Below are 144,179 nucleotides of genomic sequence, written 5' to 3' on the forward strand. Positions count from 1 at the left end.
TACCGCAGTATTGGTACTTGTGTCATGCGAATTTGCAGTGGGTAAATGCACGGTAATTGCCCATTCTCGTAGTAGAAATTTCTGCCATCATACCTTGAAAGCTCTCTACTACTTTGGTTAGTTGGTTACCAAACTTGATTGTTTGTCTTGCCAGTGGACCTTTCCGGTTAAGGGCAGTTGTGTTTTCTCGGTCCGTTACAGCTGAACCTCTGGTGCTACGGGGACGTGACAGAGGACGACTCGAAGGAGTTCGGATGGGGACGCTGAGACACCCCCCAAGAGACGCCACGGCACAAAGTCAACCTCCGCTCATCGATGTTGCGCCAACCACGAAAGTGAACTTGGAAAGAGAGTAAAAAAAAGGGGTGTGGGATGAAAGGAACAATGGCTTTTTGGGCGGCCCCGCTGCCAGCAAGGCGTTCGTCGTGCAGCAGGTGGTTCGTCGAGCAACCGAGGAAATTGCGGCTTCTGTGCGGAGAGACGACAGCCTTCCACGTTCTGTATACTATTGAAAATGACTCGCACCGCTGGAGAGAGGGTTTGTTACACGGTTGTCAGGCGCTGCCTCCCTTCCCCTCTGCCTGGGACCTAGGGGGAGGCGGCCATGTTTTACGTGCAGTGTTGGGTAGCAGATCTCACGCGGCACCCGTTCGGTCCGAAAGAACGTTCGTATACTTTTTGACTTGATTTGTCTTTTTTTTAATAAAGGAGTTGACTTTGGAGAAGAATCTTTTCATCTTGCTTTGAAGGTGTGGCACCAATTCTAGCTATGTGGCACTGATTTGAGCTATGTGCTTTAAAAATATTTAAATTCCTACAGGATCTGCATTTCACATCAATACGTGGGTTGCATCGACATGTTTTCGGATGCCATTGTGATGGCCTTGTTGGCGAGCGCATAACCCTTTGTGGCGTATGTATCGCGCCACCGGATTCGTCTTTCTCTGCAAGAACAAGTAGGAATGACCACCAGCATGGTGCGATGACATCATGCAAGAGCCACGTCTTTGAAAACTGCAATCGGACACATCACCAAGTCCGTAGGGAGAAGTGGAAGGGTCAAGTAAGGAAAGTACTTGTGTCAGAGCTAAGACCAATGCTAATTGTGACCGGAACCTTTGCAACTTAGGTATGGCTTGTTGGTGTGCTTTACCCTTCTTTGCTCCTTTTAGAGCAGAAGAGAAATGTGAATCTGATCGTTTTTAGCAATAAGCATGTGCATGCTAAAACATTTTTTAGCCCTAGGCCCTAGAACATTCTGATCAAATTTCCACGTTTTTGGAGGTTTCTAATAACACAACATTTTCTCAATTCTGAAGCATGCCATTTGTAAAGGCCGACACATGTACTATCGGGTTGGAATGAAGTCTGAATACTGGAGCACGTAGCCATCGACAGATGCAACGCCTTCTGGAAGCTTCCGGAAACTGATAAAACTACGGGATGGAGAGCAGTGCTCTGCGAAGGTGTGCATCCTACTTGGATGTGTTTGAACCTCGCCCGGCAGAACCCAAGCTTCGATGCTGCGCCGGTAGTGCGCTGGAAGTTTTATCGCTGTTACATTTCATTCGAACCCGATACGTAGTACTTTCCCACGGATCATGGCCAGGGAAACTTGTTGAAGAAACTTTTGAAATGATAAAGTGTACACTCTTTTTTTCTCAAACATTGCAATCTGCACTAGATTCCCAAAAGAGCATGCTTGACGCCGCAAAACAGACGACCTCTCAGTGTGGAAGCTCCTGGCCTTGTCATTTGCCGAGCTCTTAGCCATTGCCTGTCTTGTGCTATGTGGCAAAGTAGACCTGCCAGGTCAGGAACGACAGCTAAGATTGCCATAGAAGATATACCTGCGAGAACTGTTGGCTCCCAATTCTTTTTTCTCGCACACAAAAAAAAACAAAAAAACCTCGCTTTGATTTTAGATAAATTTTCGTGTGTAACTAAAACAAGTGTTTTGAATGACATGAACCAGCGTGAGCTTCTACGTGAGGTTCTGCTCCAAAAAACGAATGGAGACTATAAAGGAAAAGTGCCGCCAAAATAAGGACAAGATAATAGAACACAAAGGATTTACGAAGGCCAGGTCGGCATGTGGGGCCTGGTGCAAGATGCTCGTGCGCACCACTGAGGCAGTTTCATGTGCCCCCCCCCCCCCCCCCCCAAGGAGGTTAGAAGTACTGTAGAATCTCGTTAATTCGAACTCTCTTAATTCAAACTTGCGGATACTTCAAACTAACATGCAGGTCCCATCCTATGCGTCTGTGGGAGGAAACTCCCGGTAGTTCAAACTCTGCTTTATTCAAACAATTGTTCGGTCCCCCTCGAGTTCAAATTAACGAGAGTCTACTACTAGGAGAGGGCACGTTGCAATATTGGTGAAGCCTAGTCATAAAAAGTTTAAACGATGTTGTGGCCAACGTGACCGTAGATCTCTCTGGCTATTAGTGCGCGTGACATATCGCGTGTGAGATGGATGGTTGATTCTAGAAGACTCCTTGCAGGCTTGCGTGCGCTCCGTCCGGTAGGTTTTATCAGATCGAAGGCTAGACTGTGGTGTATTTTAGCACCCCATAGCTAGACGAAGGCTAGCTATGGTCATGTGATGTGGTCACATTGGTGTGGTAAGTGAGGAGAGTAAGGACGAAAATGAGAAAGGCGAGGCGACAAGCGAGCATGGCTTGTGGAGGCTACACGGCTGGCGTCATGCCCTCTCCTACGCTTCTATCCTCCTTGCCCCCCCTCCCTCCCTCCCTCCCCCCCCTGCCGCATCAGACAGACTCACGGACCACACGGCAGTGTTGACCTTAAATGGGGATTGTCCAGCACCCCATACTTGAGCAGCGAACGTCTTCTTTTCCTTTTGCCTCCTTCATTCCAGCCTTTCCTTCGTGCGACTTGTCGTCCGACTTCTTCCGTGTCGGCTCCGTGACGACTCGGCCCGTAGCTGAAAAGGGTTCGACCCTTGGTATACTTTATGGTTGGTTCCAGTGGCTCTGAAGAACCACTGGAACCAGCTAGTTCCGTCTGGATCTGAAAAAAGCACCAATTAGTATCCTCTCTGGAACTGCGTGGTTACAGGGGGGATACAAACTGGTGCCCCAATTTCAGATCCAGGCAGAACCGGCATTTTTCATTCCGGTCTGTATCTGACATTTTCGTACGGGATTCGTACACGCCGCTTCGCAGTGGCAGAATTGACTAAAAGGAGGCTTATCGTCATGTTCTCAAAACAGTTTTTTTTTAAAGGGATTGGATAAGCTTTGGTCGACAAAACGGCATTCACTAAAACAAGCCTCTGCACCGCAAGCCTCCGATTTGCGAGTACTTTTACGTGCTCTTCGATGCCTCCCTCAACCAGAATTGTCTGCCAAATGATTGGCTAACGGTTAGATTATTAAACCCTGGGAATCGCAGCCCCATATCTGCAAGCTTCTTGACCACATATAATTGCTAGTTATGTTTCCAACTGCTTTTTTGATAAAAATTAACACGGATTCCGGAGAAATGTTTCTGGCATGTTTTATCGAAGCTCGGTTTAGAGAAAGCGCAGTCTCAGTCTAGAAAAATGCCACTTATGGCATTAACCCACCTGATCCATCCGTACGGCCTGAAAGGAGACATCGTCATATTGATAAACTGAGGTTGCTTAAACGACATTGTTAAAACGAGCTTCTCTAAACCGCATGCCTCCACTGTAGTTCACAACAAAGCATATCAATCAAAGCATATCAAAAATAGCATATCAATCTGTTGGTTGTTCACGACTTCGTCGTGAACCGCCAACAGATTGATATGCTATATTTTTTAGATGTGTCAAAAGCATGTTTGATGATGTGCCTCAGGATTTGCTGATTGATAGCTAGACTAAAAGAGGGGGAACTTTCCGACAGGCTTGTTCGTTGGATACAGGCCTATCTACACAATTGAACGCAATTCGTTGAATGTAACGGGTCGAGGCCTGATAACCTACAGGTTTTGTCTGGAGTACCGCAGGGCTCCGTGCTTGTGCTTTTGCTATTTTTAATTTATATAAATAACATTGCCAAAGATGCTGATGAAAGTGTTGCCGTCACATGCTTTGCTGATGACTGTGTCAGTTCTGTTATCACGAACGCTTCCTGTCAGACACTGCTGAAGGACAATCTTCGTAAACTTGCAGACTGGTACGAACTCCAAAGTGTGAAAATTAACTTTTACAAAACAGTCGCAATGACAATCAACAACAGAAAATCCCTTATTGTTGCTTATTGTACACTTTTCACATTCGACATCAGTGCGTTCAGACTGTTTCTTCTGTGAAATATTTGGTTCTAACAATAAAAATAACCTTGAGTGGGATGAGCCTCTAAGTAACATATGCTCTAGGGCAGTGGTTCTCAAATGGGGGTCCGCAAAAGCATTCTATGAATAAGTGTGATTCTAGGGGTCCGCGAGGCCCTGCCTTAAAGCCTTAAAGGCAATTACAGTTGTCTTTTTTCAGATTGAAAAGAAACGTTCCAATTCTCGGGCGAGTTTTCTCGTGTGTGTGTCGATGAGAAAAATCTAATTCACATGCCTTAGTTATATCCATTTATTAAATAATTATTGTAAGTATGCTATACCTCTCCCTTCCCCTCACAACGAACGGGGTCCTCCATTCATCTTTGCTGATCCACAAGGGGTCTGCGAAACATCAATTGTTGAGAACCACTGCTCTAGGGCAGTCGAAACTGCTTTCTACAAGGGAAAGTAAAGGGGTGTCCCTCGAATACCAAGCTTTAAGCATATCGCTCTCTAGTCCGACCAGTCCTAGAGTATGCTTCAATCGTATGAGATCCGTATTTCATTAAGGTGGAGCATATATGTCTTGCTGCTCAGTTTATCTCATCAGACTCGATCTCCATCATCAACTGCCAGGCTAAAATTTCTCTACTCATTCACAGCAGACCTGGCTTATCAAGTGCAACATTTAATTCCTGCTCCTCACAGACCAACAGGACTAAATTGCTCGAAAGCGATTCAACCAAACTTTGCCAGAACTAAAAACAATCTTAGTTTTGTCACACCTGATGTAACCCCCTCCTGCCTGGGCAGCACTGCTGCCTGCAGGATTTGAAATAAATTTTAAAAAATGTTTGTGCAAATATTTTTATTACCGTGGTCAGAAAAAAAATAGCGGGGTCCACACATGGGCGAATGTCAGATATGATGACATAAGCGAACAATGTTTTAGCAAACTGCAACGTACAGCGAATCGACAATCTAGCAAATAATGGGGGCGCATGCTAACACCCCCTCCCCCCCCCCCCCCTCGAGCTGCGCTTACGCCGCTTTGCGGTGGCTGTCTGTGGTGGCTCATTGCAAAAATGTTAACCCACCCCCGACTATTTGCTAAAGTGTCATTCGGTGAAACGTCGGCAAACGCTAAAACGTCTTTCATTTACTACGGTTGATCAAACGTCATTTCATCAAAACACAATTTAGAGAAGAGGCCCATTTTATCGAAGCTCGGTTTAGAGAGAGCAGAGCCTTACTTCAGAAAAACTCCGTTTATTGAAAAAGAATGCTGTTTAAAAAAGGCTTCCCTGCTTCGCGCGTGTATCACTGAAGCGCGTACGTGTTAACAACCCCCCTCCCACTCCCCCGGGAGGCACTCACTTGATCGAATGACGTTTTAGCGAATGCCCACGTTTCACCGAATGACACTTTAGCATAGTCGGACGCCGCGAAGCGGCGCTTTCGAGTGGGCCAAATGGGTTCACATTTTTGTAATGAGCCGCCGCAAACTGTCGCCGCAAAGCAGCAAAAGCGCAGCGCGGCGGATGGGTCGTTATTCGCTAAAACGTTGATTCGCTCAAATGTCGCTGTTCGCTAAAACGTCATTCGCTCATGTAATATGGACCCCAACCCCCAACCCCCCCCCCCCCCCCCCCCCACACACACACGCCTGCCTGCCTGCCCGCCCTCCCCCTGCGTTTACACCGCTTAGAGGCAGCAGTGTCTGCGGCGCCTCATTACAAAAATGTTTACTCACCTGAACCATCCGTACACACTGCTTCGTACACGCCGTTTCGCGGCGACCGAATTCGCTAAAAAGAAGCTTATCGCCATTTTCTCTACACTGGTTGCTCTATAAAGGGATTGAATAAACTGGGAACGGTCAAACGGTGTTCGCTAAAATGAACTTCCCTAAACTGCATGCCTCCGACTCTTTGCTGAGCTATGGCGCTGATGCAACTACTATCCCAATGCTTACCAAATGACTCCGAGGGTTCTCTTCGTTTTTGCATCTGAATTTTTCACGAGTTTGTTCTCTCAAGTTTAAAAGCATAAGGGCATGTACTGCACTGGATACCTAAAGTGCTAAACGAGTGCGCTCTACTGACACACTTGATGCAGCAGATGAATTGTGTAGCATCCGTCTAGGACGGATGTGTCGGACAAACGAGCAAGGTACATTGATCAATGACGTCAGTGATGGCAGTGGCAGTAAAACACCCTGCTTTGCCAAAGCAAATGTCTTTATGCCTCAGATCTGGGAAAGAATGAATTCTTGGAAATTTCTGAACCGAAATGGCAAAAGCTTTTAGAGCAATTCAGTATTAAGGCTTGTCCACAAATAGAGCAAAGTGCTACCTCAGTGTTAGCACTGGAAATAGCACTCGCATTGGTGATGCAGCACCAAATTTGCGGCATATTAGTGATACAGCACTGCATTAGTGCTAAGTTATGGTGCAGTGCTGCATAAGCACTGTTCCTAGTGTTGATTTAGCACTGCCCTGTATGTCACAACATCTGTGAACTTGTCTTTAAAGGGAATGGTGACAGTAGCTGTGTTAACGCTCTGCATTGTACTTTTCAGATGAGGTGTCTGAACACTTAGATCATCCTCATGGGGCTTATAAACGGTTTGCATGTTTGCAATAATTGAGGGGTTGAAAGCATAGTAGGTTCTTTGTTTTCGGCAGCACTTTTCGTTTGCAACTTCTAGTAGCACGAACAAATAATGTCAACACCACAATGTTTCACCTACAGTTCCTTTCGTCAAGAGGTGCCCAGATATCCCAGTTTCCCCAATATGGCAGCAGAGCCCGGCAAACCCTCAACAGTTCTGATATAGTGCCTGAAGCGTGTCGACTGGTGCATTTAGCGTCCTATATGCTGCCCATACATCAAAAGTGTTCCCGAAGTGGCAACAAATGATGTCACAGAAGCCGACGTGTCACGCTGTTGCATGTCGCGATCCCGGCGGTTGGTGGCAGAAATGCTAACGAGAACTTGTGAGTAGCACAACCGAACAAGAGTGTCGCTGTCGTCGCGGCGTCCCAACTTCTGGCTGCTGAACCTTCCACACTGGAGGTGGAGGGCGACAAGCAGCAGAACAGGTGTTTGCCACATACACCACAGCTGTTGGGGACGTCGCCAGAATTGCGACTGGCGACAGCACCACACTTGTACGACGTCATCGGGCGGAAATTGAGGGACCACTCTTTTTGACGTGGTAACACACTAGTCAGAGACGCATTTCAGGAACCATAGGTCCGATGAGGCTTGCCGTAAGCTTGAGCCCGAGATTATAATCCACTTTCCCCCAGTGGAACAAATTTTGCCGCGTCGAAACAAAGCCCGTTACCCAAACAAATTGACCTATAGAAAAAAAAAATTTTGCCGACGAAGTGCTCCAAAGACATACGGTTTGTGACATGAGCTGCCACGAAACGTCGTAGCGTCAACAAAACACGTTGAAGAACAGTTGTCTATAAAATGCGTTTTGCCAAAAGCATTCGAACCTCCATGTGATGCTCACAGCCTCTTTTATGAAATCTGTGCAGATTAGAAACAAAGATCACGTTTGGGAATGAATGCTGCCACATGCCACAGTTCCGACCGTCTTCTTGCGGCATGCAAATGGTGCAAGTTGATGTGTGGGCGTGGTGGGTAACCTCTGGCTACTTGCGGATTGGCATTGCATTCCAACATTTTACGCAATTGCACGAAAGTGCAATACAGTATAAACTCGTTACAACTGCAGACATTTGGATCGTACTGCTTTCTGAAGTTTGGTCAGTTTTTTTATCTGTATCTTCGTATCTGCATACAACATAATCCTTTTACAAGACTGAAATCTTGGTCACTCTCAAGGTCTCTTATAACCAATTTAGACGGTATCGGCAACCACGTGCAAAGTGCAAGCCAGTACTCCAGGCTCAGTAAGAAATGTGTGCTGCACTACTTTCGGAGACTCAGTTTGAGGATTATGGGTAGGAAACTCGAGGAAACTACAAGCACCATTAAGAAGGGAGAAGCTTCTTTGTATGCACTTGGGGGCGAGAGAAAAATGCTTCGGGAGCTCCATCATCTACAGGGTGCTTCCAAGTACAAAATATGTATAAATCGAACTGAGTGCAATGAAACTTTTCGCTGTCTATAGGTGGTGCATTTACCCTACTTAAATGTCACGTGTAGGTTTAAGAAAAAAATATACCGTAATACCGAGAGAGCACCCACCCCTGAAAACTGGGTTAATCCACCAGACATGGTCGCCTGTCCGGACAAATCAGGCAGTTAACATATAATTAGTGGAATTCCTAAGTTTAGGAAATGTTAACAGTGGACACTTGAACAAAGTGAGCGCTTCCACGGTATTTTATGGTAAGCCTAAAAACTCCAGTTTCTTTCTATGCGCAGGAAGGAAAACGGTAAAACCCATCTGGTTGACGCTGCTACTTGCAGATGGCACATTATAAAGCAAGAATGTGAAAGCTCCTTTGAGGTGAACGCATGAAAGGATATCCAACAGATTGTGCAGCGCCATCTGTGAATAGCAGCGTGAACCAGACATTGCCGTCTTATGGTTTTACTTTCCGTGCGTAGGAAAAAAAAACCAACTTTCAGACTTTTCTTTTTTTTGAAACCCACTCACGAGATTTGAGCAGGAAAAATGCACTACCTAAAGACATACTTTTTATAAGTTTCAATTAAAACTATGTTCATTGATTTATTTATACAAATTTGCTTACACCTGAATAGTGCTCCTCCGAAACACCCTGTAGGTTAGCAAAGGCAGAGGTCGGCATTTTAGGTCGCCCTCACTCATTCTCACAGCCACTCACCTAAGCCCCTCACTCACAGCTACATTCACCTTCAGCCCCTCACTCACCCTCGCCCTCACCAGTCACACTCACCTTCAGCCCTTCACTCACCCTCACTGAACCACATGGCCTTCACGGCCCTCACTCACTTATGGCCCTCACGCCACTCACCGCCCTCACGGCCCTCACTCACTCATGGCCCTCACGCCACTCACCGCCCTCACTCACTCATGGCCCTCACGCCACTCACGGCCGTCACACACTCATACCCCTCACGCACTCATAGCCCTCACCGCCTTCACGGCCCTCACTCACTCATGGCCCTCACGCCACTCACCGCCCTCACAGCCCTCATAGCCCTCACGCCACTCACCGCCCTCACTCACTCATGGCCCTCACGCCACTCACCGCCCTCACGCACTCATAGCCCTCACGCCACTCACCGCCTTCACGGCCCTCACTCACTCATGGCCCTCACGCCATGGACTCACCGCCCTCACGCCACTCATAGCCCTCACACCACTCATCGCCTTAACGGCCCTCACGCCACTCGCCGCCCTCACGCCACTCGCCGCCCTCACGCCACTCACTCACTCATGGCCCTCACGCCACTTACCGCCCTCACGCACTCATAGCCCTCACGCCACTCACCGCCCTTCACGGCCCTCACTCACTCATGGCCCCCACTCACTCATGGCCCCCACGCACTCATAGCCCTCACGCCACTCACCGCCTTCACGGCCCTCACACCACTCACCGCCTTCACGCCACTCACCGCCCTTCCGCACTCATAGCCCTCACGCCACTCACTGCCCTCATAGCCCTCACGCACTCATAGCCCTCACGCCACTCGCCGCCCTTCTGCCACTCACTCACTCATGGCCCTCACGCCACTTACCGCCCTCACGCACTCATAGCCCTCACGCCACTCACCGCCCTTCACGGCCCTCACTCACTCATGGCCCCCACGCACTCATAGCCCTCACGCCACTCACCGCCCTCACTCACTCATGGCCCTCACGCCACTCACCGCCCTCACAGCCCTCACGCCACTCACCGCCTTCACGGCCCTCACTCACTCATGGCCCTCACGCCATGGACTCACCGCCCTCACGCCACTCATAGCCCTCACACCACTCACCGCCTTCACGGCCCTCACGCCACTCGCCGCCCTCACGCCACTCACTCACTCATGGCCCTCACGCCACTTACCGCCCTCACGCACTCATAGCCCTCACGCCACTCACCGCCCTTCACGGCCCTCACTCACTCATGGCCCCCACTCACTCATGGCCCCCACGCACTCATAGCCCTCACGCCACTCACCGCCTTCACGGCCCTCACACCACTCACCGCCTTCACGCCACTCACCGCCCTTCCGCACTCATAGCCCTCACGCCACTCACTGCCCTCACGCACTCATAGCCCTCACGCCACTCGCCGCCCTTCTGCCACTCACTCACTCATGGCCCTCACGCCACTTACCGCCCTCATAGCCCTCACGCCACTCACCGCCCTTTACGGCCCTCACTCACTCATGGCCCCCACGCACTCATAGCCCTCACGCCACTCACCGCCTTCACGGCCCTCACACCACTCACCGCCCTCACGCCACTCACCGCCCTCATAGCCCTCACGCCACTCACCGCCCTCACGCACTCATAGCCCTCACGCCACTCAGTGCCTTCACGGCCCTCACACCACTCACCGCCCTCACGCACTCATAGCCCTCACGCCACTCACCGCCACTCACCGCCCTCACGCCACTCGCCGCCCTCACGCCACTCGCCGCCCTCACGCCACTCGCCGCCCTCACGCCACTCGCCGCCCTCACGCCACTCACCGCCCTCACCGCCCTTGCGGCCCTCACACCCCTCACGCACTGATGGCCCTCACGCCAGCTTCAGGTGTGGCAATTTCGCCCAGAAACTTTACGTCGCAACACCAGCAACACGAGCCGCCCGCGATCAAACGCAGCAACCAATTGCTGCAATTTGCCATCGTCATCATAAAATTTTATTTTTTTTGCACTATTTAGACAAAATTACGCATTATAAACATGTTTTTATGCATTTAAATCTCGTTAAGAATACTAATGCACCTTTCTGAAACAGTTTATTTCCAAAAAACGATTGATTTCAAACCAGAACCAAGTCTTTCGGTGTCATCATCACCGGCACGAGGTATCACGTGAAAATTTTGCGTTCCTGATTGGATGCAGCCGCTTCAAACGTATTCGAATTGCTCAGAGTTGCTTGCTTATTTCGAGCCGGACCCGATCTCAGCAATTCGTGTCGATCTAGGGAAAGCTAGAGAACCCGCCATTAACACCAAAATTGCTGAGAAAGATGCTCGATCTGAAGGGGGCCTCATGCACTCACCGTTCTCACGCACTCATGGCCCTCACACACCTCATGCACTCACCGCCCTCACGCCACTCACTGCCCTCACGCACTCATGGCTCTCACACCCCTCACGCACTCACACCACTCACGGCCCTCACGCACTCATGGCCCTCACTCACCCTCATGAATTTTCCTATTTCAGAAACTCACTCACCCTCACCTCATCTGTGAAGATGAGGGTGAGTGAGGGCCCTCATGAGTGAGGTTTGCCGAGGTATGAGCATAGGTCAATGGTGGCATGAGCATCTAGCTTGGTTGCTCGAAAAAAACATTTGCGCTCGGATTATGCCATGCCCATGCAATTTCAGACCGAAAAACTCTCAAACCAGGAATTTGAGAAGTTGTAGAAAGCAGAAGTACTTGGGACATCTTGGTTATCTTGCACGGACATATCAACTGGTCCAATACAGCCAGGGACAAGCTTCCCTAGAAGGCTTAACTTGGAAGGGGAAAGGAGAAAACCACACCCTGCTGGAAATGGGCGATGTGAAATGAGGCCCCAATTCACATTGAACCAATGTGCAACTGTAGGTCCAGACACATTGAGCAATATGCATTTATGAAACAAAAACCTATGTGCACCAATTGGTAATCCTTTAGGGAATTCACATTGGGCTAAATTGGTAATCCTTTAGGGAATTCACATTGGGCTGATTGCATTTATGAAACAAAAACCAATGAGCAGCAATTGGCAACAGGTACCCCAGTGCACATTGCATTGAGGGTATTTATGGGGCAAAAACCAATGAGCAGCAACTGGCAACAGGTGCTCCTGTGCACATTGGGTTGATGGTATTTATGGGGCAAAAACTAATGAGCGGCTATTGGCAATAGGCCCCCCGTGCACATTGGATTGATGGTATTTATGGGGCGAAAACCAATAAGCGGCAATTGACGACAGGCACCCCTGTGCACATTGGGTTGATGGCGTTTAGGGGGCGAAAACCAATGAGCGGTAATTGACAACAGGTGCCCCGGTGCACATTGGTTTGATGGTACCCAGTCAACCAGCAACCGTCTATTAAACATCCGAGAGATGTGTTGTTCGGACATTTAACATATCCAGTGGATATCTGCTACGATTCATCCAACATTGAGAAGTATCTACTGTGCAGTGCAAAATGGTTCCCCAGAAAACATACCACTAACGCAATCTGGTTGATGCAGCTGGACATTCAGGACCATTGTAGGATGTTCAGCCTGATCCATGTACATACCTCAGAAATATTACCTTTCCTGGTATAGGGACCAGCCCTATGCCAGGAGGGCAAGGAAGTGCCTAAGCAGCCTTCATTTTATGCTAGCATATAGCGTGTAAACTGTCCTACAGAAAAATTTAAACGGATAAGAGTCCAATTCTTTACAAAACAAGAGCTCAGAGGGCAGATTTGCTGTATGGCCCGTGCATGCTCTCAATGTATACCCAAATGGCGCATTACAGATGTATAATGTAGCAATCAGGCCCGCAGCAGACATTCTTTATATTGAAGTTTTTTTTTTCACCATCAAGCTCAGAAGCTTTACCACAGGATCAATGCAGACGACACTGACAAGGAAGGCGACACTACTGATGCTGACTCGTTTTAGTGAGGTGGACCTCGCCACATGCGAGAGAACTGAAATACTGGACACAAACATTGTCATAAGCTATGACGAACGGCCCTGAGGAATTGACTACTGAAGTCTAAGGCTTCAGTAGTCATATGCTTTAGTGACGAGGACACCAGAATTCCATGAGAGCTGTAGCACCGACTGCATGGCAAAAGATGCCGCTGCAGTCTTGCAGCGTAACTTTGAACGTGAGTAGCGCACTAAATTCCTGCCCAGCCTGTCAGGCATGCACATCCGTTCTATAGAAAAAGTTGCAGTGCCAAACAAATCGCCATTAACTCTTTATTGTTACTGTTAGGCAGACGAGCAGTGCTTGATGCTTTTAAAATAAAGTATAATTTTTGAACAATGCTGCATAGACAGCATGAGGTTTTCAAAATAAAGTATACTTACTGAACAATGCAGGATACTTTGCTTAAAAAAAATGTCTGATAAACATAATAAAAAGCTCAGCGCATTCAAGGCCCACTTAAGGCAGTTCACATCTCTCTCTCCTGTGGTGCAGAATGTTCCTGAAAAGCAACGAAAAAATGTTACGTTAAAGATATGTGAGCAGTGGTTTACCATTCTTTGAAACAAAACTAATAAAACAGTGAAGTTCAAAGTGAAGTGACTCAAATATGCAAGAATTGGAACTGATGTAAATAAATCACAAGTATTTTATGCCTTGTTTTTAAAGCACATTCATGCTGGATGTGTGTACTGTATTGCCAACTTTTGTTAGATTTACATCAAATATCAGTGTTCTTAAAATTCGTTGTCTATGCATTCTTTTTAATCCATAATAAGGTACTATTACATAATGAAATTTTTCCTCTTAGAAAAACACTCCAAACAAAATTTTTTTTTATTTAAAATTATTCAATACTGTTCACACCTGTAGTATTTGCTCTCAAATTAAACCAAAAAAGGTGTCACTGGCTTTAATATTTAAAGCATTCAAATACTCTTATATAGAAATTATGCTTTGAAGAAATTGCACACCATACTTACTGTTCTAGAAAAGTTTGATTTTTGTGCTAACATCAGCTTAATAAGACCAGCTTACCATTTGAGATGACTGATGTCAGGCAGGTGCATGGCGAAGTTAATCCGTGACCATGGTTTCTACCTTTAAGTCTTCACATTTATGGCAGCTCTGCACTGCATCTGATAAAAGAAAGCAACAGAAGTATGACACCAACAATTCCATAAATCTGGTTCCATGTGAAGCGATCTGCACTACTGTTCCAGAGATTACTTACTTATGATGCACTCAGCAAGGTGAAGGTTCCTGAATGTCAACTTTCTCTTACGTCCTTCCCACAAAAATTTTCGCCCCAACTGGTCAGTCAGCAACCGCTTCGTGATCTGTCTCGTACAGGAAGCATAACCAGATCCGCAGACTTTGCTGAGCTGTCAAACATAAAAAAACATCCACATAGCAACCGCTTAGTGCAATCATAACTATTGATTGGATGTTTCTGTTTATTTTTAGTCAACCTTGGCAGGTGTTTATCGGCATCCATTTCTTCATTAAATGTGCTGCAAAAATATTCCAAAAGCCGGGAATCATAATGATAAAAAAAACTGCACCGACTTTACTCAACAAGATTAACAATTTAATCAAACGTTTCGTCTCCCATGTGGGGAACATCGTCGGTGAAACCTTGAAGCAGGAATGAGCGAAAGAAACTTCAACAGTCCTATTTAAGCAAGTCCGCACACACATTGAGGAGGGGGCCGCAGTTGGAGTTACAAGCTGATGAGTCATTTCGGATGAACCATGATTCTACGAACCTGCTTGGACCCCACCTTTGTTCACGCGCCAGAGTGGACGCATTCTCAAAGTCGAAACTGTGTCCCGTATTCCAACAATGGTCTACGAGTTCCGTCTTCGCTCTTGTCGCATGCGTGACCTTTGCCATGTCCCTTTTACGATTTCATTTAACTTTAAACAGCATTGAATCATCAATCCAATTCACGCATGAAGTTGAACAGAACGGTGCAAAGCCTTTTCTGTATGTTAATGTGTTCCGAAATAGTACCGGTCGCTTATATACAACAGTGTACCGCAAAGCTGTGATACAGGCAACCTCTTAAGCTATAACTCGCATCATTCTGTCGAACATAAAAGGGCTGTCGTAAAAAACCTACTACACCGGTCCGAACGCATTTCTTCTAATCCTCAATTGCGCGCTTCTGAGAAAAAAGTCAAGTTTGGGGGATTTACGTGCTAAACCAACGACAGGCATCTGGCACGCCCCAGCGGAGGACTGAGGATTAATTTAGACTACCTGTGGATCTTTTGACGTGCAACCGAAAGCTCGGTTACACAGCGCCTGCTCCGCAATAAGCCTCCGCCACATGGGGATCCGTAGGCCAGCGCTCTCGCCTCGGAGCCACCGAATCGGCTTGCGTGCTTCTGAGGATGCTGTTATTGTTGACCTGCTGATGAAGCGGAATTATCCGAAACGTTTTATTGATAACACGCACAAACAGATGGGACAAAGAAGTCGGGATAATGGACAACTTAGGACAGGGCAAGCAACAATACCCTATTTGAGAGGTGCTTTTGAGTCCATTCGCAGGGCCCTCGCCCCTTTGAATATCCGCACAGCTTTCAAACCCCACCATAAACTATGTGACTTCATTTCTAAACCTAAAGATTACACCCCCCCCAGAGTCCCAGTGCGGTGTTGTGTATAAAGTGAACTGTCTAGATTGTGACACATCCTACATTGGGGAGACAGGCTGGAAGCGCTGCACTCGCCTAAACAAACACAGCGAAGACGGAACTCGTAGACCATTGTTGGAATACAGGTCACAGTTTCGACTTTGAGAATGCGTCCACTCTGGCGTGTGAACAAAGGTGGGGTCCACGAAGGTTGGTGGAATCATGGTTCATCTAAAGTGACTCATCCGCTTGCAACTCCAACCGCGGCCCCCTCCTCCGATGTTTATGCGGACTTGCTTAAATAAGATTGTTGAAGTTTTTTCGCTCATTCCTGCTTGAAGGTTTCACTGATGATGTTCCCCGCATGGGAGACGAAACGCTTGATTAAATTGTTAGTCTTGTTGAGTAAAGTCGGCGCAGTTTATTTATCATTAAATTTGCTACTAATATTTATACCTGCTCTTATTGAGGCACTTCCGACATTTAAACTGAGGAATTTTGACGTCTTTATCTCAATATGGCGATTGGATTAAAGATTATACCACTGGGCACGGGCTTGGGCTTACCCGAAAGCCCAGGCCTGGGATGGGCTCGGACTTTTGACTGTGGGCCCGGGCCGGGCTTGGGCCAGCACGTTGATTGGCCTGGTTCGGGCCAGCACATTGATTGGCCTGGTTCGGGCTCGGGCCAGCTGTAATTGACCATGATGCTGACAGAGGCCATCGTAGAAATCGGCGTCTCGGTTATCTCAGCAACATCAACTCCAGAACCACTAGACAAGTACCCATGAACGTAGGCCCACCTTAAGACAGTGGACGGCAGCGTCGTTAATCATGAGGTGAGCTTCAGGTTAATCCCAGTGGCGTGATGTTTTTGCTTGTGGTGATAAATAGCGGCAAACCAAAAATAAACGGACATTGAAGCGCTCTGTCAGGAATTAAAAATGGGGGACTCAAAAACATTAACGCTAAACAATCTCAACCTAATTGATCATGAGAAACACTTATCTCTCTCGAATAATAGCTGGGAAGCGCTAACATAGCGGCAATGATGTAGTGGGGAAGCTTACAGGCCTAGTAAACAATTATACACATACTGGGGAATGCCTGGCACATATTCAGGTATGAATACATGCTCAGATCTACAAAATATTTTAGGAGAAGATACAAACTGCAAATTAGTAGTCTTTCTTAGAAAACACATTGACGTATCTTAATCACAGTGCTAAAACCCATAAAAACACTTGATTACAATTATTTTAATAAAAAAAAGTTCTGAATATGTACACCACACCAGCAGTCATAACTTTGATTTAGTTCATCGCAAGCTATATTTCTCTGGCAGCAAACGAAGACAAACCTTTTAACTGTGCAGTGAACCAGAATTAATACAATACGACGAAGTTTCCGTATACCACTTTAAAATAACCACAAACAACGCTTTTCAGATCAGTATGTTTTGCTATAAAAGGCTTATTATAAAGCCATAGTCCTTACAGTATATTATAAAGCTTTTAGTCTTGCTGCATCCAGTTGTGGCTTTGCTTAGCCTTTGTGCGGTTTGAAGGTCTGCCGGTCACAATCCGCCAAGGAGGCCATCTGTGGCGGAGATAATTACCAAACCTTACCGGATGAACATTGATTCCCTCTTCTATTTGAGAACTTTCGTGTGTGAAGTCTTGTTGAGCCACATGCCATTGCCAATGCACACATAGAAGACATAAACTTCAGTTCATCTTTGAAGCAGCACTATGTACAGGAAATTTACCAGCGCAATATTCGTGACTCCAGCGAAATCGACGCCGCGTAGCGGCAGCGCCGAGAAGCTCAGGAGAGGAGGTTTTCCCGACTCTGTCATCTGCTATCGCTGTTTGGTTCTCGTAGGCAGCATAGAAACAAACATTGTTTCCAGTAATTATTTTAATGATTCCACCGGGTCCTTCCTACGCACTGAGTAGACGAACGTTTCTAGGGTCGAAAAATCGCTTTGCATTCAAATGTAACACCGATTTTACGCTGCAGTGCAGGAATTTGTGATGGTCCGCATGCTGAACAACGAAAACGACCTTCTTTCGTCCGAATTTTGCCTGAGCAGCGCGCCATCTATAGTTCGCTGGAGTCGCGAATAACCCGGACTGGGATTGAAAACAGGGGTCCTATTTGTCAACGGCATGCCTCAAAATTAATTTTGTTGATGAAAAAAAAAATTGTAGCAATATTTACGCGGCAAAACACAATTTGAGTTTGGCACAAAACCGAACCGGTGTAACTAGCAGGTATCCTTCTTACCTCATAACTGTCAGAGTTAACGATTTGAATGATTCGACGTGATCCCTCACCCTCCTCCTCTTCATCTCCTCTCTCTCCCCCAACGAACTAACAAACAAGCGAACACGCACGCACGCACGCACGCACGCACACACATACCTCTTCTCCAAATAGACACAGACTGCGCCACGCCTTGACAGATATAATTCATTCTAACCTTAAGCCTATCAGCACAGAAAAAATGTTAAAACACATAACCTTTTGAGGAGTTTCAGCGAATATAGGGGGCGCTCCGATCGATCCAACATGGCGGACAAGAGGGGGATAGGTTTGCGACGCCCGTAGACCGGCAGCGTATAAATTAAACAAAGCGTGTCGTTCTCTGTTTGTTGCCGTGTGCGAGACGATCATCGCTTCAACCAAGACCTACCGTGATGCTACAAATGAAGTGTTCAAGCCAGTCGAAGGCAAGAAATCTTGCCATAATCAAGATATGTGTGCAAGTGTTCGACGTGAGCTCTCACGCTGGTGCAGCCGGTGCAGCTGTCATCAAGTTGAACCGAATGTACGTGGGTCCAAAGAAAGGTACATATCAACAATGTTCGCGCGTTGAAACTATGACGTGTACTTTATCTTAGACTAAACTTATCGGTCTGCGGCTACAAACATTTTCGTTGACGTTGAGTAGATGATGTAACCATTCGATCAGGCCTCGCATTAAAAGGTGTTGGGAACTCTTCGGTTGTTCTAGTTAATTGCGCTAAAAAGCGGTTGGACGGAAAGTATGACAACTGCAGCATACAAGGGACGATTGAGGTCTTTATCCTGCGTTTTATGTATCGAAACATCGGTATCCTTGGTGTTATATTGCGATCAGCTGGTCGCCGATCGTCCCGTTTTTACGCATAATGTAAACAAGCCCCGGAAGCGCCAATCTCATTTCGATGTGCTTGTGCACCCCTACAAGCCTCGTTTTGGCTCTTGTGGAAAGCTTTATTGTAATAGCAATAGTCTCATCGCTCATTCGAGTTGTTTGTGCCACGGTGATGTCTGCTGACAAACAAGTCTATTAAATGCGAGAAGGAAAACGAAGGTAAAGCTTTTCTAAGTGTTTTCTTTTTACAGAACAGGGCAAAGCTTCTAATACAAGAGCAAACCAAGCTGATATTTGAGTGTGCTCAAGAATGAATGTTAAAGGTGCTTATGTTAAGTGGTAGATGTATGCAGTTGATTTTCTGTTTGCCTCTGCATTGTAAATTGGAAGATGTGTATCAGCAGAAGACACATGTCCTTTTGAAAATGTCTTTTATTAGGGCAAAAATAGGTTTTCATACACAACCGAAGTTTGCAACACCATTTAATGCGAGGCCTGAACGGTTACATCATCTAAGCAACGTCAACGAAAATGTTTGTAGCCGCAGACCGATAAATTTAGGTTTAGATAAGTATGCGTCATAGTTTCAGCCTCAAACACGCAACATTGTTGATATGTGCCTTTCTTGATAACTGCACCAACGTGAGAGAGCCCACGTCGTTGAACACTTGCACACATATCTTGACTATGGTACGGCAAGATTTCTTGCTCGAAGTGAAGATCATCTCGCTACGACTAGCTACGACCACCCACCGCAGCGATGCAGGCGTCGAAGGGGCGCAACGCAGCCAGTCGCTGTCACCTGACGCTGCTCGTTTGGCATTCACGGCTTGTGCTTGTGTGTGCTCAGTGGCTAGATATGGGCCTCAAGAGCAGTTCTTCAGGCCCAATGGCGTTCGCCGAAGACGCAACACACCAGCTTGGCGGACTATGCACTGGGCGCGGAAATCGGGCCCTGCGGATTATACACCAAATGCAAACTATCTAAACAAAACAAAAACATTTTTATGCTCAAATTGGCTTCTGCGGACTATACGCCTGGACACTGGTGCCTGTTATTATGCAGTGTATATTCACTGCTGCTGTTTGTTGTGGCTTTAGACTGCCTTCTTGTAATGATGCAGAGGGGTCCACTGAACCTTGAAATAAAGATATTTAAGCACATCTAGATGCAATGTCCCTTGAAGCCAGATGGTCAGGGAAAAGGTGTGCCATTACCTAATTTGCCAACAGCACACCATGGTCACGATCAAAACTTACCGAGTCAATGGGCAGTTTTTCACCACAATATTTATTGCCGTGTAATCACCAATTTGGTCCATTAAAAATCTTGAGGCTGTAGCCTACAGCACATTCATTCTGGATCTGCAAAGCTTATGCTGTAGACATGCATCATCACATGAGCATGTTTCTTATCAATCTTAAACGTAAAACGTTAGTTATGCAACGAAATTCCCATATCGCCACATTTTTAGCAAATTGAATGGTCCCACCTGTCACACTGTTAGCTTTGGAAGTAAACCAATTTAAAATACCACCAGTGGCATACATCGATCGTGCCAAGCATTAGTGCCGCATGTGGCATAAAAATGTCCTAACTAGGGAAGCAAACTTAATCGACCGTGTTGATTAAAGCACTTAAGTACGGGAGAAATTATTGATCAGAAGGTCACTCGAAAAGGAAGTTTTCTCGCTGAATGAATATGACTTTTTATTGGGCGTTCCGCAATGCAAGGCCGAAGACATTCACTCCGTGATCGGTACAGAAGCATTTGCAGCAATCGGTCGTGCGTACTAAAAACAGCAAAAACAAAGGTGGATTAGAAACGCGATAGATTCGCCTTTGCACGGAGCACTTACACTCAAAATCGTGTCAACATAAAGCGACTATGGCCCACCTTGCTAGCTGCAATCTTAAAATTTATCCGTGTAGTCGTCACACCCGTGCACCAACCGAAAGCGTTGCTGCAAGGCCCTCCGCCGTCAACTTTGAGTCGCTGTTGTGTCTGAAGAACTGCTCTATGAGCTCCATATCCAGCCACTGAGCACCTACACAAGCACAGGAAATAATACTCGGTTCCAAGTACAAGCGCAGAACCCGGGGCGGGAAGCCCTGAATGCCAAACGACCGGCGACGGCGACTGACTGCGTAGTACACAGGTTGCGCTCCTTCGACGCCTGCATCGCTGCGGCGGGTGGTCGTAGCTAGTCGTAGCAGATCGTGTCACCTCTGTTGCTCGTACCGAAACACTAGAGCCGCGTAATATTCTTGCTGCTGAAGTTTATAAGCCTACGTTCGCGGCCAACGCATATACACAAAGCCAACGCCCAGCGAACCTATCCCCCTCGTTCTCTTTCGGCGATCGGCCGCCAGGGCGGTGACACCGTCGCTGAAACTCCTCATTACCTAGTTTCTGGGCATATGAAAACAAACACACGGCACCCCTATCAATGAAATTCCTTGTACTTGTGGCGGCATAACTAAAGAAAATCTCAAATTTAAAATACGTCTTATGAATTGCTTCGCAAGCGCGAAAATGAAATTACAATTACCTGTCTCATAAAAGCTTCCTCCAGCCCTCCCGGGCAGTCACTCATCTCGTCGGAGGTACTAGCACCCGCTTACTGTCACTGGGTTTCCGCGTCACTCTGCGATCCTGAAACAACCGGCGCCGAGAGTTACTCCCACATATTGTGCTTAAAGCTGCAATTTTTAACTTAAAGGAGATGGTCACTAGACTGGGCACAACGCGTGTGGAGACTAGGACTTACCAAACAACTTTAGGATCCTCGCCTTGAAGAAGTCCGATTCCGTTTCGTCACAAGGCTTGACGGGGAGAAATTTGAGATGATATGTGGCTCATGGTCGTCCTCAAGACGTACGCTTGCATAATCGTTCGTAAAATTCCGGCCGCTCAACTGGTCTCGACTCTGCAACGTGCTTCAAGCGGTTAGACTTCCCGCGAACGTAGCTTCGGCAGCTTCGGCATAGAGTAATATAGTAAACGTAAAGAGAGGACACAGGAGCCGATTCGCGGCCCAGATAGTGCGTTTCATACCCTCCGCTACGTGGCGCTTTTCTACAATTTGGTTAAAATTAATTAGAACTCTTTGTGTGAAAAGTATTTATTTTTTAAATGGCAATGCTTTAAAATTGTTTAAAGTACTTAAAACGACTAAATAGATTAAATCAAATGCGTCACAAAAACCACGTGATGAATGGCGCCTGCCATGGCCTGCCTGTCTGCACGCCGTCGCCTCTGCATCATTCCGCATGGCCTCTGCTCGTCCCTGCGTCGTTCGTCTCTGCCGTGCGTGCCGTCCATCTGTGCTTTCTGCTGCATCATGTTCGGTCGACTTTGCATCAATCAAGGTGACGCATGACCGCCCGCGTGCTCGCATGCTCGGCGTGAATTCGTGGAGCCGATCGGTTCGAGCTTCTCGCGCTGTTGTTTCTGCCGGGCTGTCTGGCTGCACTTGAACGTGTGTGCATGTTGATTTTCGATGAGATTGTTTTAAAAAAAGAATTTAACTTACGACCTTGCGCACGACATTGTCCATGGGATCACATATGACGGTGTTGAACGAACCTCTAACATTGCAGATAGAGCCTTGGTTGTTATGCTGTCTGAAATTTCCAGGAGGTGCGTTTGCACACACTGTTGTGCAGACTCCAACAACGTCTTCTGTTTAATGCAGTCTCCTCATTTCTCTCATTCGGGAGTTTAAAGGGGCGGTGCAATGATATTCAATTGGAATGTTTTTCACTTTACACGAGCTTAATGGCACTAGTGGGACTCAAGGATACTCGCACGCAACGCCACTGACCAAGAAACTCCTCTGTTGCGCTGTAATTTCGAGAACAAAGCCCAGTGTTTTTATTCGATCTCTCCTTCGAAAAACCTGATGACATAGCTGGACGGTAGCAGTACCGCCCAGTGACGATATTTGAATACGGCTCATAGATTGGACCCGAGCATGGCGTGGACTCTCGATTTGGGCTCGTGATAATCGATAGCTCGAGAAACATTCGGGTAGTGTCCTGTGTCAAATCGCTGCAATGACGAAAGCAGCCGAACCATAACAATGTCTGGAACTCAGCGCGTGTCCTGTGCCTTGCCAACCCCAGCGCATGACTATGATCAACATTGGCGGCATATAATCGGCTCCAGATCACGGGGCCACTTGTTCTGGCTGCGAGTTGAGGGGGTGAACTCTGCTCGTTTTTCTTTATTTTTTTCTGCGACTTCGACTGCGTGTGGTGAAAACGAACGGGTATATTTTAGGGATCATTAACTTCAGGGATTCGTTCTAAGCGGTATTTGCGCAAAATACAAATATCAGTGCATCGCCCCTTTAAGACTGTTGGCTTCACAGTAAAGGTTGGGGTCTGTGGTTAGGGGGCTTCAAACGTAAGCTTGGTGTGTGTGGTGATAAGCCATTTTTTGAAGTTGACAACGAACACGTTTACTTTGTCTTTGATGTTCCGCACCTTCCCAAAACAACCAATAGCAATCTCCAAGCCCACAAACTTTGCATTGGAAATGAGGTCATTGAGCGGTCTTCTATTGTTGAACTTCATTGTTCTATCCATGAGATTAGCTTGCAATTGACTCTGAAACTTACTGAGAGACACATTTATTCAAAAACCTTTCTGTAACATGGAAGAAAATTGTGCCCCACAGGTACTGAGTGCCTCAATCTTTCTTGTAATCATATCTCTTGTTTATGCAAAGGAACTTCCTGAGGCAGCCATGGCTACAGCCTATTTCTGTGATAGGATGTGCATACTTTTTGATTGTCTAAATAGCTAAAAAATTCAAGAAGACAGGGCAGAAGTTGCGTCATGCCATTCTGAAGGGAGAATCTCAAATACTTGATTTTCTCCACCAGTAACTCGGATGGATTTCAGCATGGCAGTTCCAAAGTAGGAGGCAGCCATAAGCCATCATTGGGTGGCAAGTTACTATAAAAAGTGTCCTCATGCTCTGGGATGAACTTTCAAGCAGCCATGACTTTAAGATCTTACTTACACGACGCCTGCAGCAAGACACACTTGAGAACATTTTTGGAGCTATATACGACAAATGCTGGGCTGCAACACAAACCCAAAATGTGCATCAGTTCACCTCAGGACTAAAACACCTCTGAATAAAGAAACTGTTCAAACTGTCGGACAATGAAAACGTAGAAGACGACAAGGCTGACCTCCTAAAGGAGTTACAAATATCTTCGCACCATGAAAGTTTAATTTCAGACGTTATGGAATGTCTTCCAATTGATAACTTCTCGCCACTAGAGGATATTTCTGAGCTGGCATCAGACATCAGGTCTAACATAATTGATGACTCATACACGTGTTTATTACGTTTGGGGCTATTTGATCAAGCTTTTGCTTGAACAGACAACTTACAGCTGCTATCGGATGAGTCTAATAACTTGACCAGGCCTCACCAGTACTGTCTTGTTCCTAAAGCATACCACGTGCCTGGAAAATTCTTCGGGAACTTAGTAGTACCATCACAGGCTACCTTCCATTTCATTCAGCAACTAGAAAATCACTTTCTTCCCATAATAGAGAGTGTGACACATGTTCGAGGAGTGTGTGCCGCCTTGTATAGCACACTTTGAGGTCTGGGTGGTTTTCACCTTTGCCCAGAGGAGTACCACAAAGGGTTTTTAAAATTGTTTTGCAGAATACGCTTGTGTTGACATGTTTGATTTTGTTAACTGGAATTCGGACAAAGTTCGGTTGCACTCTTCAGTGGCTAGAAAGAACGAGACAGGTTTAACTGTTAATAGCGTATTAACAGAGGCGGTTGCCAAACCAAAAACAAAAAGTGATTAAGTGGGCGGTGCAGCTTGCTCTCCAAATATTTGTTTCCCCTTTTTCCAGCGAATGTGTATCACGGCTCCCTAACAAAAATATTTGTCCACTTTCTAAAACAATTCGATAGAAAATAGTGTATAGAGGCTAACACTATCTGAAAGAAAATGTATCCACTTTTGTATCCACTGTCCATAGTTTTTTAGCCGCTTTTTTCTGAAGACATATTTCTTTTCTGAACAATTTCGGGGAATATTTAGGGACGTTGAATCTTGTCTGATTTCGAATAGAGTTCTCATTGTTTGGTAATGGCTCGCCCGCAGTGAGTTTGAGGCTATGCAAATTGGTGTTTTTTTATATTTGCCGGAAATCGGGAATTTGTACTATCCGGCGTGTGCATTGCACTCTTATTATACTCTTATGACTGGTAGTGATAGCGATGTTTCATTTATTTTTTCACTTACTTCCCGTACCCGAGTCGGCGTGAAAGTGAATGTATCATACAGCATGTTCTCCGTGGAAGGGTTTTGTTAACTTGGTTCCGCTAAGAATCTATTACGAAGTGTACGAATGCCGAAGTCCTTCATATTCATTTAATTTTGTGAGTATCGATCCCTTTCGTATAAAACATACAGAGCTTCTGAAGTAAATCATGTGTACATGAATGTGGTCCAATAAAATGTGTTCGAACCACTTACTGTTGTTGACCCCAAAATGCTCTACCAGCCAGGAGTCAATGCGGTGATTGTGTAACTTCAATGCTTTACAATATAAAAAGAACAAGAAATATATATACTTCTGCTTTGTGAAGTAAGTTGAAATATTGTTTGACACACTTTGCACGGACCCTATCGTAAAAAATAAAGCAAAAGTGTGTCAGTATTAAAAAAAAAAAAAGAAAAAAACAGCGGCTTCGGGAGTGAAGGTGCTCCCGAGAGATGAGCGAGGCGGGGAGGAAAGAGAGAGAGAAGGGTATTGGAGAACCGGAGCAAAAACGCCCAAACCGAAACCGAAACTAACTTGACCGGAAACGGAATCAGATTATACTTAATACCGCCCGCTAGGAGCGCTACCTGTCACTGGTCTATCTGGGCCGCTGGGGCCTATGGTAGTGTCCGCTCTTTACCTTGTGTATATTACTCTATGGCTTCGGTTCTTCTTCCACGCTTCCTTGTCCTCCGGCCGGACCGTTCGGTTTATCACGTCGGACCACTTCCTGACGCAGGGGATGTATCACGTGACTATAATACTTTGTATTTTAACTCTTGTTTTTGTTCGCTGAAGTAAACGAATACTTAAAAAATTTACTTATTAACCTTAATTTAGCAAAAAATTTGCATAAATTGCACTTTGAAAACTTATTTTGATTTTATATGTCATGCGGGATGTATGATCTCTATGCATGCGGGTGACCCCACTGTTCACTCTATTGACTCCAGCTCACTCTATATTGTCACGTGGTGTAACCCGCAAGCCCGCAAGTGTGACTGATGCACTTAAGAAAATAATAAACGTTTCTAAAAATTATGGTATTACTTAATTGTCAAATGTAAATACTGAATATATATTAAACTTATAACGGAGTCATTTTTATTTGTCATTTTAATTAGAAAATTGCATTTGCTGCGGGACGACATCGGTGCGAATTTTAAAATTTGGATTTGAGACACGTAGGGTGTCGCGCTGTGCGACCATGAACCCAAACAAAAAAATATACTTGGAGCCACTAAGTATACCCAGCTTGCCAAGGACAACAGTCCTGAGACGAAGTTGTGTCCTGAAAAATGCTACAACAGGCCAGGGACCAGAACCGACGTCGCCGACAGCAGTTTCTGTAAGCTCGGTTGTCTGGGAACACGGTGAGACAAAAACTCCCCGTGAACTAAGTAGTACCAATGAAACCAGAAGCGGTCACAGTACTGGGCCAGTTAGTGAAGACACAAGTGATAAAATTGTGAAAGTGACGGGAGATTTGAAGACCAATTTCCTGTCCAAGTTTCCGAAAAGGCTACTGCCAAAGACGAATGTAACGAGTCTGACGTACCCTGTTTCGGCTGGCCTTCATTTTGATTGGACGCAAGATGAAGGGCTTTTGAATCTCGAAAACTTCATTGCTGGAGTGTACACTCTTCCGGCATCAAGGAAAACTACAACATTGGGAAGCCAGAAGCCAAACTAAAGGCCCAAACTGCCAACAAGCGCGTAAAATGCCTTTCAAAAAGGAACTTCCTTGCTCAACTACAAAGTGGAAAGCGCTGCCTGACACTTACTGTGCGTGAAACAGGGTGCAATCATAATTTCGGGAAGGTCATCCTTATTTCGTGTGTGTGTGTGTGTGCGCGCATTTTATGTGCTTTTTTTTTTAATGACTTCTATGGTGTTAATAATTATTGGATGTTATTCGGCACTACCGGCTTTTCTTTTCTGTTAATAAAAAGCATGCCCACGATAGAATGTGCATGTGATCTGCCGCCCCAGAACGAGCGCGTAGCCTCTGCTCAAACAGGATACGTTCACATGTCAAAATGGAAGCCTGAAGTATCGCATTTTTTTGCCAACTCCGCCAAAGTTTTAAAGTCCCGACGTCGGAAGTCGGAGAGCTTTGGACCAATCGTGAAAGATGATAATAGGATTTTTGAGTCAGTGCTATTCTGTTTTTGACCCCGGTTTTACTCTGATTTGCTCGGTTCTGGAGCGAAATTTATACAAAAACGAGAACGTTCCACTCCGAAACCAGGTAAAACTGAATAAAACGGAGCAAAGTCTAATGTGAATACATAATCCAGTTGGTGCAATCGTTTACGCTATTACTGTTACTGAGACATCCTGGAAAACAAGAGGACAGAATACACCGCTAAAACTGCAGAGTTCCGATCATACCTGAATTTCGTGGCTTGCCTATATATAATTATTCATGAATCTTGTGCATACTATGTGCACACACAATGTTCCCGTTCCCCATAGTCTTTTCTCTATGTTTTACTGGCAGCCGCATGTTTTATAATACGAAGGAGGACAGTACGTAACCAGGAAATTCTAAAACACGTGACAAAAAAGAGTTCATATTCACTTTATTAATTGAATGTTTATTTTAATTAGTGTCTACATGGCCCAACCCAAGTTATATAGCTAAAAAAAAATGTTTATTTGACAGAGAGGAACCCATCGGGCACGCACGTATCTGCACGGGGGGGGGGGGGGGGGGGGGGGGGGGGGAACTATGGGACCCCCCCCCCTCCTCCCAAACCTTTCATTTGGTGGGGCCTCCTTTCCCCCCTCCCCTCATACAGTATTTTGTCATGGGCGAATCAAAATCCTGGCTGCCTGCCTGCCATCGGGTATATTTGCGGCAAAAATTATTTTCCTGTGCTCAAAACATAAAACTTTAGTATATAACAACTCTAATTTCTCCACTAAGCATACTGTTTAACCTGATAGATGCCTACTTAATAGATTTTATGTTCTGTATTCTTAGTCGACCATTAAAAGTTCTCGATCCGAAATGCATTCCATTTCACCAATGAAGCTTTCAGTTTAACCAGTACAACTTGTTATTGATCCTATTGAAGGACCAATAGGCACTTGTATTCCGGACCAGAAAACATTCGTGTTGTTCCCATAGAAGTTTCTATCTTGTCCCATAGAAGTTCCTGCTTGTCCCACAGAAGTTCCTAATGGTACAAGAGAAGTCTGTATTGGTACGATATAACTTGTTCTCGGCCCAGTAGAAATGCCCATCGGTACGATGAAATCCTATTGATCGCAAAAAAATCTCTATCGGTCCTCTAGAAAATGTTTGCAAGGGTGTGCTAATTTGGCGATTGAGCATTGTCACTGCCATACTGCACCGAGTTCACTTCTCTGCAGTGCATGGCTCCTTGCTATCTCCCGTACAATGGCTCTGCCACATAGCGCCACTGGCTGCAATGAGCGGTAATGAGCAAACTGAGTGTCGTGCACATTGACACAATTGGCATCATGGCGCTTGCCCCCTAAAGTTGACTTTCCCTCAACCGATTCTTTGGCCTTCCCCCGTGCTGCGGCTTCTCTGCAGCATTTCCAGTTGCACCAATGTGCAAAACATCGGATTTTCTCATCGGCGCCAATTGCACATTCATGCTCATAGGCTTTGGCTATGCATTTCAATTGGAACAGTCCTGCCATTTCCAGCAGGGCATTGCAGTTCATCCAATTGGAACTATGGGGATTGTGCCAGCTGTGAAGTGTGACAAAGGACTGCAGCAGCACCTCGAGCAGAAAAAAAAGGAAATGTTGGGGTTTTACTACGGCTTTGAGCAACAGCCCAGGTACTCGTTGAAGATGGACCGCTCAGGGATTGAACCCTCGACTTTGCGCTCCGGAGTCCTAAACAGACTCTCGGCGTCACGGAGGCAGACATACTTCGAGCGGCTTGAAATCACCGAAGCAGCGAGAGTTAGTCCAGAGCCGTTTGCACTGGCCGGCTGCACCCAGACTAATGACAAAAAGCACCAAGCCACCGTCTAGCCTGCATTGATGGCAACCTACGGCCAACTAGGACAAGACAGATGTGTTTGGTTTTAAATGCGTAGCAATTGTAGAGCCAGTTCTTAGTGCTCCTGAGGAATTAGCATGTAGGACTAAGATAAATCTAGCATATTATCATTTTAGGGTCAATTCATAACCAGTGGCACGTCAAAATCGAGGTATCTGGCCACCTGCTCCGGTAGCCACTTTCAGTACAGCCGTCCAACCGTACGACTGGCTTTACAATGCTTAATGGGTTAAAGCTTCCACCATTGGTGGAAGCTTCAGAGTTGCCAAGTGCTTCTGCATCCCACCGTATGAACCCGCAGGGGTTCACCCGGTTTGTATTTTCAAACAACAGTCCCCCGAGATATCCCAGCAGGGAACCACACTCATCTCTTTTGCAAAAGCAGTTTCCTACAAGCTCGATGCAGACAGCCTGCGCAGATGAGATCTCTCAATCGCAAGATAAATTATTAGGAATCTCCTGCGAAGCTTTAGCCGCAAGCTAACCTCGAAGATTCTCTCTAAATTTTGCCTTAAATTCCTTCTCCAGCTAAACCAGTTTATTATGCGCATAGTTTCACACGGCCTTCGACCACTATGTCGTTCAGCATCTCAAATTACCCACTGCAATCAACTGTTGACAAAGATGATTGCTCGACAATTGCCACGTGCAAGTTTAATGGTGCATATGGAACACCAACATTAGCCGAACTTGCCCACAAGTGGGTAGCAAACAGACCACTCCATATTCACGAGCAGAATTGTTGGAAGTCTGGTTTCTGCGGCATTGCATGTGACTTGCAAGACAGAGGCAGCCAAGACAACAGAATAATGACCGACGGGAGACGATTTGTGCGCAGTTTATTGAATGGCAGCATATTTCACGATTATCAATTGTACGAGCCAGAAACAACAAAGCCCCACAGAAATGACGGTTCGGCCCAGATGCTGTTACAGAATCATCTTGGGGGAAAAAGATAGTCCCCGTATGTTTATCGATTTCAAAAGGATTAATTAGTATCAAGTTCCTCGTTTGTTAACACCTTGTTTTTCTAGATATTGCCACGGAAAACAGGAAGGGACATTGGTCGCAGTACCTCAACAATTTTGGGCAGGCGGCGTCAATTTCTCACCAACCATGTCGAATCCAACGGCGACATCTCGACACAAGTTAAGAGCCTCGCAAATAAAGACGAAACAAGAACAGGTTACTCTAGCCAACCATTTTTCACCCTTAAATTGTGCATTCTCGCGCATTACAAAGATAATGCAGTAAACAACATTCAACGAAAAAGTTGTTCCAATTCAGTCCCCCAAATGAAGCCAGAGAAACGTCGAGACCTCTCCAAGTAGGTCGCTATTTTGGGGCAGCCCTTCGGCTTTAGAAAGCAAGCAGAACGAAAGTTGTTTCCCAAAACGTCCACGTCTAGGGGCGGCGATACAACGGGGGAGCTCTGCCGAGATTGCGAGAAAGCCCTAATCGCAGGTCGTCAACTTTGACGCTAACAAATCGACGTCTCGAAGGTGTCCCGCACGGACTAGGACGCAACCCCGTCCCATCGTTAACTTTGCTCGGAGACGCGTTGCGTTCCTCGAAGTGTGGCCGGGGCGCTCCCAAAGATCGGGACTGGTGCGGGTTTGGCTCGACGGCACGGCGTCCACGCTACGGCAGCGCCGCCTTTTCCCGACACTTCTGCATCAGGGCACGCAGCATGAACTGCTTCCTGGACAGCTCTCGCACGTGCTGCACAAAACGGAAAGAATGGCCGTGTCACTCGACGCATGATTCCTAGATGGCAGCGCCCATGCGACGGTGGGTGAAAAGGTCTATATTGCGTTATGGGTTTAAGTCGAGCTAGTTGGCGCATACTGTTGGCAATCAGGTCAGCTGAACACAAAAAAACGAGAACACAGAGAAAGGGACTGGACAAACACACCGCTGACTAACAACTGACTTTTACTTTATCCTCCTTCCAGCCTAGGCACATCCTTTTTCCTCCTATGGCACGATTCAAAAACCTTTAGCCCACCACTCAACGGGGTGAGGCAAACAGAAAATATTTCATGAACCATAATCTATGCGGTGCTCACGCAATCTTCTCCCGTTTCTTCAATGGCCAAGGCCTCCAGCACTTCATGTGCGAAGGAGTTCTTGTTCCTATGAAGGATCGTTACGCTGCAGAGCTCTGCATCACATCCACAGGTCTGATGAGTGACCCCGCGAAAAGCCGAAGAGGAGAAGGAAGAAGATGTGGTGGGGCACGTGAGGCAGCGCGGAAGATTCGGAGCAGACGCAACCAGGCCGGACCTCCGTCGGCGTGACCAGACGTCAAGAGGCCCGACCCACAGCCCGCTTCTCACGCAGTCCGGGCACCAACCTTCCGGAGGTAGACGAGACTGCGTGCGTGGCGCAGTTGAACACTCGCTGCCGCTTCGTGTCACAGACGTACTGGGCGAGATTCAAGCTTTCGGCCAACACTCAACTACCTCATCACTACGTCCCTTGGCCCTGACCTCCGTAAGCCCCTGATCATCGGCTGCCACGAGTGCTACGCCACCAGGACTTAAAAGTCGAGAACAAGGAAATTTTAGGGGACACCCGAAACATTAAGTCTACTTGTTGAAGTGATGTAAATAGTTTTGTAAATATTCTCTTTCCGGGACAATGCAATGTGAATTATCCCGTAACGAATCCTCGTGTCTTCTGCCATTTCTTTCTAACATCATACCCACAAACCTCACAAGAACAGGTCTGGCATTGAGCCGACGAGTGTTCTGCTGATGTACCCTTTACGGACGCTGCATGCTCCCTTGCTCTTTCCTCTATACGTCGGCCAGTTTGGCCTATGCAGCTCTTCCCGCAGAAGAGGGGAATGTGATACACGACCCCCTTTTGCACGGGGCATGGTGTGCTCTATGGGCTGTGTCATACATCCTCTGTTAATCACATCCTTCATTGACCCTGCAACACGTGGCTTCGTTCGGTGTCGAACAAACAACCCGAATAACTTGCCTGCCCGCTATCTTTTTTGGCCTGTGGGTCACTCCATGGATGTTTTCTAGTTTTTTCGTAATCACCTCACCCGACGGCCAACAGTCTATATTGCACCAGTATCTAAAATATGATTTTCAAGGATATTGAAAAACAGTATCAAATATACGATAGACCCTTTGCGAAACCCCATCCAACAACATTTACGGGCGCCATTTCTTGAGCACAAAGTGCGTCCAAGGTATGCTCGAGTACGAAGTGGCTCGCTCGGACAATTGGCCCAGCAGTTGCTAGAGAGCAGACACTTCTGAAAAGGCCTCAATCTCCGAGTGTGTTGCACTGATTATGGAACGTGTACGTCCTCCAAATAAAAGAATGAAATGCTGTTTGTGAGCACGAGGAAGACAAAGGATAAGAAGACTGACACCCTGGCCTTACGTACACCTCTCCGCTGCAAATGGACGCACCCACCTTTAGAAAAACGTCTAGGTCAATGACCCCCTTGCGCAGTGCCTCCCCGAGGTAATAGATGGCGTCCTCTGTCGCATTCTCCTCCGCAAAGGCATTCACCAGCCTGCAAAAGAAAACAATTTTGATGGTCTTTCATTCGTTTATCTAGGGTTGGGGGAGAAGGAACGCCGCAATGCTGTCCCCTCGCGAAAAAGTTATTGAATTTCCACACTGATATTCTACATCTTAAGACCTCTAGACATTTAAAAATTTATTCTGAACATTCCTAATTTGCTTGCATATAGTCACAAGGTAAACCCAGCAAAACTGAATCGATTTACCTCATACAGTCAAGCGCCTTTATAACGAACGCATCTACAACGAAAACACCCGTTAACAGAGTAAAATAAAGTCCTGGCCAATTCCCTATGTGTTCAAGGTGTTTCTCTGACAACTTCGACGTATTCCTGTTTAACGAAGTGATTGTGCGGCCTCGCAAAGCAAAAATGACCTGTATTACGAATTTTCAAGTAAAAGTAATAGATTTAACGTAAATTGTTGTACTTGTAACAAACAGTGCACAAGAACCATTGTTCTCAGCCTCAATAATTTCTCACGTGAGCCATTGAAATTTCTTGCTGATTGATGGATTGATTTATCGGGGGTTTATGACACATCAGCATCTAAGGCTGTACCAAGCTTAGGCCATTGCAGTATGGGGTTAAGGAGAGGAAAGAACTTTAGTAGCAAAATACAGAAATCTTTTGTTATAACGAAATCACTTTTTTTCATTTTATCACTTATATCGAAGTTCAAGGTGGTCCCCACCGAAATGCATGCATTTTTAAGGGGGAACACTGCTCTGAACGGCTAACTTTTGAACCGTTTGCTTACTATTCGTATGAAATTTGCAGGGTGTACTTATAGCATTGAGAAAGGATCCTATGCAAATTTTCAACCTTATAAATTTATCCCACGATGAGTTACGTAAATATACATCATACAAAAAGTGCATCCACTGAGGAAAGCTATGTTTAGAAATGGTAATGAAAATGACCAGTTTTTTTGGTGGAACATACAGTAAAATACTTGCTTCAGACAACTATAAAAAGAAATTACAAAAATGATACAATTTTTAATAAAAGAAAATGAAAAACATTTTTTTCTGGTGTGCATTAGAATAAAGAATCATATATGAACATTTCACAACAAAAGAAAATAAAAATGCTGAAAGGAGGTTCACAGTAACATTCCCCACAAAATTTCAATACAGAAAAAACCCAAATCTAGCAACACATATAATTTAATTATGAAATTATAGCTTCCCTGAACTGGGATTTGACACTAAAAAGTGAAGCTGAGTTAAAAGTGTTTGAAGTTTCAAGATCGCACGGGTATGTCAATATGCAATAGCTCAAATTCGGTTTCGCGTGATTGATTTTTCGTGCTCACCCACTGCCGGGTAGAAATTACGAGCTCTTTCCAAATGTACTTGACTTCACACTGACAAACGTTCACAAACTTTTTGGGATGTATTTGAGATCCCGCAATCTTTTACGGTACGTTTATTTCAGTTTACAGCTACAAACGTTTACTAACTTTTTTTCGAGCAAATTTTAGTTTGCATCTACGAACATTGACGTAAAATAAATTGTTTCGCGACAGCCACTATGTGTCTCGTCTCTAGTGCCCCCCCAGATGGCGTTTTAATTCCTTAAGTTTTCCCGGATAGCACTTTTCATCTCCCCAATCTCCCAAAAAACGCATCAACGAGGTATTACCGTACAGTACAGCGAAACCTTCCTTTCCGAATGATCGGGCCAACGAGTTCCCTCGTAAAAAGTCGCGAGCAGTCGCAAAGCGCTCTGTCGCGCCGAACCGCAAGCGTGTGCCTCGATACTTGGACCGCCGGACGGCACCGAATTTCCCTGGGGTGCGTTCTAGGGGAGCGACGGTGGGGAGCGCACTCACTGCTTGTAGAGGGGAGCGGTGGTGACCACTGCCTCGTCCACGTCGACGGCCCCCTGGCTCTCCATCTTGCGGACGAGCTCCTTCATCTCCTCGTTGCGCTCACGCAGCGTCTGCAGATTTGACTCCAGTTCCGCCTGGGTACACCGCCGGGGAGACAAAAGGACGCCCTTGTATTCGTTCGTTCAAGTCCGCTCGCAAACGGTCAACGCGCTCGTCGACTGTGACGGAACGACTTAAATTCCGCCACGTTCCAACGAAAGACGTCTGCGTCCCCGGCACCAAAGACGTCACGCGGCCGTGACACAGGAGTTCGTAGCGAATTCCCACTCGTTTATGGTATGATGAAACGCGAATTTGCGGCTACCGCGATCTGGGGTATCGGTTCCAGCATCACATGGTTTGTAGCCGGTGCCAGGGTGCATTAATTTTTGATAAAGTTTTGCTGTGGCTTTTGCTTTTGGCTGGGCATTCTTTCGGAACTTTACGCGGCCGTAATACTCCAAAAGATAACCCGCTCCTATTTTTGACTGGATTTGCTCTATTTTTTGTAAACACCGAAAGATAGCCCACTTTTAGTGATCGCAGCGTTGGGATTGATGATGGCCTCGGCGTAAATGCGGCTAGTTAGCTGTGGCGGGTTAAAGCAAACGTTGCTGACTGGAAAGTACAGTCATCTTTGCTTCTTTGCCTCTCGCCACCATAACAAGCTTGGAAGGGACACAACCTAAAAATGGCAATTTTTTAAACCTTCTCTCGATTGTATACTGAAAGTTAGCCCACTCCATATTTTCACCCGATTTACTCTCGATATTAGGTGGGTTATCTGTCGGGGTATTACCGTAGGGCATAATAGTTTCGCCTCCTGTAACTGTTATTTAAAGATGTATCGCACCAAGCGGAACTGAAACCGGATGAGTAGTTCTCAAGGTATCTCCCGCACAAGCGAGCCACATGACAGAAAAACATGTTTCAATACAACGAACGAGAGATAGGACACCGGTCTAGCCTCATATTATGTAGTACTACCCCAGGAGTTACTTAGAAGTTCGGGAGTCATTCTTATATGAGGGAACACTGAAAAAGTAATCTAGGAACATTTGCAAAAAAAAAGGTCTGTACAGGTTTCATTTTGGAGTAGGTAACCTCTCTGCCACTAAAAATTGGTGGAAAGTCCTCATGAGACACAAACAAAAATAGAGAAGCTATCGTAAAACCTTTTCGATAGCTTCACAAACGCTTTGACACTTAACAAAAACAATATAAAAAAGTAATTTGAAAATTATTTTGTTTGTTAAAAGAAAAACAATAAAAAAATGAAAGTCGTTTACAATCCCCTGTAAGGCTGAATTAGAGCGCAGCTCTTGAGGAGAAGAGGGGAGGGTACGGAGGGGAGGGTATGCCCCTCCTCCTCATCCGCACCCTCTCCTCCTTCTCCTCTTCCATTATGGAAGACGTCCCATAATGCAATGCGAGCGTCACCGCGGTGCATTATGGGACGTTTCGCACAATACACCGCACAGTCACGCCGATGGCGACAGCGACGCTGCTCCAGCCGGAAACGGGTGCCTAAGAACTGTGCTCTAAAATTTGATGTTTATTAATATTTTGTTCTAATTTGACATAAAGCGGAAAGCAAAGAATGGATTCGAGCTTTCTGTGACATGTCATTAAAAAGTAAATGATGAAAAGTTTATCTATTAAAAATTTAGTATCAACAGTCGCTGTCTATCATTTGCCAGTTGTGAAATCTTGATATGTGATTGCTAACGCTTCAATTTCTACCAAATGTGCATGATTCCACCAGATCAAGGGTCTATATTTTTACTGTGACTAGCAACGAAAAGAGCACAGGCAAAGAGGAAAGCATGTGCAAAGGCTCGCTCGTTTCCCGGCAACCGGTTTGTGCAGCGTGGTTTCCCAGGCAACCGAACCCATGACCAGTCAGAGCACACGCTCCAATCATGCATTCGATGAAGTTAGAATGGCTGCTGCGTGCTCCGGATTTTCATGTTGTACGCGCTTTCGATGTAGGCAGTACATCATCAGTGCCATTTTAAAGGGAAGAGAATATCCTTTCGAACATGCCCGAGATTGTGGCGGTTGGCCACTCTATTCGCAATCAAAAATTCGTCAAACTTGCACATTTTTAGTTGCATTTTCGTGGTGCAATTATTACTTCGTTGCTAAGTGCGCGTCAATTAGGAACCCACTACAGTGAAAAAGTTTTACTGGTTGGTTTATGATAACTAAAAGATAAAAAAAAAATAGTTTCACAAACACTAATATTTTTTCTTTTCAAACCTGCGTTTTTTTTTTTTTTAATTTTTATTTTGAGATCTAAATTCCTCTGCATCTTTTATCTGTAACAATATACGATTGACAGAAACATTTAAACACCTTACTGGCTTCAGAGGCCTAAACCTTTTCTACCTACAGTGAAGCCAAGTTAAAAACTACTCCTGTCTCTTTGCTTCCAAGCTACCTTGACCCCGAGATAAAGCGTGCAACTGACAATGTGATTCATGCTGAAACATTCCTCCTAGGAGGTTGCATACCATCTGCCACATCTGAGCAACAAAATATCCATTTACTCTGGTATCTAATAAAGCCTGCATGTGAAGAAATCAAGTTGGTTATAGCAGAGTGCTGCCCCACCTGCTCCCTGTCCATGCGGTTGATCATGTCCTCCAGCCTGGTCTTGCCAGCGTTCAGCTCATCGTGGGTCTTCTTCAGCACGTCCATCTCCGCCTGCGGCCAGAGTGGAGAGTGAATCCTTTGCAAGCTCGGTTTCCCCTGAACCGGCAACCTCAATCCCACGTTTCCATCTCAAAACAGGTCTGCAGAAGCCCCGGAGTTCCTCGGGAATGCCCCGTGGCAGATTTGACCAGGGTTGTAATGTACCTAGGTACAAGTAACTGGAAATCGGTATCTGGGTACTTTTGTTGTACCTGAGGTACAAACCTAGGTACTTTCGTTTCTCAATATCTGTATACGTATCTTAGGTACATTTGCCAGTAACGTGAAGTTACATTTTACAGGAACTTTTCTATTCACTTCGTCAAAATGGTAGAAACTATAAATCTTGAAGCATTAACACACTGCCACGTGCCGCAATTACCGTCGAGTTGAATATGACCTGGGAGGCACCGACTCGATCGAACAACGTTTGAGCGAACGAAGCCCCGTCCATGATGTTTCATCAAACGACACTTTAGTGAATGGCGGTGTTCATTTGAGCTAACGGTGGACTAGCAACGCCATTCTAGTGACACCAATTTATCGAATCGCTTCATAACTCGTCTAGGAAAAATAGCGACCTGCTTCCTTCATCTCAAACCGAAATCGACTTCATTGTGTGTTTGAAGCTCCTCTGACAGCTATACAAGAAAGGAGATAACTTGAAAGATGTGCACAGTTTCTGTTGTCTGTAGTCGCCGACCAATTTTTTGGACTCTGAGGGGACCCCGAAATCGTCCAAATAATCAAACGGTCCGAAAAATCGATTTCAGCCCAAAATATAGAATTTCCGCGCATATTCCACTGCGTATTAGCCACATTCCACTTGCTTGATGTCTACTCAGTTCTCGTGCAACTCTGACCTGTTTGATCAAGATGCTGCGCTTTGTCGGCGCCTTTGTTGGCAGAAACAGCGAAGCTGAAGTTGGCGCCATTTGGCAATATTTGAAGACAACGTTTAGTCCACCAAGCCCGCTTCAATACTAAGCCCATCGGCAAAACACCTTCGCGCTCAAAGACCGCAGGAACGACAGGTGGCCGCTCTTCTTGCGGTCGCACTCGAAAAACGCAGACTCCGAGAAGAACTGCAAGAGCCATAAGAATGGGCACGCACGGCGGCCATGTTTGCCATAGCGGAACTGGGAAACCCGACAATAGCTTTAACCCAGCTTGTTCATTGCATACGATGTGGTATCGAAGCTACAGGGCAAAATGAAAACTACCAAAATGGTGGCGACTAGGCTCGCGGCGCTATTGCGGCGGCTGTTCTCTGAGGAAATCACGCAAATTATGTCCGAAACATTGAGCAATAAGCTTTATGGCGTCCAAAATTTCAGTCAATATTATACATTAGCATGAGCAACGGTCCGTGCGATGTTGAGAAGACTGCGTTGTTCTCCTCTTGTACATATCATCTCATAATCATCATTAGGCATGGCACCACGGGCCTCCATGGTACAGGCTGTTGCCTTTTCAAAGTGCCACGGCTCTCCTGAGCCAATAAAGATTAATATTATTATTATTATTAACTCTATGGGGTGAGTGACGGTTTGGCGAAAACGTTCGAATAATTGGACGTGTCCAAAAAATCAGTCGGCGACTGTATCTTGTCCTTGTGGTGGCTCTTTTCTGCCATAAATACAATATAAATATAATTGAAAATAAATGGCAATTACAATCGTAAAGCAATGTAACATTGCATATATAATACAGTTTCCACTCAATAAATCCGACTCAAATTTTGCAGTTATCAAAACTGAAAAAGTCCCGAATGAAATAAAAGTAATTTTTCTTCCAACTAACAAAAAAAACAAAAAAACAAGGAAGGCTGAAGCCTTTTGCTTGTCGTCGCTAAGGTTAGGTGCATATGCACTCGACTCATTCTTCATGCGGCCGACGCCTTCTGGGCTCGTCGACGTCAGCACCAGCTCTGAGGGCAAGAACGTCAACAAGCGAGTTCCGGCAGTTTGGGCGCGACATGGTACACAGTGGAAGCTGTGGCCTCGGTGAACCAATTGGAGCATAGGGATAAGGACTCCACTCCGATGTGGACATCACAATCACCCCAATAAAGCACATTTATCCAACTCGTTTTTCTGCATAGCCTTAGTATGAATACTTCCAATATATTCAGCTGTTATCTATTGTCCTGTCCTTTCTACGTCTATTTCTCTAAGTTCAAGCTGACACATCGCCACTATTCTGACAAATTTGGGGAAAACAAATAAAGTATCTTTGAGGTAACTGTACCTTTACCTAGGTACATTTTTAAGCAAGCACCCAGGTAGCTTTTCGTATGAGTAACTGTAACTGTATCTTAGGTATATTTTTGAAGCAACTTTTACAACCCTGGATTTGACTGCCTGGCTACTTAAAAGGTGTGCTGCACCCGTACCGTGTCTGCCCACTCACTTCCACCCCTGGTGGTCAAATCAATATGGCGGGACAGCACATTGGTGGCTACAGCCGCCGTCGCATTTATTTTACGCAACTTGCCCAATGTGTCACCAGTGAGACCATTTATTTTAAATTTCTTTCTTTTTATCGAGAACATTTGTACTAGCAATCACTTATTCCTCGCACATTCCGTAAGTTTTTTCTTAAATGAGGATATTAGTAAAAACAAAAATTATTCATAATAATTATAACATATTTGACATGCGTGAAATGGGCCTCGCTACGATTCTACTTTGTCGACGAGCATTTTTATGGTAGAGGCGCTTGTTATAAATAGGGTACTGCGTTTTTGCGTTTTCGGCTGCTTTGAATTTGGGGGTGTTTTTCGGGGTTTATCTCTATTGACAGAATTGGTGTTTTTCATGTAAATGTTCGCCTTCAAACAAAAAATCGACATTCATCCAGACTTATGTCGAAGAAAATGTGGCAAGGGCTCCCCCAACCCCCAGGGAACATGCATAATCCTGTACCGATAAGACAATGAAACGAGATAGGGAGTCTGGTTCCCTATCGGAAGAAACAGCTCAGTGTGGGCTGCATTCCGCGTCAACTGAAAATAAAGCCGCACGCAAAGGTATTTTCCCACGAAGCTCAGGTTTTCCGTGCTTGAGGAGAGCTTGAACTCGAGGTTTCCTAGTTTCCCCCAATTACGATAAAAAAAAAAAAAAAGGTTTGGAGTATACTTTTACGGATTTATTGGTACGCGTCAAAAACACGGAAGGCGACCGACCGTGCTGGCTCTCGATGCTGCGGTCGTCCTAAATTCGTGGTAGCCCTAGGTTCAAGCAAATACAGTAAATAATCCGTCTCTAACGGCATTACCCACGGCTTCGCCCCGCCAATGCCGCGGGAGGGGTCGCTGTTACGACCTTCGTTGTGACCAGGGTGTAAGATAGGTGGGGAAACGAGAGCCAAATGAGCGACTGCATTGTGTCCCCCTCATTAAACTTGGATTGAGCGCGTTGGTAATAAATTCAAAAATGTGCGAAAGAGTCGGACGAAGTCCTTTTTCGTCCTCTTCATCTGACTGTTTCGTATATTTTTGAAGTTGCCCCCCTCGGTTTTCTCTTTTTCTGTGGCGCCATCTATGTGGAGCACCGCAAACTCTCACTCGGGGTGTGCGACCAATGGCGACCAGCTAAACTGACGGAGATGGCTTCTCGTGGATTTTCAATGGAGGACTGTCGTGCTCTCGGTTTGTTTTGCGCACTCTTCCATAGAGTTACACGCAAATCTGATTCTGATTTTTTTCCTCTTGCCGCAGCGCCATCTGTCGCAAGTCGGGGGTACCCGCAAGCAGACGAGAACACAATTTGGTCACGGCGCTGCGGTAGGCTCCTATGGGCCGTTTCCCCACCTGTCTATCTTACACCCTGGTCGTGACTGCCGGGGTTGGCGGGACGGTTACCTGGGCGACGGAGAGCACCTCCTTGAGGCGCCCCTTGACCTTGTCCTCCACGGCCGTGAGCAGGGAGGCCCTGATGTGCTCCTGGGTGATGGTGCCCGTGTTCGGGGGGAGTCCCACCGTGGCTGGCTGCGTCACCGGGGAAGCCTGCAAGGGCGGCCGTCCAAAAAAAACGTTTGCGGTTGTGCGTTTCTCTACGACGTACAGTGGTGCCAACGCATGCGTAGGGAGGCGGCCCTCCTAAAGCAGCTCGTAAAGTAAGCCGCAAAAATCGGCGCCTCCACAAAGCTAGCCCAATCGTCAAACGTGTACTTCGGTAATCGGTTTCGCCACGTGAATGCCGAAGGAGTGTCTTTGTTTCCCCGTGTAAAATGTTGGAGCATATCATCTATTCTAACCTAGTTAACTTTCTTTAATCCAAATAACTTTTCACATATCGTCAGCATGGTTTTCACAAATTATTCTCATGTGAGACGCAACTGGTTTGTTTCACGAGCAATCGTTTTTCTGCCCTAGACAATAATCTTTCGATCGACTGCATATTTCTTGATTTTCAAAAGCCTTTGATTTTGTCCCTCGCCAACTGCTCTGCCTAAAATTAAAAAGACTAAACATTGACTCTAACATTCTTGCATGGATCAAAAATTTTCTCTTTAGCAGAACACAGTTTGTATCTGCAAACGACTCAGACTCTCTTCCCTGCCCTGTTAGTTCGGGTGTGCTGCAAGGTTCCGTCCTCGGCCCGCTTTTTTTCCTCGTATACAAAAATGACCTCGTTAACAATGTCCAGTCATCTATAAGGTTGTTTGCAAATGATTGTGTCATTTATCGTGTAATACATTCTGACACTGATACGTCTTTTCTTCAGACTGACCTTAATTCAATCACTTACTGGTGTGACATCTGGAAAATGCACTTTAATAGTACAGTATAGACCACTTACAACGTAACCGCTTATAGTGCAGGACCGGGTATAACGCGGCTTTTTTAAACCACCGGTTCGCCTCCCATAGAACTCCCATGTAATTACATACCACCTAAAATGCAGGCGCGCGGAGGGAAATATCGGTTATAGTGCGGTTTCTGGAACAGCCCGCCGACCGCACGCTTCCCTGCGCGGCACTAGATAACGGCACTAGCCGCGAGCAGCACTCGTGGGGCAAGGAGGTTGCTCGAAGAAGCGAAAAGAGAGGCTTCGGTTGCCATAGCGACGGAGGGACGCATGCACGTGTCGTTCACGTGCGTGCGTCCCTCCGCTGCATTGGAAACAACCGCAACGACAGACCAATCACAGGTCGAGGAGAAGTGTTCGCGCGCGTTGCATGCCGGTCGCGGGCCGGCTGCTTCTATCCGCAAACATGGCGTCAGTTGTGATCGTTGCTCATTGTTCCGCGTAAAAGCGCTATCTTGACAGTGAATTTTCGTTGTGTGTCGCTATGATAACCCAGCACGTACTAGAAGGGAAGATCCACCTACTCGTGCGGCAATGTTGTGGCAACACTCTCAAGACGGCAGAAACGCCCGTGTCGTCGTGTTTGTTTACTTCGACTACAGTGGTGCTTTCTAAGCATTTGTGTTTTCAAACATTGCCCGGATTTCTTATTTGGAGCATTTCGTGCCTGTGCTCAAGTTGAACGTATTACTGGCGTGTACCGTATAAAGGATGCGAATTTTCATGCGTTTTCATCGCCGGAGAAAAGTGATTAGGGTTAGCAATCCTGACGTTAGCAACGTCCATCCACAACCCGCGACGCCGTTAAAAGGCTGCGCCAGGCAAAAATCGCTCATTTCTTTCAAAATGTGTGACACACTTGAGAGAGAAGTGTACTAGTCTGGTGAAATGAAGACTTTCCTCAAACTAAGCTTTATTTTTCATCTAACGTAAAATAAATTGTTTTACAAAGGTAAGTTGTCTGATGGCATGTATTTTGGCCTGAAAAATTGATGTTTTGGTTATAGCGTGGTACCACTTATAGTGCGGATTTTCGTGACTCCCGCGACATACGTTATATGCGGTCTACACCGTAGCAATAAATGTAAAGTAATGAGAATTTCATGGAACGCTGCCTGTATTAACCCTCCTCAATATAACATTGGTTCTGTTCTTGAACAGGTGACATCGTACAAGTACCTAGGTGTCCATATAAGAACTAACCTCTCCTGGCAAACTCACATTAATTTTATTGCTAACAACGCTAATCGCATGCTGGGTTACTTACGTTGCAACTTCTCAAGGGCTCCTTCATCATTAAAACTACTACTGTACAAGACCCTCATTAGATCCAAGCTTGAGTATGCGAGTTCGGTGTGGGACCCAGGCCATGAATTTCTTGTTAATCAAATTGAATCCGTACAGAATCGTGGCGCACGTTTTATTTTGTCTAATTTCTCACGTTTTTCCAGTGTATCATCCATGAAACTAACTTTACATCTTCCGAATCTTTGATTGCGTAGAAAATTACCTGGTTTGTCCTTATTTCACAAAATTTATCATCACAACCAGCATCTAAGTGAAGAGCTTTTTTCTGAACCATTGTATGTATCCCATCAATATGATCATCCCCATAAAGTCAACGTTCCTTCCAGTCGCACAAAGCTCTTTTTTGATTCTTTCATCCCAAGGACTACTAATGACTGGAACCACCTGCCCACCTCCATCGCCACAGTCACAGACACTCCCACTCGCTTCTGTAACGCCACGTTGCAATCGTGGGGCCTTTTGGTTACTTCAATAAACTGTCATTTCTGTAAAAGAGGTTATAAAGGCGTCCGACTGTATTAATACGAAGGTTCCTCATTAAAATAACCCGCGGTTTTTTCGTCCCGAGCAAACACAGACAAAGAGACAATTCTGACCGTGCTTGCAGGAGGGTAGGGGTAGCCGGAGCCCGAGCCGGGAGTCGGATACAGTGGGTAAGACGCCGTGCTGCCCGTGGGATACGGCGGGTAGGCCGGCGTGGGGGCCACGGACGTGGCCGCGGGCGTGTTCGTCGTCGACGGCAGGGGGGTTGCTGCAATGGGAGGTCGCACGAGCCAACGGGAAGGTTCGACACTTGCACCACACTCAGAAATCTGGGCTTCCTCAAGCCCAGATCACTTTTTATTCGGCAAGTGTGAACATATTCCGTTGATCAGAGATTTACTGCGACCAAAAGAAGCTAGAAAAAGTTAATTGTGGGCATCCGAGAGCCATTATTTTTGCGTTTTCTCAGGGATAGACGCTCTAACCCGGTGGTTCTCAAATGGGAGACTCAGAAGACACTTTTAGGGTGCACAAGGCCCTCGATCGTATATCCAGCCGAGCAATAAAACTATCTTTTTTTTAGTAGAAGATGGCTGTGCCACAAAGCTGAATAGACAGAACCCTGCGTGCCTGCAGTGAGAAGGGTTGATAATTTCAGGCAGATTTGCAGATAGTATTCGTTTACTTTTTTGTCATTGCAATTGCCCATTACAGTCAAACCCGTTTATAACGAACAGCAGGAAACGCTCCAATCAGTTCGATATAGCAAGTAGTTCGATATAGCAAAAACCATGTACAAGGAACTTCCACGATGCGTTCATTGTAAGGCGAAAGCTTCTCTTTCTTTCTCATCTCTTCACTTCTGCCTTGTAACACCGCGCTGTTTTTTTGGTTTTTTTTTACCTCATCTTTCCTTTTGAATCGCTTCTCTTCGTGGGCAACTGCTGAAAAGTTTTTTTTTTTTCTGTGCGTGCGTGTAGAGCGTTTCTTTTTTTAGCTTTCTCCCCTTCTGAATTGTTTCATTTCGCTCATTTTTGTTCGGGGCTTGAGCTTTTGAAATTTTCTCTCTTTCCTACTATTTTTTTTTTTGTGGTTGGGGGGGGGGGGACAGGCTAGAAGACGATTGTTTGCGCGTTTTTGGGAGCCTTCCCGGTGGGAAAAGTTTGATATAGCCAATGCATTGTTCGTTATAAGAAGTACTTTTTACATGCATTTTTATTTAAATTTTCCATAAGTTCGATATCGACAATAATTCGCTGTACGCAGGTTCGTTCTAAACTGGTTTCACTGTACTTCCTCCCCTCCCTCCGGTGGATGGGGAACATCAGTGGCTGAGAATTACTGCTCTAACCCTTTTCCCTAATTTGTTGGGTCATGCACAACAACCTATCGGAAGTTACGTGAAATGCCGACCAAATCAAAGAGGCAGACCATAACTGGTCGGCGTTAAATTAAAAGAAAGCGCGATAGTACAGTTCAAAAGAAAACTGCAGTTTTCCTAAGGCACTTTCGCAATATTAGTGACGTCCTCAGTCAGTTTTGCCTAGAGTCACTGAATGTTCCCCGAGTACTGAAACTCCCAAGCTTCGCTTTAGAACAGAGTCGCACCGCTGCAGTTGCGATCCCCAACATGGCGCTGCCCTGTGCGGTCGAAACAAAGTGCATACGGCACAGCGTTCGTTTGCGTGCGAGTTCTTTCCTTCGTTCTGAGCGGTGCGTGACTGGCTCCTTGCTGTCTCGTCTCTTTTTCGCCTTGAAACAATTTGGAGTCAAGTGTTAGGCTTAGCGTCCAAAGCGTAGAGTTTGAAACGCAGCACCAGCGCAATCGGAGCAAGCAAGTGAACCGGCAATCTTCTTTGGCAAACCAGGTTAGCGGCTACTTGATATTAAATAATTTAGAGAAAATCAACGCACCTTTCGTTCGGTCCCAACTCATCAATGCCCAGATCTGCCACCCGTGCGTACCCGCCGTAGTCGTGGTAATGCAGAAACGTTTTATGGATGTTTTTTGTTCTTTTGGGCCTGATAAATGACCGACTGATAACTTCCGCCATGGGATAAACCAGCCAATCAGAACTGAATTCTGCGGGGATTGGCATCCGGTAACCGGATTGCATAAAATTCGGTACTCTGGGAACATTCAGTGACTCTAGTTCAGCCTCTTTAGCACATGGAGTTGTTCCAATGGCAAACTTGGGTTTCACATCACAAAAAATATTTTCCTTCTTAACTCTTTTCGTACCACGCCTGGCAAAATCTACCGCATGTGACTGATGACTTGCGAGCCCCGATGCAACGCCTCCGACGCACTTCTGGACAAGTTACGACATCTGGTGGTTAGAATAGACACTAGTTTTAGACTTTGTATAGTTCTTCTTTCTCCTACGAGATGGCGATTTATTGTAACCAAACATGCAGCCAAAAAAAAGTGCTCCGCGCTGTGAACATCGTATCTTTATAGCGCGGTGCACCTCCCCGGAAGCGCTTGAAGTCTCGCGATTTAAGAGCGTCTGTGGTCCATTTCGCTGCCGATACTAGCACGAAGGTGTTGGGAGATGTCAGATCATCAGATCTTAGTCCCGACAGCGATGATTTGTAAAAAAAAAAAGCCCGAAGCATCAAAAACTGCTCGTCGGTAAGACTTGTTTTGGTTTTGATGTAATATTTGCTGGTCTTGCACGAAAATCTGGGCAGCTTGTACTTGTCAATGCATCTCGTGGCTAGATTAGAGACTCTAGATTCAATATGTGTATAGCTTTATGCCCGCAAGATGCTGATTTATCATAATAAAAGGAGCAGCCGAGGAAGAGCGCAATTCGCGTGGCGCGCCTCTTCGGAAGCGGTTCCTCCATGGCACTCACAGTAGGGTGACCACCCCATGGGACCTGATGCACTGGTCGGGTAAGGTGGCATGGGCCCTGCCGCAGATGAGTAGGGAGGGTTGGCCGCAGTTCCCAGCATGTGCATGAACGCTGCAAGGGCGTGGAAACCACACTAGGAATTACTAAAATGGCACAAACGACGAAGGACAGACAAAAAGCAGTGTTGGCTAAAGTACTCGAAGTAAGGTACAAAATAAATGAGAGGTTATGTACTTCGAGTAAAGTAGTAAGTAAACCGGGTGCACTGTGTACTTGATTTGAAGTGCTATAAATATAATGTACTTTCAAGGCTAAGTACAACTACATTTTAATGATGCCCTTTCATTCCCCTATACAGATTTTTTTTTTCTAAATCTGGTACGCATTGCCCCAGGAGTGATCGGGGGTGCATCAGTTGTTTACAAAAATGGTGGCGAATATTGGATAAAGACAAGTGGCTTCAGAGTTGACAAAGCATCATTTTGTCATACAATTTTAACGAGACCAAATTTGGGAAACATACTTTGAATTCGAGAGTTGTACTGTCTTCGGAAAGCACGCGAAAAAAACACCTCAAGTAAGGTACAACTACATACTTAGAGAATGTACTTCAAGTGCACATATTCTAAACCTCCTCGAAGCACTAGTTTAAAAACAATGTACTTAAAGTGCTTCCCAAAACTGACGAAAAGGCACCGTTTTTCGAGCCACCCTCGGGTACTATTGCTACGTGCTGGCGGCACCTCTGATTATTACACGATACCCGCCGTTTCTTTCCTTGCAGCCGGACAGACGGACACGGGGAAGCGGCAGAAAACTTTGCTCCTTCTTTGGACCTAATCGTATCAGCTATCGTCGCAGGTGGCGTGCTGTGCAGCGAAGAGGCGATAAGAAGAGACGCCAGATTGCAGTGCGAGAGTTCAACTTCAAAAATCGTTTTCTCGCTTTAAACAAAAATTACTTTGATTAAACTTTCAGAATCAAAAGATTATTGATTGTTCTTCCAAACACACCATATTTTGTATTTTTTACTTGGACCACCTCAGGGTCAAATAAACGGCTGTTTATGCGTCAAAACACACTTTTCTACAACTTCAGGATTTTTGTTTATTGCGATACTTAATTGAGCAGTTTTAAAGATGTTTTACTGATTAGATACCTGCAGGGCAGCCAGTAAAAAATTCTATTAGGTCCCGGTAGCAATTAGATATTTTTGATAAAATAACAAAAATGCTAAAATTTTCAAACTTTTTTTTAGTTTTTTAAAAATTATTGAAATTAAACAAAACTTCACCAGCCCAACCACATTGTAAATCGAAAGGCATGGAAATTTAAGAAAACATATTGTTCGGTGTTTCACTAAAAAGCTGATTTTTTATCAATTATTCACTGGTGCCTAGTTTCAAGCTGTTTTTAAAAATTAAAACCGCGCTCACGTCATCAAAACATTTTTTTCGCTAGAAGTATTTCAGGGCATGGTTACGGACATTGCAGCAAAAGGCCATGACTTTTTTTTTAGAAATCGGAAGGGGTCCAGCGCAACGTCTGGGACGTTTGACATGGAATGACCCATTACTGAACAAGATCCACCTAAGCAGACGCTATTCTTTTTGGTGGAGAGCGAACGACATTTCGGCAGCAATCTCTTCGGTCGATGTAGCGTGTCTGGTAGTTAGAAAAAAACAATGTACCTTTCGAGCCGTTTCGTCTCCTCTTTCTCGAAAGCAAAGCCCTTGCCTGTAAAGAACCAGTGAATTTCCGAAAGCCATAGAAAATGCGAGGCAGCCATTGCTATGACTAGCAGACGACACCGGGGCTCGGTGTCCCGACCAACTTGCTCACTCCAAGGACAGTGAGTAGACACAAAAACCTTTGTGTCTACCCGCTACGTCCTTCAATCAGAACTTGGTGCCGTGATGTCACTGCACCCTCTGAACGGGGAGCAGCCAGATTTGGTATCCGCGATCTCTCGGTTCAATGTGGCGCGTCTGGTGGTTGTTAATCTACAAGCACAATGTACCACTCTATCTATTTCAACTCGCCTTTTTTCAGAAACTAAGTCCTCGTTTTGGTGGATTTTTGAACACCACACAAAAGGCAAGGCAGCCACTGCCACGACTAGCAGACGATATTGGAGCTCGGCATCCCGACCAACTTGCAAGCTTTGAATGGAGGATAGAGTGAGTAAACGGAAAGGCATTCCTGTCTAGCCACCATGTCCTCCAATCAGAACTCAGTGCTGCGGCATCGCCGTACCTTCGCGCAAGGAGCAGACGAACTCGCTTGCAGCACGAGCTTACGATCGTTCCGTGGAACGCAGTTACGGTCTGGTACCCGGAGCCCGTCTCAAACCGGCGTTGACCACCTCCTAAAATATGGCCTCTCGACTTCCGCCCGACGAATCCACGGAAGCGTCGCGCCGTTCCGTGCCATGATCATTGCAGCGTCGCGAGTTGTCCTGCAAGTCGACGGTTCACGGAAACTTTAACGGCCGGGGTTGGGACGTTACCAGCATCACGACACTGACCTTTGCTCATACTTTTCCCCCTGAACCTCTACAACCAACCGCCAGGACCGCGGCACCTGCCGGTACGACATGCCGGCATCCGTGACACTGTCCGTCGCCACTTCGAGGCCAGATTCTATGCACGGGCAGTATAGGATGTCAATGCCATAGTTGCGAGAAGGACCACTCACAGGATCCCCCGGCGGCCGGCCTGGTCGGGTAGGGGGCGCCACCCGCGGCCGAGAAGCCCGAGCCGCTGTCCTCCTGGGGCTTGGAGAAGACCGGCGGTGTCTCCCCAAACACAATGATCATCACCTGGATCAGCCCCAGCAGGTCTGACGAGTTCTGCAAAAGAGCAAGCGAGGTTTGTCGAGTCCTCCCCGAACCAGGGGCACCGCGGCCGTACGGTCTCGAAGAAGTCCGAGAGTTCACTTTCCTACAAATCGGAGGCAGCCAATCGCTACAGACGATACGAGGATCTCGACGAATAACGAAGCTTAGAATACGAATATAATCATTATCAAGATGTCAAGGAGGAGTTTCGGTTGTCCTGCCTCCAGCGGAAGCATCCTAGCTTCGCACAATTTGCATTCGCACAATTTGGTTCAAACAATTTGCATTCGAGCGAGATTGAGTGCGTTACGAGAGCTCGCAACCACTTACGACGATAGCGTTAAAAATTTAAAGCGGTTGCGCGGGATTTCAGCTCGGAGGTAGGTAAAAGCAGACGGCGAGCAAGAGCAAACGGGTCAGTGGGAAAAAGACGGTTTTCGTCGGAATGTCCCGTCTCTGAATAAAAGACCTCGACGTCACCGACTAAGTCGTCGGACTAGAGCAGCACTTTAAAACGTGCCGGAGAGGACACGCCGGCGCCATCTGTCGGGTAGCCCCGGAACACTCCCCATCTGCATACACTCTGTTATTTTTCTTGCGCATCCTTCTTTTACCCTGGGCTGGAAATACTTCTGACAATGTTACGAGCAACAATTCCTCAGAGACGTAGACGTGATGCGGCAAATTCTGCAAAACCTATAGTTAAGTTATATGCAGATATGAAGTGTTTCCCAGACATACGGCACAAGTCTGTTCTCTATAGCCGTTGAGGGGTTAAAAAGGCGGTACAAGCTCCTTGCAGCGTTGGTGTAGAGTTTTTGAAAAGTTCACTGTACACCAGCTTGCTTGCACACTTACTTTTGTTAGAATCTCCACTTCCAGCATGCACTCTTTGTATCCCGCTAGGCTTTGGGTGCTTCACGCACAAAGCGTTATCGAAGGTAGAAAGCTCGTGCCGAAGGTGGAGCATCTGCTTAAATCATGACCTATCACCGACTGCAGCCCCGTCTAGATTTGAAGGCATTTCCAACCGATTGGGCTTACATAGGGTCCTTGCTTGAGACCAAAATGAAATGCTACTTCCGATTCGAATATCTCGCCGGAACACGCCGGATTCCATGTTGGAGGAATTTGTCGCTGTTGTGCTATGTTTTATGTACTTTGGGGCCGTTTTCACGCCGATCATTCGAGGCTTAAAATGGTCAGTTGTGCCGTAATTAATTCTTCCGACCGGAACATTCAGCGGCAAAATAAAAATATGGTCAACAGCATTGCTTTTTTTTTTTAATTGTGGCAGTTGTTAGGAACCAGGACAGGGCAACGCTCAAGCAATCGGTTTGCCGGCATAATAAATGGCTTCGATAGATAAGCCGGCACAACCTCGACAGAAAAGCTTTGTGCAAGCTAGGAATTTGTGGACTGCACTTCGGGCCAAGTGAGGAACCTCTTTGCGGTTTTCTAGAACAGGTAAAGCGGACGAAATTACTGGCACGGCATCTCCCGTCTTCATCTGTGTAGCCAGTCAAGAAGTTGGAGGACCGGCTAAAGTGCTCACAAGTCTTGCACAATATCCCCCGACGATATCACGCATAGGTGGCGGCATTAATTTCCTTGTGAGTCACCGCAAATGATTAGCAGATGAGACATTCTTTGCCATCCGACAGCACTTCACGCATGCATTCCAGTGTCGTCCGAGGATGTCAAACAAAAGTCACGCTCATTCTGACCCGTGTTCCGTGGGCTATTCGCCACCAATTTGTTTTATCATAAAACGCGAGCGAGGCAAACACCTGGGCTCCCCGGCGCTACTGCTGCCGCAATAAGACGCCAAATGCCTGCAAGATGACGCCGAGGCACCGATGGCAGACGACAATGTTGGTTTAGATTTCGAGGCTAACCAGAAGTGACGTCGGGTGCAAGAAGCCTACAGGTCACGGGCCATGTTTGCAATAGTTGCTAGAAGGCGAAAGTGTCCATCACCTGCTAGCATCTCTAAACTCAGCTCGGGCACAGCCGAGCTTCATCACCCGCCATCCTCCTTGCCGCAAGGGGACGCACGCACGCACGCTAGCCACCGAAGTGTGCGAGCAACGTCCGCCATTAAATCTGGAATGCTCTCCGCGGTTCAAGTTGCTCCCTCTCCAAAACCTAGGCTCTCCGGCTTTCTTCCGTCGTAAGCGGTTGCGAGCCGTCCGACAGAACACAAGTCAGAATAAGTGTGACTCTTGTTTAACATCTTCGGACGACACTGAAATGCATGCGTGAAGTGCCGTCGGACGGCAAAGAATGCGTCATCTGTAAGCGGTTACGAGCCGTCGTGGTTGCCGCGTGCACACTCACGGGGTTCCACTCATGGAGGTAGGGCAGGAAGACGCGCCCGGTCTGGTCGACGTGCCGGGAGACCTTGATCTGCATGTAGGCGGTGGGCTTCACGTAGCACATGGGCGAGTTGTACGGGTGAGTGTCCAGCAGCCACACGCACACCGGGATGTTGTACACGTTGCCTGCACATGCACGTCGAGCTCTACTTTTCCATCTCGAGGAACTCCTGTCGCGCTAGATCAATAGCCAAGGCACCCAGCAGTGCAGAAGCCTACGGTCCTTGTAAACGGCAATACACTTTAGTACTGCCATGCATCGAAGGATGGCTTGCGTCTTAAAAAATGGTGCTTAAACTGGGCAACGCTTTACTCGGGGACGGGAACGATTAGGGAAATTAGAGAGCTGGGGGGAACCCTTGAGGGCGCTCTGGGAAATCCCTGGGACCCCCGGGGTGCCCTTGAGGGTTGCCTGTAACAGACTGCCCCACAGTAGAGGTCATGCCTCTAGTGCAAGCTTTCCAAATAAAGTTAATGTAATAAAACTAGACAAAAACGTTTGCCATCGTCCCATGTATTTCTAGTTCCTCAGAAAGGAGGGGCACGAAGGCAGACAACAGTGGTCCCAGCGATTAATACACCCTCTACACCGCCTCCCCATCCCACCCTCCTGGGCCCCCAGGTTGGGTCCAACACACCCAGAATTTCGTATGCAAAGTACACAAACCTACAGTAGACACCTCCCCCGGTACCGCAATATAAAGTTTTAACAGCCCCGAGACCGAAAATCCAGGGTAAACCCCAGCTATCGACAGTTATGCAAGAGATGTCTATCGATAGTGCAACCGATAGTCTTTTAATAACGCACTATTAGATTTTTTTTTTTTACTATCAACGGTTAGATTTGGTTTTCACTACAGACAGTCTTTCCTCTTTGCGGCACGCATTTCGGAGTAAGTCGGGATACAAGCGGAGAACGTCGAGACCACCAACGACCCGCAAACGCATCCACACGACGTGAAAACAGGGAGAAGTGTGGCACCTTTGTATGACACAGGGATGGTGCCGTCCAGGCAGAAGAGCTCCTTCTTGGTGCCGTCGTTGAAAACTGGAACGACACAAGCGCCACTCATTCACAACCTGACTAAACTCGTCTCTATTTGCTTATGGGATGAGCCAGCCATCACGGTCGCCCACAATCGAGGCCGACTCCCACATCTGCGTCAGAGTGCCGTCCAGTGCGTCGCAACCCAAGAGCGCACCGACACACTGGCGCCGTCTGTCGAGCAGCCCAGGATTACTCCCGACCTGGGTATAACTAGACTCGAGGTTTTGCAGTACCTTCAAGATAAAATCTATGCACTATCCTTGGGTTGTTCCTAACAATGTCAGAATTATTTCGAGTCCACAACGAAAGAATCATGCCTAAAATATATGCGGATGCGAGGTGTGTGCCAGTGCAACACCGCAGATGGCACCAGTGGTGTGTTCTCTCATCGTAAGCCGTTGCAAACGGTTGCAATGCGGTTCATCACACTGTTATGTGAATGCGTGGACCAGCCCTCACTGTCCACCAAAACATCAATTCACGCACCGGTGCGTGTCATTCGCTGTGACACCTTGCACCGCTGCAATGCCTTGCAACGGATGCCTCGCACTGCCGATTAAAAAGAAAACAAACGTCAGGGACAGTGTAATTGTCTTTCTACTTTGCACAAACACTGCTTAGCATATGTGCCTGGCCCGTTTATGACCTACGAAACACAAATTTGTTTTTCTTCCAAAGCAATAAGAGTTACAAGAAAAATGAAAGAAAAACGAGTCGCGTTCACCCCCTTAACTCGCAGCTGTAACAAACAACCACGTGATCCGGAGTCGATTATATGTTGCTAATGTTTATCGTAGCCGCGTTGCGGGTTAGCAAAGTGTGAACGCACACCAAGTGATGAACGTCATTAGAGTTTGGATAATGTGGTCGTCATGGCAATTGGATGTGTGTCACCCGAAAGCTCATTGAGCTATCGATTATCGCAAGCCCAAATCGAGTGTTTGCACGATGCCCGGGTTCGATCTGCGAGCCGCATTCGAATGTCGTCGCTCGGGAAATCGTGTCGGCACTGGGACCTCCGCCGTGAAGTTTTGTGAAAAAGATTGAAAGCAAACGCTCGCCTTTAACATTGAATTTTTGCTGCAATGAAGTAATTCCTTGGTCAGTGGTGCGTCGTGCAAATATATGTGGCTTGCACTGACATCGCATCGCATACTTTTGACCACCATGTACGAGGAGGAGAGGGAAGCTGCTTTTGTAAGAATTCAAAGTGATAAGGAGGAGAATAGCGACGTCTGTGCAAATCCGGGAGGCACAAAAGAAGATCCCAATAAGAGGGCATCTCCTTCTTTCCCTCTTCTCTGGAGGTCGTCGGAGTGCTCCTGGAACGACGTCACGTGCAAGCCACCATACATGGGTAAATTACTTTCAAAATGTAATTTAATTACAATTACAATTACTTAGGTCCCAAAGTAGTTTAACTACAATTTCAATTACTACTACGTGAAAGTAGTTCATTGCAATTACAAATTACTTTTTTAAAAGTAATGCAATTACTTTACAATTACTTATTTCTGAGAGTTACCCCCACCTTGGGCCATATAACTGTAAACGAGTTATATGGCCGCTGTATAGTTGTCACGCATTGTACTTTCCTTTTATGAAATTTGTTAAATGGATTATAGAACTTAATAGTTTGAAGTAATGAACTCCTGCATTCTTATATTCCCAAAAAATAAAAAATAAATGGCGACGAAATTCACAGGTGCGAGGTGAATCTCCTTAGAGCTTATGCAAATGGTACTAAGTCAAACGAACAAAAAATAAACTTAAAAATAACACAAGGAAACAAATATGCGGCAGTACTGGTATCATAAAACTCGCGTAAAAATGGCTAATAAGAGAAACTTGTAAACGACGTCAAACATTTAAAGAATATGACAACTTCCAAAAACATTTCAGCTACGATGATTCGCTGCCTCTCCCTGTCTGTGGACTTGTAACATGCCGAATGTGGGTAACTGTAGCACGCGAACTGTGGTCGCTTCCACAAAACTAAAGTCAGAATAGCAGCAATTGCCAGGGATTCTGGGTTAATTCAGTGCACGGTAACACCCAAAAAGCTCCTGAGATAGATAATAAATTTAGGATCGTCATGTAGCTAATCATTAGGATTGCAATGATTGCATCGATGCTATGCGTCTCATAAAGAAGACCGATTTGAATTTAGCATGACAAGAACAACCTCGAAAAAATAATGATACACTGTAAACGACTTCATTTTCGCGAATTTCGCGAATCGCCTACAATTCGCGAAAAATAAGTCCCGCGAGCAATTCCGGTAAAATGTAAACACATTGGAATCTATATTGCGACCCCACCGCGTCGCGAAAATTAGAATCCGCGAAGGCGGATTCTAACTGCGGCCTCTTGGAACTGCGGCCTCTTGGATGCCTCGATTTCATGAGTTACTTGAGCATGTTTCAGCTGGAAGATATAGACGAGCCATCATTATTATTTCTTTATAACTGTAAGTATTATTGAAAGTGACAAAAAAAGTTGCCTACCAGCAAATGTTTCCGCAAATTGGAGGTCGCCTTTCGGTTTGTTGAATTTGTTTTCAGAGACGGTGCGGAGAGTTTGCACCTAACGATTATACTTTCTACATTGTTGCTAATCTGTTTAAAGAATTTTTCGTAACAAGGCCCCGGCATGCAGCCTTTCCTTTTCCCTTGTATATAAGACTGTTGCAGGTTCTCAATGCAAAGCAGCACTGCGCGCCTCGGGACGGTTCCACCGGCCAGGACGAGAGGACAACGCGTGGAGGGTCACATTAGAGGTGTAAAAACAAAGTGCAAGCCAAGCCCTCTATAAATAAAGAAAAGAAAGAAGCCTTCAACGACAACAAATGTCTAAACAAGCTCCCTACAGTCTAAAGCCGCGGTTTGTAAGTTTTGGAATCTCGTCCAATCAGGCTGACAAACGGTTGAAAGGGTTAGGTAGAGCAGACACTAAATAATTAAGATTTATACGAAAAGGTAGGCGAGGATTGGGAGAAGGAAGAGCAGTGTAGCAACAACAGTTGGAAGTAAGGCAGGGTGAGTCGTGTTAATGAGACCTGCTGCTTCTTTGCTTCTTCGCCTTGATGTAAGAGTCGTACGACTTACTGTTAGAGGTACCAACATACGAGATAGAGGAGAAGGAAGTGAAAAACTTATAAAGAAAAGAGAATAATTTCATGAACAAAAAATTTCCCAAACTTGACTGAAATGTGTAAGCGAATACGCTAGCGGCGAAGACGCGTAAGGAGAACCTCGAACCTCCCCGCCTCGACCGGATGATGTGGTCGGAGCCAACCAGCTCTACTTCGACCCCCGATGCCCCCCTGCGGGAATGAGAAATAAGAAAGACCCCTAGAAACAGAAGCAACAAAAAGCGAACGAGGGGAAGAGTCAGATTCAACTACGACAGGAACGAAAACGGACGCGAGTGTAGCCCTCATTTATCAAATTATTTTTCAAATTCTTTATTAAATCGTTTTACAGTCTACAAAATCCTTCATTCCGTTCTATCCCAGCCTCTCTTTCCCATCCCTCTTTTCCCTTTTTTGAGCAGGTTGGGAGACACACTCTCCCCTGTCGCTTTGGCTGTACTGTCGTCTCCGTGGCCAGGGGAAAAAGCGCCGCCAAATCTTGCAAAAGTAATTGTAATTGTGCCTGAAATTTAGCAATTACTGACGCTAGAAAGTAATTAAATTACAATTACAATTCCTTTTAGTTAAAAGTAATTATTACAATTACAAATTACCAGGCAAAGTAATTAAATTACAGTAATTCAATTACTGTAATTGAATTACTACCCAAGTATGCAAGCCACATATACTTGGGTCTTACTGGTGCAAGTAAGCTTGCATAAAGTGAGCATTTCAACCGAATACTTTGCATTGCCCATTTCACCTCGACAAAATCTGCACCACAGCGCATTATTTGGACAATGGACATCGCAACAACCGGTTACAAGGGAAGCCTTAAGTGCATAAAAACACTTAAAAAAACACCAAGTTCAGAAAAAAAACAATTTGGTGCTACATTTAAGTTGCAAGACTCATTATAGCGATTCTGAAATGTGTTCCTACTTTGAAGTGAACTGCAAAACCAAAACATATTTTGGGATCGCACCCCCCCTTAAAGAGTGGTCACAAAAAAGGCAACTCGCGCTGCGCGCAGCAAAAAAAAAAAAAAAAGTATGCGTTTTATAAAAATTGTTAATGCTTCTGCGCGTGCATACGAATTCCAATGAGAATGTTATACATGCAGCCGTTTGCGATACCGCGCAGCTTTCCTTCTTGCCTTCGTCTCCTTCCCCTTCTGGTTTTCGGGAGGACCCGTAGGGAGAACAGCGGCGGAGGTCGTGACCGACACCCTGGCAAAAAATGCAAGTGGCTGGGTCCCGGGACTATGTCACGAGCAAAGAGCCTGCAACACGTCTACCGCGGGTGGATTCGCCGTCCCACGCACGGATTAAAAGTGGTCCCCAACTGGCAACAAATGACGTCACAAACGCCAAAACGTCCTTCCTGCCTGTCGCGACCCCAACAGTCGGGTGTACAAGTACAATGCTTCCTTACCCCCCCCCAAAAAAAAACCAAAAATCAATCCAAAGTAAACTGGAAGCAGAGGACAATGCCACAAGCTGTGTTTTGTGTCAACAGCCCTAAACACAAAATCTGTCCCATGATGTAAATATTGTGCAAAAACTTATTTTAATAGAATCTGGGGGCAGGTATTGTGTAAGAGGTACCCCTGTCGCGCCACTAGCAGCTAGCCTGAGAACTACACCCATGAGGACAATGTAATTATTGTAACATATTGTGGGTCTGTTCAACTGCACCGAACCTGATTGCTGGCCTGATTCTGTCATCTGCGTTGGCATCGGTCACTGAAGTTCTTAAAGGGGGCTCTGGAAAAAATTTTGACGGTCGCAGATTTGCTTGAAAATTGGTTCAACGTGTCAATAAACATGGCTGAATTTAGTGACCCAAATATTAGGTTGAAATATTTTCTTTTTACTACCTCAACTTAAATTTTCGTCCTCAATATTTTTTTTATACTGAAAGGCTCTATGGCAATGCCGAACAATTGATGACTGATGCTGTCATTTGGGCAGTACAACCTGTTTCCGACAGCTTTATGAAGTTTAACGGTAAGGATCAATGTTGTGGAAGCTCGATCCCACACGCCATACTGTTTTTTAGACTGCTCGCTTAACCTGCAAGTTTTGCATGAAACGTTTTGCGGCCAGAAAACCCAGGGAAATTTGAATGCTACTTGTGACGTCACTTTCATTACCTCTTTTCTCGATAGATATTGTGAATTTCTAAATAATAAATAGCATGCTAGGAATAGTAAAGCTTGAGTGATCCTAAAATGTAAGTAGTTTGGAAAGCTGAAGAGATCCCAGGATCTCCCTTTCAAAGGGGAGTTCAGGCATCTATCTCAATATTTGCACATATTTTTCTGATAGAGCACATTAAATTGAACCTAGAGCACCAAATAAATGTTCTCAAAACTTCCTAAATTGATTTCAATCATAGAAATACGACAGAATTGAGACCGAAACTAACTTCCCACGTTACTAGTCTACCATCTTGTCGTGACGTCAGATGTTGTATAAGCACCAGCACATGGGCAGTTCGAGCCCATTTCGGCAAGTGTAAGAAGCAGTCAGAAGGTCGTCGCAATTGTCTGTCGGAAACAATGGACCACAATTCATTGAGCTCCTCTGGGTCAAGCAATGACTGGCAAATGTCAAGATTTTAAGCACGAGATCGACGAGATTTCGGACGATTCGCCGCTCGCATTCGATTCGCTGCCATAATTTCCAAAGACACCAACCATCTGTGGCGGCTGCATTCGTGAACTGCCAAAATGTGGATCCAGATGCCGCTTCAGAAGCGGAGTGGTATGGAAGGTTTTGTTTGCTAGCACAGTGCAAACCGTCTGCTAGTGCGACGCAAACGAACCTGTCGCGATGTTTCCCTTCCTTTTACTCTTAGACAGATGGTTTTGTTTACCGCTGTTTGCCATTTTATTTTTTTCATCCTTTCCGATACGCGGGTTCGGCCGCAAAAAAGGACGATGGGGTGACTTTTCTGAACGAGTAGCCTATACTTCGTTTCAGCTTAAGTCCAGAAGCAGCTGATGCCATGAGAGCGAGCATGCAGCCCTGAACAGTGCTTGCACTGCACAAGCGTGCATGTTCGGCAGGGACACTGAAAGCCACGAGCTCATGCCCACACCATCCTTGTCCGACTAATTTTAGCAGAAAAATGTAGAAAAAAGAAAAAGGTTGCTTCCTGCATTGACCATTGGGTACCATAGTCAACATGAGTAGCGGTGGCAAGTGAGCTGCCACGCGGTGAATCTTGCAAGCTATTTATGCTGCATGCTTGTGAAAATTAGTGTTGGGCCGGCCCGGCTGTCGGAAATGGACAGCGAGCCGCGGGGACCCGGGCCCAAGAAACAAGCGGGCCGGGCTAGGCCAGGCTCCTTAAAATCGGCCCGTGCAGACCCCACAGCACAACACCAATTAGCCTAATGCAGACACAATCCATAAAACTGTAAAGGCTTATTATCGCCTCAATGCCGGAGGGGAGGGAGCGTCTGCTCTCAAATACAACATTTGACGTCACTATGATTACAGCGCTGCCACTGCTCGTTGTTGCCACCAGAGCGGCAGCCAGTGACTCAGAGGTGTGCGCGTAAACTTCAAAATTCACTTTCTTACAAGAAAATGCACGTTTTGATTAGACATTTCGTAGACATACTCAGAGGTGAATATTTAGTGCATGGTCAAAATTTTATAAAAATTGATGACCAGTAATATTTTACCGCCCTTCGAATATTTTTTACAATTCAAAGGGATGGAGCCATGCCTCGAAATTTCACGAGGTAAAACCAACCACTAAAATACGGCTATAATAAAAATTCGGAGCTCGCTTCTCCCAAGCATAAATCTTTTGGCTCGTTTTAAAGATGCCAAGGATTAAAGTCACCCTAATACCAAGCAATCCACAAAGGGACAAATCCTGAAAAAAAAAACGTGGAGAGTGATCAGCCTGTCTGAGCACTGCATGATGCAGAAAACCAAAGCTAAGAGTTTAATGTGTATTATAAGATTAAGAAGCCAAAAGACCCACCGAACTGCGAAGACATCGGGGACAGGTTCCGGTAGTGCTGCAGCGCATTCGAGACATCTTTCTTGGCCTGATCTGGGTAGTGGTACTGCAGGAAAAGCAGCAAAGCTTCATGCACATTACATCCAAAAATACACACATTCGCTTGTCTATTTCTAGCGTTCAAAATATTATTTGGTCAAAGCCTTTTTTCAGAGCTCAGCTCTGAGGCGCCTGTTTCGGCGTTGAACGGGAAACATCCCATAACGCGTTGCATTATGGGATGTTTCCCATAATGACGTCATATGTGACGTCACAAGGGTAATATTCTCCCACTAAATTTGTCTAAACATTTTTCTGCTAAATTTAGTGAAAAACTTTTCTGCCAAATTTAGCATAAAATTTTTCCACCAAATTTAGAGTGAAAATTTTACCCTCATGATGTCACACATAATGCCACTCAACCTGGGAAAAGTTTTCCGCTAGATTTAGCGAGAAATTTTCCCGCTATAGTGGCATCACGTGTGACTTCATGTGATGTCACGAGCGTAAAATTTCCCACCAAACTGAGCGGAAAAATTTTACCCTAGTGACGTCACATGTGACATCCCGTGAGAGAATGTGACGTCACGTGAAATTTATTACAAAATCTTTTCCACTAAATTTAGCGGAAAAATTTTTCTGCTAAATTTAGCGGGGAAATTGAAGTTCCGTGACCCCCAGCACCAATTCGGTTTCCCCCCTAAATATAGCAAAGAAATGTTGGTAAATTTTTGCTAAATTTTGCAGGAAATGTAACGAGAATTTTCCGCTAAATGGGAGGGGAGCAGGAGAGTAATGGAGGGAAAGGAGGGGCATAGCTCCCCTCCTCAGGAGCTGCGCTTTCATTGGGCATTACAGAGAATTGTAAACGTCTTAATTTTTCAGTTTTTGACATGCTTCCAGACTGCATGTCGAACTTGTAAGGTTGAGCATGTTGGTGAATGATCACACCTGAACAGGAGATATGTGAAAGGACAAAACAGATGAGGCAGCTTTCATCTGTTCTGCCCCTTCATGTATCGCTCACTTCATGCATTCAGAGGTGGACCACTCTGCAACCTCAGTCTTATGCGAAGAAGACAATTTTCTTGGCGCCATTTAAGCCACTGAATCCTGGAAAGTGGCGACAGTTTCTCCTTCACCTCTTCTCCAGTCTTGGTGAGCCGATTCGAATTCGCGGTGACAGGTTGCTTTACAAAGGCATTTCTTGCATGCCGAGATTTCGATAACCTCACGTCGGCAAAACAAGCACACATCTTTGCACCGCCACCACATGCGGCGTCAGTGCTTGACGGCATTGAAAAATAATGTTCCTCACGTGAATATACACAAAGAGCAATATTGTTGTACAAGACACGTGGAGAAGAGCCAGACTGATAAGATAACTGCATACACAGTGCCAAAGACGCCTTTAGTGGCGAGGAAGACTTTCAGTACGATGACGCTCCCCCGCAACCTTGGCGCGGCTTGTTCAGAACAGCCCTTTCGAAGCTACAAAGATTCACAAGGACCGAAATGGCGATTGCCAAGGCAACAGACAATGTTCAGCCAATCTCCTTAGAATCTTTTTGGCCATCTGTTTGTCAGCACCTGTTTATATTCTGTTCACAGGTGGGGAAGGCAATGGCACTACTTTCCTACGATCCAGTGACTTTAGGCATAATTACAGGCCTTCAAAAGGCTATTGGTCCCGAAACTTCCGCCAAAGTTTGGCAAGGGGTTGAAAGCTGCTGTCAGGTGCTCCACAGTCAATAAGGGGGCATCCTACTTTTGCCACTTCAATCTATAGAAATCACAATTATGAGCAATAAAAAGAAAAGAAAAAAAATTCTCGTACATCGACATTTTGTTGCACCTCCAATTTATCACTATCGTTTCTTTTTTGATCTCCGAAGGTATAACTTATAAATAGGCTTTTTTTTTTGTTTGTTTTCAAACAAAATGATGCTTTCAAGAGAATTAGAGCTGGGCATTTGGGCAGTGCCTCTACTGGATGGTGCTGTATGGGGTGCCGAATTTGGATGGCGATGGTAGTATTTACTTTTAAAACAAGAAAAAGGAACAAAAAATTAAGTTCTTTCAGGAATTGTTTTAGATAAGGAAGTTTGCGTAGCTGTTTGTGCCACCGTGATTCATGGGTAGCTCATTCAGGGTGCGTTCGAAATTCCAGCCCACTTCCTGCCAAAGTCCTAGCAGTGCTGGCTAGATTTGTGGCTCTCAGCCCCTCATGAACGCCAGCGCCGCGGTACAGTCACGTGCCAAGCTCTCTTGTAGCGTTACGGAGAAGTTTCGTGACTAGCAGTGAGCAGAACCACTGAACTACCCTGGTGCCACCCTCTCCCAAACAGTGAGGACAGGAGGGCAAGACTTGACCAACAAGGCCATGGTGCTGGACCTCGAGCGAACCCTACTGGAGACAAATTGGACACGAATCACAGCCAAATGATGACGTAGCATTCCTGTCCGGTCTGTGCCCGGTGCTGAGCTCTGGCAGGTGATGCAGATGCAACACCATGATCCTGTTATGTACTAGAAGGTGTTGTGTTACATTTTCTGCTCAGGGCAAAAGCAATCAAACCTGACAGAGGAGATGACATAAGAGAGGAGGAGGAAAACAAAAAGTGAAAAAGCCAGGTGCAGGTCGGCTATCAAGTTGCAGTCAAAGACAAAATCAGAAAATGAAAGATGTTTACAATTATCTTCAATGCCGAATTAGAGGGCAGCTCTTGAGGAGGACGAGGGGAGGATAAAGAAGGGAGGGTATGCCTCGCCTCCTCCCCTCCCGTTTAGCAGGAAATTTTCGCTAAATCTCCAGCGAAATTAAGCGAAAATTTCCCCGCTAAACTTAGCAGGAAATTTACCAAAATTTTTCCGCTCAATGACCAACATGTGACGTCATGGGTGTAAAATATTCCCGCTGAATAGGGCAGAACATTTTTCCGCTAAATTTAGCGGAAAACTTTCCAGCCCAATTAAGCAGAAGATTTTTCTGCTAAATTTAGTGGAAAAATTTTCTACCAAATTTAGCGTTCAAATTTTACCCTCGTGACGTCATTATGGGAAGCGCCCCATAATGCAAAGCGCAGTCACGCCAACGGCGACACCACGCAAATTGGAAATGGGCATTTAAGAGCTGCGCTCTGAAACAAACTGTCCCACAACCGTAGCCCCAGAGGGCCCCAAAAACATGGTTAGGACTGTCTGGGTAGACAACAGAACTGACTAAGCGAGCGAGATTGACCATTTGAAGCGCAATGTTAATGTTGACACTCGTTGCACCGACTGCCATAAATCGGAAAAGGCTTAACCAAAATTATTTGCATATTCAATAGAGGTTAACTGCTCATATTAAAAAAAACTGGATAGGTAGCACAAGGTGGCACTCCAATTCAAAGGATTTAGTCATACACATATCCATCCATCCAGAAAGGGCTCCTACTCCAGAGCATTGTGTACGACGATGTGAAGGTCTTGGCAAGAGTAGAGTCTCGCAAAGAGGCGCATTCAGTCCCGAGCATGCAATACACAAATGAAGTTTACCCTTCACACAGATATAAGTAAACCCCAAACTCCAGACTCATTGCCTCGACAGATGTCACGAGGGTAGAACAATATGACGTAAGCGAATGGAACACATGGTGCCCATCTTTTCCCAGTCAAGATAACTGCTTTCACAAGTTCCATGGAATGTAAAGCTTTCGGTTCGAATCCTATGCCAAGAGGCAAAACACACATCCTTTTTCTGTTCCTTCCTTAAAATTCCTGATGCCAAGCAGTAACTCGAATGCCAAATAGAACGGCATGTTTACATTTTTGTGATCGGCTGAAGAGCACAGCACCCATGCTACGAACCCATGTCAGAAACAAATCTAGTACAAATCCACTCCATGGTCCTTCCCACTAGTTTGAGCTGAAGATAAAAGCAAATCCCACTTAGGAGCCCAGTAAGAATCAGAGGGATATCGCGGATTTCTCGAGCATTTCAATCCAAAACATGAATAGTTAAAGCTGAGAGACATCAAAGGCGCCTTCCTCGAGAGTTTAAGAGCCGTCACTGCAAACCAAGGAACACAAGGAGCAGTTTCACCGGACTCGACGGAGGTCCTACAAGGTGTGTCAGTCCGACCGACGCGAGCCCGATTTGTGTTGCTTTCCTGGCATCGCGACGTATGATCGAAATTAATCAGAAGCTGACGTCAGAAGCAAGCCCGGAAAACGTTTAGGCAAAGTTAGGTTTATGGCCCTTTATGACGATTCGAGACAACAAACGGTATGAAGCCTCTAGGTAGCTAAAGTCCAATAAATATGTGACGGAAAAAGAAAACGAAACGAAGAAAAAAGGAAGCTTTATCAGCGAGAAAAGGCTCGCCCACGGGGCGATAGTCGCCACACGACTTTTGTCTCCGATTCTTTCGTGAACCCGGGTTCGGACAGTCCGATCTCACCTTGGTCAGGAGCGAGGAGAGATAGTGGTCGAGGGATTGCGGCATTTTAGCTGCAAAGGGGGATGACGCGGGCGATGAGCGAACTTTCCTGGCTCCCTTCGTCAGCCAAGTTCAAGGCGCCGTCCGCTCCGCAAACGCCCGCTCACATATGTCGTTCGCAGCACCGGATCAGCAACACAGAAGCCCGTGCGAGGTTTGAGCAGCACGCAAGTCGGGTCGCTCGAGTGTGTGACTCACGTAGCGCATCAGAACGCGGGGAAAACATCGGCACAAGGAATAAAACCCTGCGTTCACACTCCGAAAGCCATGATATCACGCACGATAGCCCGTCAGGTTTGAGAACGAATGGGTAGATTTGATAAAGGAGAAATATAGACAAATGGATAAATAAAAAATTTCAATCAACTATTCTAATTGAGCGGTAGCTTGCGTCATCTATCTTCTGTGTATTCGCCTTAGATGAATGGATGGATAAATGAATCCGGCTGAGCACTTTGGATCGGGCGGTAGCTTACGCCACCTAACCATTTTGTTTACCATTTAAAGGGGCCCTGCAATGACTTTTTTTTACTAATTTTTAGTTTTCACCGAACCTGAGCGCACTGAACGTAGTAACTTAGTGAAACTTTTCTTTTCTCGAAATTCCCTTTATTTTAAAAGCTATAGGCAAATTAAAAGTACAAAAACAAGCAAAAAATAACCTCCCTCATGACGTCCTTGGTACTAGAGGAGTAGTGAGCTCATCGACCGCTCACGGATGCCGCACTCCGTGTCAACGGCGCGAGAGGGCGCCATTAAAGCGTGTTCTAGTTCTAGGTAGGCTCTATGCAGCGGGCAGCCAGAGCGGCTCTCGTTGCATTTGCTGCGCGATTAAATACTAATTCAGCATGACACTTCATTGGCCACAAACGACAGCAAACACGGGGTAAAGATCAGTTCAGAATGAAAGCTACTTTGCTCTGCCATACCGCGAAACGGCCAAACCGCAAGACAAAGCTTCTCGCCGAAGGCGAGAAGCTTTGTCTTGCGGCTTGGCGAAGCTTTGTCTTGCGGTTTGGCCGCAAGTCCTCTTCGTCCTCTTAGTCCTCTCCGTCCTCTTCGTCTGACTCTTTCGTATATTTTTGAATTTATTACCAACGCGCTCAATCCAAGTGCCTCCGGAACGCTCGGAGCCGGTCGGATCCTGCTGCCCATACAACCGCAGCGCCGCCGCGTACATCCGGGACCTTTCCGTGTCGGCGCCTGATCCCACTACTCCTTTCTAGTATGCGCCGCCTTTTCCACCGCTTGGTCGCGGGTATGTCGACGGGTCATTTCTTGTTTCCGTACTTTATGAACTGCATTCGTTTCTTTTTTGATCTGAAATACTGAACAAAAACTACTTTTATAAATAATTGAAACGATTCGCACGACTTATGTTTTGTATTTCGACTAAAAAGAAGCTTTTAGTGGCTCTGACCAGTAGTAAGCCTAGGACCAAAGACGTCACATTTTGCGCGCTTTCGGTACCGCGGGTCGCCCTCGTCGGTGGAGGAGGTTTCCGCGTCGCCCGGTTAAAATATGACGCACTGATATTTAGTTACTCTCTCCGTGCCCGCTGGCTTGCCCGAACCCCAAGAGACGTGGAAACCGCAAGAAAGGTAGACGCTTAAATATGATTGCAGGGCCCCTTTAAAGGGATACTACAACGAAATTTCGGCGCTCATTTTTTTGGTCTATATGTGTTCAAAAGAGCAGTATCACACGGAACATACCAATATCTTGTTAAAAAAGTCTCGAAAAGGAATTTTAAAACGAATTAAACGATTAGCAAAGAGCACCTGGTGGATGTCGCTAACGCCTCGTTCGTAATGCTCGTCTTGGAACCTTGACAGCTAGTGACGGAGGTTGTCTCATCTTCGGCCACGACGAGAGAAGGGGGGAAGGAGGAACTCCCCTCTTCCCGAGAATCCCTTTTGTGTGTCGCAGAAGTCGCTATTGTCCCCCTAGAAGATTATAGAAGATTAACCCGTCACTCAAAATTCGTACAAAAGCAGCCGCTTCGGTGGCTGGAACGACTAGGCCATCCTCTCGACGTCAGCCTCGCCGTAGCTTTGCTCGTCTTGAGACGACCTACGTCACGATTGCGTTGGATGTCACGTGCTGTAAGCTAGGCCTTCTCCGAGCGCTTGCCAGAGTGGGCCGTTTATAACGAAAAATACAGCCACCAGGATCAAAATACAAGCGTGCGATTGTCATTTACGGATATTGTGGATCATATTCAAACTATTTTTGAACACGACGGGAATATTTCAAATTTCGTTGAAGTATCCCTTTAAGCATTCAAGTGGCGCTAGTGTGCTGACGCAAATTGAAGCACGCAACCAGTCGAAAATTGACTTCCGGTAATACATTTCTATGGGAAAAAGTGAGTGCATTTTCTCCCTGCGCTCGATTATAAGAGAAAATATCCCAAATAATTCGTACGTACTAGGTAACTTGGAACATTTCTCGATCAGGCCGACGAAAGAATTGGCCAGTTACGGCGTTTTTCTTTCGAATTCATCGCATTAGAAACGGTGCTAAAACGGCTTCGTACGTGTATTTATGTGCACTGTCGGACGCTGTTAGCGCGAACGCGGCGTCAGCGATTTCCAGCATAGGGGATATAGCACATGCCAAACGAACGAAGGACATTTGGAAAATCAAGAGCGGCGGCAAGAACTATGCAGTAACACTGGATCAGTAACTCGCAGTGCATGTACGATCAAAATAAATTGAAGGCCACGTAATCTATTCCGACTTTAAATAAGTACCTCTTTATTCTTTCTGCCCTGAGCGAAGCTGCTTGTTCTACGTTCAAAATATCACTCGCGCGCTCGATATCTTTGAGAACAAGTGCGCGATAAAAGCTGCCCGGCAGAGAAAACAGTACGAAGAGACACCTTTCATAGCCCACGGACTTTATTCTCTACGTTTTGAAGGTTTTTATCCGCTCATGCACGACGGAATCATTTTCATATATTTGACAGGACTGGCATATTATCCATATACAAGCGTCACCGAAATGGTGGCGAGCCTTGAACGCACTCTATATTCGTTTCGATTGTCATTTTGCTTTCGGAATCGTCGCTTGCTTTTTACACACCTGCTGCGGAACACACGTTTGGGACTGAAATGTAGCGAAGTTAAATATCGTTTACTGATGAAGAAAAATGCGCTAACTCAAGCAATTACACTTTTACAGTGTCAATCAAGGTACATACTATTCGGCACGAGCCAAATAACCAAAGTGTTCCGCATTATTTTCCGGCGAAGAGACAAAATGCACGCGCGTTTTCCCATAGAAATGCACAGGAGCACCGCAAAAGTAGACTGGTCAAGTCGCATAGACACTAGCGCCAGTTGAACCTCTAGCGTACATTATAATTAATTTATTTATTGAATTACATAATATATTATATAATAATATATATTATAATATATATAAAATATTATTGAATTATAATATACATTATAATTATAATATACATTTAATGTATTGAACCTTTAGCGTACATTATAATAACGTTGATTATAATTGACCCCGTAAGTGATGACGTCACAACACGGCGTCTGGGTCCAAACAAACCGTTGCTAGGGGCGTTGCTATGGACTAACGCATGGAGACTCCACAAGAGGCTAGATTTTCGCTTATAAGTTAATAATTTTTTTGTAAGCAACCTAACTTCTTGATATCTAATTATGAAGATGTTCTTGTCGTCTCAGTGTCGTATTTCAACAATGAAAGCCATCTCTAAAGTATTACACTCCGCTTTGCTTTGGTAGCAGACGACACGATAGATTCGCTGGCCTCTGTTGCAGCGGGCGTCTTCATTGAATTGCGTCGGTAAACGAGCGACAAAAACAAGTGCATCGCCGTGGTCGTAGAGGCCTCCGCAATGTGCGTTTTTTTTTTCTTTTCTGTGAAGAAATTAGTTTAGTTCAAAGGTGTGAAAATACCGTAAAATCAAACCACGTCGTGCAGATCAGTTACGACGACGACCTGAAGTGCATTACCGGCGTAGTGCAGGCCAGCATGGGAAACAAATCGTACGCCATCGAGGTAAGTCGTTTGTTATTGTTATTATTGAGGTTGTCAGGTCATTTAAGGGGCACTGACACATCAAAATCGTAATTTATTTTATTATCCGAAACGATTGAAAATGATGCCGGGACATCACCCTCAAAATTCGAAACTTGGGAATTCAGTATTTGTGAATTAAAAAGCACTTTCCAAATGCCGAATTTGAAGTTCCCGCGCGATCCGCGCCAGCGCAGTGAGTCAAATTTTGCGGTCTCCTGCGACTCGACTTTCTTTCGGACCTCCGCACCACGCTGTGAAGCAAAGCGCCGTTGCTACCGCGACCCGAAGAGAGGAAGAGGTGAGCAGGCGGGATAGAAGGGAGCCGACGCGGGGAAAAACCGGTCTTCCCCGACTCGGCGATAAGCCTCTGCTCGAGCGCCGCCAAGGTTTCCGAGGGAGAACACAAATTCAGGAAGCGACATCACACCGAAATCTGATTTTTGGTATTTCAAAAAGAAAGGCCGTAGTGCGTTCGTCATTGCGTTAAAAAACATGTTTTACGATTGCCGTTATTAAATGTTATAGAAATGTCGCCTACAAAGCTTCTAAATTTCCTGATTTTTGACGTCACCGATCAAAAGAAGCAAGGAGGTTAGCGCGGGAAATATAAACGCCAAAAATAAAAAGGCGCGCGCGCGCGCGGGGAAATTTTTTTTCGCGATGCGTTTTTTTTTTTTTTTTTTGCGTGTCTATGACTACAACTTGCATCGTTTTAGACAATAAAAAAGAATACGACCTTTGGGGTGTCAGTGCCCCTTTAAAGAATTCCATGTCTACCGCGATTTCGCAGTATTTTGCTTCTTTTTTTTTATCCCTTGGTATACATCGAATTCCGCGGATGTGCTCTTTTGGTGAAGATCTCCACCGAACCCGCGATGCGAGTACAATCTGTAATAAACTCACCTTGTGTTTATCCAGTTATCGGAAGGACGCGAAGAATTACGTGAACAAGCATCGCCGCTCGTACAGTTGAAGCTGGAAGCAGGGAGGTGTTCCCATGAACGGATATCCCTGTCTTCGTTTGTGCGTGGGAGAGTCCGGCTTTGCAAGGGAGTATGCGCTGACGATGAGGCGACCATAGGAACAGGCGCCCAGCTGTGAGGTCATTCTAGGAGGCTTCCCGTGGAGCCCCCAGATCGCTTGAGGCAGAACTCACTAAAGGCAGACAACATGAAAACAACAAGACCCTCGGAGTGTCCCCGTCCTTCACGGTTGCAGCTGGAGGCGCGGCGCCTGCGTGCATTACCGGATTAGGTCAATACCCGACCAAGAGCATCTCTTGCTGCGTTCGTGAGCGCCGATGTTATGTTTTGGCTGCTCGTCGCCGTCTTGACCCAAGGACACTTGTAATGCAGTTTCTACGGCTGCCGAGTATAGACGCTTTACACACGCGCCAAATTGAGCCGCCATAGCCGCCCTTCTCTTGTCTTACCGAGGTGCCGAGCCACTGAAGCGGGCGTTGACGAGTCTCCACAAGGGCCTATGCTGGGGAGAAGGACACAGCAGCATTTAAAGTGACAATAACCTGGCCTGCTGTGGCAATGGTGAAGTGAAGCGAACGGAATAAAAGGAAACAAAAATTGAAGGTCAGTTATGGCGGCGCCCATGCACAGCTGCTGCAAAGCGTCTATAAGTGCGTGGGAACGAAATGTGAGGGGGCCCCTTGCTCGGAAATATCACTTCATCTGCCGACGTCTTATTTATTTCTGCGCTCAAACGTTTGTGGTGAGCAAGATTAGCAGTGGATTTCCAAAGTAGTTAGTAATTTGAGTAGAAGTTACCTGAAAAATGTAGTTAAGTTAAACTACTAATTACCCATATAAAGTTGTAATTGAAAGTTACCAAGTTACTCGGAAAAGTAGTTAAACTACAGTAGTTTGAGTAGAGTAGTTGAACTACGTTCAAGTCCGCTTCCAAACCAATCTCCCCAGACGCGTCATATGCTGTTGCATTCACACTGGCGGTTTGACCGCATTTGCGAATGCTATTGGTTAAAGGCCGCCGTACAGTTCGCGCTTTCCACTTTCTCTGCGTTTCCTCCTCTCCTGCCCTCCTTTCCTTCCTTCAGCGCCCTCCCCCACCTGTTTACCGCCCTCCCCCGAGGGGACAACACGGAGAATGGATTAGGAGACGCCTCCGTTAATCCGGCCTAACCCGCCGAAGAGGGGGCCTGCGCTTTGGCGGATGCGCAACGCTCCGTCCGCCTTGAACAAGCTTGTATGCATTGGACTAACATTTTTCGATGCGCGGCAGGTTTAGTGTAGGTCCTATCATATGGTCCTGCAAGACTTCCCTGTCCGCCACAAGCTAGCCAATAATTCAAGAACATAACGACGGCAGCGTATTCAAACAGTGTAAAATAAAATGTATATAATATTTATAAGAACACCGTTGTCTTCACTGCTTGGCTTTCAAATTTTTAGCGTTGCCAATAATCGTAATCAAACTATTTTTATCATAGAAGACCCCCCGTCGTGCATCAACCCCAAGATTACGCTTACGTGAAACATGATTCGGCGCGGGAGCGGCTCGAGTCACCGTAAACTTTTTTTTTTTTTTGTTCAACGTGGATTTTGCTTTTTAATTTAGCTGAGGTACCACTGGCAGAACACGAATCGCATACTTGGAAGGTATATACCGTCTGAAAACTCATATAGCTGGTTGAGTGAATGCAATACTATCGCATTCGTTGAAGCTTGATTTGTTGATTCGAACTTCAACAAATCACACGCACCCATTCTCCCTATTCCTGTTTACCCAGTCATGGTCGTTCCCTCACGATGCAATACGAGTACAACTGCAGTTTATGCATTGTTGACGTTGCACAGCCGTGATCGCACGGTTTTTAGAAGCGCTATAGAACGAGCACAAGCGTCGAATTCCGGTACACTGATTGATTTCTGTCTCACCGCCGTGACGCCACACGAGAAAAGTGATTTCGTTCTGTCTGTGAAATTAGGAACACAGAAATCAAGCTATAATCCCGGTGACAAAACAAAGCGAAATGGATCTCTGCAGCCAATACCCAACCGTTTGCGAGGTGACTAGGCGAAAGCATATATTACCTCCGTGCCTTTACCCTCTGCACACTGCCAGAGAGAGTCATACAAACTCCTTGGAGCTACTGTCAACACGATTGCGTTTGCAAGCCGGTAGTTTGACTCGGCTGGGATTCGTCCCTTTCAGAGCTCTCTATGAAACCAGAAAGGTAGATACTTTTTTACATTGGGTGGGTTTGCCCGGGACCTCCAGTTATTTACGGCCAAAATCACACTGGATGCGCTTCAGCAATGTTCACTCTGGTCGACACACGTGCACTCTAAAAATGCCAGTCGTCTGCCTTCCCAAAAGATACTTGAAGTGCCAATCATAGAGACCGACGGATAACGAGGCCGAAATTATGCTTATACCTCAAAAAAATTATAACACAAATTTGGCCTCGTCATTCCCAATCTGGTTGCCGGACGAAATTCTCTATGCGTATTGCAAGCCAGGATTGGTAATAGTAACATAAGATAAGTACGGCAGAATTCCCTGCCATAAATAAAATGATTTGGCTGGCGCCAAAGTAACGCGAAATAGGTGCAAAGAGTTTTGCAAAAAAGAGCGTAAACCGAAAAAAAGGGGAAAAAAAGACAGAAGAAAAGGAGAAATAAGAAAAAAAAAAATCTCTGCTGACGTGGCCAAAAAAAATTCTGTTCATGTGTATTTTATTGTCACGTTACCGAACAAAAAAATAAACGAAATAGAAAAAGAACGCGACAAAAAAACCATCCCCTGCCCGGTTTCGAAGCTAGGCCCTCTTGATCGTGAAACTAGCGCGCTATTCGTTGCGCTTAGTTGCGCCAACATAACTTTTTTTTTTCTTTCTTTATTGCAAGTTGCGCCAACATAACTCTGCCTGTAATGCTCACGCATTCTCACATCATAGGAGAAAGCTTAGGTGCCTTCGTAGTTTTTCATGCATGTGTTATTTTTATTTGTGGCGAGAGTTCACGTTCCAGAATGCTTTTAAAGTTTTGGAGCAAAACGAGTTTTCTTCATCCGAGTCAGCTTCTAGAGCCAGTAGACCGCACTGGGTCCTCCGGCTAATCAAGCAGCTATTTTCAAATTCTCTGACGTGCCCGTCCTCGCATCCGAGGTCGCCGTTTGACAAGCTTATCTTCCACCTTTTAGCCGGAACACCCACGGCAGCTTTGTTCCGTCCCCACTCCCTCTCGAGAGGATGGCTCGCCCCGAGGCTAATCCTATTCTCTAGACGCCCTTTCCACCCAACGCTGGCCCTTTCCCTCTCCGTCTCCAGCTTCGGGAGAGAAGGTTCTTCCCTGCAGAACGTCCCGTTTGTACAGCGGCATTTAAATATTTAATACAAATCCACCCGCATTCGATGGGGGCAACGAGCGGAACCGCATGGTGGTTGCGATTTAAATCATTCAAATGCCAGTCTGAATGCAGCAGCTTATCCAGGCAGTTTGTAGCTGGCGGTATCTGACGCGCCGAGTGACCGGAGCAAAAATGGCGCCTCGGAGCCGCGGGGCCTCGAAAAGCAAAAAACAACCAACACAAAAGCGTCGCGCAGCGAGCTCCGCCTGGTGGACTACATTCGTCCAATGAGAGGAGCGGGCGGCATTCTTCAAGAGATGTCGCTACCTTTCAGTATAGAGGGACCTTAGTATGTTCTGGTTCGCAAAACACCTGTCCTTGCCTCAATCAACAATGAGCTTCCCCTAGAATTGTCATAAATGCTTTCTTTGGCAATAACTGTTTTGTTTAATCTATATCTTTCCAGAGCCTTGAAATTGAACTGTGTCGTCACCGTGCGGCCGAAATTAGAAACATGCGAAAACGGGCATAGCCTCCGCTTCGGCATAGCTTCTGGTTTCGGGATCTCGAAGGCATAGAGTTATTATAATGTACGCTAGAGGTTCAAGTGGCGCTAGTGTGCTGACGCAAATTGAAGCAGACAGCAACCAGTCGAAAATTGACTTCCGGTAATACATTTCTATGGGAAAAAGTGAGTGCATTTTCTCTCTGCGCTCGATCATAAGAGCAAATATCCCGAATAATTCATACGCAATAGGTAGCTTAGAACATTTCTCAGTAATGCCGACGAAATATTTGGTCAGTTACGGTGTTTTTCTTTCAAATTCATCGCATTAAAAACGGTGCTAAAAGAGCTTCGTACGTGTATTTATGTGCACTGTCGGACACTGTTAGCGCGAACACGACGTCGGCGCTTTTCAGCGTGGGGGATATACGTGCCAAACGAACGAAGAACATCTGGAAATTAAGAAAGACGGCAAGAACTACGCAGTAACACCGGATCAGAAACATACACGTGCATATACGATCAAAATTAATTGAAGGCCACGTAATCTATTCCTATTTTAAATAAGTAAGTATACCGTTTTATTCTTTCTGCTCTGGGCGAAGCTGCTTGTTCTACGTTCAAAATATCACTCGCACGCTCGAAATCTTTGAGAACAAGTGGCCGATAAAAGCTGCCCAGCAGAGAAAACAATACGAAGAGACAACTTTTATAGCCCACGGACTTTATTCTCTACGTTTTGAATGTTTTTGTCCGCTCATGCACGACGGGGTCATTTTTATATAGTGACAGGACTGGCATATTAGCAATATATAAGAGTCACCGGATTGCTGGCGAGCCTTGAACACACTCTACATTCCTCTCGATTGTAATTTTGCTTCCAATCGTCGCTTGTTTTTACACACCTGCTGCGGAACACACGTTTGGGACTGAAATGTAGCGAAGTTAAACATCGGTCACTGATGAAGAAAAATGCGCTAACTAAAGCAATTACACTTTTACAGTGTTAATCAAGGTACATACTATTCGGCACGACCCAAATAACCAAAGTGTTCCGTGTTATTTTCCGGTGAAGAGACAAAATGCACGCGCGCTTTCCCATAGGAATACACAGGAAGACTGGAAAAGTAGACTGGTTGCTGTCTGCTTCAATTTGCGTCACGGAAGTCGCATAGACACTAGCGCCAGTTGAACCTCTAGCGTACATTATAATAACTCTATGCTCGAAGGCCATGAAGCGGGGATACCGCCGTGCGGTCGTCTGCTACGGGCGCACGTTCAGAAGCTAGATCTCGACGGCGCAGGCCCGTTTCTGGCTGAGCTGAGCCCTCCTCATTAAACGCTTATTGTCCTTGTTGTCGTTTGTTCCTACTAAAAGTTGTGTTTTAACGTTTTACACGCGTGGACATTCAGCAAAGCGGTTATTATCAAGTCGGATGCTTCCATAATCTTAGTGCTGTGGTTTGTATACAGCCGCTGGTCCCATATCTTTTTTGTTATATCGCAGAAACCATAGCTTTTATAAAGCATTGAATGTTGATTGGAGCTGTGGTTTGATTAAAAAAATAACCTCGCTAATCGCTACCCTTAAAGGGGTATTCACACGAGGGAGAAATCCCCCCGCACGCGTATCCCACGACGAAAACGTCAGGCTTTGCGATGAGCAAAAGCCTCGCGTTTTCATCTCGTGATGCGCGCGTGTCGGGGAGAAATTCCCAGGATTTCTCCCTCGTGTGAATACCCCTTTAATAGGCTAATCAATTGAAAATCCGTTTGTTGATTTTTTTAAAATGTTATATGCCATAAATGGCATATTGGATGACTACTTGAGACTTCACGTTGTGACGCCTACGGAAATTGAAATTTTGAAATTAAGTAATTTTTAACACTGGTTGGAGCTGAGCTAGTTAGTTGGATCATATTCTTGGGTGGTGCCAACTGAACAGTAATGAACCCAAAAAATTTATAACCGCTGGATATTACATGTAAACGCTGAGAGTAGTGAAGGAAGAAGAAGGCTGTAATATACTTGATAGTCCAGCGGTTGTAAAGTTTCCGTGTTTTAATATATATATATATATATATATATATATATATATATATATATATATATATATATGTGTGTGTGTGTGTATATTTATTACTCGCAAATCTTCTTATCTGCATAAAGCTTTTTTATTCACACACCTTGAATTTGTTTTATTTTATCCCGTGCACTTTGAATTTCTGTGTTTAGATGACTCTCTAGGTATATTTAAGATTTGTTTTCCTCAATTATATTTACTCGTTTATTTTATGGCCCTCGAGACAGCGACAGGCATTTAATCCGGCCTCTTATTCCTAAAGTTTGGAGACCCCTGGGGTAGGGGAAGAAGTCAGGCGGCGGTAAAATGGCGGCTCCGATCCTGGGGCGCCCGCTGCGAAGGGATGTTCTCCGGGTGGGGCGATGAGTCCAGGGCTTCGAACAGCGGGCGTCCTCGAGGGAGTCGAGTGCAGAGCCGGAGCAGCCCGTGCAGGTAGGCTGCCACGAGGCGCTCCGAGAAGAAGGGCGGCCTGGGCCAGAGCCAGCCGTCGACGAAGCCCACGTGCCCACCCCTGGGGGTGAGCACGCCCGCCAGCCACGGGGACTGCTCCATCTCAGAGGCCGGGAAGGTCTCCAGGGCCCCGAACGCGTCGTCCATGGCCGCGAGGAACAGGAGCGGGCGCCGAATCGTCGACAGCTTGCCCTGCAGGAACCGAAACCAAAAGTTGGTCGCCGTGCGGTGGGAGCTTTGTGCTCACTGGACCAGTCGACAGCCCGCCTTCATGGGCGGGGGCGTGATCCAACGGAGAAGGTTCGACATTCGACTAGTCTAGTGAGCACTGACTTTCCACTGCTTTGCCAGCTTAGCGGTGAATGGAGTACTGGCAAGGACAGAGCCGTATTTAGAGAGAGTTTAACAATTCATTGGAATGAATAGGAGGGTGGTTTCATCTCAACTCGGGCACGAATTTTGGGTCGAACTTTTAATTTTTGTAAAAAAATACATGTCTCGGGCAATTCCTATAATAAAAGAAGACGCAAACGGCGAGTTCGTCCGATTTTTCGTTCTCAACTTACGGACCGTTGAAGCGGCCAAGGTGGAAACTGACGTTTTTCCAGCTTATCGGGGGTGCCATATTTCACTCCCATCTCTTTTCTTTACTTTTTACGCTGCATCAATATAACTTTTCGGGAACACTCTAGAGTTATGCTTTTCTTATGCTAATTAAGCGTCTAGGCCATAAGATCCTTAATGTTTTTGTTTTAATTGTCATAGCGCCTCTCTGCGACGATATTTGACGAAGTTCAGCAAGCTGTGCTGTCTGACCTAATCAACATATTTTTATAATCTTTACATCACCGTCAAGCTTCAATTAAGCTCTTTCTTCTGAGTATAACTTGAACATTTCGCGCTAAATATATAACGCGCAACATGCAAAACAAACATTTTGAAAAACAACCAAGTTTGGAATCGAGGTTCTAAAAAAAAAAACCTTTTTTATATTTTTTAGTTACAGTTATGTAATATAGTAATCTACCAGGAACTACCAACAGAAATTGCAATATATTTTTTGTATGGCCGCTATTGAAACTCGAATCTCGTGCTATGAGCGTTTTGAACGGGACCTCGCTCTGCTGTGCAAAATTTCGGCCTATGTAAGGTTTTCGGTTTATCGTTAGCAGTTATCTCAATACCCAACCGTAATCATTAACAAAATTTGGAGTAGTGCACTTAAAAAAAAAAAAAAAGAAGTTACTTAGAACTCCACAACCACAAGTGCGGGCACAGCGCTTACTTCCTTCTATTACGGGGGAATACAGATCATTAGAGAATTCCTCTGGGGCCTTTTTCTCTCGGCTTTGAGTTTAAAATACCGAACCTGATATGTAATTGTCTTATTTTCTAATGTCAAACAGTTATGCAGTGCATATACATGTGTACGATTGAGTATCTGACGCTTAGGAAGTACGGTTTATTTTGTCCGCGTACGGACTCTTTCGTAAAATAACGATCATTTCGTAAGGTGTAAGTCTTCAAATGTGTTAGTCATGCGTTTAGGTTTCATTCCTATTTTCAGTGATTCATTCCGGGCTACTTAGACTTTTCCCTCTTAAAGGAGCTATGCAACAATTTTTGTACTTTGCGCAAATACCGCTTAAAACGGATCCCTAACGTTAATGACGTATGAAACACGCGTTCGTTTTTCACCCCACGCAATGGAAGTCCCAGAAAAAAATTTAAGAAAAACGAGCAGCGTTCACCCCCTCAACTCGCAGCCAGAACAAGCGGCCACGTGATCTGGAGCCGATTATATGCCGCCAGTGTTGATCATAGCCACGCGCTGGGGTTGGCAAAGCGCAGGACACGCGCTGAGTTCCAGACATTGTTATGGCTCGGCTGTCGTCCTCGCTGCAGCGATTGGACACGGGTCACTACCCGAATGCTTCTCGAGCTAGCAATTGTCACGAGACCAAGTCGAGTGCCCACGCAATACTCGGGTCCAATCTATGAACCGCATTCAAATATCGTCACTTGGGTGTACTGCGATCCCCGAGTTACGTCATCAAATTTTGCAAAGGAGAGACTGAATGAAAATGATCGCTTTTGTCCTTGAAATTACACCGCAACAAAGGAGTTTCTTGGCCAATGGCGTTGCGTGTGAGTATCCTTGAGTCCCAGGTGTGCCAGTAAGCTCGTGTAGAGAGAAAAACATTCCAATTGAATATCGTTGCACAGCTCCTTTAAGTTTGTCCGGGAGTCTAGATGTTACGTATCTTCTCCGTCAATACCTAGGGCGAAGCTCACACACCTTGCAAATCACCCCAGTGCCAAATATATATATATATATATATTGTTAGGATAAATATTGTTGCTTCACTTGGTTTTTTGCTCAGATATTGAGGTAGGTACTAACATTAAATAGAAAACCTTACATAGGTCAAAAAGTCTGCTCAGCTGAGCGTCTATGCGAAGTCCCGTACAAAACTCTCATAGCGCGTGTTTTGAGTCCTAATAGCGTCCATACAAACAATATATTGAACTACCAGCAATTTATGTCGGTAGTTCCTGACAGATTACTATATTACCTAACTGTGAATAAAAAATGAAAGAAATAAAAGGTGTCTTTTTTTAGAAAATCAACTTCGAACTTCGCTGACGCCGCTTAAGCCGGAAACGGGTGCCTAAGAGCTGCGCTGTAAAAAGAATAACCAACATATCAATTAAGCCTCGTCAGTAGTGGCACTAGTAACTCAAAGTGATCACATTAGTGAACAAATTATCAAATGCTCCCCCAAAAATTAAAATTGTATAAACAATTATTCTAAGTTATCAAATGTGTAAGCAAAACACGACCACTGAACACAATAAGTGCATATATATATTGTGGATTAAATTGACTGACCCCGGGATTAAATTGTGTGGCGCTTGGATTAAATTGTATGGCGCTTGGATTAAATTGAGTGACCCCGGGATTAAATTGGTCGTCGCTTGGATTAAAATGAGCGGGAAAACCTGTAGATGTACGATGATAATTTGAAAGGATGAAACGAGATGCGCGGTTCTGAATCGCTTCTAATTCAGAGATAAGTGATTCTTGACCAGGATCCGAAACCGAAGCTGCATATTCCAATTTAGTACGAACTAAGGTTTTATATAAAAGTAATTTTAATGACCTGGGAGCAAGACAAAAATTTCTTCGGAGATATCCAAGCATGCGGTTGGCGTTATTTACAATATATTCAACGTGACACGACCAGGACAGATTAGCAGATATATGCATACCCAGATCTTTATACGATGATACGGTTTCGAAAGAGAGATTATTTTAGACGATAAGAAGCACACGGAGTATCAAGACAGGAAACACGCATAGATTTACTCTTATTAATGTCTAGTTTCATGCTCCACAAATCAAACCACTCAGAAACACTGTTAATATCTGACTGAAGAAGTGAGACGTCAGAATCACTGTTAATTTCGCGATAAATGACACAGTCATCGGCAAAGAGAGTCATCGGCAAAGAGCCTGACGGATGAACATATATTAGTGGCCAGGTTGTTAATATAAATGAGAAAAAGTAAGGGCCCCAGAACCGAGCCTTGGGGTTCATCTAAGCCAACTGGAGATAAATCAGAATTGATATTGTTAGCCGTCACAAACTAAGACCGGTTAGTGAGGAAGGAGCGCAACCATGCAAGAACGTTGGGGTCTAAGTTTAGTTTAGTCAGCTTGAGAAAGAGAAGTTCGTGAGATACCTTATCGAATGCCTTTGAAAAATCGAGGAATATGCAGTCCGCCAGAGACCCACGATCAAGAATGGAATGTAGATCATGTGTGAAACACAAAAGCTGAGTCTCACATGAAAATGACTTACGAAACCCATGCCGGGATGAATTGAAAAAAAAAAAACAAAAAAACATTGGACTCTAAGTAATTTGCAAGATGGGAGTAAATGATATCCTCCATGATTTTACAGGGAGTGATGGTAAGTGACACGGGTCGAAAGTTATTTGGCAAATGCTTTTCACCTGATTTCTGCAAAGGAATCACCTTCCCGATGTTCCGATCCTCTGGTATACAACCTGTATCAGGAGACCGCTGAAACAGTTTACTCAGGATTATAGAGCAATACATCTTAGTACTGAGCAAAAATTTAGAGTTGATAATATCGTCACCAGAGGATGACGACATCTTCAGTTTTTATATTATTCTCGCAATACCAACTGTGTCAATAAGAACTGGGTCCATTGGAAAAAAAACTTGTAAGTGTGACAGGCAGGGTAAGTATAATTTACATTACTGGAAAACGCCGAAACAAACACCGCGTTGAGAATGCTAGCACATTGACCGCTAAGAACTACTGTACCATCTGTACATCTAAGTGTTATAACATGCGTATAAGCATTGAAGGTAAAGTTTGACTAAAAAATGAGTATTTGGGTATTTCGCTTCTTTTAGTGCTACTTTGGAATCAGTAGCTGCACATCGGTAGGTGTCCGAACGAGATTGGGAATTGGATAACTTCGCGGAACGAAACAAGCGTGTTTTCTTGTTTGACAACCTTTTCAGTGACTGGTTAAACCACGGTGATTTTCGGTTCGATCTGATGGTTCTCAATGGTATGAACATATTTGTGAGTGAAGCCACTTTATTTTTAAATAAATTCCAGTTCATATTTATGGATCCCTCACCAAACCCTTGTAGGAACTCATCCAGAAACAAACATAGCTCACGATTAATAGCAACAAAGTCCGCCTTCTTATAATCTCTAATACATATATAGTGGTTATCTTGATTAGGAACAGGAATGTTCAATGTGAAGTGAAGCAAAGAATGATCGCTTAAACCTGTTAAGGTGGTCAATTCAAGATCCAAGACACTTGATGATGTGGGCGTAACTCGGGTTGGCTGGGTTACATCTTGCGAGAGATTGAAATCAGCACACATGTTCAAGAAATTGCTACACTCGGTAGAAAAGGGACAAGTTAAGGGGATTCGTTCGACCATAAATTATTTGGATAATTAAAGTCGCCTAGTAACATTATTGAATTTGGGGAACGTACCATAATTCAGTGTTACCTGACTTGGGCAAAGGAACCACCTTACCCACCTTCCAGTATTTCGGGAGCGTACAGGATTCCAACGACTGTACAAAAATATTTGATAATATTATCGAAGAATACACTTTGGTGTTGTTCAAAAGTTTGGGATTAGCGCCGTCATCACCTGGAGAAGAGGCAAGCTTCATATTTTGGACTAATTTGCATATACCTGTCCAGTCAATAACTACTGGATCCATCGGGAAGAAATCACGAACCGGAATATCGGGAAGCACAGCCGGTCTAATGTTACCAAAGGACAATGAGAATTCAGATTTTAAAACAACGCAGCAACCCACCGCAGGAACGACCAGTTCGCCCAGTGGTAACGACCAGTGGTAAGCTCAATCGGTTTCTCTTCATTTCCGTTCACCACGTGCCCAAACTTGCGTAGATTGGTTTCCAGTAGCAATGAAAGGGTGTGATTAAAAAACGCAATTTTGGAGAGGGACAGAGCACACGCGTACTTATCTTCTGCACGATGATAAGCTCTCCATCTTTCTGGGATCACAGATAGCTTGGCCCGTCGGATAAGACGCTTTTTTATTGTTCAGTGACCGCTTCAATGATGGCGTGAACAAAGGCGACTGCGAGTTTCTAATTTTACGAAGGGGTGTGTAACGGTTAGTCAGCTCAGTTACTTTCATTTTAAACACGAGCCAATTTAAAGCCAATTTTCGTCCAGCGTTCGCTCAGAAAATTTAAAAAGAAAATCAGATAAAAATACCTCTAGTTCAGCATTTATTATGGTGTAGTCAGCTCTGGTATAGTCCCTAATTATTTTTGCAGTAGCACATTTGCGAGGGGAGGTGTAAGGAATATTCGAGTGAATAACCGGGTGGTCGCTCATACCTGGTAAAACTGAAAGCGACTAAACAAGGTCTGGGTTTATACTGAATACTAGGTCAAGGACAGTGGCACTTGTCTCAGTTGTACGGGTTGGACATTTAACGAGTTGCGTTAAGTTAACACCCGAGCATGTAGTAAGAAAAGAATTGCATTCTGAAGAGCCGAAGCCTGCTATGGGAATAAGCGCGTTCCAAGTGACTCAGGGGAAAATAAAATCACCAAGAATGAAAATGGGTGATGACGGAAACCTTACCTGTAATGTATTTAAAACATCGTGGAAATCGGAAAAAGGAAGGTGATCTAGGGGGCGATAACAAGTTTTTATTACATCCTTATAATTCAGACGAATGCACGCTGAAATTAATTCTAGAGGGGAAGCAAGGATAAGGATAGATAACTGGGCGAGTTGGTGAGAGTTCATGTTGAAAAAACAGCGCGACTAAGACGAGGACACAGAGACACATCAAAATAAACTAACTCGTCACTAACCCCCATCAAAGCGCCTTCCAGTCCGAGTCCACCTGTAGAAGTTATACTTCTTTTGGCAATTTAAAATCCCACTGTTGTCTACTTTTGTGGGCAGCCAGGTTCCGGTCGACACCACTACACCAGCAAGACACGTGCCGATTAAAGATGACAAAGCGTCAGGCTTGTTTATAACGCTCCTGACGTTACGAAGCAAAAAAAAAAAAAAAAAAAGGGGAAAATTACGTAATAAAAAAACAACATGTTCGGTAGATGAAGGCAGATTACAAACACCACCCCTAGCTGACAGCTAAAGCGTTGAGGGTGCACCCTCCAAGCTTGATGGTTGTTGCATAGCATCGCGGGAGCCTCGGGGGCGAAATATGTCTGAGACACGTTCTAATTCTTGTTGATAAATATGACACTTGTCATTTACGAACAATTTGTTATGACTAAGTTTGAACGTGGAATGCTATGTCTTTCCAAACTCAATTACGTTCCTCCGGGCCAAACGTGTTGCAGAGGAAAGATCTTCGCTAACACTGATGCGGTTTAATTTAGCTTATCGCGGAGTTGCATCACATAATCCTTCGTCAAAAAAAAAAAAAAAAAAAAAAACATTTGAAAATTACAGGTTTGCATTTGTTGGCAAAGAGCTGTCCCAGTCTATGGGCACGTTCGATATCAAAAGCCAACGCGTTGACAATAGGTTCGATTGAACCACTATCAAATAGCTCGATAGCGCGTTTTTGATTTTTTCTTCTGCCTGCGACCACGTCTCGGATGCAGCGTCAGGTATCCCGTGAAAAAGGAGATTGTCACGCCTGGACTGGTCCTCTATTTCAGTAAGCACTGAATGCAAAACGGTATTCACTTTCCTTTGAACACCGTTCTCTCGTTGCAGTGCATCCATTTCACTTTCTAAAGTCTCGGCTTTATTCTCAACAGACGTGAGCGTTTCCCCAATATTTGTAATTTTACCATCAATACTTTTTTGGCTCTGTCTTATTTCATCGATAGAACTCTTTAACTCTGCTTGACCGGTCTCAAATTTTTCGGACCTAGAATTAAGTTCGTTCAACAGGTGCAACATCTGCTTAAGCTGGGCCAACTGCTGCGCACTCATGCGACCAGGGTTAGATCATGTCGCCTCAGCATAGAAGCGATCGAAAAAACAACAAAAAAAAAAAAAGAAACAGATGACGCCACACAAGACTGCAAGTAGTGTGGACAGGGAAGCAGCAATAAAAAGCGGTCATCTGAACAGTAACAGTAGCGATTGTCAAGGTATACCTGGACGAAAAAGAGGAACAACTTGCCAGGCATTTCGGCCGCGCTGCTGTCAACCTGTCCACTGAAGGGGTTGTCGAGACAACACGCGTTTATAGTCCTCATAAGAAGTGTTGAGGTGTCCTTGGACTTTTTTTGATGTAGGCTAAATGCAGCATAGATTTTGGACGGAGGAAAACGAACCCCACGTTGTATTATTTCTCTACTTCTCGGTGGAGCAGGTAGTGAATAACTGTTTGGTATTGTGCACACGTTTTTAACGCGAAACATGCACGTTTGGATATATTTTTGTGCTCCATTTTCTGACTTCTGGGTTTTTAGATAGACATTTTGCGAAGCGCGCAGCCGTCTCCGCGGCTCCGAAATGATCGCTGGAAACATATACCGTATAGAACCGCCTATAGCAGACCGTACCGCGGAGACGCCCTTAAAGTCGACGAATAAAACGCGGGTGGGGGTAGGCAAGCACCTGCAGTGCGCTCCCCCTCTCTTCAGTGTCCCATGGTAGCTGCTGCAGGAGCAAGGCCGAGCATCAAGACATTCCCAGAATTCGTTGCGCGCTCGCGGCCTTATAGGAATTTCGTGAAAGGTTTAATCCCGGCCTCGTACAACGACAGGCGTTGCTCGTGCTTACCGCTAGACTGGCGTGCACGTAGTAGTCGTCGGCGTTCTCGTAGCCGAACACGGGAGCCGTGTAGCGGTTGTCGAAGTCGTACAGCGTCCTGCTGCCCAGCACGCTGTCGACGTCGACGACGCCCTGTGATGTTCAACGAAAATCAACGGGGCTGTTCGCGTAACCTTGGCCGTCTGCCGTCGGTCGCCCAGAATTCGACCGTTTTCAGAAATCCCGGTGAGTGTGCTTCAGTATTTAGTTGCCGTGCTACTTTTTTAAACATATAAGTTGACAAGCTCTACGAAGGATCGTCGTTCGAAAACGGTTATTTTCTGTCGCCGGTGCGATCAGGTTTGGCGGATAGCGATCCAAGCGCCACCAGCGGCACCGCTCCCGCGGGCAACAAAGAACTACCGTTTTCAAACCACACTCTTTTTGCGCACATGTTTGGGCAAACTTCATCATTAGCTTAAAATCACAATATAATCACTTTCCACCGCTGATAGTGTGCATCCCACGTTCCGCCGATTCCGTCGCTTCTGTCCATATGAGTCAATATGACATCCCTGGATTCAAGTCCCACTTGTTGTTTCTTACAAGTACTACCATAGCCTGCTCTATACTCACAAAACCTGGCAGTTCGACGACGGAACCATAGAGTGCCCGGTCGCAGATTTGGAGCGCGAGGATCTGGTAGCACAAAACATTTCTCGGAGAACCTGGACGTCATCGTACAGCTTTTACAGCAGCGAGGACCCGAAACATGGTCTTCAAACCCGACGAGAAAAGAAGCGGTAGCGCGAGGAACGCGAGGAGCCTGAGCGGACATTCCGTCGCTCGGGAGAAGTGTGTTTCGGCGTCTCGCCGCAGCGGGCCGCCCGTCACGTGGCTCTGCTCTCATCCGTTGTCTGCCGCTCCACCTTTTCAATTTCGTCACCCGATTTTCGTGGCGATCTGCCAGGCTTTGCCAGTATAGAGGAGGCTATGGTGCTGCAAACCATTGTTGTGAGAACGCACAAGGCACGTGTCACGAGCGAGTGCTTGCCGCTATTCGCTTCCAAGTGCCGCTCATTTCAGTGCCGCGCCGCCATTTGTTTCCATGGGCCACACGAGGCGTGGTGCTTCTGCGGTACCGCATTTGATGACTTGCATACACGGACGCATCAAGGGGTTTTAGGCTTATAGAGTATCGAGCGCTACCGAGTGGACTCGCCACTAAAAGGCGGCAGACCTTACAGCTTTGGTTGCGTGGTCATTGTGGCGCGAGAGCGCAAACATTCCTTCCAGCAACCAAGCTAGGTCTTGTTGGCTCCATTGAGCTACTGTGCCCTAGACTGAGCTCCCAAGAGATCGCTTTTGTTCCCGTTGTGGCTTGTGCAACACCTCCAATATTGCACAAAGAAGCTTCTTCACACCCCTTCCTAATGCACCCTTTGTTTTCTCGTGTTTCCTACCCCAAAATCCTGAAACCAAGTCTCCGATAGGGGATGCGGTTCTTTCAAAAGCGGTAGATGATTAGGCTCAACACGCGTGTGCAGATGTGCGCTCGCGTTCCTCGCGAGATGTGTAGTGTAGGGTACAACATAAAAGGTAATTCAATATATAGCAACCCAGAAACTACTCAAACTAATGCGGCAGCTTACTAAATTGAACTCGACGGTTAGCTTTCCACCGCATTCGGCTGAAGGTTAGTGAGATTTTCTTCGCATCGAGCGATGTCGTGGCGTTTGTTTTCGGTGAGCTTCTTCAGCGAGCTAATCTGCCGTGAGCTTTTTCACGTCACCAGGATTGATAGCAGCACGTCCACATGTTCTACTGTATTCACGAATCCAGCAAGATGGACGGCACCTAGCGGGAAAGCACTGAACTGGCCGGAGCAGGTTTATTCGCAATTTCATGTTCGCCTCTTGTGGCTTTTGTGAGTACATACTTTAGGCGGCTGGCGCGATAGACGTCAAAGTAAAGCCAGGCAAGTCGCGTTGGTTGTTTCCAAAGCACTTAAAGCTGCAGCAATGACAGTGTTGCAAGGAAATCCATCGCTCATATTGGCCTAAGTAATTAGACGCTCCTTGCATTGCTTGTCATGTTGTGTAGAGCGAACAGTTGTTCCAGTGACTCCGCCCTTACTGTCGTGTCAGCGTGTTGCATAGGTCGCTCTGAACGCAGATTACGCAACCGCATGAACCAGTCGTTTTGATTTTATCAATGTTCAATAGTGCGGTAGAACAACAACACGTAGCAATTTCGTCGGTTCCCCGCAAGGAGGTTAAGCCTTTGGAAGCTCGAATACGCCAACAGTCCGCCGCGGGTCTGGAACATGGTAGATAAAATCTTTTGAAGCCATTGCTTGCCCGCTGAAACCCGAGCGTTGTGCGTGGAGCTGGCACATGGCATGGCACTACCTGTTTTCGGCTGCCGTATTTGCCCGAGACGGACGACGTCGCTGGAGTCACAGACACTCCGTTTTACATTGCTATAGATCGCATCAGACGCTGCGAGCAGACCCAGCCAATCAGCTTTATGATCATATCACGTAACCACGCTCTCCTCCCGAAGGTCCCGTGACACTCCCATGGCATTGGATTGACTTTCATTGCGCCTCTGCGGTTTAGCGCGAGGTCAAACGGAGTATTCACAATGCGACATCATATTGAGCGCGGATCTTAGTTGTGCACGCGCGATCTTCACTTCCGCGAGTGAAAGTTGTCCCCTAGTGTTCCATGTTTCTGCAGAAAACCGAAAAACTCCGCAAGAAATGGCACAACTTTCGTAGTTCTGGTTTTATCCGAAAAACTCCAATATTCGAGGTTACGGTGACAAAAGCAAAATTATATCATACTATAATCATTGGCAGGTTAAGAGTGAAGTGCAAGTTCCTCCCACTTCTTTCCACTTTAACAGAGCGAACGCTGGAGAGAAGGCGACCTACACAGCAATTCAGGCACCACGCTAAATTTAGCGGGAAAATTGAGGTCACGACTTACGCACGAATTCTGATTCCCTGCTAACTTTAGCGGGAAAATTGATGTCACGAATTATGCACCAAATCAGGTTCCCTGCTAAATTTATCGGCAAACTTTACGTCACGCGACCTCTGCACCAATTGAGTTTCCCCGCTAATTTTGGCGGAACGATTTATGTTACGTGACCTGACCTCACGTGACCTGGAAACAAATTCAGGCTCCCCGCTAAATTTAGCGGGGAACCTGAATCGGTGCATAAGTCACGTGTCGAATGCTATCGCAATTCATAGACAACCAACAAAAGTGGTTTCTGTAATTTGTTTTTCATGATCTTTAGCGGTTGCGGACTGGCCCACCAACACGTCTCATGCTTACGAGGCTTCTGAGGTTACTTCGCGATAAAGCTACCGTTTTAAGAATTCGGTATAAGGTCTCTTTCACAATAAGTACGATCTTTCGGAATTTGCATCTTATCAATAATAACTAGATAGATTGAAGGCTAGGATTCTTTCTGATTGAAGGAAGGGTTACGTACGCTAGACTGCAGCAGGCGGCGGTGTTTCCGGAGGCGCTTTACGAGAAAGTAGGTGAGGTACACGTTGAGCAGGAAGGCGGTGCTGTAGCCCATGAGGTTCCTGCGGCTGGTGGGCAGGTGGAAGGGCGCCGATATGGCGACGGCAGCGTCGATCTGCGCATCGTCGCCCAGCAGGCGCAGGTAGTGGCCGAGAAGGACGCCGCCCAGCGAGTACCCGACGGCGAGCACAGGACAGTGCGGGAAGCGCTCCTTGACGGCCGCGATAACCTGCAAAGACACCATCCTCGTTCGGTCATGCCCCGGCGTTCCTATGGAAAGCCGGTGAAGCGTCGCCCCTTTTGGCATGGCCTTGCTGGAAAAGACACAACCGAGACAGGACACTGTTTGCAAATGGAGTTTAATCAACAAAGAGGGCACGAAGAAAGTAAGGAAATTATGTTTATCGCATTAAAAACGCACGAAAGCAGACTCGCCAACCATACACCACGTACCGAAGTCAGACGTGTCTCACGTCTGTTTGGCTGAAAGAAAGCACTGTCCTCTGTTTGCAGCAACAGCCGTTAATGGGAACCTTCCAGGGAAATGTCGGGGTCGTACTTCGCGAAAACACTCAGTGACAAATCACGCGATTGGTCCTAGCTGCTACCGTAATAAGCAATTCACAAGAAAATGTAAAATTTTTGAGTCTTGGTGTCGGATTTGAAACAGGGACTTCTGAAAAACTGCAATCGTTTCTACCGCTCTGCCAACTGAGGTATCGGCGGGACAAAGTTTAGTGAATGAAATGCGGTATACATCCCACGTCTTGCTACCTTTCATATAGTTTCGGCGCTTCTTGGGCCTCAAGGGTTCACGCGACGCCAGAAAATGGCGAAAGGCAACAAGCGCGGGCTGGAGGCCGAACGTTCGAGAGACGCCCTGACGTTCGCATCTTGTCAGTGACTATACGGGCAGAAACTGAGGGAGAGGAGGAGATGAGAGAGACACCGAGCTTTGCTTGGAATGATCAATAGACGAGAAGCTAGCTGCCTTTGTGACTACTCTGCAGTGCTCACAAGCGTTCAAACAGCGAGACAGAGGCAGCTATAGCTTGCCTCTGTCACTAATCCAATAATCCCTGGAAAGAGAGCTCGGTGTTTTGACGTTCCCGTGCTCTCTCATGTCTTCCTCTCCCTCAGTTTCTACTAAAAATGCTGCGAATCTTTTTCGAACCAGATTTTTGAAGATCGAACCAAGGGGTTCGAAAGGTTCGAAAACGTTTTTAAATGTGGAACTTACCTCATAAAAAATCCCAGGATTTTCGACCTTTCAATTTTTGGCGCTAAGAAATTGGATTGTCTTCAAAGTTCGAAGTCCTCAAATTCTGGAAATAGCTGAAGCAGTAAATTCAATAGATACGTTCAAAAAAAGAATAAAGGATTATATTTTGAAGCTTGAATAATATATTGGATACAAATGTTTAAACAACCTTGTTTTTTCGTTTTGTTTTTGTTTTTGTTTTTTATTGTTTTTATCTGTGTTGCCGCTCTGAAACCTGTATGGGGCTCGGGACCTTGGTCAGGTGCTATTAAGCACCTTTTGTCCCTGCCACCCCACTTCAAAATGGTTAATAAATCAAATGAAATGAAATGAAGTTTAGAATTTTCGGCGCTAAAAATTTGTCAAATTTCAATCTTTCGATCTTGTCACGGAAGTTCACACAGAAAGAATAAAAGGCTCGAGGTACCCCTCAGCACTTCTTACGAGTTGTGAATGCGAAAGCACGCACGCCGCTCTTCGCTCCCTTCTTTAATCTGCGGCGTACAAGTTACAACGCGCTCACCTTGGGTGTGCAACGGTGGAGCCGTTGCCTCGCGGACACGCAGCGCCATCGGGTGAGTGATCGTTCAAACTGTCGTGTGCCTTGCGGCGCCATTAGAACGAACAGACAGCAACGTAGGTCCCGGCAGAACAAACCCCTCGGCTTATTCTGTACAACCGATAAGAGGCGAGCGAACGCGGTGATCAGTGATAACCCAACAGTATGATAACATAGTGATGATGACACCACCCAAACTGACGCGCAGCGGCCAATGGGAGCCTCGTCGACTCGCGCCAGCCAATGGGACCGAAGTGTAAAAGGTGCCGTTGGCTAGCTTAGCGCGTGGTTTCATTAAGGTGCCGTTTTGCATCGTTTCAAAGCTAACGACGTCGACTCGCTTTATGAGACAGTTAATGCTTTCGCATTAAAAACACTGAAAATAGACGAGGGACAAACACTCACAGTTCTTTCAACGAGCAACGACATTTATATTATGGCCATCCCACTGCGAAGAACCACTTTGGTCACAGAGAAAATCAAATAAAGACGAAAATACTAAAAAAATATAAAAATAATGAGAACTGAATTTATCTTCCTGGAAAGGAAGAAGAAAAAGAAAATGGGGGGAGGCTTTTTCTGGGGTCACAACTCTGGCGCTAGCAATTCCAGCTCTGGTGTCGATAACGACAACGAGGACTCTGAAACATTGTTTGTGGCAATCTAGATCTTAAATGCTTGAATTAGTTCTCGCCCATAGTTGTCTATTTTCAGTTTTTTTTTTTAAATTCTTTCTGTGTGAACTGGTCTGTCCAACGCGCTCTCACGTGCACCTTATCACGAAACATTTTTTTTTTTAAACTTTCCATTCTACCAAGTTTAAAAGTTTGACGAACTTCGAGCTTCTGAATAAAACATCGAGAAAGTATGAGCCAAGTTCACCCCCCAAACTTCCGAGGCATCAAATATCAATGGCGCACGATATCAATCGGTCAAGTGGAAGGGAAATTATCCTGTAGTTTTACTCAGCTGATCGTGCCACCAACAACTGCTTTTAAAGCGCCGAATGATCGCTTTCGGGTAGCCTCCCGACCTCGTACCTCGTACTTTTATCCGGCGTACGCATTGATCCTCCCCCGTGCACAACTCCGTAGGTTGTCTCAAGGTAACCTGTGGACCAACAGATCCCTGATCTGCAGTCTTGACATTCAACGAAAGCGCTTTGCTGGGGCGTCCTTTACAGCCCTAATTGTTTTTGGACGCAAGTCCCCCGATTTCCTCGAGTAAGCGGCTGACCGGAGAAAGGCGCCCGCGGATCGAGCACGACACCGGTGCTATACAGCGAGCACTGGATCGGCGCTTACTTAATTATCGTGAGTAACCGGCTGATTTCTGGAGCGGCGAACGTCTATATTAATTGACGAAGAAAAGTTCTCGACACTGGAGATATGGCGAGCCCGATGAAAATCGGTCCTGACCACATGAGTTGAATTTTCGGGCGCCGGGGGGCCCCCAATTTAATCTGGATGCGTTCTACTCGACCTTGAGTTGCGTCGAGTGCTGTGCCTGTGTACAGAGTTTTATCGTTCCCACGGGTCATCCCACCGAGCACAAACGCTCAGAACTAAAACGTTTGGGAATTAAGCCTGCTTGTACTGTATATTTGAATATTTAGTTCTCTTACGCTAGCATCCCATTTAGGCGACATTTGATCGGGTTGCTACAAATTCTCAAAGAGGTAGAAAGTAGGTTTACCTGACCGCCTCGGGGCTTTTCGATGAACCGTTCAATCAGTTCCTCCGCAGCGGGCACCTGCGTTAGCAGGTGTTTGGATAGTGGCATCACCACGGACCCCGAGCCATGTGGGTTCACCCACTCACGCCTGGCTGTGCGTGGCATCCCAGGCAGCACAAGACGTCGAGATGACGCCGAAATAAGGTCCTAGACGTTGGGCGACGTCGAAGTCCTTAAAGGGACACTGACAGGGTATTTATGCTCGCCGAGGTTTTTAGTTGTACGTGTCATATGAGAGCTCAACTACCCAGAACAGAATTTGCGGCTCGAAATTCGGTTTCTTTCCGCCCGAAAACCGCCGATCAAGAACTGGCCGGTTCGAGTCTCGCTCACTCTCTTTTTCGAGGTCACGGGCCGTTTTCTAAGGTATCGATGCGACCACCAAATTTAATCAAAGTCGTGGGTCACTGAAGGCACACACTCTATATTAAAAATAGAAAAAAATATGAAACCCATTTTTCGTGGCTTCTAAAAAGCTGTAAATACGTTGATTGAAAAAAAAAAGTTCCACAGACAACCGGAAGCATTCTGTGCGTTCGTCGTTTCGCGTATCGTGGGACTCGCGGGGACGGCGATGGTAGCGGACGACGGGCGTGGGGCCTCTATTTCAGAACTGTCGTTCGCGGTACCGGCGCATTCTGTCTACCTTTAAAAGAGAAATTTGGGACTGATCAAAAGAATTGGTATTCATCCCGTACGACACGCCCGGCCACCAAGCCGATTTGCACGAAGACGTCGCCGAGCCGCCGCTCCCTTCTCGTGGCTGAAGACATCGCTCGCGCAAACGTCAAGCACGACGTGTCTACTTTGAGTTCAATATGCATGCGTACGATTTCTTTACTAGGTGCGAATGTCCCCAAAGCGTGGTGCTTCCCGACTTCGACTCGGGAGTGCTTTTGCTATAAAAAATCGACAGCAAACTTTCCAACTTACAGTTTACCGGCTTAATTATTACAAAGGAAAGAGATCCGCCAGAAAAGAGATCCCCCAGTAGCGCAGTGGGAAAGACGTCCGTTTCACACGCGGTAAGACCGGGTTCGTTTTTTTTTTTTTTTTTTCAAACATTTCCCGATGTTTACGTATCTTTTTTCTTTTTTTACAATCATCGCTGAAGAAACAAACAAATGTTGCGGACGATATTTCGCTGAATTAAATGGTATGTGATTTCCTTTTTGACACCTGCGAACTCAATGTAATCACTTTCCACAAAATGCAAGGAGCATATAAATCAGGTAGCGTCCGCTTTCCGAGGTGCCCGTATATGTTCTACAGGAATCGCAGCCAGCCATTGGTCCCGATCCCGTTGATCTTTCGGAAACTCTGTCGCACAATGCCACTTTTTTTCGGACGCAGGACATGTGAGCCAGCTCTTCACGCAACATCTTGGGTGTATTCTTTTCGGAGCCGATCATGGAAATTCACCACGGGCACTCGCTACTCATCTCCGACTCCTCAATGTACAAAACAACTCACCTTGGAGTACAGAACAACGAGCGTAACAAACATAACTGCAAAAGAATCGCCCGGCGAGCAGTTCCCGCACGCCGCATCGCATGTCGTGTCGTCTGCTACGGAGAGGAGAAAAAAAAAAAAAAAAAACAACAACAACAAAAACGCACGGTCGGGTTTAGCCACGTGACTTCCGCCACTCACTCTCTTCTCTCCACTTCTCCGACCTCCGTCGGGTTTCGGTTTCGGTTTCGAGCAGTTGCGTCTTTTGGCTTTATTAAAAAAATACGCTACTCTGTTGCAAAATATTAATTGGGTAGTCCTCCGACACCATAATAAAACCCCTGGCAAAAAATGAAAAAATTTTTTTGGGGGGTGTCAGTGTCCCTTTAACAAACTTTTTATCGACGGCATTGGTACGTTCACATGAGAGGTTCCGACGTCAAACGCGCGACGTAGTGACTACGTCATAAGAAGGGTTCGGCGTTTTCGGTTTTTATTTTTTCGAAATTCGGCGTACTTTTTTTGGTGTTTAATTTGAGATTCAATTTTCGTTTTTTTTTTCGGTGTATAGTTGTGCCCACAAACGTTTACCGTTTTTTTTTTCGGTGAATATGAAAGAAATACCATCGGACAGCGGATCAGATGAGTCTCTGATATCTCTGATCCCTCAAGGAATAACGACACAGATACATTGAAAATAAAACAAAAAAAAAAAACATCGATACTTTATTTCGCAAATGTGCGCGACTGACAAAAAAAAAAAATGAACAGAAGTACGATCACGTCAGTGTCCAAAAAACATGGAACTTCGCCTTCTGTACATCAGGATTATGCAATCTTATTATAGTAAATACATATGTAGTTTCCAAGGTTCTCCTCGTTGATCCACGCTCATTCGTTCCTGTTAATGACCCTGGGCTTCGAGAATGCCCTCTCAACGTTAACACTGGACACTGGCAGAGGAGATGAAGCGCTGCCTGATCCAAAATCGACCAATCAACCAAATGTGACTGCCGAAAAAAACACGGTGCGACGTTTCGAAGCACAACATAATTCGTGTGCCCACTAAAGTGTGGCTGCAGATCTTGCATGAAGCTAAAAACCTTATACGAGCCCACATCCGAACTTTTTTTTTTTTTTTGGACCGGGAACTTGACACACTAAGCCCGACCAGAGAAACGACACAGATGTCCCACGAAGGCCAATCCAAGACCTCTTTTGTTGCATGTTGAACCTTGGAAGAGGGCAAGCACGAAGAGGTCACTGTGACGGCGCATTGCATTACCGTCTTTAGGGTTCACACAGGGCGGAGGAATTCACAACACTGATCGTAGGGCTAACTTTTTATGCATTTCTTCGAATTAATAAGATACTAATCAGGCTTTGATGATACGGGGCTCACATGACCTGCCGTGCATCTCTTGAAGGCTCGCGGTGCTCGCAGGGGTTCCGCAGCAGGCCCGGCTCCTAGGCGATGTCCTTTTTCCGTCTCTGACCCGATCTCTTGCGTCGTATCGCCTTTCGCAGGGTCCCCTCTCCAGCGGCTTTGCGTCCTGGGAGTCCTCCAAAACTCCGCACTTTCTCGGCGTCCCGCGTGTCGGCGTCCTTCCCCCGTACCGCGAGCTGCTTTTTCTCGGGCATCCCTCGACGCTACCCCGCCAACGAATGTCTCTTCCTTCCGCAGTTCATCCTCCCCCTCTCCCCAATTCCACAAAGTCGAGGTCACCTAAATCCCGAAACCCTGGTCTGCAAATGGGTCCGTCCCGTCTGCCAGAGTGTCTGGACCCGCACCTGCAAGCCGTTACGGGACCGAGGAGAAGCTGGACATCCGACACCTAACTCGGGCGGCGCTCCGGCGGTGGTAGTGCGACTTGTCGCTCGGCGGGGCGGGGGGAGGCATGCAGGAATGCCGTGGTCGAAGCCTCCAGAATAGAGCCAGCACCAGAGTTCAGCTTGCCAGTGAGTCTATTTGCACCTGCAAGCCGTTATCGGCTGCGAGAAGCAACGGGACGTTTTACACCCCTCGGGCAGCACTCGGTCGCTGGTGGTGTGACCCCTCCCCAACTCGACGAGGTGGGCGAGGCCAGCTGGAATGCCGTGTTCGGAAGTCTCCCGAATAAAGTCAGGACGAGACACAGAACATCACATCACACAGTGTCGAACCTTGCCAACGCCCTCTCTCCCCTCCCCTCCCCTCCCCCCCCCCCCCCCCCCCCCCCCCCCCCAATCTCGAGGCGACCCTAAAAAACTGACCGTTTTCGGTTAAAACAGAATTTTAGAGAATGGATTCAGCTTACTTTTATCGGTTTTTATGGGTTTAAACCAAAAACGCCGAACCTAAAACCTGACCTTTTTCGGTTCAAACCGAATTTCCGAAAATGAATTCGGCGTGCTTTTATCGGTTTTTATCTGTTTAAACCGAAAACTCCGAACCCTAGTCATAAGCTTCACTTCGACGTCTTCAACAGTAATCGACGTCTGTTCGACGTCTTGTATGAGAAGTTCTTTGAACGTCGAGCACAAGACATCTCCGAAATATCCTGAGAAACACCTTGACGTCATCGACATTATTCGACGTCAGTTCTACGTTTTTTTGGGAAGTTTTTGAACGTGGAGCACGTGACGTCCCAACAATGTCCTTGACGTCGTCGACATTATTTAACCTCATTTCCACGTTTTTTTTGGGAGGTTCTTCGAACGTTGAGCGCGAGACGTCTCAACAATGTCTGAGCAACACCTTGACGTCATTGGCATTAATAGAGGTCAGTTCTACATTTTCTTCGGGAAGTTCTTTGAACGTGGAGCAGGAGACGTACCAACAATGTCCTGAGCAACACCTTGACGTCATCGACATTATTCGACGTCAGTTCTACGTTTTTTTCGGGAGGTTCTTTGAACGTTTAGCGCGAGACGTCCCAACAATCTCTGAGCGAACACCTTGAGCACCCTGAACAAGCGCCTTATGGATGTCATACCACTTCCAAAAATTCTCATCAATGTCAGCATTTTTGATACTGTGCATGCGATCCACCTCTCAACCTGGCTGAGCTGCAGAAATCTCTTACAATAATATCATTCTCGTGATTGTTGTTTTAACAGGAATGGCTTAAAAAGCCGAGAATTCACAACAACAAAAACCAGGATCTAGCTCGGAGTCAGCGGGGCTGTTTATAGCATTTTTAGCGTTTCTAACTTAATATTAGCGTCTTTGAAGCTGTAAGAGAATGATAATAGTGTAAGAGATTTCTGCAGCTGAGCCAGGTTGAAGGGTGGACAGCATGCACAGTATCGAAAGCGCTGTCATTGACGAGAAATCTTAAAAGTGATTTGACAGGTCCTTGGGCACTATAGGACGCTCGTTTAGGGTGCCTCCGATTTACACCCTAAACTGTGTAACCATGGGAGTGGCCGAAATTACCGATCACTGGGGAGCTGAAGGAAAACCGTTCCCATTATTCCTGGAGTGCAGGCCGGGGCGCTTGGGGGATTTAGAAAGTGGTCTATTCCGTCCGAATATACCTGCTTTTGCGAACGTACCTTGGAGCAACAAAGCCAAATCCGGTTGACTCCAATGTTCCACGGTGACCCAGGTTGAGGCCAGTCTCAAAGTATGCTCGACGTTTTATGGTCGTTAAATAGGATGTTATTTCAATGTTGACATAACATTATCACAGACGTGCGCTCGACATTTTATGTCGTTAAATAGGACGTTATGATGTTCTCAATTGACATATTGCCCATTTTATACGTATACTCGACGTTTTATGGTCGTTAAAAAGGACATTGTGTCAAGGTTGATATAACGTTATCACTTGACTTCCTGTCCAATTCAGACGTGCACTCGACGTTCCGAGGTCGTTAAGTGAGACGTTATGTCGACGTAAAATCAACGCTTTTTTTTCCAGATATTAGCCTTTCTATATTGCGTCGAAGGGACCTGACGTTCAGACTTTCGACGTTCTTTCGACCTGTAGTTCCTGAGCTGATCGACTTTCTTTCGACGTCTTCTCAGCATGTCTGTGCTGCCTGTGATGTTCGTCCCAAGAGAAAAAGGCATCCTGGTGGTTGAGTTGAGCCCGGGGTAGGTTTGGACACTTCAAGGCCCTCCGGGCGGGTGAGTGAGGTCCGCGCGGGCCGGGCCTTAACAGGACACCCTAGACGGGTGTCCTGTTAAGGCCCAGCCAGGATTATTCAGTCAGTCGCTCGCACTATCCCCTCTTGCCTTTTACTTTCCTTCTCTTCCCTTTTTTATTTTTCACTTTTGGCGATAAGGACCAACCTTGCGTGGCAATATATTCCCTTATCTAAAACCACACATGGTTATAGTGTTTGAACAAGCGCTGGTAGAGTCATATTCTCAGAAACGCTCCTTCTGTTATTGCCACACGCTTACGTAGGGTCGTTCTAATGTAACTCACGCAGCCCTAAAAAAAGACAAAGAAAACTTTGGCAACAAGAACTCAACGTGGCTGTGCGTTATCCCCACAAGTCTTTGTGCGGAAGTGTTCCAAACCTCTCATGACGACCCGACGGCTGGGCACCTGGCATACAGCAGACCGCTTGCAAGAATTGGAGAAAAGTACTACTGGACTAAGCTTCCGAAGTCGGTCCATCTCTAGATCCGATCGTGCCACGAGTGTCAACGACTCAAGAAACCACCGAAAAAGCCAGCAGGACTCTTGCAACCGATCCCCCTCACCCAGCTGCGCCCTTTTCAGCGATTCGGAATCAATTTGCTTGGTCCCTTCCCACCGTAGACGATGGGAAACCGTTGGATAACCGTCGCAAACGATAATCTCACACGGTACGCCGAGACGAACGCCCTTCCATCGGGGACTGCGGTTGAAGTTGCCAAGTTCTTCGTTAAATCCATCGTCCTCCGGCACGGTGCGCCCGAAGTGCTTATCACAGGTCGACGACCGTCGTTCTTTGCGCAGCTGACTCAATAAATTCTCCGACTCAGTCACACGAGCCACCGTTGAACCACTGCGTACCACCTGCAGACAAACAGGCTGACGGTGCGGATAGAACAAGTCCATCGCCGACATGATCTCGATGTACGTCGACGTAGAGCACAAAACTTGGGGTGACATTTTACCGTATGTGGCATTCACCTTCAATACTGCGGTTCAAGAGACTACTGGGGTCACACCACGCCAGCTGGCCCACGGTCGCAAAGAAATGAAGATGCTGGACGCAATGCTGCCCCATGAAGCTGATGACGACGACAACGGCGACTCTCCGATCGTCACTCGACGGGCAGAGGAAGTCCGACAGCTCTTCGGGTTCTGTTTACAAGACAAACAACGTGTCCAAGCTCACCAGTGCAACCTTCGCCGTCGTTACGTCCACTTCCAGCCCGGAGACCGGGTGTGAGTCTGGATACCGGTACGACAACGGGCCTCCGCGAGAAGCGCCCGAAAGCGTAACTTAGGTCCCTAAAAGTTACTTCGCCGCCTGGGAGAACTCATCAACGAGGTGGCACCCGATGGAGCACGAGGAGTTTCACAATTTCGACCGCGACCCGAGCTGGCTCACGTCGTTCGACTCTACCCACTCTGCACTCGATAGGACTGTTGACTTTTTGCGATCCCGATGACTTTTCAGTTTACCGTTCTTTTTGGCTTGCCTTGTTTTGCGATTCGCGGCACTGCGTGTTGTTTTTAATACGAAAGCATTAACTGTCCCATGGAGCGAGCCGACGTCATCAGCCGCACCAAACTGCAAATAAATTCCCGAAGTCGCGATCTGAGGCATCCCAGCTTTGAAACCACGCAGAAAGCCACGGCGCTGCGTGTCCGCGCTCCACCGCTCCACGCCCAGGGTTAGCGTGGCGAGGAGCGCGCGCGCTGGACCGTCGACGCGAGTATGACGCAGGCGAAATAGGGAGCATAGGAACGGCAGCATGCTTACGCATTCACAACTCACAAGAGGTGCTGAAGTGTACCTCGAACCTTTATTTAAACTTTTTTCTTGATGTAAGTAGAAAATTCGAGAAGGTTGAAAAGTTTGTTCGTGCTTAGAATGCATAGTTCGAGAATAATCGAGGAAGAATATCGTAGGCTCTTAAGAGAGGCTTAAAAGAAGCTTCACCGGGCCGTACACGTCAGTCGCGCCCCAGCGCTCGATCCTGCTGTTAAGCCGCCATCGATGCCTGCGACGCTAACTTACTTCTATTGTGTTTTGGGCACAAGTTCTCCCCATTAAATATTTTGCTCCCTTCAATCATTCGTCGCCTCGTCAACTGTCATGTGTGACAATTGATCAGCTTTTACCTATCGCCTTGCTGGTCTCGATTCTGGGTGGGGCACCACAGACACTGCGGTCCTTCCCGTCTCTTATAAGTACTGAACTAAACACAAAATCAGGTCGGGCGTTGAAAAGACTCCGGACTGAAGTAATGAGTAAAAAGATGTGAACTGCAACCCAGAGTAGCCTCACCCGCTTTCTGGTCATGCTCCTCGAACAAGGTGCAAACCCCTTGCCAAGTTGTCTCCCTTCCTTATTTCAAAGACTTTTGATAACCTAATTAGCCAAAACTGCTACAAAGCATTTATCCGTGAATGAACTGGTGTTTTGGAAGAGTTTTTGTTTTCGTCTGGCAACTGTGGGAATCTAGTGGGGTTTGGCCAATTTGGCCAAGGAGGATAGAAGGGTGGAAGAGAGCATGACGTCAGCCGTGTAGCCTCCACAAGCCATGCTCCCTTGACACCTCGCCTCTTTCTCATTTTCCTCCTCACTCACCTCACTTATCAGGCCAATGTGACCGCATCACGTGACCGTAGCTAGGTTTCATCTAGCTGTCAATCTGATAAAACCTACCGGACGAAGCGCGCGCAGGCCTGCAAGGAATACTTGTACAGTCAACCATCCATCTCACACGTGACATGTCACGTGAACCGATCGCCAGAGATCTACGGTAACGTTGGCCACAACATCGTTTGAACGTTTTATGACTAGGCTTCACCAATATTGCAGCGTGCCCCCTCCTAGTACTTCTAACTTCCTTAAGTTTCGCCATCACAATCCAACCCAGGTTTCCCGCTCTGCGGTGTTGTTTCGCACCAAATGTATCGACAGGCCTAACACAACACAATTTAGTCAGTTTAGGAGGCATTTCGAAGCGCACTACTGAAGATTAACAAGCGCACGTATTTTTTTTCTCTGCGTGCGGATGTTCAGAAATGCGACACTGGTTTGTAGAAATGTGATCGCGCAAGGTTCCAATTTTATTAGCGTGCTCGGTAGGTACTGCGTTCTAGCGATTTGTTGCCTTTTTTCATATCAAATGATGCGAATCCCTTCATTGTCCTACTCATTGCTAAAATGTCTGCGCATTTGGGAACTAAGAATGTTTTTATGACTTAAGCTCTTTTGTATTAAATATGATTTCCGGGCAGCTGGATCGCTACCACGACCGAGGTAAATCAAAGCAAATGAGACGTCAATGTTTACACAGTGAGACGTCATCAGAAATGGTCATGTACATTAAATGTTTGCCAAAAAGCGTTTCTCTTGACGAGTTATGAGGGCGAGAAAATGGAAATTTTTGTGTCATATGAGAACACTTCATATTGTGCCCAATCACTGCGCCTTATTATTTATTTATTTATTTTATGTTTCCCTGCGGTGCCAATGTCATTATTGCGGGGGGCGGGGTAGGTACAGTAGGGTAAAATATAATCACCTAACATGGGCATGCATAAATGAAACCAACAAGGAACAGTAGACTCTAAACAAACCGCATTAAATCATCTCAAAGCAAAAGAATAAAAAAAGAACGCAAGATATTTGTTGGTTGAATAACTTCACTTAAAATTATATAGTGTTTAATGGGCGGAAGTTTAAGTTGGTACTCTGAAGCGTGTTAATCCTCTACAATGCAAAAAACAAACAAAAAACAACAAGCAAGCAAACAAACACAATGGTTTGTTAAATACAGCAACCTGGTGTATCAAGCTGAAATGTTTCTCAAATACCATTTACTCGTCCGATTAACGTACTAAAACTTTAATTTTCTACTCCGTACAGAACCAACATGATAATAAAAAAACAGAAACCAAAAACAAACAAACAAACAAACAAACAGTTTTTTCCAAAATGGTGGAGCGGCAGCTATCGGGAGGAGATGGAACGACGGCCATGTTTGCAGAGCTTATTCAGAGATGGTGCCACCGATGCCGGCAAGTGTTCGCAAGAGCTCAAGCGCGCATTTTTTCAATTGTATTTGCGCCAATGTCAAAATCAACTCTCAGTTTGGGTATTCACAAAAATTAGAAAAGCAGTGTGTGATGCAATAAATCGCAATAAAGACGCTAAGTGCTGCTTTGCAAACCACTTACCCCCATCAACAACGATTTTTTTCTCGTACATCGTCTGCTTTCGCCGTTTGGTAGTTTGGCTAGCGCTGTGGTCCTCAGTGATTGGTTTTATTAATTTATTGCTATTTTGTTCCCATTATTTTAAATGACGTGCCGCAGTGCCACAAGTTACCTCTACGGAAAGAGTCAAGGTGACGCTTTGGTTCACTGAGACGAGAAGCCTGAACAATATACAGATACGATGCCAGCCTGCCTTCCGCAGACCTTCTCGGCGCACAATTATAAAGTCGAAAACGGAAATGTTGAAAACAGGAGCCAACCTCACACGCTGGCGTTCTTAAAGAGGAGACGACGAGAAGCAGTCCTCGCTGCGTTTGAAATGGCGCCCCACCTCTTCATCAGGCGGGTTTTACGTCGGCTCGGCGGAACCACGGAGTCTCGTGTGGCGGGTGCTCCACAAACGAACGTACCCCTTCAAGGCGCGGGAAATACATTAGCAGGATTCGGAGGTCTACACACGCCATGTGCAGTTGGGCGAGGATGAGCAGGCACGGGTAAGAACCAACCTCAGCCACCTGCGGTTCTAATTGACGGATGAGGCTGTCCTTCAGTTCGATGGCCGCGTGAATACGCAGACCTGCGGTTCTGGTGGGGTTCCAGCCCTCACAGGTCTACCGAACCTGCTCTCCAGACGCCAAAAGTTGTCGTCTGACGCGGCATGTAAAGAAAAAAAGTTGTTGGACCTTTTCTTTGACGGCTCTGTAATCAAGGAGTTCTACCTGAGATGCTCCAAGAAGTCCTGGCCGAGCTCGATGCTCTGCACATGTAGAGTACTGTCTGCATTTTTCAGCAGGATGAAACTCCTCCCTACTTTGCTACACACATGAAAACGGGCTTGACGTTATCTTTCCTGGAAGTTGGGTAGGCTGAGGTTCCCTGAACACGCATTGACCTCCGTGGTCCCTAGACCTCACTTTCTGCGATGTTCTCCGTCTGAGGATATCTTAAGCCCAAGGTTTTAGCTTGACGAGCGAGGAATATCCCTGAGCTCCAAGACCACATCCGTGCTGCTTTAGATACAATAACTGGCGAGATGCGGGACACCGTTTTTCGAGACGAAAAAAATAAGGCCTGCTAAGTGCATCGTAGCACGTCGAGCTTGAGGGATTACCTTTTTCTTTTCCTTTTCGTAAGTGTGCGTGTGTGCGAGTCAGGAGCATGAGTGTGTGCGAGATAGAGTGAAAGTGAGATCTGACCCGCAACGAAGTCTGTAGTTTTGATGCCAATGGCTCTATTGAGAACCACCAAATCACTGGTTTGTTGAGGTTGTTGACCTTCAAATCGGGCAGCCTCCCTAATAAAAGTCTTACATGTATAAACAATTTATTGGTTCAATAAACGCATATAGTTATATAACATAACATAGCGCCTACGAGAACCTCATGATAACATATAAGAACTATATAAGTTATAAGGAACTTCTTATGAGTTTATTATAACTGCTTATATAATATTAGATTGGTCTTATATGTTCTTATAAGGTTCTTGTATGCTCCTATGGGATCTTATTTATTGAACCAAGAAATTTCTTGAATATATAAGATTTCTTTCTAGGGCTGCTGCTTGCGGGAGCATTACACGGTCCTTATACCTTCCTTAATAGGTTTTTTTTATTCATCCCCCCTTTCCTGTGGAAGACGATACGCAGGACAAGCTGGGCGGTGTCTTAATGATCGCCTTTGTGAACATAACAAAAACATCATCAACGCCAACTCTGATGAGTTAGGGTTTCACTGTCGGCATTGTGGTTGTTCGGCGCATTTCAACAATTGCGCTGTGTTAGGCAAAAGCTTCAACCAACGAAAAAGGGAAATGATCGAAGCCGAGAACATTATACGACTGGGAGACAAATTTTCTAGTGCGCCGTGTATAGTATTGCCACAAAAATAGATTAATTATTAAGCTGCAAGCTTGTCTAGGCACTAGGAAAATGTTTTCTTTTTTCGTATCTCTTTTTTTTTTATTCGTTTTATCCACAAGTAAAAGCAGAAGTTTAAGGCGAACTACATTGGACGAAGTTGTTAGTGAGCTCTTTGTGAGTGTTTTATGTTTTTGTGTGTTCGGAAGCTTCAGCGAGAGTTTATCGAGTGTGCTGTAACGTCGACCATCACGATCAACCAACCCGACCAAACTGAAGTTTTACCGACTTCTAAGCCCATTGCGTCTGGATAGTTACGTTTGAATAGAAGTCTTTGTATAGACGAAGAAGAAAGCTAGAGGCCCGTTCTTGGCCTCTACATGACTTTGTATTCGTCCTCTTGTAGTGATGGCACCATGCGTTTCTTCGGAGGCTTTTTGTTGCCTCCGCGATTTCCTCCGCCCCCGCGTCGTTGTTGCTGCTGCTGGTGGTTGGCCATTTGCATCTTCGGGTTTTTCAGTCCACGCGTCTCTCTTTGTTAGTTCTGGGTGCTGTCGGACTTGCTGCCTCCTTTTCTGTGGTTGTCATCCGCTGTTTTCTCGCTTTGTTTTTCCTTGAGAACTTGAAACTACGGGGCAGTCTGGCTCAGCGTCCGGCCGTTGTTCTCATCAAACTCCATGCGCGCTCCGCTCGTTCATTTATTCGGTCCTTCATAGCCGCTCTCCATGTCGACCTCGTTGTTCGTTCCGTTCTTCATTTCATGCGCACATTTCATGCTTGCGAGGCCCCAGGGCCCGCGCACGAGGCGGGTTTCGGCGTCAGGTCTAGCTTAGGCTAACTCCCGGCGGGCGGCACATGCATATGTTCAGAGTAATTCGGTGCAGTTCTCTCATAGTGATAACGGCATGTATTTATGTAATGACTAATGCGTCATACCCATTAAAAATCCAAAGTTAATATTCATACTTCACTAGGCAAACTGACCCTCCCGGCTGTGAGGCTGCGCCACACACTTAGTAATCAAATTCGTGTTTTGTTTTCATTAGTGCTGGAGGACAAAGGTCAGCAGGATTGATGTAAGCGTCCTAACAAACATGATTGAGAAAAGACGGTGAGTGTGCAGGCGAGCTGGTGGTAGCTAATCATGTCGTATTACACCTGAGACTGCGGTGGAAGAAATCGGAAGAACTTTCAGTAGAAGGAGCAGACACAGAGAACGTCTCAAACTCAACTAACTGGTTTATTTCTCAGACAGCCTTTAAGTACCCACGGAACTTTTTCCCAACCACACTCTACAGATAAACTCCTTTGTTGCAGACATTTCGAACCGGATGGAACACGCGCAAAAGAAACAAAACAACCCACACCTGAAACGAGGACTTAACAATGGGACACTGCGGAACATCCCAGTGACCTTGAGAGAGATATGTCCCGAATTATCCTAACAGTCGCGTCAAAGCGCACACACCAAAAAAAAAAAGCACACAGACAGGGGGCCTCTAAACCGTGGCGACGCACCCAGACATAAAGAGACCACAAAGAGAACACCTTTTGTTTTTGGAAAACACACCCAAGTGATCTCGAAACCGTGATTACAAGCACATTAAAAAAAAATTATAGATGTATATACACATATACATTGTCTCTCCCTCCTTCCCTCGTGAACCGAATGCGTTCGTTCAAACTCTGAGAAACTTTTTGGAGTTGCGTCCAAGTTGCATTGATGCTTGGCTTATGCAGTTTTCAATAGAACTTATTCTTATTGTTTCTTTAACGACCCTCTTAATGTCATTTCGCTCTTTATGCAGAACTTCTGTCTGTGACCAATGCGCATTACAATTATTGCATTCCTCTATGTGCTTTGCTATTTCGGAGTTCGGCGCATGCGTGCGTACTTTTCTCTTGTGTTCTAGTTACCTGTGATTGAGGCATCTTGAAGTCTGTCCCACGTACCTAAATCCACATGTCAACGGAATCTCATATACTACACTCTCTTTGCAAGGAACTGAAGGTTGCCGATGGGGCCTTCTGACAGCCCTTGTGGTCTGACAGAAAGGGCGTCAACCTGCTCATTTTGAAATCTGAAGACAACACTACGTCCACGCCGAACTTTTTTGCGAGAGCCTTTAGGTTGTGGGAAATCCCGTGGAAATACGGGATTACTGCTATCTTCTTGCTTGCTTCCTTTTCCCGTGGTTCGTTGTTAAATTTCAGTTCTAATTGTGTTTTAATGAATTCTTCTTTATATCCTGCAGATTCTAGCCTCCTCCACTGCTCTTTCACAGCACTACTCATAAAATGAGCGCATGATTTACCCAACGCGTTTGTTACTAAGGACTTAACTACCCCTGCTTTAACCGACTTGGCGTGACAACTCTTTCTACTCAACACAGGTTTTCCGGCTTTTTTCCCGCATTCCCAACAAAGACCTTGTTCCACATATACGCGTAAATCTAGAAACTGCAGGATCCCATTTTCAGGTTTTTCAGTTGTAAACCTTAGCTCCGGAGCTGCTGCTTTTATAATCGATTCCAAACCCTGACCATCATTCTCTCGAAAAGCGCAAATAAAAATATCATCCACGTACCTTTTAACAATGCCACCATTCAAGTTATTTTTTTGAAGTGTTTCACTTACGCAACTATCTAAAGTGTTAAGATAGATTTCTGCTAACATCGGAGCCACCGAAGATCCAATGCATACACCATCTCTTTGAACATATTTCTGCCCATTATATTCAACAATTGTTGCTTGAAGGTACAAATCAAGAAGTGAAAGGAAACTGTCGACGGCGATGCCCGTCCTGTACTGAAAGTTTACAAGGTTTAACTCTAGCACTTGCCGAACTCTTTGCATCAAGCGCACTTTCTCAAGCGAATAGTATAGATCCTTAATGTCCATTGACATTACAGTGCATTGTCTTCCATGAAAGCCCTCTAGAACATCAATTAGTGCCTCTGAATTTCTCAGTGAAAGACTCCCCTCCAGTTGAATTACATTCAACCTTCTTTGCGAAACTTTCGAGACGCTACACTGCCACGTTCCGAATTCGTTGATTACTGTGCGAAAAGACATATCCGGTTTGTGATCTTTCAAAAAAAAAAAAAAAATAGACTTAACGAAGACCTTGTTTGGTTAACTACTTGTTTTGCCAGATCATCCATCTCATCTTCCTTGAGTATTTCAACAATATTCTTCTTAATTTTTTTAATGTTCCCTTTCCATTCAATGAAGAGTGCGCTGAGGGCTTCGTCTGCCTTTCTTCCGAACACTGTCTCGGGAAGTACACCGAACATACCACTTTTGTCAGTCTGCAGCAGACGCAGCGATCCCCTTTTTGGTGTGTGCGCGTTGACGCGACTAATAGGATAATTCGGGACATATCTCTCTCAAGGTCACTGAGATGTTCCGCAGTGTCCCATTGTTAAGTCCTCGTCTCATGTGTGGGTTGTTTTGTATCTTTTGCGCGTGTTCCATCCGTTTCGAAATGTCTGCAACAAAGGAGTTTATTTGTAGAGTGTGGTTGGGAAAAAGTTCCGTGGGTACTTAAAGGCTGTTTGGGAAATAAACCAGTTAACTGAGTTTGAGACGTTCTCTGTGTCTGTTCCTTCTACTGAAAGTTATTCCGATTTCTTCTACCGCAGTTTCAGGTGTAATACGACATGATTAGCTACCACCAGCTCGCCTGCACACTCACCGTCTTTTCACTAATAGTTCCGGAAGCAGGCTTATTTCCCTTCAACCATGGCCCCGCGGCTGTACCCCAACCAACCTCGCTGCTCCTTCAAGCATTCACGGTACTCGACAACCTTGGACGACGTCTGGCTGAATTGGAAGCAAAGGTCGCTTTCCTGGGCATCAGTTTGAGAAAGCGGTATGTGGATCCGAACCTCTTCAAACATCTATCATCCTCAAGATTCCCATGGAGCGCCAAAAAGAAGATTATCAAGGCATACAGACAAGGTGCGACCATGAAAATTGAAGAACTCTGACGGGCCTGCGAGCGCATCTGGACCATCCTTCGGGGCCAGCAATACAAGCCCGATCAGGACTTCCAACGCTGGAACGCAGGAAAGAAGGTACTTTTTGACAGTCTTTGGAGCGTAAAGCGAAGAACAGTGTTAAGGAGTATCCGAAGGAACAATCAGGCGACAGCATGTGGAAGACTACCAGACGTCAACAATCAGTGCAATCTGACTATACTGCACGTGGTGAATCCATGCGAGGTGTCCATTTCTAGAAAGACGCAACAAACACTGGGGAATGGCCCAAAGTTCTACATGAACGTGAGACCTTCAAGGTTAGATGCGTTTTCCGCAATTCAGACTATTTTGAAAGTGACGGGTCATGATGAAAGAGCCACGTTCGGGGATTGTGCTGATGATAGAATGGACAAACTGATGAATGATAGCTTTCGAACTCAAAAGAGAGATTTTCGTGTCATAAACGCTGCCGCGAAAAAACTAGAAAAGGAATCGCTGCGTCTGCTGCAGACTGACAAAAGTGGTATGTTCGGTGTACTTCCCGAGACAGTGTTCGGAGGAAAGGCAGACGAAGCCCTCAGCGCACTTTTCATTGAATGGAAAGGGAACATTAAAAAAATTAAGAAGAATATTGTTGAAATACTCAAGGAAGATGAGATGGATGATCTGGCAAAACAAGTAGTTAACCAAAAAAGGTCTTCGTTAAGTCTATTTTTTTTTTTTTTGAAAGATCACAAACCGGATATGTCTTTTCGCACAGTAATCAACAAATTCGGAACGTGGCAGTGTAGCGTCTCGAAAGTTTCGCAAAGAAGGTTGAATGTAATTCAACTGGAGGGGAGTCTTTCACTGAGAAATTCAGAGGCACTAATTGATGTTCTAGAGGGCTTTCATGGAAGACAATGCACTGTAATGTCAATGGACATTAAGGATCTATACTATTCGCTTGAGAAAGTGCGCTTGATGCAAAGAGTTCGGCAAGTGCTAGAGTTAAACCTTGTAAACTTTCAGTACAGGACGGGCATCGCCGTCGACAGTTTCCTTTCACTTCTTGATTTGTACCTTCAAGCAACAATTGTTGAATATAATGGGCAGAAATATGTTCAAAGAGATGGTGTATGCATTGGATCTTCGGTGGCTCCGATGTTAGCAGAAATCTATCTTAACACTTTAGATAGTTGCGTAAGTGAAACACTTCAAAAAAATAACTTGAATGGTGGCATTGTTAAAAGGTACGTGGATGATATTTTTATTTGCGCTTTTCGAGAGAATGATGGTCAGGGTTTGGAATCGATTATAAAAGCAGCAGCTCCGGAGCTAAGGTTTACAACTGAAAAACCTGAAAATGGGATCCTGCAGTTTCTAGATTTACGCGTATATGTGGAACAAGGTCTTTGTTGGGAATGCGGGAAAAAAGCCGGAAAACCTGTGTTGAGTAGAAAGAGTTGTCACGCCAAGTCGGTTAAAGCAGGGGTAGTTAAGTCCTTAGTAACAAACGCGTTGGGTAAATCATGCGCTCATTTTATGAGTAGTGCTGTGAAAGAGCAGTGGAGGAGGCTAGAATCTGCAGGATATAAAGAAGAATTCATTAAAACACAATTAGAACTGAAATTTAACAACGAACCACGGGAAAAGGAAGCAAGCAAGAAGATAGCAGTAATCCCGTATTTCCACGGGATTTCCCACAACCTAAAGGCTCTCGCAAAAAAGTTCGGCGTGGACGTAGTGTTGTCTTCAGATTTCAAAATGAGCAGGTTGACGCCCTTTCTGTCAGACCACAAGGGCTGTCAGAAGGCCCCATCGGCAACCTTCAGTTCCTTGCAAAGAGAGTGTAGTATATGAGATTCCGTTGACATGTGGATTTAGGTACATGGGACAGACTTCAAGATGCCTCAATGACAGGTTACTAGAACACAAGAGAAAAGTACGCACGCATGCGCCGAACTCCGAAATAGCAAAGCACATAGAGGAATGCAATAATTGTAATGCGCATTGGTCAGAGACAGAAGTTCTGCATAAAGAGCGAAATGAAATTAAGAGGGTCGTTAAAGAAACAATAAGAATAAGTTCTATTGAAAACTGCATAAGCCAAGCATCAATGCAACTTGGACGCAACTCCAAAAAGTTTCTCAGAGTTTGAACGAACGCATTCGGTTCACGAGGGAAGGAGGGAGAGACAATGTATATGTGTATATACATCTATAATTTTTTTTAATGTGCTTGTAATCACGGTTTCGAGATCACTTGGGTGTGTTTTCCAAAAACAAAAGGTGTTCTCTTTGTGGTCTCTTTATGTCTGGGTGTGTCGCCACGGTTTAGAGGCCACCTGTGTGTGTGCTTTTTTTTGGGTGTGTGCGCTTTGACGCGACTGTTAGGATAATTCGGGGCATATCTCTCTCGAGGTCACTGGGATGTTCCGCAGTGTCCCATTGTTAAGTCCTCGTCTCAGGTGTGGGTTGTTTTGTATCTTTTGCGCGTGTTCCATCCGGTTCGAAATGTCTGCAACAAAGGAGTTTATCTGTAGAGTGTGGTTGGGAAAAAGTTCCGTGGGTACTTAAAGGCTGTCTGAGAAATAAACCAGTTAGCTGAGTTTGAGACGTTCTCTGTGTCTGTTCCTTCTACTGAAAGTTCTTCCGATTTCTTCCACCGCAGTCTTAGGTGTAATACGACATGATTAGCTACCACCAGCTCGCCTGCACACTCACCGTCTTTTCTCAATCATGTTTGTTAGGACGCTTACATCAATCTTGCTGACCTTTGTCCTCCAGCACTAATGAAAACAAAACACGAATTTGATTACTAAGTGTGTGGCACAGCCTCACAGCCGTTGAGGGTCAGTTTGCCTAGTGAAGTATGAATATTAACTTTGGATTTTTAATGGGCATGACGCATTAGTCATTACATAAATACATGCCGTTATCACTATGAGAGAACTGCACCGAATTACTCTGAACATATGCATGTGCCGCCCGCCGGGAGTTAGCCTAAGCTAGACCTGACGCCGAAACCCGCCTCGTGCGCGGGCCCTGGGGCCTCGCAAGCATGAAATGTGCGCATGAAATGAAGAACGGAACGAACAACGAGGTCGACATGGATAGCGGCTATGAAGGACCGAATAAATGAACGAGCGGAGCGCGCATGGAGTTTGATGAGAACAACGGCCGGACGCTGAGCCAGACTGCCCCGTAGTTTCAAGTTCTCAAGGAAAAACAAAGCGAGAAAACAGCGGATGACAACCACAGAAAAGGAGGCAGCAAGTCCGACAGCACCCAGAACTAACAAAGAGAGACGCGTGGACTGAAAAACCCGAAGATGCAAATGGCCAACCACCAGCAGCAGCAACAACGACGCAAGGGCGGAGGAAATCGCGGAGGCAACAAAAAGCCTCCGAAGAAACGCATGGTGCCATCACTACAAGAGGACGAATACAAAGTCATGTAGAGGCCAAGAACGGGCCTTTAGCTTTCTTCTTCGTCCATACAAAGACTTCTATTCAAACGTAACTATCCAGACGCAATGGGCTTAGAAGTCGGTAAAACTTCAGTTTGGTCGGTTTGGTTGATCGTGATGGTCGACGTTACAGCACACTCGATAAACTCTCGCTGAAGCTTCCGAACACACAAAAACATAAAACACTCACAAAGAGCTCACTAACAACTTCGTCCAATGTAGTTCGCCTTAAACTTCTGCTTTTACTTGTGGATAACACGAATAAAAAAAAAAGATATACGAAAAAAGAAAACATTTTCCTAGTGCCTAGACAAGCTTGCAGCTTAATAATTAATCTATTTTTGTGGCAATACTATACACGGCGCACTAGAAAATGTGTCTCCCAGTCGTATAATGTTCTCGGCTTCGATCATTTCCCTTTTTCGTTGGTTGAAGCTTTTGCCTAACACAGCGCAATTGTTGAAATGCGCCGAACAACCACAATGCCGACAGTGAAACCCTAACTCATCAGAGTTGGCGTTGATGATGTTTTTGTTATGTTCACAAAGGCGATCATTAAGACACCGCCCAGCTTGTCCTGCGTATCGTCTTCCACAGGAAAGGGGGGATGAATAAAAAAAACCTATTAAGGAAGGTATAAGGACCGTGTAATGCTCCCGCAAGCAGCAGCCCTAGAAAGAAATCTTATATATTCAAGAAATTTCTTGGTTCAATAAATAAGATCCCATAGGAGCATACAAGAACCTTATAAGAACATATAAGACCAATCTAATATTATATAAGCAGTTATAATAAACTCATAAGAAGTTCCTTATAACTTATATAGTTCTTATATGTTATCATGAGGTTCTCGTAGGCGCTATGTTATGTTATATAACTATATGCGTTTATTGAACCAATAAATTGTTTATACATGTAAGACTTTTATTAGGGAGGCTTTGAAGGTGTGGTCACGTTTTTGCACACTCTGAAAAGGGTCTTTGCAGCTGGAAACACGACATAAACATTCCATCTATTCGCTGCTTTTTAAGGCCGTGAAAAAATTGTGGATATACGGACGATGGCTTGCTTTTCTTTTTTTTCTTTACTTATTTTCGATTAGATAAGTATGATTTTAAAAGCAATAAGACCCGTCCCAAAACAGCATAGTAGTTCAGTTCTAGTAAAATGTTATGATTTACCAAGTCAAAAACCTTTGAAGAATCCGCAAACACTCCAACAACAATAGCTGTGTTTTCAAACTGTCTAAGAATATATTCTTTTTGTTCATGTAAGTCAGTTCGCTTGATTTGTCCTTACAAAAAGGGAATCGGTGTTGTGTACACAGTTACACTCGTCAATAAATCTCGAGAGTCTCGGGGTGTAAAAATTTGTTCAAATGCCTTTGAAAATACTTGCAGAATTGAAAGTGGTTTATAATTTCCCAGATAATTTATATCTCCCTTTTTGTAAAATACTGTGATTCGAGCTACTTGCATATGTGACGGGAAAACGGCTGCCTCTAAACAGGAGTGAAACATATCTCTGTGAATAGGTTCGATAATATCAACTACGTGCTTCACAGGCCGTATCTTGAGGCCATCAATTCCCCAGCTACTGCCGTTATTGAGATGTTTTATTACAGAGATTACTTTATGCACTGTGACTTGCTGCAGAACCATTGACTTATCATTTCGACTGCGCACATATCCGCAAGCAGGCGACGAATCACCACGCGCAGTTAAGTTTGTAAAGGAATTGTTGAATGTCGGCTAACTCGGTGCCAGACAATTTCTTTCAATTTACAAGTTTTGAAAAAGGCGCATGTGAGTGACCTCCATGACAGAGTCTGTTTAATCTGGACCATAACACGCCATCTCGATTTTTCTTATCGTTTAAAGATGAGTGGTACTATGCCCGCGCAGATCGCCGCTTGTTTGTCAATTCGTTTCGGTACTGTTTAAATATTGTAAAGTTATCGGGTACATGAGTATTGATAAAGCATATGTATAACTTGTGTTCAATTGTCATTGTTTTGCGCAACTGAGACGTAATCTACGGCTTCCGTATTTTTCGAGTGTTTTCACGCTCTTTCACAAGGAAATGCTGAAAATATATAGGTTTTGAAAAATTTCAAGAAACCCATTCTAAGCATCATGTCCGTCATTAGATGCGCCTATTCTGTTTCAATTTTTCTGCAGCAGCGCATCGCGGAAAAAATTTAGGGTTTTCTTCATAATTGATTAGTATAAGATTTTAGGGCACTTGTTTGCTACTAGCTTAGTTCTTTCCACACAAAGGAACACAGGAAGATGGTCACTAACTCACCAGAATATAACTCCCGCCTCAGCATATGTCTGCAGGGAATTTGTAAAGAGCAGATAAAGGACGGATTGACATTCAGTTGTGACCCAGTTGGCATATTAATCATGTTGACAAAACCATGGGATATTATAACACTGCTAAAAGTTCTGGCGGAATGGCTATTGTTACTCATGTCGATGTTAAAACCATGTCCAGAAATTAAGGTTTGGTCTTTTTGACTAAAGAATGTAACGAATTGATCGCCGAATACTAAGAACGTTGGAATATCACCGTTAGGTGGTCGGTGACATACGGAGAACACTGTCTTGTCTGAACACAAAGGAATTATATAGTCGGGCGTAATTGCACTGTAACTATCAAGTAGCTGGCATTCAGGATTGTCGAAGAGCAGGAATGCGATTCCACCGCCTCGTCCGTGAGATCGATTTAAATAGTAGGTCTTCGAGTTTGGCAACATAAGGACATCAGAGTCACTTGGGCTCCGAGCCTCAGTTAACGTAATAATAGAAAATTGAAATGAAATTTCAGTAAATATTTATTTCAAACAAATAATTTTGTTGTTTACGGAACAAATATTCGAATGGATACATTTCATTAAAGCAGGATACATTTGCGTGAAGCAAATGGATAATTTCAGAGTTCAGACATGAGATATGGCTACCCTCACTTTGCAAATAATAGCGCTGACTTACATGCATTACTCATACCTTTTTTAAAAAGAATAAATGACCGTGCCGCGAGTTGCAGAGTCAGTCTCGCTCCAGCGCTCGATCCCGCTATTACGCCGCCATCGACTCCTGGGATGCTGTTCCTTCTCTCTCTTTCTGTTCCTGGTTTAAGTTCGCCTCACTAAACGTTTCAGTATGTTCATTCGCCACCTCATCAATTATAATTCGAGAGAAGTTGAGCAGCAAGATGGTGGCGGCCAGAGTATGGACTATTAGTCGAGGATCCAAATCATGGGGGACGGGTTTTGATGTTTGAGGCGTTAACTTATTATCTCCTGGTCCTTATACTCAAAGTGAAGCGATAAAGGCCTACCGTGTTCATTAGCGCCGTTTAACGGCGATTCTGGTGACAGAACGCCGACAACAAAGGGGCGAGGTACCCTCTGTTGTTTTTGTCTTGTGGTTTATTGAATTGCACAGAGTGTGTCTCCTACTGCTGTGTTTACTGCGTCGTCATTTGTAGTTTATTGCTTTGCACCCGAGGACATCACACTCGCGCCTTTGCCTGCCGCGGTTCTGGTGGCAGCACAGTAGGCTGTGGCTGCCGCACACGCCTGTCGGGCTGCAGCTCTTTCTACAACCAGACAGTCGATGGAAAGCAGACACGACTCGAGACGCTCGCCTTATTCGCTAACATTTTTACGCCAGGGACAGACAACGGGGCACAGAGGCTCCTGCGACGTTATTTTTTCGCCACCTGGAGACCGCTTTCGATCACGATGATAAACCCCGAGTTTGGGGTGAAGACGGTGCCATCCATCATTTTTCATGCACCCCAGTCTCGGGGTCATGTTTACTATACGCCTGCCCGCCTGCGCTTCGCATTTTTCCATTAACTACTTTCGATGCATGCGCGATATAAGACGGTAAACACGTCAGTCGAAGAGGGGTTGACTGCGACGGTGGCAGCATCAGGTGCGACCGCCCACCCACCTCGGCGAGGTCGTGGATGCTGAGCGCGCAGACGAGCCTATGGTTGACCAGGGGCACGTCCCCCTGTCCCCGGTAGTTTGCAACGACACAGGGGCGCTGCGTGCTGGCCACCATGGGCACCAGGGTCCGGAGGTAGTAGGCTTGGCTGTCGCTCGTCAGCCCCGTGAGAAAGAGCACGACGGGGCCCGGAGGGGAGGACTCGTTCTGCCAGTCCAGGGCCACCGCGCCGCCGTCCGAGAGCTGGAGCAGCTGGCGTTGGAAGGACAGCGGCCGCTGCCAATTCTGCCGGAGGAGGACAACGCGATATACCTTTTCCACATAGAGTCGACTCCAAGTGGCGTGCGCGCACAAAGTGCCTGGCCGGCGGCTCGATAATAACAATAATAATATTTTTATTTGCTTTACAAACACATAGAAATAATACTGGCATACAAAAGCAGCACCCTGCATGCTCTGGGCTAAACAAGCCTCTAAAATACATGTCAATGTAGAAACAAAAAACACACAAAAAAACACAACAAAACATTTATATATAGGGTCCATCAAAAGCAGCAGCAATATAAAACAATGCCCAATTTTGGCAGAAAAAACAAAACAAACAAATAAGACGACAGTGAACCCACCAAGTAGAAGTAATTGTGAAGCCAATATGCAGCAAGTATAAAAAGTAAATAGAAGAAATTTAAAACAGTGATACCGGCGATCGAAGTATAGCAATGTTTAAGGAGTAGATAAATGGCACCAATATTTTACCCGTTATCTAAGTGCATTCATGAAATGTATTAATATTAAAGGCTCAGCAAGCTCAATAAACAAGATTGATATATGGTTATTTCCACATATTTTTCTTTGCCCGGAGTAAATTCTGGGGATCTTGAACCTCTTTGTACCATTTAGGTCCCTGTACTTGTCAACTGGAATCTTGAACGTATACTCGTAGTAATATTTCTCATACGTAGCATATCTGTGAAACGTTTGGAAAAATTAAATGCGAGATTTTTTGCTACATCTTCCAACTCTAATGTTTCGTACGATGATACGTATGCAATGTTTTTCACCATCTGTCTTAAAAATCTCTTTATTGATTTCGTCTTGTATCTAGAACAATGACCATATGAAGTGTTTCCATACCGTAGAATAGATTCAGCTATAGACTTGACCACCCGTAGTCTTATCTTTGCACTGCACGAACTTCTTATCATGTACCAATGTGCTGAAACGGCACGCAGTCCTTTAGTCGCAAAATCCACAGGTTTATGCTATAACCGGCATTCGTCAACGTATAAGCCTAGATATTTGAAACAATTATATGACAATGGTTTACAATCATAACTGTTGCACGGTGTTGAACGAAGTGCAGTTCTTGGTGACAATGCAACACGTTTGTGAGCATTTCCAGAACACAGTTGTAACTTATTTTGACAAACTTTATTGAAATGGCATTTGAAATAAACCAATTTATTAGTGCGGAAAGGTAAAAAATGCAGGCAAGCTGGTGAATGATATCCATTTTTTCTCGCAATCCTCTTGTAATTTTGAGTTTTTTTTTTCTGTCATTTTGTATTTGGGTTTGTGTCCTTTTATGCTTCGGGATTCTATGCTTGTGTGATTCACATTTGTGTGCGTTTGTCGTTATAGGTTGAAAGGTAGGGCACACTGTGCAGTGGGCGAGGAGGGCGCTTGAACTGTGAAATAGGTCTCGGAAAGGTATATAAGGTGATGGTTTTTCAATAAATTTCAAGCTGTGTTAGAGACTCCGTTGTTCTGTCAGTTCCTCTATTGTTCCTACGTCTCAGGGTTACTACGAATGATCAACATATTAGTGTATCTATATCTCTTTGAGAGACTAAAACAGCATCATCATAGTTTTCAGAGTGTAAAACTAGCACCATATAATCTGCATACCGAGATAGCTTAGCCTTCAGGGGCAAATACCGAAATCATTTGTGTAAACGTTAAATAAAATTGCCCCTGAAGTGCTAAGTTATGGCACACCACATTCGAATTTAGTTGTACTGCTTTTATTATTAATAATTTTAGACAAACATGGTAGTACATTACGAAGAATGTTTGTTGGGAAAGCAGTTCTAAAGAGTTAAAAAACAAAAAAACTGACATCAGAAAACTTATTTGTAAAGTTTTCATGTACCAAATAATGATTACTCATATTGAAAGCAATCGATCGATAAAAAAGAGCTAGGGTTATCTTAGTGTTGTCCAGCGTCCTCTAAAAGTTAAATAGTACTTTTTGTTTGCTGTGGAAACCCCTGCTGGCGCCCCGGTAAAAAGGTTAAATGTATTACAAAAAAGCTGATTGTAAGTTGCACCCACTTTTCAATTATGTAAGCGAAAACAAGTAGAATAGAAATTGGCCTGTAGCTCAATTTTATCCTTTTTATACAGTGTACCTCTAAAGGATATTTTCAAGCTTCTAAGAATAATTCTTTTATGAAAGGCATCATTAACTATTTTCAGTAAAACGTGCTTCAGTTTACAAAAGTTATACCGAATATCTCCTAATATAATGTTATCAAATCCTGGTGGTTTAGTTATTTGTATGTCATTTATAGTCCTCAAAAGGTCATTTTTTTTCGTAATTTGAGGTAATTCGGTGTACGCACCGAATTAGAGCACTGGAGTGACAGGCTTTGGACCAATCAGTTAAATATTTTTTATACTTTTTACAAAGTCAACAAAGCATTTGTTAAAGTACTGTGATAACGCTACATAAGACATGACCCAGAAACGTTTGCATGAGTTGTATCATCCACACTATTTTTAGATTTTTTACCAATTCATTGTTTTACTAGACTCCGTTTCTTTTCGTGCTTCTTGTCGAGAAAGTGAACTGATTTATATAATAATTATCTTTATCTTAACGTAATTTTGCTGTCACTTCACTGCCATTGCAAAAAATTAATTTCTTAGTTGTGTGTTCTCGGGATTTTGTTTGCATCTACTTCAAAGCCTGTCCTTTTGATCACATAAATCTAACAATTCCTCGTTTATCCAAATATTCTCGGGTTTTCGTGTTTTTTTTTTTAAATTCTATTTCTAATATCTGCAGAATAAATAATCCTGATACGTGTCCACTAGTTTATCATATAGGCTACAATATAATTGTACTGACATAAGTCCAATCGAACGATTGTATTAAGTTATCAATTTTTTACTCTTTCGTGTCATGTAATGGTCAACTACCTTTTGCTTGGTGGGTCCAGTTAGCGTTTTTAAATGGCTCATTCTTGCAACTATGTGGTCTATGCACGATTTTGTAATGTATGGATAGGTAAATGCGTACGACTCAATTCTTTTTAATTGGCCGACAGCTCGCGCCACCTATCAGCACTGCTGGAAAACCCGAACTATGTGCTGACAGTCCGTCCGTGCTTGCGTCTCTCTGATCCCAAAACTTGCCATTGTTCTCGCAGAGAAAGCTTGAAGTGACTGGAAATTTGGATGAAATGGATCTCGTGCGGGTACTGTGGGAGTGGCGAGCAATGTTAGGGCTGGCAAAGATCGTTCTAAATGAAACGTAAACGAAAACAAAACTGGCATCTATACACTTCTTTTCAGCCTAGTGGGATAGCGGGCGGTTGTGACGGAGTGTCGTATGATTTACTTATGTCCCTTAAGCAGAATCTGGAAGAGCCGCACGACAGTCCGCCATGCCAAAGTAGACGCCCGACCAGTGTGCCAGTAGTTTTCTCAACATCATACACATTAGATAAGTGTATAAGATTTCAGTAGATGGCCCCCATTGGTTGCCGGTCCAAGACGTGCTGGTCATATTAAGATCCTTCTAATCTGCCTGCGGGAGTCGTAATTCTGCTTGCTACTTTTTATAAGTGTATTTGTAAGCTCTTTGTTTGTAAATAAATAATGTCTCGCCATAAAGAAAATGAAAGGGCTTTTGTGAAAGAATAGTCTAGCGTGTTGAGCGTCCTTCTCGTGTTTGCGTAAGTGGTGCCGGTTCAAATTTACCAGGGAACAGTATTTTTTTGTCGTGCCGTAGGAGAGGTAGCGTAAAGCTATTTGGTATACACCCATCATACTTGAGACGACAAAAATAATTCATGGAGAAGGGAAGCAAGGGAGACAAAGGACGAAAGCAAATCTCCAAACACAGTTAAACACATCGAATCCGGGACCTCTCCACTGGAAATGGAGAGGTCCCTGGTTCAATACAGGACCAGGCGGATTTTTCCGGTCGCGCGCCAGTCACGTAGCTGTGTTTGGAGTTCTGTGTTTTTCTTTTGTCCCCGTTGTTCCCCTTCTCCAGGGATTATTTTCGTGATTCTAGCCCAGCTCGCTTGCACCTTTGCATTGAATTGCATTATCATTAACACTCGGGACGTTGTCTTCTGTCGTCCTTTTCCTGACCTTCCACCTTGGTTTCTTCACGCTAGTAACCCAGTCTCAGGTGCTTGGCAAACAGACCAACTTGCCTGCGCCATTACTGTTTTATCGTACTTCGCGCTTTCACCGCTGCGTGAGGAGACCTTGTGCATCTGCAGAAGACTTTTTGAAAGACTTTTGGGGTATTGATTGTAGTTGAATTAAAATAATAATGTGATTTATTACTGAGTAACACATTTTAATTGAAGCAAAGGTAATCGGGCAAAGAACGCGGGGAGAGTTGGCCTTTACATTGTCATGGGAATTTCAAATATCACCCCTAGCGCCACAGCAATGGAAGGCAATGACACCATTAACGACATCGTACTATTTTAGCCAGAGACGCAAGACAATGACGCAGGTTCGTGGATAGATATTAGAAACAGTAAACAACGCCGTACGATAATGACACGGGACGCTGCAATACGCTAAGGCAAGGGCAACTGAAGCCGACGCACTGTCATCCTAACAACAACCAATCGCATCAGCGTGAGAAATATTCCAAAGAAAGCGTTGTACACCACAATTACGGCGCGGGAAGGTAGTAACCCGTCGGAAGACAGATACGACTACAGCCGAGAGGCAACGTCATCGCTATGGGTGTGGGGACACTCTCTCGTACCAAGGTTTCTGAAGCACCAAAAAAAAAAACAACTTCCATAGCACTGCAATGGAGTTCCAGGAATACGAGGCCATTGCGGACACCCAGACTGACAAGAGAGAAACATCAGAGAGCCTCAAGGCCAATCTACGATGCCGAACTCATAATATCGTCAATGCCAGGTCATTACAGACACCAACGGAAAGGCAGCGCTCTTCAAAATTAAGGGCTCAGGCACCCGTCGATACGTCACTTACTACGCCTGCCCGACCAAAGTCGTGCCATACCCACCTCGAACTGTTGTGTACAGCTGCTTTATCAATTTGGGCACAAGCAAGACATATTTGCCCGAACCAGGAGCAGTGGTGCTCGAAGTGCGGGCGGGTGCACGATGACGTCATGCTACACTGCATAACCCCCCCCCCCCCCCCCCCCCCCCCCCGGGCCGAAATTGTGGCGGTTTTCAACTTTTGGGAGAGATCCCAAGTGCCCCAAGCGACAGAAGGTGCTGCCTTCCCGAGAGTCAAAATTCCTCGGAAGCAAACTCAGCCAACCCGGCCAACGCATAATGAGAGGGACTGGCCGGCTCTGCCAGAGCGCAAGGTGGCGGAGGCATGTTCCAAGAGAAGAGAACCTCACCCGCAGCCCAATGCACCTCCGTCGTAACCCTTTGTTAAGAAACCCATGAAGACGAAGATAAAGGCGAAGAATGTTGCGAGCGTCGCGGCGCCATAGAAAGAGTCCACTAACCCCCTGACGGGGCTCATAGCCGTCAAGGAGGAGATCACCATGCAGAAGGCGCGTGTCTTTCAGCTTGGAACTTCTAAGCGCACTCCCCCAGACGGAAAGCTGACGCCAGAAGTTGGCTTCGGGGCACGCTTGAAGAAACCCCAACGTGAAGTTGAAGAACTATACCGGCTCAGTGCTACCGTTGCCACGGCCCAACAACATGGCCAGTAACATCACACTGTAAGTGGCAAGGAAGGAGTAGGGAGCCTGTGGAAGTCCTGCAGCGGAACTGTGGCGGTTTCTCGAGCCGAGCTGCCGGATTCTAGGTTACACTGGAGAAGCCAGCTCAACAGTCCTTGACTCTAATACTCCAAGAAACAGACACCGAAGTCGTCAACTGCCGGGATACACGACGTACGCCCAACCAACGATCAAGCACCTGCGAAAGGGACATGCAACTGTCAGAGCAGATTGTACTGTCAGCCAGTACAGACAGGTGGCAGTCTCGATGAACAATAACACCCGCAGATGCAGGTTGTCACGGCCGCGTACTGCGACGGAGGCCGGGAAGTTATAGTCGTCAAGACTCGGATCGATGGGCAGATTGTGAGTTCTGTCTCAGCCTACTGGTGTCCCTAGCGTAAAAGTGGCCACGACACGACGTGCATCAGTCAACTGACTGTCACAGCACGCAAGCGGGCAATACGATCGTCGTGGCGGGCGAATTCAACGCGGTACCTACGTATTGAGGCTATCGCAGATACGGTGTGAGGGTCTCCAACGTTTTAAACGCCCTGTGCAGGGCGCTCATGGAGCTTTTCAATAAAATGGGTCTTATACCTCGACAAGAGTGACAACGCACAGGGCGCAAGCAGACTCAACGCCAGACCTGACATGGGCCTCACCAAATCCCCAAGGTGAATGACAAGTGCTTCACGACACAGCGGGAAGCAATCGTCTCCCCGTTGTGATCACACTGCAAGCCACGAGGGCCGGGCCTAACAGGCAGACGTCAAAATTTGTCAAGTGGGACAAATTTAGAAGAGCCCTGCGAGAAGCGGACGCAGAGATGTTACTGGCAGAGCGGATTGTGCAGGCCATGGACAAAGCTAATGAGAGAGAGAGATTTTGGGGGTTTATGGCGCAATAGCTACGAATCCATCTGCGCCAAAACAAAGCTACTGAACTAGTCTAAGTACGGTGCGCAAAGCCCAATCTGGACCTTCACCTGCTCAGCCTGTGGGATGAGAGGCTCAAGGCGATGCAGCAATATCGCTGCGAGGGCGAGCCGCTGTGGCTTCGCGGTTTCCTAACCGCGCTGCGGAAGAGGTCAATGAGTGCACGGCAGAGCTCCAGGGCATCGAATGGAGGCTCCATTCCACTTAATTTAACATACGAAGCGGGATAGCGAGAGCCTGGAGAACGTACCGAAGCATGCTGGCCAAAAAAAAAAAAAGACGATGAAGGCGTGGGAGAACCTCATCTTCCCGCAATTAGCGTTCCACCTACGGTGCAGACCTACAACACAGTCACCGATGACAATAGAATTGATCTGAGACTTAATGAGTTATTTAGCATGGGAGAACTTCTGTCAGAGAGAATTACATTGCATTTCATTCGCACTGCCTGTTCTGACGCCGTGAAACTGCGCAGAACCTTGATCGCCGGTGGGCATTGCAATACGCCTCATGCTCTCCAGGTTTGAACTGTGTCTGGTACCATTGTTTTAGCACGGCCACTCGTGTGCTTTTAGATATTACAAGCCCTTCTTGCAATGGCAGCTACCAGGTTTGCCTCAAATAACTGCTATATTAAAGAAAGAAGTTAATAAACAGTCTGGCTGGAACAAGTTACAAATGGCTGAAACCGGAGACTATTTTTGTCCCCTTTCTTCCGTCGTCTCCGGTGCTAACCATGTGTAACCGCTGCATCTCTGAGCTTCTTTCTTTGCGCAGTCCAAAGAAAGAAAATTGTAGTCGCCAGAAATCGATCGTAACACGTATACATAAAACAACAAAAGTCTAGAAATCGACTCTCCCTATAGAGGTATTCACTAGACACTAGCTCGGAACGAGGTCACATTAATAGCCTGCTAAGACGGGCAACCTTGATATTGCGGAATATACGTTGCAAAAGAACTGCGGTCGGTCGCCGTCAGCACGCGCTCAGCAGCCGCGCACGCAGCCACACAATTTAACGTCGCGGTGCTTCTATTTTTTGTTTTGGTTCGGAGCGCGTGGCAGAGCGTCCCCGTGCTCGAGTTTCTAGCTTTGACCTGTGCTGTGTTGGCATTTAGGGTGTTTTACTATTAGTTTCACTTACCACGCAATCGGAGCTATACACTAGCTGGAAGGTTCCTTAGCATATATATATATAATAATATTGAGTTTATTTCGACATGCATATATCTGGGAGGCTGCGGCAAAAGAAGACGCGAAGTCCTCTGAGCTACGCCAGTTTCAGGCGGGCAAAGCTCTAACCATTCCCGGTGCCTTCTTAGCAACGCTCGAGGCCTATTGCGAGATCGTTTTTGTATCATAACTGCGTCATAACTGCATCATAGCTGCATCATAAGTGCTTGCGATAGGCACGGCAAGATCCCAGCGTGCCTGGAGTTTCTGTCGTTCGGCGCATATTAAGATAGAAGCCCTCTTGCGCAATTTCTGTACTCATCTCTCAGATGAGTATGGACAAAAGAACGCACTCACCGTTTCTCTGAAGTACGATATCTATTTCCTACCAAGCGTCGTTTTGCAGGTCCTTGTTGCGGTAGGCTTTTAAGAGTTGATCATAGAGCAGAGACATCTGTTTCACTTCTTCTATGAATATTTCATCATTTCTGAACGATGCCGTTTCCCCAGCACTGATAGTTAAACAAAACACAGGCAAGAAAAAAAAAAAAAAAAGGGAACGTACTGGTATGTAAAACAAGTAGGCTGCGGTTGTGCGAGGCCGATTCAGAAAGCGTGGATGCCGGTAGTCACCTGACCGAATAGAACAAACCGAAACCCTATTCCGTATTGACCGCGCCATGACTATGCAATATTTAACCGACGTAAAAGTTGTAAGCTTCTCTCGCTTTTCTTGCGTCTGTTACGCGCTTTGCACTTGATACAACAGTGTGAGCACAATAGTTGATTTATTGCGTTGACGCTTGGATTTGTTAAGGAAGATCTGAGCGTTGCATCCAGTTTGAACGTAGCTGAAGCAGACGTAAGCTCTCTTAACGCAACAAAAAGTTAGAAAACAGTACTGTGTAAATGGGATTTTAATCAGCATAACGTGCCTAGGCTGGCAATGCTTATGAAACATACCCTGCACGGACATTGTTATAGTTAGTGCAGTTCGTGTGACGCAGGGGTCACATCCAAATCGAGAGGTGGATTATGCCGACGTGGTCAATCGCCGCGGATGCATAACAATAAAAAGGAGAGCCTTTTTGCGAAAGAAAGAGAAAAGAAATTGTCCAGACTTCTTTTTAAATCATTCATAGCTAAAATCACGTTTCTGGCTTCTTACTTTGTTTTCTTTACTACACTAAACGACATGCAGTTTGTAAACTTGGAATCAACATCATATTACGGTTCCTTAAGCTTTGATATGAGATGACCCCATACACCCGCAAGGTAGATCTGCAGAAACACTACCTAAAAAAAAAAAAAAAGCCTGCACATAAATAAAAACAGGAAAAAATCATTTTCTGTGCATTGAAGCACGTCTCCTTGCCTGTGTGCAAAAAGAGGTGCTAGGAAAAGTGTTTCCAGTGTAAAAAATATATTGAAAAACTTTAATAATTTTTTTAATGTCACGTCGACATCTGAAATCCTCACATATCGGCGTGATATTTTAATTATTCGGAATTATTCGGATACAATATGAGTCATACGTCTCAGGTATATATGGCGTTTCGAATCGTCCGTAATTTGGATGGGTACGTGGGGTTATAGGAAAAAGTAGACGCATTCAGCGACTTTCTTAACGGTGGCATCTCAAAGTTTACGTCCATCGGTTCGGTTCTCCGAGCGATCCGATCAATTCACTCCTAGTGTCGGCAGCGTGCCCTGGCGCTTTAATTTTTTCATGGAGAAAACTTTCAATTAGCGCAATTCAAACATTCAAATCCAGGTAATCTATGGACAGTGGTCATATTTTCATCAATTAACACAAAATTCCCCCAATCGCAGAATGCCTGACGCAACGACGCTTTTCGGCGCGTATGTCACCAATAGAAGACCCTAATCCTGACCTGGAGAAGGAGTCCCACGAGGCTCTGCAGGTTGGGAGCGATGCACCAAAACGGAGGCCAGAAGCGCTCTTTCAACAGCTTGCCGCAGTTCTCCAAGAGGAATTGGCGGAGCCGTTCGTTCTTGCAGATGAACCGGGGCTTTCTGACGACCCAAGACAGGTAGTAGACGAGGTACGAGAGACTCATGGACAAGGCGAGCCACTTGAACCAGGACATCACCTCGTCTTCTTTTACCTCGGTCACTGGCGAGAGATATTTTTGCCACAACGTAAATCAATTCGAAATCCGTTTTATTTAAACAACCGACGGGTAGCACAGTTGTCTGGGAGTCCGTCGCAAAAGGCATAGACATCCCTGACGAGGCGACAGTCCCTTCTCCTGTCATCTCATTCAGCGAGCCCGCATGAAGATATAGGGAGTATTCACTGGCGGCCATAGTTGTGTGCGCGAATGCTGAGCGCGTGCTATTGGCGAGCTTCCACAGTTCTTTTGCAACGTGCATTCCGCACCATCACGAGTGCCGGTCTTTGCAGCCTATTGATGTGAGCTCGTTCTGAGCATGCGCTCTAAACAGCACCCACAAATATGGCGTCCAGTGAATACTCCCTATAGAGAGAAAGTTGAACACAAAAAAAGAAAATATATGATCGGGACAAATCAAACAGCAAAATGCACATCAGCAAAAAACAAATGTGGCATAGAAAGGATGAAACTATGGAAATGAAATCAGGCAATCACAAATAAAGCGACAAAACAAACACACCCTCGCTTTCTTAAAATCCCCATAACAAATTTGTCACTATTGGGATGGGGGAGGGGGGGAGGGGAGATCGAAAGACCACGCCTTTAGCCGCACGCTTCAGCTGTGAGGCGACACACCATATTTTCTTGTTTCGCTTTAATCTGAGAAATTAAGTATGACGATTCGAAGGCCGGTTCTCGTGTGAAAGCCGGTTCACACATACAGCGGAGCCCTCAGTTAGCGCTTCATGAGCGCTAGAAGCAGCGCTCATGTGGCACCGACTTGCGCGTGACGTAGCGCTCGGTTAGCGCTTTAGAAGCCCTCCAGTAGGCGGTCAGTTAGCGCTCTAGAAGCGCTTCAATAGGCGCTTGCGTAGCGCTTGAGGAGCGCATGCAGTGTAAGCGATTTCACGCTCCTTGTGCCGTGCTTGCTGCTGCGGAACAGCGCGTGCACGGCGATTGCGTTGTTGTTGTTTTTCCTTTGGCATTGAAAGAAGAGGAAGTAAAAGAGCCTCTCTAAAGGCAAAGGGTCGGGCAGACGATCCAAAGTTTGCTCTGAGTGACTAATTGATGATGACCTTATCGCTTTCTATTTGATATGCGTGATCCTGGTTTCAAAGACACGCAGTTAAAATAGTATTTGCCTTCGAAAGAGCTCTGTGTCTTGGTCCCTCAGCCTGGGAACAAGGTTCGCCGGATACCCGTCGGTATCTCAGTGGCGAAATATTTTGCGCACCCAGAGTGCTCTCCTTGGCGTTAAGTCGTCCACAAAGATATACACTAATTGCGAATGTCAGAGCATTTGTTTCTATTTCAGCGTCCCACATGTCTGCCATGGTACTGTTCATGCACACCCAAACACAGGAAGCGGAACCGCAGTGCACGCGCTAATCCGCGGCAATAACCGGTGTACAAGAAGCGCTAACAAGGCGCTACCCCCTGGTGTTGTTGTCCCCTGTTCAGTTCAGTTCAGAAAGCGTTTATTGGCCTTTGGGGGAGGGAGAATGGGGCTGAGATCGGTGGCTTACAAGCCTGGATCTATGGCCAAGGGAAGGGGTTGAGGGGTTGAGGGGGGTTATAGATAGGCGGTGAGCCCCGCATCGTGGATGAAATCCACGAGCGTGGTCATAACTGCCCGACGTTTGTCGGGAGGGCCCTGAGGATGGACCCATTCCTCCATGCTGGATACGTCTGGTGGTATGTGTTTTCGGCGAATCTCTTCCAGCTCCGGACAGTCCCAGAGTAAGTGGCTTTGGTCGGCAAGAAGGCTGGGGTCTTGACAGAAGCTGCAATGGGGTGATGTAGGTGGCTTGGTCCAATCCGTCCTGCGTGCCGGTGTGCATGTGGTGTTTGTGATTATCCTCCGGAGCAGCACCGTTGATCCCCTGCCCATTCCGCTCGGGAGCGGATTTACGCAGGGGGTCAGGGCTGCCCTCAGGGTCTGTCTTGAGGATTCTTTAACAAGCTGTTTTGCCTCCTCAGGGTCGTAGTCTGGGTCTTCGCCATCGTCGCCAAGCTCAGGCGGGAGCGAGTACCCGTGTTCTTGTAGGTGACTTGGCACACTACTCGGCTCGCGGGGGGAATCCAGATGCGCGCGGGCCATGCAGTGAGCTTGTACGTTGCCCTGAATGTCTGCGTGGGCAGGTATCCAGGACACTTTGATGGTTGTACCGGCTGTAATTAGGTCGGAGGCCATCCTTCGGATTGCCTTAACTCGCTTGTTCGGGGAGTGGCGAGAGCGACATTCTATTAATGCAGCCGCAGAGTCAGTGAAAATCTGTAGGTGTGTCGGTCGGATTTCCTTCTCGATGACGGTGCGCAGTGCCAGTTGGATAGCTCCAAGTTCTCCGCCCTTGACCGATGTGCCGCCGGGCAATGTTTCGGCCATGGTGATTCCTAGGCGGGGAATCACAACCGCAGCGGAGCAAATCGGTTTAGGGAAGGAGACGAAAGCCGCATCAGTGTATACTGCGAGCTTCTCATTGGTGTCCGTCCACTCTTGGACGAGTTTGCAGTGCTGTCGCACTTGGCAAGCTTGCTTGCCAGGGCGACTGGGCCCGGCTCCCCTTGGTACTGGTCGATCGTCCACGAGGCACACATCGTCGCTCCATGGGGGGTCAACCTCCGGGAGAGGGGGAAGGGCTCTGATATCTGAGCCGATCATCTCTAGGATTTGTCGTCCGGAGGCTGAGTGTTGGAGTCGCTCTAGATGAGCTCGTGCTCTCTCCTCTACGGTTTCTCGAGCCGTGTTGAGCTTCGCGTGTGCCTTGAGCTTGTCTAGCGGTGTATATCGGGGGAGGCCAGTGACAATTCGAGCTGCGTTGTTGGTAAGGATTTCCAGTTTCTTCCATTGTGTGTTGGTAAGTCGGTAGTGGGGGGCACCGTAGCAGATGCGGGAGACGATGAGGGTTTTCACCATGCGGCGGGCAACTTCCTCGTCAGCGCCTCCTCTGGTGCCGCTGATCCTTCTAATGACGTTTAGTGCTGCCTGGCACTGTTGGGTGACCATTGTTAGCCAAGCCTTTGCGGTGCCATCCTCGTGGAATTGTAGTCCTAGGATGCGTACCTCAGGTGCTGATCTGATCGGTTGGCCCGCGAGAGTCAAGTGAAGAGTTGAGCTGATGTTCGCGTCCCTTTCCCGCCTGGGGGCTATGACTACGTAGGTTGTCTTATCCGGCGAGGCGGTTAAGCCTACGCTTTGGAGGTGACTTGTCACGACGTCGATCCCCCGTTGAAGGATGCGCTGTTGTTGCGGAACGTCGCCGCGCACTGTCCAGAGGGAAACGTCGTCCGCATAGATGGTGAAGTGGAGGTTGGATACCTGTTGCAGTCGACCGGGGAGACGCGCCATGGCCAAATTGAAGAGGAGTGGGGACAGAACTGACCCTTGTGGAACTCCCACTTTGTTCGGTTTTGGCGCTGCCAGGTGTTTGCCGATCCGGACCGCGAAGGTGCGAGTCTCGAGGAAAGACTTGATGAAATTTAGGGCGCGGCCTTCAATGCCGAGGGCGCGCGCTTCTTGGACAATTGCCCAGTGTGGGACGCTGTCGAAGGCTTTTTTGACATCGATCGCGACGACTGTTCTGATTTTAAATTTCTGTGGAATGGGCTTTGGGATAAGATCTTTGGAGAGTAGGATAAGGCTTTCCTGCGTGCCCAGGCCAGTTCTGAACCCTGTCTGCGTCGGATGAAAGGCTTTCGTCCGCTCCAGATACCAGGAGAGGCGGCCGAGTAGCATTCTCTCCACCAGCTTGCAGACGCAGGAGGTGAGAGAGATTGGACGGAAGTTGGCTAAGGTGGTCGGCTTCTTGCCGAGCTTAGGAATTGGAATAACAGTGGAGAGTTTCCACTGGTCTGGAATGTTGCTAGTGCGCCACACTTCGTTAATGTCTTCAAGAAGCCGAGTTTTTGTGGCTTCGGGAAGGTTTCGGAGCATAGCGGTGGTTATTCCGTCCGGACCTGGAGCACCGTTTGGTTTCCCGTGGTGCAGAGCGTCCTCCATTTCTCCTCTGGTGAAAGGTTGGTTCATGGGGTCCTTCTCGTTGATCTTGACCCTTTCGTATGGGTCCCCCATAGCTGGTGGGGTGCTGGTCGCCGCTGCCTGGGGGAAGAGCGTGTCTCCAGCCTCTAGCGCCAGCGTTTCAACCGTCTTCTTTGTCGTGAGTGCGAGCGTGAGGGTCGCTGTGCGATCCCTTGTTTTGCCCAGCATGGCTCTGCTGACTGCCCATAGTTTTTGAGCAGATGTTTTTTCCGAGAGCGAGGCACTGAACTCCAGCCACTTTTGCCGATCGAGCTGAACCGCATATTTACGGGCAGCTACCGTGGCTCTTGTCACCTCCCTCAAGGCTCTCGCGTTTTTCGGGCCTCTTCTGTAGCGTTGTAGAGCCCTCAGCCGCCGAGCCCAGAGATTCAACAGGTGAAGGTCCGGGATGGGAGTGTCGAGCTTTATTTGTTTCTTCGTGGTCGCGGCCAGGAGGGCCTCCTTGATGGACTCGAAGACCGTTGGTGCTGTGCTGCTTTGGAGTTTGCTCCGGTACAGGTCCCAGTTCACGACATGTACGAGCCGTTTCCCGGGCTTGGAGGCCGCCGATCCGTTGAGGGCCAGGACTATCCTGATGGGCAGATGATCGCTCCCGCGAGTGTCGGCCTCCGGCTTCCAAGTGTGGTTGGCCGTGTGTGGGCTGTTTGTCCAGGTGGTATCTGGGGTGGTGTGATTCTGCCGAGCGTTGCAGCTCAGCCGTGTCTTCATCCCTGCGGTGTTCATCAGGGTGTACCTGTGTTGGGTCATTTCATCCAAAAGATTTTGGCCTGCCGAGGTGTCCTTGGCGTAGCCCCACGCTGTGTGTTGGAGGTTGAAGTCTCCCCCGACTATCTTCTGCTCTTTTGGGTAAAGGCCGTCAAGGTGAGCAATCCATCCGTGGTCCCTGGGTTCCCTGACGGAAGCCCCAGGTCGGTAATACACGGACACCAGAATGACAGGAATGTCTTGCTGGGTGGTCCGGACGGCTACCACTTCCTGATGTTCCGTGCACCATTGTTGAAGGTCGATCTTGTGCTGCGGCCAGTGTTTCTTGATGTAGACCATGGCTTGTCCTTCCCGGCCTCCGAACTGGCCCGCCCTAACGGACGGTATCGAGGGATTTGCGTAGGACTTATAGCCGGTCAGCTTGACTGTGGTACAGTAGACTTCTTGCAGTAGGTAGGCGTCTGGGCGTTCCTGTGGTTTGTTGTGATGCGTGACTTTGAGTTCTGCGGCACGTAACCGCAAACCTCGGCAGTTCCACTGGGTAACGTTTACTGCCATGCTGGAGGGTTAAGGTTGCTTTTCACGGCAGTGCCGGTCTAGGCGGCGATGGCCGTGAAGAGCTGGAGCAGCATGGCAGGGTCGATGGTAATCGTTGTAGGAGCAGTTAGCTGGGGCGCAGGCTGTTGACCGTTTCCCCGCTTCTTGCGGTAGTCTTGTCGGATGCGCTTTGAGTTGTCTTGAGACCCCGGAGGAGTGGTGCGCCGTCGCGCCGCCTCTCGAATTTTGCGGACAATATCAAGTCTCCTTGGGCAGTATTTGTCTGTAGCCAGGTGTCCATTCTTTCGGCACATTTGGCAGAAAGGGATGGGGGAAGGGCAGGTCACGCTTCCTTGGTCGTCCATTGTCTCTTCGTGGGGCTTTCCGCACGTGGAGCAGACCTGGGGTTCTGGACAGATGTCCGGCTTGTGGCCGATCTTATGGCAGTTGCTGCAGGTCACAGCTCGTGCCCTGTACGGGTACACCTGCAGGACGCTGCGCCTGTACCAGACGTGTCTGGGTAGATGGGTTCCCTGGAAGGTGATGAGTGCTGTATTGCCTCCTCGGCTCATCGGCCGAGCTGCCACAATCACTGACCCCTCAGTCTCCAGGCATGCCATCAGTGAAACATTGTCTTCTCCCTGGTCGATGCCATAGATGACACCGCGGATTTGGTTGTCGCCGACTGGCTTGTACGCCTGGATGGGTAGAGGGGGTTTCCCAGCAATATGGATTTCGGTAATGCCAAGAAGGGTTTGGGCAGTGGCCTCGGAGTTTACCATGACGGTTATTGTGTTGGTTTCCTTGGTGGTTTTAATGGAGACCGCACCCGGTGCGAGCTGGACGGAGGCGGTGATGGCCTCCATTAGCCCTTTTTTTGGGAGAGTTGTGACGTCTGTCTTGGTCTTTGGGCGCAATGTGATTATGTGGCGCTCTTGCGTTTTGGGTTTAGGCGGGGAGTCCACGGTGCGCGTGTTGGATTTTGCGCTAAGGCGTGCTCTCTTGGCCGCTTTTTTTGAAAGCTTTGTCACCCATGGGTGGGGCGAGTTGTGATCGTTGTCGCTGTTTTCTTCTTTGTTAGCTGTGAAGGTGAACGGCGACGTTGAGGCCGCGGCAGCGCCATCAGAGCAAGAGGAGAGCCCACTTGAGGAAGGATTTTGGGCAGCTGTTGTCGCCGACGGGGTCATTTCTGACGACGCCGCTTCCATGTCTTGGTCGCCGGGCGCGTGGTGTTCAATCGCGACGTCGGCGTTGTCGAGTTTTTTCTTCGGTGGTTTCCGTGACGGGATGGTAGTGGTTTGCCCCGTGTTAGGCCTGGGAGTAGACGAGGCTTGGTGTGATGGGTCCTTAGTCAGGCCGAGTTTCGAGTTGCGTTTCAAGCGGACCTCAGAAATCGCCGTCTGGAGGCAGGCGTGCATGTCTGCTTCGGATACTTGTTCGAGGTAGCGGCCTACCATCGATTTGCAGAAGTTGAGCATACCTTGCGGCAGGGCCTGGGCGGGCTGGCGCTGGGATGCTGTCATGGCGGTGGATACGGCTGGTGTTGGAGCCGGCCGGAACCATGGCGAAGAGGCCGAGCTGATGGGTGTCGCAAGTCCTGGTTGAGCCGGTGGCTGGGCCAAGGACTGGCGTAGAACTGCAGCAAATGTGGCTGCAAATTTGTCGACCATGATCGACTTGGGCGCGCTGGGTTGGGTTGCGGAGCTTCGAAAGGACACGTCCTTCCTAGTCGGCGGTCAAGCGCGCGCTCTGTTGTCCCCTGTAAAAATTGTGCTTCATCTTTCTTTTCTTCACTTAATATACCAGAGTTGTGGGTGCGCGGCTGTCTGTGTTCTGTGTTCCTTCCTCGTTTGTCCTCGTGTCTTTGTGCGCGATTTTTAACTATGTTCAACGCTACTGAAGCGCTAACAAGGCGCTACAGAAGCGCTAATCGCGCACTATATCAGAACTAAGTCACGCGCTAGGAAGAGCCACTTGAGCGCTCTTTGGCGCGCTCACATAGCGCTACCTTAGCGCTCCGGTGTATGTGTGAACAAACCTTTGAGTACTGGTCAGCGGGAAACGCTCTTGTCCGGACCGTTGAAATACAGGGTACTATACAATACGGTGGAGTGGCCCGCATGAGGCGGGTCGTGTAGATTGCGATAGGTGTCGACACCGGCGTATCGGCAATAGAGAGTTTTAGTAGATAGTAGGGAGTTTTCGTAGACCGCGTTTCCCCCTGCGCTAAGCCCTCCCCAACGAAGCAGCCGCTACTGCGCCGGTGCGCCGGTGGCCTTGACTGTAGAGTTCCGGCTAGTGTAGCTGGTTGCGTAGAGCGTTGCGGGACAGCGGAAACGATCTACGAAAACTCCCTAGTGTTTTCAGGTCACGCTATTTGTAGCGGGAGCTCGCGCTGCCACCTCGATGCATGCTCTGAAGCGCGCGCTCGTAACGGTAGCGGGCCTTTGAAAACGATCTACTAAAATTCTCTAGTATGGTCAACGTTGAGTATGGTAGCGGTTGTGCGCGTGCACAGCGTGCACGCGCACGTAAGGCGGCATGTGCGCACTGCAGCTGATCCTACTTTCTGCTGCCCTGTCGAATGCAGCGCCGCGATTGTTGTCTGCACGCGCAGCCTTATAAGTTCCCATTGTCGTGTCGCACCGGTCCAAACACTACCCAGTGTTCTAGTACTCTGTAGTAATAGGCCAGGTTCAATTTCGTTGTTATGTTGTGTTAGTAAACACCGAGCTGTGGATACAACAAGCTCGATAAAGCGCCCCCTGTAGTTCGATCTTCTGTCCATATGCTTCGTTTCAGCTCAATTCCAGACGCAGCGGATGCTACAAGCGCGAGCAAGTGACCCTGCACAATGCTTGCACTGCACGAGCGCGTGTGCTTCTGTTACGCTCACGCTTAAAGTGAAACGGACAATACATTTGAACACAAAAAATGACTGCATGACAGCCATAGGCCCGTAGCTCTCAAGCAGAGCCGTTTATCGAGAGAGTTTGGCCATACATTGGTTTGAATAGGCGAGCATCTCGGGGCCAACCACAGGGCGCGAAACAGCCCCTAGCGGTGGTCGTGAGCTCTAAATTTGTGACACGACTAATTCAAGCCGTTTTAGCGTCGCTAGAGTTAAAAGGTGTAACTCTCAGTGACTGAAAACTTCGTGCGTGCGAGGTTTTCGTCACGCCAATATTCAAGTGTAAAATAAACGAACGTGCGCTCCAAACCAGGGCCAACTTGCTAGAAACAGCGTCTCAGCTGAGACGGGGAAAGAAAGCATTGCCAAAGCCAGCGCACGAGCCGAGCGGGGCACCGCGTCTCCAGGACGCTGTTCTAACAAGCCAACATCAGCAGTGCAGAGAAAGGCATGGGCACGAGCGCGTGGCTTTGCAAAGTGGCTCCTACGCACGAGTTCACATACAAACAAAAGCGTTCTGCTGAGCTAGGTTCACGCGCCTGTACCTTTGTCTTCACTACCGACATTTGTGAGATGGAGCAGAGAGGCCGAGATTGAACGCCTCTATTTCACGCTTTGAATGTCGTTTGCAATATTCTGACGTCGCGGTCCCCTGATTGGTCGACGCTGTGTCACAAATTTAGTTCACGCTCTAAGCGCGGGGGGACTATTCGGCGCTGGCGGCGGCCTTTGCTCCGCCTGTTGGCCAAACTCTCCCAATACACGGCTCTGCTCTCAAGTATTGAGCAGCGCTCCAGGCGAGCAAAATAGAATATTTGGCTCGCGTTTCGAACGTGCGTCATCACGCTTCCCCACTACAGTTTTTTCTACTCCGTTCCATTCTAAGTGCCAGCGTAGCAGAAGCTACAAGAGCGAGCTGCGAGCTTGCAGTGTCCCTTCCAAGCACACGCGCTCGTGCAGTGCGAGCATCGTTCAGGAGAACATGTTTTTGCAAGTAGCTTCAGCTTCGCTATCACGTAAAGTGAAACATATGGGCTCATGGTAGCTATGAAAGAACTCAATAAAATGATAATGCTGAATGGGACGCTGAGGCCACGAGCTGCATGATTCTTTTTTTATTTTAGTTTTTCTTTTTTTAGACGTTTTGTTATCGCGCGTCCACAGATGCTAACAGATGCTTGCATTCGAACGTGGCACGTGCAAAATCGAACGTTACAGCGCCGCCTGGATAGTGCTGCCAGCATAACATGGGCGCGTCTTGCGGACGCGCTGGCGCCCCCTGCCCCAGAGCAACGGGTCTATTAAAGTCGTATTGAAAATATATAAAGAACAGCTTCCACAAAGCTGTGAAAAAACGGCTTCAGCGCAAGCACAAAAAACCTTTTTTTTTTTTTTTAATTTTTGATACGACAAGAGGTACGCATTTATGTTCTTCTAACGAGTTTGCACGGACGCACCTCCGAGTTTCTATTTGCACAGCATCAGCCTGGGGGTTACGTGATACTCCAGTGACTTCGTTTCTCTGCGTCATGCATCTCTGTTGGTTGTAACGGGGGGGCGTGTTAACCCCCCCTTTGCGCTCCCGCCGCTTCGCGGCGGCAGTTCGCGGCGGCTCATCACAAAAATGTTAACCCCCTTGGCCATCCGTCAACACCGCATCGCGGCGACCGAGCCTCGCCGCTCGCGGAGCGAGAAGCTTGACGATCGAAGAACCCAAATAACGCCAACCGACAAAACGCAAAGACAGGGAAGATCGCGTGGCCCTCACCGGCAAAGAGGCCTGAGCGTGACTTGACCCCCCCCCCCCCCCCCCCCCTGGTTTATGCTGCGCATATATATAGCATATCCAGTTATTAAGAAGGTCGGAGATTTGAAAATCTAATTTGTGTAGGCCATATTTAGTGCGTATTTTTACCGTTGTGTAGATCGTGTGCCGGAAATTCTACGCTCGATGTGTCCAAAGAATCTCTCTTGAGAAAAGGAGTGGGTTCGAATTTGATTTCTCATAAATAATTAAGGCTAATTTTGTTTGTAATATTTTGACTGGTGTTTTTTAATGAGTGAAATTGAGTGACTTAGATACGGTATATTCGATTAAGCGCCATACCTTTTTTGTTGGTTGGTTGAAAAATGTATTATAATTATAAAAAGGTGAACTACACTCGTTGGTCTTGACCTAAGCCATCTTCTTTAGCCGAATGATGCCCTTTTTGGGTGTGCAGGGGACTACTATATTTGTTCTTCTAGTGCCCCCCCCCCCCCCCCCCCCCATGGGGCAATAAATGTTTCAGTCAACAGAAAACTCAAAAATTCCAAAGTTAAATATCTGTTCTTACTCTGTCTTCGTGTAAAGACCAATTTAAATACACATAAAACGGGACGCCTAAAAACTTCTGTGAAATAGCACGTTCGTTGGTTTTTATGTAGAATACGTTTATTTCTTGGTGGAAAAATACTTTTAAAATTTAATTCACGATTGTTTACTTTGATGCCACAACGATAGATTTTGAAACCTAATAATGGTTTCGCGCTCAAGTACTTCTTACTCTGCCCTATAAAAATATGCTTGTATCATCAGCATATAAAATTATATCTGCGGTTTAAGGTAGCTTTATAATGCATTTATATAAATGAAAAATAAGAATGAGCCGAGAACAGATCTCTGCAGGAGGGCAAATTTTATTTGACCTGTATTTGTGTTGCGTGATTAATACTTGTGTACTGTAAACGATTTGATAAATAGTTCTCTATTACACTCAGGAAGTTTCCTTTTATTCCATATGTAGACATTTCTTGGTAAAAATTTTTTTGTTTGATTAAATATATATTTTAAGATGTCAAGAAACACTCCTACTGCTCGAAATTGCCAATTGTTTTATTTTTTGACGTTTAGGAGCGCCAATTCCGATAAGGTTTGCTTCGGAAAGACGTACTGTTGCTCCTCTATAACAATATCGTGCTTGAACAAAATGTAAGAGTCGTGAATTGATAATTTGCTTTACGAGTTTTGAAAAAATTGTAGAACCGAGCTGCCTATATTTATAGACACTGGCCTTTTATAAAAACAAGAACCAGAAAATACGTACACACTGTTATAAAATTAGCAAATTACAAACCTTCAGAATTTGTATCCTGCCTTATTCGATGTTGTGACGCCGAAGGTAAACGTCCTCTTCGTGAAATGCGTAGCATGGTGACATCGGGGAGTGGACAACCAGACAAGCTGACTGTGCTGTATTCCTTGCCCCGTTTGTCACGGATCGGGGAGTCGTACCTTTGGGAACGCAGCGTCCAGCGAGCCAACTGGAAGTCTTTTTGAGCGACGTGTGAGTGAGTAAACAAAGGGAGTGATGGTCTGCGACTACCACAAAATGTCGACCCTACAAGTATGGTCAAACATTTTCAGTGACCCACACAATGTCGACCCCTTTTCCTTGATTGTGGGATGAATACTTTTTTTGCTTTTGTGCGTGAACGATTAGCGTATGTGACAACGTAGCTGCTATACGTTTCTTTTTGTTGAGCGAGAACAGCTCCCGAATAGAATCCATTAGCGTCGGTGTGGAGCTGTTCTCGCTCGACGAATCGAACACCCTTTCTCCTTGTTGACCTTTAGGAAGCAATCAAAAACGCATTTACTACATCCGTTATAATTCTTCTTTTGGTATTTTCATTCGATTACACGCATAGTATTTTTAATTTTTTTTGCTGCTGTGTATAAATATATCCTTGTTATTATTTGCATTTCCCCGCAGTGGCCACCTAGGCTCATAGGTGTTTGGGGAGTGGCGTCATTACAAACCCCGAGTTCATATGAGTAGGACCCACCCACTTCTGGCTGTGCGTGGCGTGCCCGTGCACGGGGAAAGAGGGATCCTGTTGGTTGAGCTGAGCCTGTGGTGGTTTTGGACCCTTCGGAGCCCAACGGGTGAGGAAACACACCAGTAATAGGTAAATTTGGGCTAGTTCGTTTGACATGCAGACGTATGCTTCGCTGCGCAGCATAGCCCGTAAAGTAACACAACACTTTGGCCGACGCTTCTCGCAGACGGCTGTCCTGTTTTGGCCCGACCAGGATGATTTGGTCGGTCGCCTTTTTTTTCCTCTTTTATTTGACTTTTCTCTCTTTCTGAACTTCCCTCTTTCACCTTCTTTGGCGGAAGGGACTAACATTGGATGGTTACAAATACTCTTGCCCAGATACACACTTGGCTATGGTTTCTGGGTAACGCTAATAGTGTAACGCTTCCAGCAAAGCCATTTTTATGGGTTACCTATTCCCTCATTAGACTTCGTTGTGGGCCGGACGCCATAGAGTTCGAAGTTTTTTCGCCTCTCATGGCTTGGTCTTCTAAACCCGTTTCATGGCAGCCGCTCAAAAGGTGGTGCGCTAACCCTTCTCCATCGAAAAAGCTCCAGAAACGGTAACATTTACGATGAAAAAACAGTCAGTGCGCAGGCGAGCTGGTGGAAGTTGATCTTGATGTAGAATACCCGAGACTGTGGTAAAAGTGGGAAACTGGGTCGAAAAAAAAAGACAGGAGAAAAGAACTTCTCAAACTCAGCTACTGCGTTTATCTCCTCAAAGCCCTTTATATCCACAACCTAATCACCGACCACCGACGTATAACAAAATTGACTTTGTGACGTCGGTGGTCGGTGGTGGATATATAAAGTTTTGAGGAGAGAAACGGCAGTAGCCAAGTTTGAGACGTTCTTTTCCCCTGTCTTTTTTCTTCGACCAAGTTTCCCAGCTTTTACCACAGTCTATTCTACATCATGATCAACATTTACAAAATGATTTCGTGGTGCACTTAAAAACAAGGTTAGACTAGTTGGTAAAGTCTCACAATTTGGCGTGGAAAAAGTACTCCTGAACTAGGTAGGATATTTTTACAATGCAAAAAAGCTACACTCAAGAAATCTTTTGGAGGAGGGGAACATCCAAGTGCAAAGTGAAGCACTCCTGAAAATGACCACCAGTGTTGACATTCAAGTAAGTCTGACTTCACATCCTACTCTCAACACTGTGCGTGAAATGCTGTCGGAAACTGAGCTCGATAGCTGTGAACAAGGAATCGTCGAGGGCCTCCGACCTACTGAAACTGTAAAAATAATAATGTATCGGTGGGATGGCCACGAAGCACGTTCGAAACACCTTTTCATAACCTTCCATCGACACACGCTTTCAGAGTACGTCAAGGCGGGCTACATGATCTACACAGTGGAAGCAGGGAAAGAAAATTTTGTCACTAAAAGCCAGGAAAAATCTGAGCTATCAAGAGTCAAAGAAGCCTGTGCTCTTTGAGTCGCAAGGTTCGTTTACCGACGCGCTGCGGAAGGGCCCAGCACCGCGTTACAAGTCTAGGGCTCCGCATGTCTCCTTTGTAGACATTGCGACAGCCCTGCTGGCCCTGACACAGTCGCGGGGGCAGCTGTGGAGGAAGTGCAGTGACTGCTCCCTCCTCCCAGGACAGCCGGCTGTTGCCACGCAGGCCCTGTCACCTGGACAACCCGCAGGGGTCAAGGGGCGAAGACCTCGCCTGAACTCTTTGGAAAGGACCTCGTTCAGGGAGCAGCATGCTCCGCGTAAAGCTCCTGATACGCCAAAGAGTGCGGAGGGCATGGAGATGAGTTCCACCGTCTCCAGTGTGTCATTATTTTTTCCGGGACTGGCCACGGACGCAAACATGAGTCCCGAAACCCCGATCCCTCGAAGCCTTTTGGCAAGCCTGTCTGTAAGGCTTCGATGGAGGAGGCAACCGTGGAGGCTGCCAAGCCATTAGCCCTTCTGTCGTCTGACCAGGAGGACATAGGGTGGCATACCTCACAAGCAAAACAAAAAAGTAAAAAAAAAAAAACTTCTTCATTCCTTCAATATAGGAATGACAGTATGCTTTTCCTCATTCTTCTAATATTACACACACACAGACACACACGCACACACACACACCTTTATATATATAAATATATATGACAATTATAGAACACGAGAAACTGTTTTCATGTATTAAATTGCCGAGGTCTCGAGTAATATTGATAATGTACACTACGTACTCGAGAAGCTTAGACCTGTGGCACTGTGCTTGCAAAATATTCTTTTTAACGATGCTCACCAGCAGATTTTACGTGGATATCAGGTTTTTAGAATATTTTATATTTCCTCAAACTCATCTGGTGGAGTTGCTGTGTTAGTGCAGAATAGGGTGGCGTGCTCTGAGGTACCACTCCAGACACCTCTCAAACTGTAGCTGTACGTCTTCTCTTTGACCTCCTCAGCCCTGATGTGTCCGCATAATTTCCGACGAATGCCCCCTTCATCTCCACGACCTTGAAGCACTCGTACAACAGCTTCTCGAGCCTTTTTTAATTCTGGGAGGTACTAATGCCCTCCACTCGTTATGAGGTAGAGCTCGTCAGGACTAACGCGGAGGACTTATAGAAGGTTTTGTGTCGTTAGCTGTGCTTTGCCTTCCGAATGGGGGAGAACCAACGTTTTATAGTGCCCTCAATAACTCTTTTAGATCTATCGATCTTTCTTTTGCATCGGCTACGTTAATGCCATACTTTTTGTGGCCACTTCCTTCTATTCCACCATGCCTGCCTAGGTGGAAATTAGAGAAGGCTGACTGGTGCATTCTTGGCTTGCACGTCATGGTTGATTCAAGCGTGCTTTCACCAATGAATCCCGACGAGGGATTCATTGGTGAAACAATTATACATTGGTGAAACAATTATACTGAAACAATTATACATGCTGGTTTATGCTCTGTTTCCCAAACGTCAGGTCGTCTTCCGAGAAAATGCAAAGTTTGATGGAATGACGAATACGCCTCTGCGCGGAGGTATCAAAACAAGACCTGGGTTATACTTTCGGAATATCCTACTCCTCTACTTGAATTTAAGAAAGAAGCGCACTAAAGCTCACTGAAAAAAAAAACAAGCTAAAAGAAGCATGTGACAGAAGTAAATCTCCAGATTGAGTAGCTTTGTTCCTACCAAGGAAGTGTGGGATCACCTTCAGAAAATTAGAGGCGACTACCAGTCCTTTAGAGTTCCCCTTCTCTCCTCGTCACCATTCTCGTTCTTGAAAGATCAGGCAAACATACTCGGAGGGCATTTTCAACATGTCCTTAGTTCTTCAAATTATAATACAGTATTTCAAAAGCTGAAAACAACAATAGAAAGACGACCAATTGCTGTGTCTTGCGGAAGTTGTGAAGCTTAGAATAGGCCCTTTACTTTGCATAAGCTTAAAGTTATGCTTTAAGTTTCCATAAGAATGTGGAAAAGAAACCGGCACCTGGATCTGAAAAAAAAATTATCACGAAATGTTAGAACACTTGCCACAAGAATCTCCTAATAGCTTGGTAGACCTTTTAAACATCTTGGGAAAGCTTTATGGTTTCCCCACTGTTGGAGGCGCGCTCATATCATCTCTCTCTTGAAACTTGGCAGGGACCCTTCTCCAACGAGCTACTGTCCGGTTTCATTGAAAAGTTGTCCGGGGAAAACTTATGAATGGCTTATCAATCGACGTCTAGTAAACCTTTTTGAAGCTTCCATGTTTTTGAAAACAGTAAATCTGACTTTCGAGCTGGCCGTCCCACTCTTTTCATAAGGTTCGCCCGGAAAGGTTCATTGGGGAGGTTCGTACATCGCTAGTAATGTGTTTCCGTGTTTTTTTACTTACAGAAGGCGTACGACACAAATTGGTGGTATAGAATCCTTTGGGAACCTTACACTTATGGTATTCGTGGCCAGATGTTGCGTTGCCTTGGAATTTTTTTAAATGAGCGCACTTTCCGAATTCGTTTAGATAGCACCCTGTCTGATATTTTTCTCCTAGAAAATGGTGTTCCCCAGAGGGGTGTACTAAGCGCTACCCTTTCCCCTGTTAAAATTGGCAGCCTATTCAAGGTAATACCTCCATCGCTATTTTATTCGCTCTACGTAGACGATGGAAACATATTTGCTTCTTGTGATTTCTCTATCTTTGAACGGCAATCACACCTCCCAACAAGCAAAATCAGTAAGTGTGCAGACGATAATAGTTTTAAGTTTTCTAAAAAAAAAAACTCTCTGCGTCCCTTTTCCCTGTGACTTGGACTAGCGTTGGACCCCAGCCTAATTGAAATACTAATAGTATATCCGGTCGTTGTTACCATGGCTATCGCCACTTTGGTTTTTTCAAATCTTTGAAGCTTCGAAAGGGTCTTTCTGAACAAGCCGCGTCAAGATCGCTATGGAGCCTCATCGTATTCAGGGCCCGCCGAAATAAGCGTCTTTGGCACTGTGTATGCAATCAACTTATCATTCATAATTATCTCCACATATTCTAAGTATAATACGGTCCTTGCGTATATTAAGACACGAAAAGTATTCCGCGCGATCCTTAAGCGGTGCACGTGAGCACGAGACAGCGCGCGGAGGCGAGCGTTCACGGCCCTCGCTTTGGGCTCTCTTTGGGCTCTGTAGCACCGTAGCACCCGATGCGGACAGTACTCAAGCAGACTTACAGCAAGCACGGCCGGACTGGATATGCGGTTGCTATCTTGCGGCCTGTCCCGCGAGGCACACTAACACATATTTTTCCGAAGCGGCACTGCCACATAATAGGCTCTAAGCACCACTGCGCGGCCGGGAGTTGAAGTACGGTAGCGCGCACTTGAGCGCTGATAAAAGCTGTGCACGCGTGCTCTTTCCCCCTCCTTGGAAATACCACAAAAATGCGCACAAGTATTGACCCTGGTCAAAGCAAACTGGAGAAGCCGACAAGAGTGAAGCGAAGGCGTAAATCGTTTGAAAACTATCGCGGAGCTGCTGTGCCCTTTCCTTTAAGTTGAGCTGGAAATATGACATGAGCGTAAGGTGCTGCTAGATTCTCGGTGTCTGGTGGTGAACGTTAATTCTGAGTATGAATCTGAGAATAACTAGAGAGAGGATAATTACAGCGCTAGTCGAAGTCCTGAATATTGACTCCCCGATGTAATGCCACGGCACGAAATCGCAGGGTATGATCATTCTCTCATCTCTTCATTTGGTTGCCATTAAAGCCACAATTTGCTAAATGCTTCACTTAGAGGATAGAGGGCCTTACGCACTTACCGTAACAAGTACTTGTTGACAAGTACTTGTTACTTGTCTTCTTTTCTTGTATATTTTTATCTTTTTTTTTTCTCTTTGTCTTTCTCTTTTTCGTTGAGTAAAGAAGCCGTAGTTGCGAGTCAGCGCTCTGTCCTGTCTGGTGTGCCTCTTCCTATTTCTATCTTCGCGCTGTTTTATTCCATTATGTACAACGATCACCAACTAGCCCAGCTTTCAACCTTAGGATAACAAGGATCTTTCTTAGTATATTCTTTTTTCAGGTGGTGCTTTTTCACGTGGTGCGTTGCTGGGCAGCTGGTGGAAAGACACGCCAGAAGACTTCCCCGATGTTGACGTGCAATTTGGGACAAAACAGTACTCCATTGGGCCACGAAAAACATACCGCTTTGAGAAGCAGGGTTAGCAAGGTGGAAGAGCGATAGCAGTAGGGCACCAGCGCCCCCATGCAGAAAGATGCACGTGCTTTTTCTTGTGACGGAAAAGGCCGCATAAAAAAAGCAGCGCACAAATTCAGCCCACGCGCGGCCACTCGCAGCGTAGAGCGGGTTCGTTTTGGCCGGCACCTCACGCGTGCATGCACTCGCTGCACCGCGAAAATCGAGCGTGCGCCAAAAGGCAATCCCGTCATGCCTCGCTCCGACGAGGAGCGGGAGCAGACGACGAGGGTTCGTCGGCTACGATGTGTCGTTTACACAGCGGAACCAAAAATTAAAAAAAAAAGTAGATTTTCTGATATAAATCGTGTACCGAGGGCAACGAAATCAAACGCGAGCTTGAATTGTCAACGTTTGATATTTGACGAATGAAGGAATCGATAACCCGTGCTCTATTTGAAAGTTTTGAGTTGCTGTGTTGCTGTACAGATGCTGAAATATACCTGTGTGTAATGAAAGATTCAGTACAAACACATCAGAGGCTGCTTGATCTCTTACACCATCCGTGTGCGGTTGAAATGTGGAACAATTGTCGGCAAAGCTCCCCAGCAAAAACCTGTGACGCGCCCAGTCAGCGTCCGGGAAAGCTATAAACGAAGACGTTACCCGAGACTTAGAAATAATCATCATGTTTGACATTTACCTACGTCAGCTATCTTGCCTCATATTTTGTTTGAGAAAGCTCAAGTTTTCGACGCACTCACAAAAAAAAAAAAAAAAAAATCGTAGGTCCTACAAAACGTATTTCTGGATATTCCAACGGACTAGTTTCAAGCCGTATCCTTTCAGTGGTTCGCGCACAATACCATGCTTAGGACGGATCAAGCTTCTGCGCGGACCGTATCATCAGTTTTCTCCAGTGTACGCTTTTTTGTAGTCTGCTTACGCCGTCTGCGAACATCTCTACAACAGCCGAGTTGCTTAAAGTCATCGCAAATATAAAATACATGTTGCAGCGTTCAACGTTTTTTAGGTAAACATTGGAAGCGACTGCAGTCTCGCATTCCCACTCATGACGTCGAGTGGGAACAGTTTGAGGTCGGTACTCTACTAAAACATCTATTGCGACAACATCAGTCTGCACTCGGTGAATTTGGTACGTTCGTTAGAGGGCGGTTCTCCGTGCGGCACTCTGCGAGTGCGATGCATTCTGGGAGAGAACTCTCACGGTCCCACCGGCGGCAATTCCTTGACAACAGATATTACACAAGTCTATGAGAGAAATACACAAAAGTAGGAATATTGAAGCTTTTACGCGGTGCTTGAAGGCAAGTATTTTATTATGTGCTACGATCAATATAGCGGGTGCTTGGAGGTCAAATAAGCTTTCGAACGCCGATTAAAAAAGTCAAATGTGCCGGAGTATAGCACCGACTCAGACATGTACAAGTTACTCAAAAAAAGAAATTAAGTTAGGTTACTCAGTATTGACGTCAAAAGTAATTTGAGTAGAGTAGAAATTACTGAAATAGAAAGTAATTTAGGAAATTACTAATTACAGTAAAAAAGTAGCGAATTACTTTTGAAGTTACTTTTATATGTTTTTTTATGGAAAAAGAAAGTGCAG

At 46.1% G+C, this 144,179-nt stretch overlaps 4 protein-coding genes and 1 long non-coding RNA gene across 8 annotated transcripts in view; 2 read left to right on the forward strand and 3 right to left on the reverse strand.

Moving 5' to 3' along the window:
- The window catches only part of LOC8041829 (staphylococcal nuclease domain-containing protein 1), a 46,788-nt gene extending 46,066 nt beyond the window's left edge, over positions 1 to 722 (forward strand). The window contains exon 16 of the mRNA XM_002415006.5: positions 202 to 722. Within this exon, the coding sequence (XP_002415051.2) occupies positions 202 to 267 (66 nt within the window). The 3' untranslated portion in view covers positions 268 to 722. The remainder of the gene's footprint in view (positions 1 to 201) is intronic.
- Positions 723 to 14,442: 13,720 nt separating this feature from the next.
- Positions 14,443 to 21,869, reverse strand: LOC115327936. 2 transcript variants are annotated; one of them, XR_006078220.1, is made up of 4 exons: positions 21,660 to 21,869; positions 21,441 to 21,544; positions 16,313 to 17,344; positions 14,443 to 14,485 (listed from the first exon to the last, which is right to left on the reverse strand). It is a non-coding gene; the product is annotated as an uncharacterized LOC115327936 (long non-coding RNA). The 2 variants fall into 2 exon arrangements; XR_006078219.1 differs by lacking the exon at positions 14,443 to 14,485 and having other exon boundaries at positions 16,187 to 17,344.
- Positions 21,870 to 30,070: 8,201 nt separating this feature from the next.
- On the reverse strand, positions 30,071 to 65,164 carry LOC8041832 (tumor susceptibility gene 101 protein). Of its 3 annotated transcripts, none has more exons than XM_040211074.3 (13): positions 64,708 to 65,082; positions 60,245 to 60,329; positions 57,376 to 57,468; positions 53,041 to 53,106; positions 52,021 to 52,184; positions 49,539 to 49,692; positions 46,842 to 46,952; positions 44,094 to 44,248; positions 41,241 to 41,384; positions 37,295 to 37,387; positions 34,640 to 34,773; positions 32,690 to 32,792; positions 30,071 to 30,970 (listed from the first exon to the last, which is right to left on the reverse strand). In XM_040211074.3, the coding sequence occupies exons 1-13, from the start codon at positions 64,750 to 64,752 to the stop codon at positions 30,890 to 30,892; spliced, it is 1,428 nt and encodes a 475-aa protein (XP_040067008.1). In that variant the 5' UTR covers positions 64,753 to 65,082; the 3' UTR covers positions 30,071 to 30,889. The 3 variants fall into 3 exon arrangements, with proteins under 3 accessions (XP_040067008.1, XP_040067009.1, XP_029851237.1); XM_040211075.3 differs by having other exon boundaries at positions 57,396 to 57,468; positions 64,708 to 65,081; XM_029995377.4 differs by lacking the exon at positions 57,376 to 57,468 and having other exon boundaries at positions 64,708 to 65,164.
- Positions 65,165 to 75,799: 10,635 nt separating this feature from the next.
- LOC8041833 (protein ABHD1) lies at positions 75,800 to 88,262 on the reverse strand. The gene is made up of 3 exons (XM_029995368.3): positions 87,981 to 88,262; positions 84,504 to 84,626; positions 75,800 to 76,366 (listed from the first exon to the last, which is right to left on the reverse strand). The coding sequence occupies exons 1-3, from the start codon at positions 88,260 to 88,262 to the stop codon at positions 76,016 to 76,018; spliced, it is 756 nt and encodes a 251-aa protein (XP_029851228.2). The 3' UTR covers positions 75,800 to 76,015.
- Positions 88,263 to 107,255: 18,993 nt separating this feature from the next.
- Positions 107,256 to 108,491, forward strand: LOC120840526 (the record flags this gene model as incomplete). The annotated part of the gene is made up of 1 exon (XM_040211114.1): positions 107,256 to 108,491. A coding segment is annotated over one exon (1,236 nt), but the record flags the coding sequence as incomplete, so codon positions are not given.
- Between the last annotated feature and the right edge of the window lie 35,688 nt (positions 108,492 to 144,179).

This window comes from Ixodes scapularis, unplaced genomic scaffold, assembly GCF_016920785.2.
Source record: "Ixodes scapularis isolate PalLabHiFi unplaced genomic scaffold, ASM1692078v2 PGA_scaffold4__175_contigs__length_147842914, whole genome shotgun sequence".
Lineage (NCBI taxonomy): Eukaryota > Metazoa > Arthropoda > Arachnida > Ixodida > Ixodidae > Ixodes > Ixodes scapularis.

Bases quoted from the DNA above. Each gene is read 5' to 3' on its own strand.
- LOC8041832 (XM_040211074.3), bottom strand. From the start codon at position 64,752: ATGCCGCAATCCCTCGACCACTATCTCTCCTCGCTCCTGACCAAG. The intron at 53,107-57,375 runs GTATCGCAAACG...GTGTCGTTCCAG, and splicing joins GCAAGAAGGAAAGCTGCGCG to TTTTCAACGACGGCACCAAG. The intron at 32,793-34,639 runs GTGAGTGCGCTC...TTTCTTTTGCAG, and splicing joins ACCGCTCCCCTCTACAAGCA to GCTGGTGAATGCCTTTGCGG.
- LOC8041833 (XM_029995368.3), bottom strand. From the start codon at position 88,262: ATGGTGTCTTTGCAGGTTATCGCGGCCGTCAAGGAGCGCTTCCCGCAC. The intron at 84,627-87,980 runs GTACGTAACCCT...TGAACATCACAG, and splicing joins GCCGCCTGCTGCAGTCTAGC to GGCGTCGTCGACGTCGACAG. The intron at 76,367-84,503 runs GTAAGCACGAGC...CGGTTCCTGCAG, and splicing joins ACGTGCACGCCAGTCTAGCG to GGCAAGCTGTCGACGATTCG.